Source organism: Perognathus longimembris, chromosome 5 (assembly GCF_023159225.1).
Source record: "Perognathus longimembris pacificus isolate PPM17 chromosome 5, ASM2315922v1, whole genome shotgun sequence".
Taxonomy (NCBI): domain Eukaryota; kingdom Metazoa; phylum Chordata; class Mammalia; order Rodentia; family Heteromyidae; genus Perognathus; species Perognathus longimembris.
Window position 1 is genome coordinate 33,262,608 of NC_063165.1, and position 144,179 is coordinate 33,406,786.

At 36.0% G+C, this 144,179-nt stretch overlaps 1 protein-coding gene across 1 annotated transcript; it reads left to right on the forward strand.

Moving 5' to 3' along the window:
• The first annotated feature begins 40,603 nt into the window (after positions 1-40,603).
• Positions 40,604-108,239, forward strand: Zpld1 (zona pellucida like domain containing 1). Its single transcript, XM_048345980.1, has 12 exons — positions 40,604-40,699; positions 40,921-41,029; positions 69,881-69,994; positions 87,499-87,719; positions 91,101-91,282; positions 92,559-92,631; positions 96,795-96,892; positions 98,394-98,474; positions 99,846-100,017; positions 101,243-101,351; positions 107,329-107,358; positions 108,064-108,239. Exons 3-12 carry the CDS (start codon positions 69,889-69,891, stop codon positions 108,237-108,239), a joined length of 1,248 nt encoding a protein of 415 aa, XP_048201937.1. The 5' UTR covers positions 40,604-40,699; positions 40,921-41,029; positions 69,881-69,888.
• Positions 108,240-144,179: the final 35,940 nt, after the last annotated feature.

Genomic DNA, 144,179 nt, shown 5'->3' on the forward strand with positions numbered 1-144,179 from the left:
AAAAGAAAGGAAAAGAAAAGGAAAGAAAAGCATGGTTTCACATGGAATGTTGAAAATAATTTCTTTTTTCTTTTGTTCATCTTCCCGGGATATGATTTAGCCCCTGTTGTCACTGTATTTTATTTTGGTACCCTGAGTATTATATATATGTTTGTCTGAATTAGCAAAAAGAAGGGGAACATCAAAATGGTGAGACAAAGGGTAAAATACTTACAAAACAATATGTTGTAAACTAACTGTATAACTTAAGGGGGAATTGGGGAGGAGGGAAGGAAGGAGAAAAATGAGAGAGAGGGTAACAAGTTTGACAAGAAACATACTCACTACCTTATGTATGTAACTGTAACACCACTGTATATTACTTTGACAATAAAAATTTTAAAAATGGTAAAGCACTAACCTAGAGCAAAAGAGCTCAGAAGCAGCACCCAGGCCCTGAGTTCAAGCCCCACGACTGACAAAAAAATGAATTAGAGAAGGTTGAAAATTTCCAACACAAATAAAATTGCATATTTGAAGAAATGACAATATTCCTAATCAGATCCTTGATCATTGTAATACATGCATTGAAATATTACATTGCATCTTATCAATAGGTGCAACTATTATAAAGCAATGAAAAACAAAGAGGTAAAAACAAAACCATGAAAAAATAAAACAACATAAGTATAACAGGAGTTCTGTATATAGTGGGGCTTTTGATGACTTCATTTTAGATCAAGAGGATGTTTGTATGTGATTGTTACAACAATTATAAACATCAAAATAGAATAGACATTTTCTCTAAGCACCAGAAAACTGTTTACCTCTCTCTCTCTCTCTCTCTCTCTCTCTCTCTCAATGACTCTTGTCATCCTACCTATGGGCAGTCACAGTCTAGGATGGCCTAGGCATACGTGTGAGACTTTATTAAAAAAAAATAAAAAGGGCTGGGGGCATGTCTGAAGATGTAGACTGCCTATCAAGCACAAGACCCTGAGTTCAACTTCCAGTACACCCAAAGGAAGGCAAAAAGATAAATGTATTTCTTGATAGGGTCTTTAAGTCTTATGACTTGATGTTTATTACTTGATGTTTCATGTTACCTGAAATAAAGATAAGTTTTAGGTTAAGTCATGTCCTTGCCACACACACACACACACACCACACACACACACACACACACACACACACACACACACACACACACACACACACCATTGTCTTTCTTAGGAAACAAAAAAGCTCCAATGCAGGAGGCTCTGAAATCCAAAAGGCAATATTCATACCTGGGTTTTATAGTACCAGGGCAGCATGCTTCACAATTCTGTCTTACTTCAACCCAAGACACAAATTTAAGGCTGGATATTGAGACATAACTCAGAGAAAGTGATTCTGTATGATGGTAGGTTAATGTGGTTCATTTATATAGCTTTCTGGTCTTATAGCTTCATACAAAGATGAGTTTGAGTTATAATATATAACCCAAGGATCAGATGAATAGCATATTCTTAGATGGTCACGTTTAATACCATTTTTCTTGCCAAGCCATTAGATATTGCAATGGATTTAATGATTATGTTCGCAGATAAGTCTCTGGGTGTCATGATTTTCTGATGCTGATTGAGGGAGTAATTACTGAGAGTTATTTGATTTGGATATGTAGTGATGGCAGGATATTGAAAAGTGTGCAGGAGGAAAGGCTCTCAAGGTATTCATTGCAAGCCAGGCCAAAAGAATATTTAATTTGTCATATTGTCCTCATGATTTTGGAAAGCTTATCAGATTTTAGAATTATGAGCAAGGTAGCATTTGGTGGAGGCAAGGGAATCAGGTCTCAGAAGTCCATGGGTCTTCCTTGAAGTACTCCAAATAAATACACAACCTACACTAAATCTATGTGACTTATATAGAAAGGTAATTTTAAGCCTTAGCAAATAAAAGAACACAAGGATTAGACATGTTGGCCTTTCTTATAATCCCAGCTACTTGAGAGGCAGAAGGAGGGATGATCATGATCAATGATGATGGGCAAAATCATGAAACTGTACTGAAAAATAAACAAAAACATTAAAGCATGTGTCTGAAGTGATAAAGCACTTGCCTCGCAAGTACCAGACTTTGAGTTCAAACCCCAGTGTTACCAAAATTTGTGTGTGTGTGTGTGTGTGTGTGAAAAGGAGAGAATGTGTGCTTGTGTGTGTGTGAGAAAGAGTAAAAGAGAAAGAGGAGAACAAGAGAGAAAGCAAAAAGAAAAGAGGGAAAAGAGGGGAGAAAGTGAGTGGGAAAGTGAGAGAGAGCATTTTAATTTTAAGCAGCATCAGAGCAGTTTTCTAGCTTTAGTGTTCCCTCTTTCAAGTTTATTTCTACCTATATGTTCCTCCAAACATTTAGAAAAAATGTTAGTATTATCATATTATCAATAAATATATGAAAGTACCATGTAGACACAATTTTCATCCATCTGTACCAATGTGATGAGGAGTAGGTCCCAAAGGCTTGCATCTGGATATTTTGAGCAAAGTGTAGGTTTTAAGGTTTGTATTACCCTCATAATTCCACATGGCATAGAGACCTCTGTTAGCCTATAGCGCCTCTTCTTGAATCAGAGAAAATCCAGCTAATAAAATCTCAGCATATTTGAAGTGTGCAGTTTGCTGCTGTGGGTTTTCATGATAGATATAGATTTTTACACATTGATAAAAGTTGTGGTCCACTGAGTTGATCGCTGAGATGGGCAGTGCTGTGCACCACAGCCGGCCTCTGCCTTGCCACACACTGCTTAACTGGCTACTTCTAGGCTTATGTCTGGATCGATATTCCCAAATGCAAGAGATTATTGGAGTGATGCAAACAGAAGTTACCTAAAGTCAGGTTTAAGCTGCTGAAATTGGAAAGCCCCTCAAAAAAGACGTATGTGAGCCCAGAGAGAGATGAGACTCTGAAGGAAAAAAATGTCCAAAAGAAATTCCATGCCCTTAGCTCTCAAGAAAAGCAGAAAGCCCACAGACTGGGAGAACATCTTTACAGGCCATTCAACGGACAAAAGCCTCATATCTAAAATATATGCAGAACTAAAAAAATTACCTTCTTCCAAAACAAAACAGCAAAGAACCAATAGCCCCCTCATCAAGTGGGCTAAAGACTTACAGAGAGACTTCTCTGATGAGGAAATGAGAATGGCCAAGAGACATATGAAAAAGTGCTCTACATCACTGGCATAAAAGAAATGCAAATCAAAACAACATTGAGATTCCATCTCACCCCAGTAAGAATGTCATATATCAAGAAAACTAACAATAACAATTGTTGGAGGGGATGTGGCCAAAAGGGAACCCTACTTCATTGTTGGTGGGAATGTAAACTGGTTCAGCCACTCTGGCAAGCAGTATGGAGATTCCTCAGAAGGCTAAATATAGATCTCCCCTATGACCCAGCAGCCCCACTTTTGGGTATCTATCCAAAAGCCCACAAACAAAATCACAGTAATGCCACCAGCACAACAATGTTCATCGCAGCACAATTTGTCATAGCTAGAATCTGGAACCAACCGAGATGCCCCTCAGTAGACGAATGGATCAGGAAAATGTGGTACATATACACAATGGAATTTTATGCCTCTATCAGAAAGAATGACATTGCCCCATTTGTAAGGAAATGGAAGGACTTGGAAAAAATTATACTAAGTGAAGTGATCCAGACCCAAAGAAACATGGACTCTATGGTCTTCCTTATTGGAAATAATTAGTACAGGTTTAGGCAAGCCACAGCAGAGGATCACAAGAGCCCAATGGCTTTACCCTTATGAACACATAAGATGATGCTAAGTGAAATGAACTCCATGTTATGGAAACGATTGTTATATCACAGTTGTAACTACTTTCAATGTCCCATGTGTATCTTTAGCTTCTACTATTGATGATGTTCTTGTATCACTTTCCTTTGGTTGTACCTACACTATCTCTGTAATCTTATCTGAGTATATTGGAAACTGTGTATACTGGTATTAGAAGTAGGAAAGTGAAAGGGAATACCAAAATTGAGAGACACAGGGTAAAAAAAAGACAAACAACTACAAAAGCAATACTTGCAAAACCGTTTGGTGTAAGTGAACTGAACACCTCAGAGGGGGAAAGGGAAAGGGGGAGGAGGGAGGGGGGTATGAGGGACAAGGTAACAAACAGTACAAGAAATGTATCCAATGCCTAACGTATATGAAACTGTAACTCTCTATACATCAGTTTGATAATAAAAAATTGAAAAAAAGAAAAAAAAGAAATTCCATGTCCTTTTAAAGTTACAGACTAAGTACATATTTAGTTTCCACTGGGAGCCATTCAAAAGTATTCATCATGATTTTTTTTTTTTTTTGGTGGCTGGTAAATCTAGCCTTCCTTAACTTGATCTATATAGCCAAAGAGCTGAAGTTCTGTTGTTTTTCTGGTGCCAGAAATCTCGTTTCGAAACTTAAATTCTGCACCTAAACCATTAGAACAACAAAAAGTTTAATGAAGAGTTCTAAAGAATTCTCTAAGGCTATACTATGGAGGTTTCTTTTACCTGCTTATCCTTGTGCAAACCTTCCTCACTCCAAGGGCAGAGAAAATGATCCATTTACAGGTCCCAAGGGACAAGTATTCCATTTGAATTTTTTTCCCCTTGGGTAACAGATTATATCCCCAACAGCCACAAGAGTGTCTCCTGTGTTTATGTTCTTTCTCTGATGTGGGATAGCTACATTCTTTTGCCTTGCATCCAATGATGGTTGAGACTGCAGCAGAAATGCAGTCTGGCTTCTGAGGATGAGCTGTAAAAATTTGGATTCATTTCTGCTTGGTTTTCTCTTAGAATATAGCCATGCTCAGAAGGACTATCTCTCACGAAACCTAAGGAAACTCATGATGGAACCAACAGAAAGGAGCTGACTGCCAGAACTTTTCACCAGCCCCGTGAGCTAGCCAATTTGTAAGCTGACCTTCTAGACCCAAATGAAGTTGTCCAGTTCACTATGGTGTCATCCAGATGTTAAGATTTGTGAGCAAAATTTATGATTGTTCTTTGAGTTTTAAATATTTGTCAGGATGCAGAGGTTAATGATATTAGTGAGTCAGACGTGGCTTTGTGAGAATTAAAGTTGGTAGTGTCTTCCATTCTTCTGCAGCACAGGCATGGGTAAGAAAAATTATGGACCAACGCAGCCAGAAGACCTGCTACAACTTGCATTTCACCATTCTAATGAGTTATAGATAATAGAGTCCAAAGAAATACCACACAAGAAAATGAAAATGATGGTTTGTAACCTGTAAAGACTAAAGTATGATGGCCAGACTCTATACAGACAGAATTAACAGGTAAACTTTACAACAAATGTTTTCTGATTCTTGCTCTATGCTGCTCTACAAATGCATCTTCTCATATATACTTGGTATAAATTAGTGACACCAGTTCTATACTTGACTGGGAGCAAAGCTCGGCCACAGTGAAAGCTCTGGAGCGTTCTCCCAAGGATCTCAGTGGTAGCTGTCTTTTAACTAATTTCAATTTAAAAATCAAACACTTTTATTGAGTACTGCAATCTACAAAAATGATCATGTCAATTTCCCTATTTTAATGATATAATAGATCATAGTTCAAGAAAATGTATGTGGGGTGTTTTGTGTCTTAGGAACATGAATAGTAGCAGGATTTATTTTGGGAGGAGCATCAATTTGAGTTGGGAACATGAGTATTAACTTTTTCTCCCTCATACATATATCTGGCACCATTATAACTTTTTCTCTGAGGATGAAAGAACAAGAATTTATGGAGAATTTTCAATCTATAGTTACATCTCTATCTCTATCTGTCTACATATATTCTATATTGTTATTATGTATAAAAACTACTCTTCTAAGACTAAAAAAGAATTAGAGAATGTGAACATGTAACACCAATTTTTTTTTAGCACTTTTCCCCTTAGGAAATGGAATTAAATTTAGATTGTGCTGTGAATTCAATAAGTAAAATTAAAATTATATTTTAAGATGCTATACCAACGTCAGTACTACCAGTACAGAAAGGTGTTATTCAGCTGCTCTACTCATAGTTTGCAAGGCCAGTAAGATCAGAGGATTATTATTTTTTTCAAATTTTTATTATCAAACTGATGTATAGAGAGTTACAGTTTCATACGTTAGGCATTGGATACATTTCTTGTACTGTTTGTTACCTCATCCCTCATTCCCCCCTCCATCCTCCCCTTTTCCCTTTCCCCCCATGAGGTGTTCAGTTCACTTACACCAAACAGTTATGCAAGTATTACTTTTTTTTTTTCTTTCAATATCACTTTATTCTTTTCAGGTTAAAAACTTCATTTGGGAAAGTATTACTTTTGTAGTTGTTTGTCTCTCTTTTTTTTTTTACCCTGTGTCTCTCGATTTTGGTATTCCCTTTCACTTTCCTACTTCTAATACCAGTATACACGGTTTCCAATATACTCAGATAAGATTACAGAGATAGTGTAGGTACAACCACAGGAAGGTGTTACAAGAACATCATCAATAGTAGAAGCTACAGTTACACAAGGCACATTGAAAGTAGTTACAACTGTGATATAACAATTGTTTCCATAACATGGAGTTCATTTCACTTAGCATCATCTTATGTGTTCATAAGGATATAGCTATTGGGCTCTTGTGATGCTTTGCTATGACTTGCCTAAACCTGTACTAATTATTTCCAATAAGGGAGACCATAGAGTCCATGTTTCTTTGGGTCTGGCTCACTTCACTTAGTATAATTTTTTCCAAGTCCTTCCATTTCCTTACAAATGGGGCAATGTCATTCTTTCTGATAGAGGCATAAAATTACATTGTGTATATGTACCACATTTTCCTGATCCATTCGTCTACTGAGGGGCATCTGGGTTGGTTCCAGATTCTAGCTATGTCAAATTGCACTGCGATGAACATTGTTGTGCTGGTGGCTTTACTGTGATTTTGTTTGTGGTCTTTTGGATAGATATCCAAAAGTGGGATTGCTGGGTCCTAGGGGAGTTCTATATTTAGCCTTCTGAGGAGTCTCCATACTGCTTGCCAGAGTGGCTGAAGCAGTTTACATTCCCACCAACAATGAAGTAGGGTTCCCTTTTGGCCACATCCCCTCCAACAATTGTTATTGTTAGTTTTCTTGATATATGACATTCTTACTGGGGTGAGATGGAATCTCATTGTTGTTTTGATTTGCATTTCTTTTATGGCCAGTGATGTAGAGCACTTTTTCATATGTCTCTTGGCCATTCTCATTTCCTCATCAGAGAAGTCTCTTTGTAAGTCTTTAGCCCACTTGATGAGGGGGCTATTGGTTCTTTGCGTTTTTGTTTTGGAAGAAGGTAATTTTTTTAGTTCTGCATATATTTTAGAGATGAGGCCTTTGTCCGTTGAATGGCCAATAAAGATCTTCTCCCAGTCTGTGGGCTTTCTGTTTATCTTGAGAGCTATGTCCTTTGCCGTGCAAAAGTTCTGCAGTTTAATGCAGTCCCATTTGTCCAACCTTTCTTTGATTTGTAGCCTTTCTGGGTGTTTGTTAAGGAAGTTCTGTCCTGCGCCAAAGAGACCAAGTGTTTCTCCTACTCCTTCCTTTAGTGTTTTCAGGGTATCTGTTTTGATTTTGAGGTCTTTAATCCATTTGGAATTGATTTTGGTGCAGGGTGATGTATAAGGATCTAGTTTTAGTTTGTTGCATGTGTTGAACCAGTTTTGCCAGCACCATTTTTTAAAGAGGCTATCTTTCTTCCAAACTATTGTTTTTGCTCCGTTATCAAAGATTAAGTAGGCATAGTTCTGTGGGTTCATTTCTGGGTCTTCAATTCTGTTCCATTGATCTTCAGGCCTGTTCTGGTGCCAATACCAAGCTGTTTTTATTACTATAGCTTTATAATACAGCTTGAAGTTGGGTATTGTAATTCCTCCAGCACTGTTCTTTCTGCTTAGGATTGTTTTTGCTATTCTAGGTCTTTTATTGTTCCATATGAATTTCTGGATTGCTTCCTCTATTTCATTAAAAAATTATGTTGGGATATTAATGGGTATTGCATTGAATTTGTAGATAGCCTTGACAATATTGCCATTTCATTATATTAATCCTCCCAATCCAGGAGCATGGTAGTTTTTTTCCATTTCCTTAGTTCTGACTTAATTTTGTTTTTCAAGCTTTTAAAATTCTCATCACAAAGGTCTTTCACTTCTTTGGTTAAGGTTATTCCTAGGTATTTTATGTTTTTTGGGGCTATTGCAAAAGGAGTTGCTTTCCTGATTTCAGCCTTGGTCTTGGGGTCGTTAGCATAGAGAAAGCCCATTGATTTTTGAGGGTTTATTTTATATCCTGCAACTTTGCCAAAGTTTTGGATCAGCTTTAGTAGCTTGGGGGTAGAGTCTATGGGGTTCTTTAGGTATAGGATCATGTCACCTGTGCAGAGAGAAAGTTTAACTTCATCTTTTCCTATATGGATCCCCTTTATATTTTCTTCTTGCCTAATTGCTCTGGCTAGGAATTCTAGTACTATGTTGAAGAGCAGGGGAGAGAGTGGACATCCCTGCCTTGTTCCTTATTTTAAAGGGAATGGCTTTAGTTTTTCACCATTTAGAGTTATGCTTGCTCTTGGTTTGTCATAATCTGCCTTGATTATATTCAGGAATGTTCTCTGGAATCCCAGTTTTTCCAGGGCTTTTAGCATAAATGGGTGCTGGATTTTATCGAATGTTTTTTTCCGCATCCAGAGATAAAACCATGTGGTTCTTTACCTTGATCCGGTTGATGTGGTGGATTACATTAATTGACTTGCATATATGAAACCAACTTTGCATCCCTGGGATGAATCCAGTTTGATCGTGGTGTATGATTTTTTTGATGACCTGTTGAAGTCGATTGTCCAGAATTTTATTGACAATTTTTGTGTCTATGTTCATCAGGGAAATTGGTCTATAGTTCTCTTTCCGTGATGAGTTCCTGCCTGGTTTTGGGATGAGAGTTATACTGGCTTCATAGAATGTGTCTGGTAGTGAACATTCTCTTTCAGTTTCATTGAAGAGTTTGAGAAATATTGGTGTGAGTTCTATTTTGAAGGCCTTGTAGAATTCTGCTGTGAATCCGTCTGGACCTGGGCTTTACTTGGATGGGAGATCATTTATTACCGTTTCTATTTCAATACTGGATATGGGTCTGTTTAGAAGATTTAAGTCTTCATGGTTGAGTTTGGGGATATGAATTTTTTTCTAGGAAATTATCCATTTCTTCCAAGTTCTCAAATTTTTGGCATAAAGGTTTGCACAATAGTCCCTTATTATTTTCTGAATTTCGGTTATTTCTGTGGTGATGTTACGTGTTTCATCTGTTATCTCGTTTATTTGAGTGTGCTGCCTTCGTTTTTTGGTGAAGTTTGCCAGGGTTCTGTCTATCTTGCTGATTCTTTTCAAAGAACCAACTCTTTTTTTTGTTGATTCTTTCGATGGTTTTTTTTTTTGTCTCTAATTGATTTAATTCTGATTTGATTTTAATTATTTGCTTCCATCTATTGACTTGGGGTTTGACTTGTTCTCTTTCAAGGAAATTAAGGTGCTTCCTTAAATTATTGAGTTGCTGTTTCTCCAGTTTGTTGGTGTATGCACTCAGAGATATAAATTTTCTTCTGCGTACTGCCTTTGCTGTGTCACAAAGGAGCTGGTACTTTGTGTCTTCAACTTGGTTGAATTCTATAAACATTTGAATTTCTGTTTTAATTTCTTCAATGACCCACTGATGGTTCAGCAGTGTGTTGTTTAGTCTCCATGAATTATAGGATTTTCTGTGGTGGCTGTTTGAGTTGAGCTCTGATTTTATTCCATTGTGGTTGGTGAGAATGCAGGGAATGGTTTTGATACTTCTGAATTTGTAAAGATTTTCTTTGTGCCCTACAATGTGATCTATTTTAGAGAATGTTCCATGTGCTGAGGAGAAGAATGTGTATTCTGTTGTTGCTGGGTGGATTATTCTGTAGACGTCGGTTAAGTCTAGTTGGTCTATGCAATTATTTCCTTCTGTGATTTCTTTGTTCAGTTTTTGGTGTGTTGATCTGTCCAGAGGTGATAGTGGAGTGTTAAAATCCCCAACTATCAATGTGTTTGGGTCTATGAGTGTTTTTTGAGTCAGTAGTGTTTTTTTGATGAAGTTGAGTGCCCCTGCATTTGGTGTGTAGATATTTAGAATGGTTATATCTTCCCGTAGGAGAGATCCTTTTACTAGTATGTAGTAACCTTCTTTGTCTCTTCTTACCTTTTTTAATTTGAAGTCAATTTTGTCTGATACTAGGATTGCAACTCCAGCCTGCTTATGGGGGCCATTTGCTTGAAAGATTTGATTCCAGCCTTTCACTTTTAGAAGATGTTTACTTATGGTGGATAGATGTGTCTCTTGGAGGCAGCAGAAAGATGGATCTTGATTTTTGACCCAACTTATGAGCCTATGTCGTTTGATTGGAGAATTAAGTCCATTAATGTTGAGAGTTAGGATTGAGAGATGATCGTTTGTTCCTTTCATTATCACTATCTTGTTTAAAGCTGTGTCTTCCCATTTCTTGATCGGATGTTTACTATTTAGGGTTCATTTCTCTGTCTGTATTGGGATCTTGATTATTTTCCCTGTATAGTACATCTTTGAGGATTTTCTGTAAAGCTGGTTTGGTGGAGATATATTGATTCAGTTTTTCCTTACTGTGGAAGACTTTTACTTGACCTTCGGCAATAAATGAGAGTTTGGCTGGGTATAGTATTCTTGGTTGGTAGTTACTTTTATTTAGTGTTTGGTATACCTCATTCTAGGCTCTCCTTGCTTTCATGGTCTCTGCTGAGAAGTCTGGGGTAATTCTGATTGCTTTTCCTTCATATGTGATTGTTTTCTTCTCCTTAACAGCTTTAAGGATTCTTTCCTTGTACTCTACTGCTCCTGTTTTGATCACAATGTGTCGGTGGGATGTCCTATTGTGGTCTGGTTAATTTGGGATTCTAAATGCTTCTTGTATCTGTCTAGGCCTATCCTTCTGGATATTTGGGAAGTTCTCAGCTAATATTCTGTCAAATTTTCTTTAATACCTATTATCCTTAAATTGGGCTTCCTGATTGTGTCTTGTATCTCCTGTAGCAATCTGTTTTGTTGATTGGACTGGATTTGTATTGATCTTTGATCTTTTTCCATAGATTCTAGGGAATCTTCAGCTCCTGAGATTTGATCCTCTGCTTCAGTTAGTCGGGACTGTAGGCTACTTGATTTTGAATCTCTTTTCCTTCTGAGTGGTCTTTCCTGATGATTTCCATGTAATCTTTTAGGTCTTGCATGGACTTCTTTACTTCATTAATTTGGTTTTGAGTGCTGTCTCTCAGATCTTTTACCTGGGTTGCTATCTTTTCATTTGACTCTTGAATTTCATTTATCTTTCTATTTGTTGAGGCCATGAAATCATCTATTACTTTATGGAAGGATTGCTGTATTGATTCAAACTTTTCATTTAACATGTTTATCAGTAGACTTTGTAGAGCATTTTGAGGGTTGTCGTTGATTGACCGCTCTGTTTCCTGCTTGTTTTGAGTGGGAGAAAAGACTCCATTGTTTGCCATCTTTCTTGTGTTTCTTCTGCCCATTTGGATTGGGAATGCCAATCTACATGCACCTGTGAGCACCGTTTGAGACCCAAAGCAGCCCTTACCAAGCACTGATGTGTAAATCTTATAAGTTCACAATTATATATGATACCTTGTATACCTGCTAGCTCTCACTGGTCGGTTCCTCTTGCCCTTTTCAAAGATGGCTCCTTTGACCTTGCTTTCCCCAGGCCCACTTTATTTCCAATCTGGTCTGACCCTATGCCAGTGTCAAAGATGGCGCTTTGCTCTGGCAGTGGGGGAAGGGCTACTTTCCAGAAGCTGCTCTGTGGGCGCGAGTGAGAATATCTTTCGTGGGGTACTCACACTTTCTCTGTGATTTCTGCCCGTCCATGCTCGGCCACCATCTGGAGGATTTCTCCCTGGTCTATGCTGTGTGCTTTAGCCACGTGGAGTGCAGTTCGCTGTGCTGGGTGCTCTGCCGCGGTGGTGAGATGCCGCCCGGAGCTCAAATCTGTGTTTTCAGATGAGCAAAGTCAATTTTTCTTTCCTGGCCAGAATCCCTGTACTGCTAGAACTTACTCTGGCTGTCTTTCTAGGAGTAAAAGTTTCTATGGGGTGAGAAAAGTGTGATGTCAGGTGGAGCTCAGCTAGGGCTCTGCTGCTCCTTTGCTATCTTCCCGGAAGTTCCCCAATGTATTATTTTAAAACATCCATTTCTTGAACTTGTCTTTCCATGATGTAGAAATTTACATCATGCCCATCTTATCTCTAGTTTCATGTTCAATAATTGCTGACATCTAAAGGTTTATTGTCATTACCAGTAAGAATAAAGAATAAGAATGTTTTGCTGTTAGTCAGGGAAGTAATAGCAGTTTGGGATCTTGAGTCCTGATAACACTTTCCCATTGGATGCAGAGGTAGAAGTGGATGTGGTTTTAAGAGGAGGGAGTATGCCAGGAATCTCCCTTACCTGTGAAGAAGCTGGTGCATGCTCATAAATGACATCCATTTGGTGGATTGTTTTCCATGTTTGAAAACACCCCTACCTTTGAAAAGTAGACATTTGGGTTTGTAACAATTTCAATTACAAATGTGTTTGGATCTTAATGTACTATAGCTTTGCTATTTGGCAGTGAAATGTAACAATGGGAAGTCATAAATACCAAGAAAGGAAAGTCTGTGACAATTAGCATGCCTTTAAGTAGTAACTCATTCTGTCCTACACCTGAAGTCTTGATGTTTTTAGAGTAAACAACATGTTGTAGGCTTGATAAGGAAACATTTAAGTCTTTGATAGGTTGGAAATTGCTGTGAAGCTTTAATTTTTGAAATAGGTTTTCAGCACAAGGTAAAATTGATGTAATGACATAAAAAAGCAAAACAAGTAACAACCTTTCAAAGAGATTCAACGTAATTGTTACAAAGTGAAAAGCCTTTTAGAGCTCCCATACATTTCAGTAAGAATTGTGTTGTTTTCCATTAAGGTTTTTTATAGAGCTTCTGTAATATTGGTTCATAAAATGTGTGTCTGCTGAAATTATCTACGGAAGTTAGAGGTAGGAAAGACTGGCTAGGGCATCTATTTCATTCAAAAGCCATCAATAACTAATGTAAGACACAACAATAATGTAACATTCAGGGTACACATTTAAGCACAGAAGTCAGGAAATGTGAAAATCCAGGATCACATAATAACATCAAACACACAGAGTACACACATAAAAAATATTTTTGATTGCTAATTGCACAGTTAAGTGTTATACCTGAAAATGAAACCCATGAAATATGAACAAGTTAATATTCCCTTGAGATACTTGCATTTCCTGGCTTTCATTTTTAAATTGGAAACTTTAAAAGTTTCATTGATATAGATTTTAATTTCTTTCATTTATTTCTGAAGAAAATGAAAAAAATAGTTGTCCATTGATCACTGAGGTTGCTAAGTGATAAGGGTTACCTTTAGCCTCCATATTACATAATTGCATCAGTAAAATTAGGCAGGTTTATATCCCACAGTGCTCAGCATGTGACTCCCCTAGTCTCTGAGAATTGATTAGTTCTGGCTGACCCATTTACTTCAGTACAGAACTACATTTTTAAAATGAATTGATTCTCTGACACATTCATAGATTTCTAAATTTTACAAGGCTACACTGAAAGGGAATATGGAAAAATACATACCTGCACTGGATGAATTTTGATTTAAGGAAAGATTTTTTTTGAGAATGGATTCTCCCTTTCAAAAGATTCCTCTCAACAGCAATAATTGAAAGGAAGAAAAGACATGATAGGTTCAGAGCACAGAAACACAAACTTCCTGAGCTGTGAGATTAGACACTGAATATATAAATTTAAGTTAGAGAATTTTAAATGATAACTCCACCAATGGGGTAGAGGAAGGAGAGGCTCAGGGAGTAAATGACAACTTTTCTTGACACTCCAATGATTAAGATAGCCACCAGTTTATCTCCTGTGGCAAGCAGAATAACAGATCTGCAAAGATGTCCATTTCCTAAATTTTGCAATTCATGCCTGTGATACTTAACAAAAAATATTTTCCAGGTGTGATTAAATTAAGAGTTTTGCCAAAGAAGTATCATCTTAGCATATTCCAGTGGGCCCAATGTAATCACACAAGTCTTTAAAAGGGGAAGAAAGAGGTGAGGCAGAAGAATCAGCAAAGATATACCGGCAGAAGCAGAGCTCAGAATTAGGTGAGTGCAAGATTTGAATATAGAAAGAGACCACCATCCAAGAAATGCAAATGTCTAGAGTCTGGAAAGGGCTAAGAAGTTTTTTTCTTAAGTAATATTCCATTGTACATATATACATAAATATCTACATCTATAGATCAGTATCTACTCCTTCCCTCTTTTCCTCTCTCCCTCCCTCCCTCCCTCCCTCCCTCCCTCCCTCCCTCCCTCCCTCCCTCCCTCCCTCCCTCCCTCCCTCCCTTTTCCTTTTTTTTCTTCCCTCCCTCTCTCCCCTTTCCTTCCCTTTCCCCTTCTTCTTTACAGTTCCCTCCCTCCCACTCTCCCTTCTTTTCCTCCCCGCTTCTCTCCTTCTCTGTCCCCAACCTCCCTTTTTTGGACTCCTATTTTTAATTTTTTATTACATATATTAAATTGTACATGATAAACTCCCTTTCTTACACTAGGTATTGAGCCTAGATATAAGGCATAAATTAATTTTAGAAAAAACTAGAAGTGGGAACAGAACACAAATGTTTGTTTAATGAATAAACTAACAATAGCTTAAGTTGATCAATGAAAATGTTTTCATCTCTTTCAAAATTGAAATCAAATTTGAAGTTCAAGTTTCTTTGGCAGAGTCTGATGACTGATTCTTCTGATATTTTTTAGGGTATTGGAATTTGAAGTTTTACCTTGATACACTTTTTTTTTAAAAAACAACATACGCTCATGTGTTGTTTAGATTTAGACATTTGTAGATGCTTTGTTTGCATTTTCTAATTGTTCATTCATAGTGCTCTACTTTCTTTAATTGAAGTACAGTTGCTAGAAGTTTAATAGCATCTCTTGAAAAGCTAGTGAAAGCATTTGTCAAGCAGTTGGTAGTGCCCTGTGATAGCCCTTCACAATGCGGAATCAGCCATGCTATGCTTCACTACCTTTAAAAGTCTTATGATTTATTCTTCAACATTGGCAATGTTGTCTAACTCTAATTTGCATTACCTTGATGTGGTAGTCTTATGTATATGAAATCTGCCTCATAAGCCTCTCAATGTAATCTTTTTGTAGACGTTTAAGTGACAATTAGAGATCCATATTACACTGAAAATTAAATTGCATGGGATGCTACCAATGCAAAAAACTCAAATGAGTTAATGAACAGGAGTCTTCTATTCAGACAAGTTTTCTACATCCAGGAAACAAATAACAGGGTTGCTTCCTACTCTTCTGCCTTTCAGCTGAAAAGATTGTTTGGTACTGGTGATATAACACATGCTAATTTTTAGAAACACTAAACTGTGCACAAATCTTACTGACTAGTGTGGAGAGAATATGGTAATATTATGAGTATTAGCTGACTTAGCAGAGTCCAGGTCAGGACTCTGTTGCTGGCAGAAGATTGATAATTCCCTGACATCACAGGGTTGAGAAAGGCATTCAGTTGCTGTGTTGCTGGGAGAAGCTGGACTTCAACTCCTGCCCTGCCCGGCCCCCCCCCCCTTTCTGTTTCTAAGACTGAACTACTTGGTGGTATGTCATTCTCTTTCCAGTTTCCACATCTAGACCTGGAAACTTCTGGGTGAAGAGTGAGTGAGAGAATGATGTTCTACAGCCAAGTAATCCCAGTCCCATCACTGCTTGTAAATATTCTAGTTTCTAAGATGCAGATTACTTATTTCAGATCTCATAGTTCTGCAGCGAGGATTATATAAGAAAATATAGACAAAGAGCAACAAGGACAAGTGCACAATAAATTCTGCTGAAGAACAAGACAAAGAAGAAAGTAAGAACCAAGGCACAAGTTTCTTTTGAGCATCTATCACTCCTTCCAGGAAATTGTCAGACCTTTCAGTTTGATGCAGTCAGAAGACACTTTCTTGACAGCTGTCCTGTGTAGTGAATACTGGCTTTATTGTCATAAGAGGAATGAATGATTTACAGGATGGAAGAGTACTGCCTTGAGCAGAGCTCCTACTGGGGAATCAAGGGTAAACTGCTAGTTGGAAGGTTCTTCTTCTTTTCTGAGCTTTCTCTCCATCTCTCTCCTTCACTTTCTCTCTTTTCTTGCTTTTAAATTTTGAATTAGCATATATTAGTAACACAAGAGAATTCATTGTGATCTTCCTAACATGCCAACAGTGTACTTTAAACAAACCATCTTCTTTTTTTTTCTTATTTATTGTCAAAGTGATGTACAGAGTGATTACAGTTTCATATGTTAGGCCTTGGGTACATTTCTTGTACTGTTTGTTACCTCCTCCCTCATTCCCCCTCCTTTTCCCTTTCCTCTCCCCCTTTTCCCTCTCCCCTCATGAGTTGTTCAGTTGGTTTACACCAAATGGTTTTGCAAGTATTGCTTTTGGAGTCGTTTGTCTTTTTACCCTTTGTCTCTCGATTTTGATATTCCCTTTCAGTTTCCTATATACAGTTTCCAATGTACTCAGATAAGATACAGTGATAGTGCAGGTACAACCACAGGAAGGGGATACAAGAGGATCATCAACACTAGAAGCTGCGGTTTCACATGGCATATTGAAAGTAATTATAACAATTATATAATTCCTCCTTCTCCATGTTTCCAATCTTTTCTATATCCATATATATACACATATGTACAAAAAATTGTATGTACAATTTCAGTCCTATTCACCCCTCATCCTGTTCCTCCTTCCCATTGAACCCCTCTAGACTACCTTTATAGCTCATTATTACTATTGGTTATTTTTGTTGTTGTTGTTATTGTAATCATTTTAGGTATAGGTTTCACAAATGAGTGAGATCCTGGCATCTGGCTTTTAGGGCTAGACTTTTCTTATGCAACATGAGATTTCTAGCTCTGTCTATTTTTGTGCCAGTGTCATTTCATTTTTGCTTTGTGGCTGAGAAATATGCCTTGGTATGCATGTGTGTGTATACATATATATACATATACATACATACATACACACATATATGGATCCTCTCTTCCTTATGAATTCGTCAAGAGTTGAGTAACTTGACTGATTGCACAATTTTCATATTGCACACAGTGCTATAATAAAGCTCTGATAGTGTATGTGGGAATTTTTCCTGTATGTTGATTTAGACTCTTTTTTGTCACAACAGTGGTGAGGTGAGATGTCATCTATTCTCTTGGTCATCTACTCTCTCTTTCCTGTTAATGCTTTAGTTAATACAATATTTTAGAAATACTTCCATGGGGTAGACCTGTGTAAGACTCCTTCTTTGTCACTGACTTTTTTTTTATAGCAAAAAGCCTGTCTGAATGAAGACTGTCCAATCAAAGAGTCAGGTTTGTTCTGCAGCTCAAACATAATCCAGGGACCAAGTCCAGCCACCCATTGCAAATGAGTAGTAGCAGAACTCTAATTAGAGTTCATTTAAAGAATTAAAGTCTCAAAATATGAAAGGAGAAGAATTCAGTGTTTGTTACATAGGTCCCTGGTATTCTCTACTTAAGCACACCCATAGCACAGGGTGTTGTGTGTGTGTTGCTACTCCTGAGTAAACCAGAGATGGCATTATGTACCATCTGTTGCACCAACTGCCTCATGTTTCCCTTGTAGGAATGTGCACGGGATCCTGAAGAAAACTCAGCAGATCCTTACAGAAGGATCTGAAGTGGATATCACAGAGGATAATATTTTCTTAAGGAATAAGTAGAAAAAAAAAGAAATCCTTATGTGTTCTAAGGATGTGGTTTACTGAGTGTTTTGCCTGTAGAAGTGTGTTGTGCACAGTTATGGAAGACAGGCCCCATTCATATGAGATAAATGTGTATGTGAATGTCATCAGTTATGTTTTATACACACAGAGATGCATGAATTCAGCAGGAGCAAAGAGGACGTTTGGTGTCTTTTAAATCACACCTTTGATTCTTAGAAAAGTTGGAAATTAGAGAGGCAAGTCTCAAAGAAGAGAAAACAAATCTTTGAATTTGGGAGAACCACTATTTTCTCTCTTTCTTGACCTTTGGTACATTATTAATCTAGTGGGTTGCAGCAAGTTTAATATTTGGAAAAGGTCATATATAAATATGTAGATTTAGGTATTGTATTTGAATAATATAGTCAGAAGAGGTCTTGAAAATTAGTGTACTTACAGTAGGAAGTGTAACTTATAGATAAGACTCATTTCTACTCCTGATTTGTTGTTTGACCTGAGGTGAGTCATTCCCTTCTCGGTCTGTCAATGGTGATAATGAGATCTCTTCTTTCCCTTTCAAATATAGATGTGAGTGATGCAATAATCTTTTAACTGGCCTTTTGCCTTCACACGCTACCTCCAGATACATAGTTTATTTTATTTATTTTAATTTTGCATTGTTAAGCATGGAACCCAGTGTCTGTGTATTATAGACAAGATCTCTACCATTGAACTGTTCTTTCAGGCCTAGATAATGCCTTCCTAAATCATGGCTTTTTCCATAGGGCAAAAATCTCTGGACCATTTGAAATCTGAGGTCCTCCTCACTATTGTCTCGAATAATTACTAATTGTCTTTAATAGGCTACCTTGACTGTATACTTTGAATATTAAATGTTAATCCTCATAGTGCCATGAACATAGTTATTAACATTCATACTCTCTTAAATATGAAGCAAAATCAAATCTTTAAACGTATAGGTTTGAAAGAGACCCGCTGAAATCTTGGTCGTTGCTACCATATGTGTAAATATACTATTGTTACTTAACATGCCTTTATGCACACACACACACGTATGCATATACACATATGTACACTTTGAAGTTTTTATATTTATGCCTTACTTATTTTAAGGGATGCATGATGGCACAACAGAACTCAGAGATATTTTAATGTTATCACATTAGAGACCAAGACAAGAGCTAGAGGATGGAAGAATTCATTTTGTCTCCAGACCATTTACTACATAACATTTATGCAACCCTCACTTGAGTCTCTTGCCTGGCTTGATGCAGTGGCATGTCTCCTCTTACTCCACTGTTCCTCCCCTAGAACTAATATTCCACAGAGAGTTTAAAAGCACCAAAGATCAAATCTGCTCAATCCTGACCCCATCCTATTAAGGATATGAGGGCACTCTCTAACGTGATTTTGAGGGCTGTGTGATCTATTTTATATATGCCCAGTTTCCCATTGATATTTTCTCCCACTCACCATCCACTTCACTTCTCTATTGGAAGCTTTCTTTATGTTCCTTAGTACATTCAACCCACTGCTTGGCTTTTGCTGGTACCCAAGTCTGGAGCAATCTAAGCCTGGATCTTCAAATAACTGGCTCCATAATATCATTTAGATGCCAGCTGCTAGTTTTCTAGCTTTAGGTTAGCAATGTAGATCTCTCCCATTTTTTTATGTTCACATGGCATTTCTCAAGTGAATGTAACTGATTTCAGTTAACATGCTGTCTGTCAGTAGGCATTTAGTTTTTGCTCATTATCTTGCAATTACAAAAATAGAAAAAAACTCTGCAACATAAACAATTATATATGTATATATATGTATTTGTACACTTAAATGAAATTATTTATAGAAGTAATTTATTGAATAGGAATTACTGAATCAAAAGTTTGGGGCTATTACCTTTGATAGACCTTGCTAAGTCAAAGAGTTCAAATAGAAAGAATAATTCAGTAAAGAGAGTTTTTAGAGTCTAAACTAAAGTGGGCATAATGCATAGTTTAATGGAACTCCTTGATGCAAGGATAGAATGTAGAAATTCCTGGGAAACAGATACCTTAAATGACTTTCTTTGTTGCACACATTTTGCAGCAAGCTTTTAGATAGAAAATTTTATTCTGAGTATTGTCTGTCACATTTTTCTGTTGCTAACTCAAGGATGAGTCATGAGCTTAGTAGTACTGGAACAAATACAAGATTTGACTCCTGTACACTGCAAAGCCTGATCCAGATTATGCTTGGATGAAGCATCCCACAATTCTCTATGGGCCAAGCTAGGGGACTTCCTTTACAGAACAGCCACCCTAACCTTCTCCATGTGCTTCAGGGTGAGCACAAGGACACCTCCTCCAGAAGTTTCCCCTAACTGTACCAAAAAGGTGTTATTTTCTTTCCCTTATTTTTTCCTTACTTATTGGCTGTGATATTTACTCTGCTTTATCATTTATGATTTATCTCTTTTCTATCTTAAAGGTGATTACAGAGTGGTTACATAATAAGTAAGGAAATGAATTCAATTCTTGCCAAACATTGTTACCCCCTCCCTTGTTTTCTCCTGCTTTTCCATCCCCAATCCCTCACCCCCTAAATTGTAAAGTTCATTTGCAACAGTGTCTTGTGAGTATCACTGTTGCATTGTTTCACTCTTTGTACTTTCTCCCATCATTTCTATGATTCCCCTTCTTATCCCCAAATCAGATAAACTTATATACAAGACAAAAGATACAGAAATGAAAAACAGTGACAATGGGGGGGGGGCAAAACAAAGGGGGGGAAACTTGAAAATACAGTACACTAAAAAACCAGAAACCTCTTGTTTCCATATTTGTGGTCCATTTTGATTAGCATCATTTTGTGAGGTCATATGTACATAGTTATTGAGCTTTTGTAATCCTCTGCTAGGACTATCCTCGACATATACTAGTTATTACAAATGAGGAAAACCACAGAGCCTATATTTCTTTGGGTCTGGCTTACTTCACTCAATATGATCTTTTCCAAGTCTTTCCATGATTTATCTCTTTATATATTTTATTTCTTTGCCCGGACTGGATAGGGCTCACAGGCAGAGCTGTCCTATCTTTTCTTCTTACTTCCAGACAACATATACATATTAATTTAAACAATAAGAGTGCTCATACTACTGTCTGTCCATTCTTGCTGACAGAAGCTAGACTTCTTGTTACTCTTCAAACCAGTCCCTCTTTCACTCACAATATTCCAGTATGAAGCTAGTGACCCAGACTTTAGGCTGATGTTAGATGTGGAATATTTTCGTTCTGTATGAATTTCATACTCCTATGAGTCTGTGACCTTGATTTCATTAGATGTTTTCTAACCAACTGAACCCCAGACTGGAACATTTTCAGGGAAAAATTTCCACTACCACTTATTGTTAAGATGACTCCTAGAAGAAAACAAACTATATCCCTGGAGAAAAGGACATCAAAAATTGTCAGTAAGAGAAAATTGGGGTTATGTGGTCAGTCTGCATGTTTCCTCTGTAATGAACAGTATGGTGAGATATAGATGTTTATTATATAGATAAAATCAAATTCTAAGATGCAACTATTATTAATATCTTCCTGTCTTGGCATAGTGACATTTGACAAGCCTGCACAAACTGTATGAAGTCCATACAATGTGAGGAAGCTTTTGCTCTGATAACCCTCTGATTCTTTTGCATATTACAGACACTCATCCCATTTGATTGACAGGTTGCCTTCCTAAGACATCTTAGAAGTCTGTGTGGACACTTTTTTGTTTCTAGGAAGAGACCATTGAAAATGTCTAATGATCTCTGCAATCGGATTGGAAACAAGGAGTGTCACGACAGGAGTGAAATCTGCTGATTTTGCCTGAATTTTAATTGGAGTCTGGCTCTGATGTTCATAATTATTGAGTTGCTGTTCTTTGTTATGAAAAGCTAGCTTCCATGTAGAATGCTTAGCACAAATCTGGCAGGACTCCTTGTTTATGAGTGGCATGCTGTTACTACTTAATAGTTGGCACACGAGCTGTTATAGAGGGGAGGTAAAGATAAGGATGAAGCTAATTTAGGATCCATAGCCATGTCTCTTATTATTTTGGTCTCATTTTATTTTGGAAATATAGTTATTTTGTAGCCATTATTTTATCACAGTTAAAAATTAGTAAACTAAGGTTATTCTTGTAATAAATGTTTTCCAAGAAAAGCAATTAAAATTTTTTACACAGGGCTTCAGTTGTTTTTCTTAGTGGCTTCAGCTCTTAAGCAAAAAAATTTCAAGAATGTGATATAAAAGTATGATATGAAAATTTAAAAAACTCCTGATAGTGTTCCTTGACCCACAATGACTCTAAAAATGCATTCTCAGTATAAAATTTCTTTACAAATAATACTTATTAACGTACTCATTTTATTGCTTTCTTTTGCTTCTGTCTTTGAAGTCCATTTGAAAATCATTGTGTGTGTGTGTGTGTGTGTGTGTGTGTGTACGCGTTTGTGCTCGTACTGGGTCTTGAACCTCACCTTGGAACCATTTTGGCTTTTTTGTTTAAAGCTAGTACTTTTCCATTTGAGCCACATCCTCACTCTGGCTTTTTGATGGTTGATTGGAGGTAGTCTCTGGAATTTGTCTGCTGAGAGCTGATTTTGAACCATGATACTCAAGACTCAGACTCCTGATTAGTTGGTATTACAGCTGTGAGTCACTGGCCCTCAGCTTAGAAAATTCTTGTTTCTTTTTTTCTTCAAATTTTTATTATCAAACTGATGTACAGAGAGGTTACAGTTTCATACATTAGGCATTGGATACATTTCTTATACTGTTAGTTACCTCGCCCCTCATTCCCCGCTACCTCCTCCCCCTTTCCCTTTCCCCCCCATGAGGTGTTCAGTTCACTTACACCAAACAGTTTTGCAAGTATTGCTTTTGTAGTTGTTTGTCTTTTTTTACCCTGTGTCTCTCAATTTTGGCATTCCCTTTCAATTTCCTAGTTCTAATACCAGTATAGACTGTTTCTAATACACTCAGATAAGATTACAGAGATAGTGTAGATACAACCACAGGAAGGTGATACAAGAGAAACATGGACTCTATGGTCTCCCTATTGGGAATAATTAGCACAGGGTTAGGCAAGTCAGAGCAGAGGATCACAGGAGCCCAATAGCTATACCCTTATGATCACATAAGATGATGCTAAGCGAAATGAACTCCATGTTATGGAAACGATTGTTATATCACAGCTTAGAAATTCTTTTAATCAAGTAGTCACCTACATTTAACACTGATTGACTGACTGAATATTCGTTGATGCACTGATACTTTCTTATGCAATATGGAAACATTACTGCTTATGAAGTAATTCTGCCTTCACTTGGCTTAATATCAAGTTTGATCACCACGGAACGTTTTTAGAAGGACTTCAACCTGAGCATATCATTGATTTAAATGGGATTCTGTGTAATAGTAAACCAAGAATAGATGACCTGGGAATCTTGGAAATAGTAGATGAAAGAAACAAAGGCTAAGTAGTGAAAGAAACAAAGGCTAAGACTCAGTAGTGAAGGAAGCACTGATAGATCCAGATAGGCACAGATTATTCAAGGTAGTGTAAAAAAGGAAGTATACACAGGCTTAAACAAAGAACCTGACTATGGAGTTGTTCATTTGGTATAGCTGATAATCGGAGTAATTGAATAATATTTGAAGACTATTAGCAAACTTCTTTAATGTCTTTCTTTATTCAAGCACAGACCCAGAGGTTAAAAAATGTCAAGCCATTGCCCTCACTCATAACTACCTGAAGGAAATGGCTTCAGGTAGTTATGTGTGAGGGCAATGTCTTCCATCTGCATGGTTAAATGTCAAAGACATGAGTGAATTTTAATCCTGATCCCCACATTGATTTAAAAAAAATGTGGTTATGTGGAATGAAGATAAAACTACACAGTTTTCTTTTGTCCTTTTGCTTATGGAAAATTTCCAAAATAGGAGAGGTAAATAAAATAGTGTAATGAAGGTCCTCTACATGCTCCTCAACCAGTTTAAAAAGGACCAACATTCAGTCATTTTGGCTTAATTTTTCCTTCCACCCCCTTACCACTCCGTTTTTTGAACAATTATTAACACTTTACATTCATACTTTTAAGATATAGTTTAGAGAAAAACACTAATTTTAGCTGCTCACTTTTCACCTGCACTGTGATGGGTAATGGGAATTGTATTTATTATTTTGTCTAGAGGTCTTATTTGGGAGAAGGGAAAATTTTCTCAGACATTTGGGTCTTACATGTGGTTTTGAAAGGCATTAGATGGATACATTTTTTTTGCCTGTTATTTAATACTCATCTGAATTATAGACTCTGAAATATAACCCTTGTGTCATTTTAAAGAAAAATGAAAAGGAGAGAGGTATCAAGAATTGGAGGAAGGGGGAGCACAGGAAAGATCTACTAATTTCATGTTAATCCTTGGGGGGATTTTTTTTTGGCCAGAAAGCTGGTTCAACTTAAAGTGAAATGATCTAAATCCAGCTTTTACCTAAGGGAGGAAAAATATTTGTTTTCCATTTGATTCCAACAAATTGCCATTTGAACTTTACTTAAGAACTTAATAATACCATTTGACTCATAACTTTATGAATCAGGAAGGGTATAAAATTCTAGCTTATCATGCTGTATCTTAGCTTGTGCTGGACTGGAGGGTGGTACACTGCAGAATCTCTGAAGCATTTTGGAGGCTGTGGGGAGCATATGATGTACTTATAAAATAAATGCTCCTCCTATGTTTCCTTCTGGGTTTTTGCTTTGTTTTTGTCTGATATATAACAGGTCATAATGACAACCATGATTCTTCATGTAAGATATTCACAATATTTTATTCTGATGATGGTGTGGCAAATTGCAAACAAATGTGCAAATATTTTTAAATATGCACTCAGAAATTTTCACTTATTGTCAGGATAATATTACTGATTCAAAGTCATGGTGATTTTGTGAGGCTGATCATTATAGTTCTGTAGAAAACTGCTTACATTCTTGTACTTTTAAATAAGCAAAATCCAGGGCTTCGCTAAGGATGTTCCTCATTTGAAAGGTTAATTCCTCTAATAACAATGTCTACACACACACACACACACACACACACACACACACACACACACACACACACACACACACCACTCAGCTCGGAGAACTTATTGCCGAAGGCATAAGCGCATTGGCTTTGTAGTGTAAATACTTATCTAGACTGTCGGAGAGGATAAGTACTACTCTTCTAGTGGGTCAGAAGGGTTAACACAAGAAAATGTAGCAGTCATATTAAGTAGTCTAGCAAATTTGCTTTTTTGTGCCTGTTTCATTTGGAGTTAAGAGCGTAAGCTGCTTCAGTACTACACATTCACTTAGACATCTCAAGTTCTGCCCAGGGAACATTGCCAGTGAATATGTGTTAACCTGTTACAGCTTAGGTAAATATTTAAGGTAAAGTGGAGTTGATACCAAATCTGCTTTTGAATGCCAGGGCTTCTGAAAAAAAAAGATACCATACAAGTTGTGATAGAGAATTTCTGCCTGCCAGTATGAACAAAACTCAGTTGATCTAGATCTAAGCCATGATAGCTCTAAGTAGAGCCTAGAGCCAAGACAGAGCAGAACAGAGCATTGACTACTGCTCTTCTGCAGGTGGTCTGTGTTTAAGATTCAGCTCAATATGCTTTGATAGATGGATGTTAATCTTTACTTCTTTTCTGCCTGGAGATGGAATTCAGGACTGTAGTGTACCTTGACAGAGTAGTTTTCTGAGTCACTTGATACATTTTATGTAACAGAAAAAAAATCCATATCAAAGCTGTAATATCCTCCAGGCCATTTCCCCAAGGGCTGCTTCGCTGAGTGCTACATGCATTTCTTAAACTTTGAACAATGAAATTTGTTGTTTGTTTGTTGACTTTGACAGTACTTAGGTTTGGCCTTAGAGATTTCTGCTTGCTAAGCTAATGTACTTGAGTCCTTGAGCAGTAGATTTTTTTTTTTTTTTTTTACATAGGGCTATGATGAGGCCCAAGTGAGTGAGCACTGAAAATTCTAGATTTAAACCCTGGAAAAAAGCAAAGCAAATACATTGTTATGTAGACCTTTTTTCCAAAGGCGAGAGGCCTTTGCCTTTCAAGTATGCCAGTCTATGGAGTGTGCCAGCAACAACAGGTGCAAATTATATAATTCTCAACTCAGGATATAATCACAGCATGGGATTCTCCATTTTCATTTACCCAGAATCCAGTTCTTCAGAAAGCATTAGTGTCACAACTTTAAAATAGATATAGTTTGTTTTCTTTGAGTTATCTTTGTTGGGTCTTTTACTACAAGACATCAATCTTATCTTCAATAGCACTGCATATATATATATATATATATATATATATATTTAGGATGGACACTTCTATAGATGGTTGATCAAATCTTTTGGCAATGGTTAGTTCCATTGTTGTAAATGTATATTTTGCTTACATTGTCTTCAAATTCCAGGCAATTCTGGCTTTACATAATAGAATTTGAAAAAAGTATCTGCTAGGTTCAGTGGTTCTTAAACAATAGGAGTTTTGCTATGGACACAGTTTAAGAGTTAAAGGTGTGGATAATTAACTACATCTTTTCTCATCCACCACTAGATTTCACAATCCTTCAGAATCACATTCACCAAATATTGATGGTGTCAACATGTTTCATTTCGTTTTATAATGGGATAATGAGCTGGAATAAAGTGTACAAATATTGTCAGACATAAGAGCTCAGTTCCGCCCAAATAAGAAGGTTCAATTTTGAAGGTACTTTTCAATATTCATGGGGATGATGCACAGCATCTCAATTCTTCAGGCTGGATGAAGTGCACTTGGGAGTGCTACATCTTAAAAGACCATTAAGATATGTTCCACCTCAAATTTAAATTGCTCCCAGTACTCATATGATAGAGATGGAGAATTGCTAACTTATGCTCTTCAAGTTTCCCAGGTAATGTATGAGGCAGAACTGTTGAGAATTTAATTGCATTTTTATATGGGTATCTGGGAAGATAGAAATGTAGCCTTTAAAAACAGTAATTGTTCTTGGCTTACTAAGTTGCTCTGGACCTAGGTAGGGATGCACATAAATTATTCAATATAAACATAAAAATAATTTCAAATTGTAGCCATTCCACAGGTAATAGCTAGAGGCTGAAGGGAAATTATTCCAGTGAAAGAAGTATTCAGGCAAGTTGTGGTAGTTCACTTGTAATCCTAGCTACCTAGGAGGCTAAAATTGGGAGGACTATAAATCAAGTGTAGTGGTGTGTACTTGTGGTCCCAGTTATGTGGGAGGATATAGTTGGGAGAACTGACACTTGAGACTTTGCCCCAAGTGAAAATTGAGATCCTCTTTGAAAAATAATTAAAGCAAAATAAAAAAGGGGAATAAAGCAAAAAGGGGGAACAGGGCTGTGGGGTAGGAGGGAAGAGCTGTGAGCATGGATCAATGATAAAGGATCTCCTTTAAGCATGAAGCTCTGTATTTAAACCACAGCACTGACAAAAAAGCAAGAACTATTCATTTTCAGATATTTATAAGAGCTTTAATTTTCAAATATATTACACTATGCCATTCCTTCAGAATCCATCTGAGAACAATCATTTTTCTAAGGTTTACAATCTCTCCACTTCAAGCTAAAACTGTTGGAAGCACCAAATTGTTTCCCCAAATTAATTTTAAGAATTGATTGATTTATGTATCCAGCTTGTATTTATTGATTTACTAGATAAACACTAGGCAATTTTTTAGACACTAATTATAAATGATTCTGCTTGCCTTGACTGCTATACCCAGTATCAACGGATAATAAGAACTATGAGAAATAAAGGAGGTGTTCTCTTTTAAGTTCTATATTACTATCCTGAATGGTATCACATTCGGGAGCAGAACAGAGTTACTAAGTACTCTCAGCAAATAGTACTGTGATGGTTTCCATGGGCTCCAATGTCTACCTTCTGGAGTGAAGGAATGAGCCTCAGGTCTGGCCCTCTGGGTACTGGGTCTGATTGAGATTCTACAGAAAACAAAGAGCGTAGGAATCAGACTGGGCCTAGGGAACATGAAGGAAGTCTCAGAGTTAAGGTCTTGCTTAGCCTCATGTCACGAAATCTCAAAGTCATTACATTTTATTATGTTTATTATTTTCTATTTTATCTTGATCTTCATGTAACTAAATCTGGAGACAAACAGTCTAGAACTGTCACCATGACACCTTGACTTTGAGGTCTCAGATTCTTTCTTGTATTCAGCTTTGCCATCTTTGGTGCAAAGCCACTTCTTAGTCCATGTGCAAAAAAGCTCTTGCTAGAAGGGGTAGGTAGGGTTGGGACAGTTTTAGAGGAGAAAGACGAAAGGGGTAACAGTGATCAAGATGGATTGCCCTCATAAACTGATACATTAAATTGAATCTACATCTACTTAAAGATAACAACCATAACAATAAAGCTGCTGCTCTTCTGTTACATTCCACTTCTAGGAAGGAGGCATAAGAAAACATAACAATAAAAGACCCCTTCAATAAGGGTGCCCCATTTGTCTTGAAGATAGAAATCTCTAGAATTGTTTTTTATACCTCTTTGCCCTGACTTCAGTCACAGGCCCCTCTTCAGATTCTTGGGAGTGTGAGAAGGTAATATTTTAAAAAGAAACAATGGCTCTCCGCTTAATTTCTGTTCTATTGGAAATGAAAATGAAATGAATAGGTATTTGAAGAGCAATTAAAAATACCTGGCGCAGGGATGCCTTCTTTAGAAACTGAGAGCCAATATTTGAAAGGAAGAAAATTTCCCAGAATACCATCATGACATTTACAAGAAAGAAAAATTTCCAGTTACTTAACTCTTTCTCTCAATTCCTCTTTCTTTTATATGAGCAATAAGAAGAAACAGAATGAAAAAGGATGTTTGTGTTTTTTATATTCTGTAAGTTTCTATTGGAAGTTTTGTTCATATTTTACCCAATAAGTCTTTATGGATTTTGATATTAAGTCTTTCTGCCATTGAATCATCCTTTAAATTTCTAATAAAACCTCTATATGTCTATTTCTCTTACTCATAATGTTCTTTAAATCAATTTGGAATGGTCAGTAATTCATATTCCTCCCCAAATCAGCAAATGAAATAATATAGGTTGAGAAAAGAGATGTTTGATCTTCAAAAGACTAACTAGGTAAATTATAATATAGGAAAATCAGTGTGAAAAACACTTGTACAATTAATATATCCTAAAAATAGAAAAATGTACGACAAGAAACGAAATAGGCCTCTGGGGGTGAAGCAGATACCAATCAGCACAATAGAAAGTACTAATGGAGAAAGTGAAGGAGGCTGAATGTAGTTGAAATTTTTTATGCATCTATGAAAATAGAACAATAAAACCTGCTTAAGTTATCTTAGGCACTTGAAGAAATGTTCAATCTCTTTGGCCATAAAAAGAAATATAAATAGCAACGTTGAGATTCCGTCTCCTCCAGTAAGAATGGCAATCATCAAGAATATGAACAACAAACGCTAGTGGGACTATGGGGAAAACCAATCTATTATAGTGGGTAGGATTGGAAACTGGTGAAACTGCTGTGGAAGGCAGCTTGGAGGTTCCTCAGAAAACTAAATAAAGAACTACCCTTTGATAAAGTGGTACCAGTCTGGGCATTCATCCAAAAGAGTATAAGACAGAATTCAACAAAGAACTTGCACAACCATATTCATTGCTACATTGGTCTCCATAAGTACGTTATGGAAATAGACCAGATTCCCTACAATGGACGAATGGGTTAAGATAATATGTTTAAACATACATATGTATAAGCACACATATACATACATATGATGAAATTTTACTTATCTATCAGGAAAGATATTATGTCATTTGCAAAGAAATGAATCAAGCTGGAAACATTTATGTTAAGTGAAGTAAGTTAGGCTCAGAGAAACATAGGGTACATCTTTCCACATTTCACTTGGGGGAATTAGATCTAAATTATAAACATACGAAGACATTAATAAAAATAAATCATTTTTGTCACTGTAACTGATTTTGGTACCCTGGGATAATGTATAAATGTGTATTGGAACCAGGGAAGGGAAAGGGAATATCAAAATTGAGAGAAAAAGGATAAAAAGGATAATTCAATGCAACAGCAATACTTACAAAACTATATGGTATAAACCAACTGCACAACTCATGGAGGGGAGGAGGAGGGAAGGCAGGGAAAAATGAAGGAGGAAGTAACAAATTGGATAAGAAATGTACACCCTGACCTAAGTATGAAACTGTAACTCCTCTGTACAGCACTTTGACAATGAAGAAATGAGTAAAAAAATCATTTTAGGATTATGGGGTTGGTAGGATGAGGGAGACTTGTGGTGAGAATAAGTTTGATGTGATACATTGTATGCATGTATGGAGATGTTCCAATCAACCTCATCTTGTGCAACTAATATAATAAAAAAATCTTAAAAAGATTTTTCTTACTCACTACTTGAAAAAGTACACATAGCACTGTAGGAATGATACAAAGGAAAACTTCTAAGATGAATATCAATAACCCTCCCTTACAGAGTTTCCATTTCTTTCTGAAGTAATGCTTGGAAAGCTATGCTACCAAAGTTGTTTATTCCAGCCATGCCATGCCAAGGGAGGAATTCAACTGTGGCTTCAAGTCATATGAATTGCATAGGTGTAATTGTGTAATTACATGGTCCAAATGTGGATATCCATAGGACCCAGATATATGGAACTAGAAATCAGTCTTAGGATTGTAGCAACATGGTTTATAGAAGCCTAATACCATTGATTAGCATGTAGGCAAATCATTGGGAGCTCATCATAGCTGTATATAGCTGTATAAAATTCATTTTGCAAATGACTTATGGTCATATTCATAAAGGCAATTTAGTGTTTTATCTCCTGTTTTCACTTCATGTCTGACAATTTAGTCAGTTTCCCATTTTGTGTGAATTCTGTTTCCTTTTTCATTTTGATTGTATGCAGGTTTGATTGAACACAGAGCTATTGTTTCATTCTGGCTTTGGGCCTTTTATACTAGGTATTTGTAGATAGACTTCCACCCTGAGAACATTTTACTTTTTATGCTCAAATAATGAGCAAATACTTCATCAGAGTAGAGCTGGGAATCAGATTTGGATACAGGCATGTATTTCTTTGCTCTTGCCTTTCTATTCCTATACAGTATTTTAAAATTACTGTAATTTTCATATCATATTTCTCATTAAATCCTGAAATTTGTAACTTTACCAGAGTGCTGCTTTCAAAAAAGAAGAAAATATGTTCAAAAATTCACATGGGCCTTTAACACAACAGATTGTTAGCTACTCCAACATTTCATACACACACACACACACACACACACACACACACACATTCACAAACACAAATAGTTACATCACTCACCCAGTTTTTCAAGCCTGCTGGCCTCCTGGGGGCACAAATGAATTGATCTTTCAGCAACCTAACACTGGGATTCAGAAATGTTGAAATCAGGAAGCCACTTAAAGTTTAATCCCCTCTCTATTAAGAATTCTTTTGGAGAAACATAGACTTGCTGTTTGGCACCTATGATCACATAGGAAACCTGTTGACTGAGAATTGGCCCAGGTATCTAAGACCTGAATGGGTTATTTGTTCATAAAAGGCTGGCAATATATACCTTTGTTCAGAAAATGGGGAGGGGATGGGAAGGTTGCTCTGACAAGAATACCAAGTGATTGCAGTCCCATTTGAAAATGTAATCATGCTTATCTTCTAAAGTATTTGTGGGGCTATATGGACATATCATTTGCTCTAATAATGGTTTATGCAAAAGATAAAAGTTATTTTAGTTAATAATTTTGAAAGAATCTTTATTCCTAAGAAAGAGTTTTGGGTTTTTTGGGGGGGTCAGTAGTGGGGCTTGAACTCAGCCTGAGAGCTCTCCCTGAGAGCTCTCCCTGAGCCTCTTTGTGCTCAAGGACAGGGCCTGAGAGCTCTCCCTGAGCCTCTTTGTGCTCAAGGATAGTATTCTACCACTTGAGCCACAGTACGACTTTCTAAGAAAGAATTGTAACTACTTGCAAAATATTCTTTCAATGCTCACAAATACTTTTGAGTTTCAAATAACAAAAAGTGGTTACAAAACCTTATTTTACATAGATCAGGTATTTAATCCTGGGTTAAAAAGATGAGACTTTGAGACACATTGAACTTAACTTCTCTAGGAATGAGAGTATGTGAAAGAAAGCCCTTGCCAGATAAGCTCAGCAGATGGTCCATGAGCATAACTCAACACTGATATGAAGTTACCTATTCAAAGAGGATGGCCTCTTCTGAGAATTTAAGAAGCTGGTTTAAATATGTCATTCAATTTGAGCATTGTAATTCGTCTAGCATGCTTCAAAAATATTTATGCTCGGAAAAAAATATCCTAACAATACTCACACTCACTATTGGTTAGTGTAGATTCATTTCCTTAGAGAGTCAACTAACTCCTATGTGGATTTACCTTCCTTTTCTTTTTTTTTCTTTTTGCCAGTTGTAGGTCTTGAACTCTGCTGAGTTAAGTCTGGGTGCTGTCCCTGAGCCTATTTGTGCTCAAGGCTAGCGTTCTACCACTTCAGCCATAGTGCTACTTCTGGCCTTTTCTGAGTAGTTTATTGGAGATAAGAGTGTCACAGATTTTCTCTGCCTGGACTGGCTTTAAACTGTGATCCTCAGATCTCAGTCTCGTGAGTAGGTAAAATTTTAGACATGAGCCACCAGTGCCTAGCTGGACATCTACTAAAGCTGTGTGCTTGTCATAAAGCTGTAGACAGTGAACACATGAGGGACCAGAGCAAAGCTCAAAAGAATCATTTAATGAGGAATAATGAACCAATTCAAATCAGATTAAGCTTATTGTGAATAAACATGCTACTCCATTATGGTTGCAGAAAAAATAATAACTGGAGATAAAAATGTCTTTAAAATTATAGGATAGAAGAGATGGAGTTAATAGTCACATTTCTAAAAGTAGCTCACTCTCTACATTCTGCAGAGAAAAAGGACCAATAAGATAGATCTCTAAATACGTCAATCACTCTATCTATCTATCTATCTATCTATCTATCTATCTATCTATCTATCTATCTACCTATCTATCTTCTATCATTTATCTACCTACCTATCTGTATAATTATCATCATCATCATTATCACCTCTCATCAGTCTCTCTATGGAGTTACCTATCTATTTACTTTATATCATTTAATTGCCACAGTTTTTTTAATAAAGAAATTGTTTATCTGTGAGTAAGGTATATAAAGAACAAAATCTACAGAGCTGATTGATGGGCTGGAAATACAGGTAAGTTTTAGTGTATGAGTCTTGAGTTTAAATCTGCAGGAAAGTTCAGTAGATAAACACCTAAGGTGGAATTTCTATGTGGCAGAATTACTGTTTGTCAGAAAACTTGTATTTTCTCTTAATTTAAAAAATTAATTGTAAAGGTGATATACTGAGGAGTTGAAGTTACAGGTAATGAGTATATTTCTTTTTGAACAGTGTCACTTCTTTCCTTATTTTCTCCCAGTTTGTTCCTTCCCAAACCCCACTTTCCCCACAAGTTGTATAGTTCATTTTCAAAATAGTGTCCAGAGAGTATCATTGCTGTATGTGTTTGCCCGTTGCCCGACTATTTCTGTGCTTTCTCTTTCCCTCCCCAAATGAGATAAAGGCACATACAAGACAAAAAGTACAGAAATAAAAAAAAACAGCTACAAAAAGAGAAAAATACCATACAAAACAATACAAAAAACAACAACCTCCAACCCCCAACCTTTTGTTTCTATTTCTTACAGTTCTTTTCACTAAGCATTTTACATGATCCTTTTGTGATCCTCTCCTTAGAGTATCCTCCTTTGGTCTCACTGTGAATGTGTAGAGTCCTGTTTAATTTACCATAGCCAAGTGTAACTCTTTTATCTTTTATCATCCATGGTGTATACTTGTAGATTTATAGGCACATTCTAATTTCTACAAATGAGGGACACCATGCAGCCTGCGTTTGCTCTTGATATCTGCACAATGGTGAAGTCCCATCTGTACTCTGAAGGGAACGCGCCTTCATCCCAGGTCTACTGGTTGTAAAGGTCACATCTATCTCCACAGGATGCCTAAACTAGTATTTTACCAAACAATTAAACACTGTAGCCTAGGCAACTTGACATTTAATAACTATTTCATTTGCTTAACAAAAGTATGTTTAGAGAGACATTATATTTGTAATAAGAAAGTGGAGGTACTTTTTAACTCTGGGCTTTGTGGTTAATAGATCCATACCAGAAGTGAGGGCAATATAGAGGAGGATTTAAATCTGCTACAAGAATAGTTGAAGTAACTAGATTGTTTTGTATGAACATTTGAAAATCTGGAGATGATTTGATCTCTATGTCTAATAGACTATAAGACAACATACATTTATGTTGTTCCAAACACAAATAAGAGTGTGAAAGAATGATAGCATTAGGATCATAATGTACCCACTGCCTTATGTAGGAAACTGTAACCCCTCTGTACATCACTTTGAAAATAAATAATTAATAAAAAATAATATATATCAAAATGAGAAAAAAATAAGTATATATTTTAGTTACTTCAAAGATAGAATGGACTTCTTCAGAAACTCGAGAGGCTCCAATGTATGTGCACACATACATAGTTTATGTTATAAACTCCACAGACCAGCTAGCTTCATTTCATAGACAGATACAACAATATAGACAGCTACATAGTTGGATGAATGAGATGAGAGGTGTAGAGGGTACAGAGGCAGAGTGTTTGAGAGAGGGAGAGAGAATAAGAAAGCATGTATATATATGGGGACGGTTAGAGAAATTTTAAGCATCATATAGAGGATTGTTTTAATTTTATGTTCTCTTTATTAAAATGATTTTCCAAGTGGTTATGTTCTTTTTACAATTGAAGAATTTAAGTCTTATAATAAATTCTAGTAAGATGTAGATCTCAGAGTCGGAATTTGGCATGTGTCTTTTGCTAGATCAAAGTTAAATGATTTCTTTTTAGTACTTACGAGTCTTAGTTTGGATTAATAGGTGAATGAATATTTCTTATGAGTTAGATGAAATATTTTTGTTCTAGAGTTCATATCAAGTCATAAAAATATTGAAAGGACATTTTAAAGTCAAATTTCCAAGAAAATATTTGTTTGTAGGCTTGAGTAGTATGAAAGTTCATTAACTATTACTCCAAGTGAAACAATTTAAAGAGAATTGTTTCCTTGAAGCTTATTTTACTGATTTAATTTTCTCACTGCTGTTTACTGGTAGTGTAGCACCTTATTTTACATTAATAAATTGTTTATTTTCTTTCTTCCTAAAAGAACATATCTTCTTCTTGTTTTTGTTTTCCAGTGTAGGTGTAAGGCATTCCAGCTTACTTCTTGAATTACAAAAATGTTTTATGGACAATTGCTTCTGTAAAATCTTTGAATCAAATTAGTGTGCCAAAAGAAAAATTATGTAGTATTTTTTGCATATCAACTCACATTGATCTTATTGTTCTATTTAAAGTTGGCTTTATGAAGAGGAGTTAAAATGAAGAAGAAAGTATCAAATGATGATAGAGAAAATTTCATTAGTATTGTACTTTTTATGAAGAATGATTCAGGGAGTGAATAATTTATACTTACATTGAATTATCATTCATAACATGTATGTTTCTGTAGGTTAAGTCATATGTTTGAAAAATTAGGAGTGCTAATCCTATTAATTTTGTTCTTCATCTTTATTCTCTGTTCTACTTGGAAAATGCCACTTGATTATCTTTCTGAATTTGTAAAAGAGTAGCTGTAATACTATGGACAATCTACTTGAATACTGACTGCTCATTTGGACCTATTTCTTCTTCAAACTGAAATATGTTGTTCACGATTAAAATATGTACATGAAATTTTGATGTCCTGTCCATAGACAGTCAGAATAATAAATGGGTCTTACATATTCACTCTGCAACTCAGCTAGCCACTGCTGGCTAATTGGGCAGTACTGTTCATAAAGAACAAGACTTTAGCAGGAAATGATCCTATTTGTTTTCTAGGATAATTCCACTGACTTGTCAGACTTGTAGATAAGACGGCAAACTGGAAGTGCAAAGGTTCATTCTAGTCCAAATAAGTGTAAATGGTAAAAAAATAATGTGATCACATATGAAGTTGAGTGATTTCAAATAAAATCTTTGATCTACATTTTGAAATTTCTGGAAATGTTGGGTGACATATTTCTGCACAGTAACAATCTTCTGCAAATGTAGCCATTTCTAGAAAGCTTCATGCTCTCCAATTAAACCTGGTTCTTACTTCTCATTGGATATATCCATATACTAGTTCACTGTTTGACTCATATTGCTTTCATTACCTTCCTGCCCTAGAAGTCCTTCATGTTTGTTTCCTGTTGTAGAAAGGAAGTGGTGCTTGTTGAACTACAGAATTCAGAACAAACTCCCATAAGTACACAATTCCATCACAGACACTGCAAGTATTATAGGAGCCTACTTCCTACCTTGGAAGTTGTTGAGGCTCCTTGGATTTAAAAGAAATAGGTTTGCCTTATTATGACATTAAAGAGTTGATTAGGACCTTTCACCTACCATTATCCAGCTTGTGGCTTTCAATGGTTTTCTGGAAATACAAACCACAGTTCCTGTGCTTTCGTTGGCAAATAGAGCAGTATTGGTGAGCTGGTACATAATTGCACTTTCATAGTCCTCAGCACTCCAATTTACCATTGTTTTAAATTTAATGCTTTTGATTAGGTGTTTCCAGAAATAAGTGTACTTAAGTAATCCAAGAAACATGGAAATAAATGCTTTACAAATCTAGGGATGATTTAAAAGCTTTCTTAAAAGTTATTCAATATCAGTCACCTAGTAAAGCTAGTTCCTGGAATTGATCATCTGTAAATATGTAACTGCCAAGAAATTACAGTACTACAATACTAATCATTATGAATTCTTTGTTGAAGCTATCTAGAATATGTCAATAAATCTTTATATAAGAAAATTAAAATTCTTATAAACAGAGTCATGTCATAAAAGGACAATAATATTTTATTATGCTCATTGATGTTTTAAAGTGATGAACTTAAACTTAATATTCTCGTAATAATTTTTCTCCTTTTGTGGTCAACTAATACTTACAATGAAATGAAACTTTAGCCTTGTAGCTGCTTTCCAACTCAACAAATAACAATTTATACTGATCAAGAAATAATTTATTCAGCTTTTAGAATCCTAAGATTAGAAATATTTGGTTAAATTACTGGGAAATTGATTGCAGTTACACTTGAAGCTTGTTTATATTCTCTTTTAAGTGAGTCTGAATCTGTTTTCATAATTTATCTGAATTGCTGTATAGCCTGAATTTCCTTTAGGACAGAGAGGCAATTCATCTGTGTATACTATGACTACATGAACCACAACTTACATAAATACCTGAAAAACCTATAGCTGTTCTACAGTCAAGCTTGATAGTAAAAAAAAAAAATAAGTCATTAGGAAATAGCTACAAGGATACCTATGAACTAGATGAAATGAAAAATGAAATGAATTGGACCAAGATGTGCATTAGAGGCACGATTTATGATGACCATTTTTTTCTGACATATGGATTAGCAGACTGTTTCATTACAAATGGAGAATCATATACACACACATATATACATTTCCTTTATATTATTGCATTTAAACCCATCTTAAAGCAAAAAGAACTTTGAAAATGAAGCTAAACATTTGGATGGATAAATTTCACCCAGCTGAGAAATGTAGAAACACCAATTTCTTCTATTTTTTTCTTATTTTCAATAGATTTAAAACAATATAAAAGACATAGATCTTCCTGCAAGAAAGATCTGAGTTCTAACTGATATTCTATGCTTTATTATAGGTTCATGTGATGAATCAGAGCTCTGAACTTTTATTTAATAGCTGGAGCCATTCACTCATTGTGGGCTTAGTTAGCTGACTTTTGAAGTATTAACCATTCTATTTTGAAGAAACCATTGCTTGTAAGGGTGCCTTCTTTAGTCAAAATTTAACATTATGTAAGGAAGTAAGATTCAACATTATGTAAGGAAGTAAGATACATTTGTTGCCTTTCCTCTGACGATAACTCAGTAAGTTCTTTTTGGACAGGTTAACTGCTTAACTTTCCACTTCTGGGGCTATCAGATATTGATAAATATTTAATATGACTAAAATTATTCTCTGATCGGGACATAAGTTGCATGTATAGCTAATAAAGCATTTCTGCCAAGTAATAGCCTACAAGACAAGAAATCCTTGTAATAAAGGTCTTAGAGATTATAAAATAGATAAATTTACTTTTGTAGTTATATGAATGTATGACATTGTTGTATACCACATTTAAAAAATGAGAATCTAATAAATGATGTCAGTGATTTTATCGCAACTGTTTTATCTTTTCCTAGCTGAAAGCCTCTAATGGAATTTGTTGTCTTTTTAGCTAACCAGCTTGTAGAGTATGTGGGTTGTAATATTCAATATTTATGAAATGTTTATTTTCTCACAGGACAGAAACTACTGATGTACTTTTTTTTTTTTTTACTAATGAATGACAGAATTTATTAATGACTACTCTGCTTGCATTCTCATTTTGAGCTTTAAAATTTTAGACCGTATAACCCTTATGAATACATAAGATGATGCTAAGTGAAATGAACTCCATGTTATGGAGACAATTGTTATATCACAGTTGTAACTACTTTCAACGTCCCATGTGTATCTGTAGCTTCTATTATTGATGATGTTCTTGTATCACCTTCCTGTGGTTGTACCTACACTATCTCTGTAATCTTATCTGAGTATATTGGAAACTGTGTACACTGGTATTGGAACTAGGAAATTGAAAGGGAATGCCAAAATTGAGAGACACAGGGTAAAAAAAGACAAACAACTACAAAAGCAATACTTGCAAAACTGTTTGGTGTAAGTGAACTGAACACCTGGGGGGAAAAGGTAAGGGGGAGGGGGGAGGGGGAGGTATGAGGGACAAGGTAACAAACAGTACAAGAAATGTATCCAATGCCTAACATATGAAACTGTAACCTCTCTGTACATCAGTTTGATAATAAAAATTGGAAAAAAAATAAAAAAATAAAAAGTTCAATCTATAAAAAAAAATTTTAGACGGTATGGTCAATACACATTCAGCATAAAACCTGAAAACATGACTTGAAAGCACCTTGCTTAAAAGCTTCATTGTAGTCAGACAGGCACGGGCCTCTGAAATAAGCCTGAAAACTCAGTCTTCATCAGAATAAGTAGGAAGACGTTATACAAGATGTTCTATGATTGTTTCTGTGCTTTTAGTAAGAGCGTTAAACTCCAAAAAAACAAAGAGGAAGTTTATACTCATGTTGTTTGAGTTTCCTGATTTTCTCATGCCTATTCATGGAGAGGAAGAGTTTCTACCCTCTTTTACAAAGATGACCCTTTTCTGAAAAACTGGAATCTAGGTTTGTTTGGTGTAGAAAATACCAAAATCCCTTTCTTAATACTAAACAAGATTTAGAAGGCAGTGTAACTGGCCCCTAACTGTTATTTTTCATTGGTTCATTTAGCTTTAAATTCACATTGTGTTTTTTTTTTTTTTTGGAAGCATTGGATTTGGTGGATTGACTAGAAATATTAGAGGCTGAGCTTTTGGGTTTTAATCTTACTTTATAATAACCATAGGGAATTTGTCTATCTCCCAGAGATAATTGAGAACATAAATGTTGTTAAAGTACTCTGAGTCAATTGAACAAAATTAAATGATATGCTATAATGGTAGAGGACAGTGATATTACTGGTGGAGCAATGTGCCTTTTCAGGGTAGTCATTATTATTAAACAGCAGATTAAACAAAAATCTACAAGTCTTCTTTGAGTACAGAAGTACATAGATACTGTTTTAATGAGGCATTTTATTTTTATTGTAAAGGTGATATACAGATGGGTTATAGACACGTAAGTAAGGGGATAAGTACATTTTTTTTGTTCAACAGTGTTATCCTCTCTCTTGTTTTCTCCCACTTGCCTTCTCCCATGACCCCCCCCACCAAGTTGTAAAATTCATTTCCAACATTGTACCTTGTGAGTTTAATGAGGTATTTTGAACTATCTTGAAAAAATGTACCGAAATCCAGCTTCCTATATTTATTTATTTTTCCCAGTGAGAGATGAATTATTTGAAAGGAATGTTTGATGGCTTCTAAATTGGACCCAAGGCTTCCAAACTTGGGTGGGGGTGGGAGTGGATGAAGTTATTTGAAAGCCTAAACAAAAGTAGAAATAATTCGGGAGGTTTAGTTTCTAGCCCCTTCTTCACAATAAGGGCCTGTTGGATTTGTTTGCATTGACAGCATCTCAGTCATTATTATCTCAATCAACTTAGTTTTCACAATGATATTCCGTATCCGATTTTCATCACTATGTGCAGTGTGCTATTGAAAAGGCCAGGTGTCTTTCATGAAGCAAAAGAGGACATTGATAAAAGTGCAGATGAGCTCCCGATTCTGAGACCTCAGGCCTTATTTCTTACTTTATGTTTTTTTTTCCCCTAGACTTGCAGGCTTTCCCTCATCAGAATGATGAAGGTTCACTTCACACATGCCACTCAACATTTCTGTACTGCATTAAATAGAAGATCAAAAGAAGGTGGGGGGGGGAAAGGAGGAGGGGGAGTGAAATGAAAATTGAAAGAGACATAGCTGGAAAGAATTGGAGGTCTATAAAAGATGTGCTCAAGTTTCATGTTGGTGATGATAAGCTTTGTAAAACCTTTGGAGATGCTTGGAAGCATTTGCTTGTCTAAAATTCAGCATTTTCTTTCCCCTATAAAGACTTTTCACAATGAGCAACTCTTCTCTCACTTGAAGGTTGGGATCTTCTCTGGAAAAGTTTGGTCAGGCCAGGCATTTGAACACTGTCACAGGCAGCGGACTTGACCCATGGAGGACAGCTGACTCCACAGAGCCAAGGAATTGGGTAAGTGCCCAGAGCCAGGGCTAACTAAAGTGGCTGCAAAGGCTGCCTTTTTATGTAAGCATGGAAGGCTCATTTTTTTTTTTAACTTAATGTCTTATTTAATCACATAAGGTAACCTTCAGTAAAACTCTTTTAAATGCTGTGGTTCCAGTAAGGGTTGAACTCACAAGCATCTTAAAAACAGTAAAAAGATATGAGAATACCTTCTTGTATTTGGGGTCAGAAAGGAAGAAGCAAGATTTGATTTTTGTGAATTCCAATCCATCCTAATTATCCTGATAAGATTTGGAGAAAAAGATTGGCTCTTTCCACAGATCCTTTAATTTTGAGGTGAGAGCTTGGATCAGAAGTTGTGTATTTCCAATATAAACCCACTGTCCTTTGGCAGTCAGCTACTGCCCAATGATGTTCTATTAATGGAAGCAAACAATTTATACCAATGATTTCTTATTAGGGTTCCACCGCACCAGAACGCTGGCTGGATAGGGGTGGCATCATCTCTAATTACAAAGATGATACGATAATTGAAAATAATGATGGCCTGATTTTCTTTTTAAATGAAAATTATTTTAGTGATTAGCCTCGCATTGACCTAGAATCTCACATTGCCTGGGAGAAGTCATCCATGAGTGAGAGGAAACATTATGATTCACATTTCTTGGGTGATCTCTATAAGGCTTCTTCCATTCCTGTGATTCTTTCTCTTTTGTCTTTGATAAAACTAGTTGTTTACTGGTGCTGGCGGCTTCACTTTTTAGGTTCATGTATTTGAAACAATAATTTTTTTGGTCCTTACGATTGCCATACTATTTATTCATTTTTTTTAGTACTTTATTTTTTTCTGAATAATTACTTATTCATTGTCAAAGTGATGAGTTTCTAAATTTCCTTAATATTCTCCTTAAGGGTCAAAGAGAAACAACTCTGAAATGTTGGTTAAAATAAAAAATTTTAGCAATAATTTGTTGAGTTTAAACACCTAGTGTTTCCCTTAATATGTCTCTATTATTTCAGCCTTTCAGTCCCTACTTCCTTAACTAATGTGACATATTTCAGAGCATTCATTTAAACTATCATTCCTACTACAAAGTTTATGTGTCCTAAAGTGGCTTTTAACAATTTTTATCTACTATTATACCACTTAGGTTAGTATAGAGACCTACAAATATGTCATATGTTCTTTTATTTCAGAGGTGTTCAGAAATAACATTAAAATAGCATATAGTCATCATTATTTTTCATAGCTTCAATTAGATTATGTGGTAACAGAATCATAGCTCATATTGCAGCAAATCTACACCCTTTTAAGACACATAAAACTTTATTTGTTCCCCTTAAGGAAGGCTGGTATTGGTATAGAATTAATAAATAATAGTATTTTCCTTCTAGAAAATTATATTTTAAAAGATATATTTTGACTCAATTGAGTCAAAAGCAAATATCAAGACAATAATCTATTCAGTTATAGCATCAAGCACTAAGTTATTGAAGACATGTTTTTGTAGCCCTTTGGATAGCTTAAAAAACAATCAAGTTTATTAGTAAACAATGATAATCCTTTTTGTCATGTAAGCAGCTGTTTGTAAGATTAGTTTGCAAGAAATTCATTTTTTGGTTAACTTATTATGAAACTTATACTTTGTTTTCCCACAAACTGGAGTATAAAGTGGATCAAGACTATAAATTAAGCTTGATTTGGTTTCTTTATTTTCTCTTCATTACAAAATGGTGCAGCTGGAAACCAGGCATACTAGTTTACCAAGCATGATAAAGTAAAACAGCCTGAAATTTAAAGACTCGGTATAGTATAGATTAAAGTGATCTTAGTGGAAAATAGGATTTTCAAACTCTTTAGCTATCAGTGGTGAAGTATAGAAAGGCACAACTTTAAAAAAACAAAAAACACCAGCCAATTGATTCTATTGGATGAGTGAACATCTAGGAATTATTTTATTGTTAATGATCATTGATATTTCCCAAAGCTTTCAGAACTATACATTAATAAGGTAACAATAAAAAGATGATCCCAAGATTTACGTGTTATATTTTTATAATCAAATACTAATCATCAAAACTTTCAAGATCATCCAACTTTCCTTTGTAGAGTCAGATAGTAAAAATTTTATTCTTTGCAGATCTCTGTAACAATCACTCAGATCTACCACTGCAGCTCCAAAACACACACAGAAAATACATAACAAACAACCTCTGTTGCAATATTTACTTATAAGTATCAAACTTGGAAATTCATATTTTTTTTCTTTCTTGCCATTCCTGGGTTGTAAATGCAGGGCCTGGGCTCTGTCCCTGAGCCCCTCTGTGCTCAAGGCTAGCACTCTACCACTAGAGCCACAGCACTACTTCTGGCTTTTTCTGAGCTGTTTATTGGAGATTGTCATGGATTATGGGGCTGGGAATATGGCCTAGAGGCAAGAGTGCTTGCCTCGTATACATGAAGCCCTGGGTTTGATTTCTCAGCACCACATATATAGAAAGTGTCCAGAAGTGGTGGTGTTGTGTCTCAAGTGGCAGAGTGCCAGCAGTGAGCAAAAAGAAGCCAGGGACAGCACTCAGGCCCTAAGTTCAAGGCCCAGGACTGGCAAAAAAAAAAAAAAAAAAAAAAAAGGATTGTCACAGACTTTCCTGCTCAGGCTGGCTTTGAACAGTGATCCTCAGATCTCAGCCTCCAGAATAACTAGGATTACAAGTGTGAGCCACTGGTGCCTGGCTTAATTTTTACTTTTAAAAGAAAATGTTACATTTCTTTTGAGTTTTTCCAAGCATTTAAAATATGTGAAAATGACTCAACTTACGAACCATGCGAAAAACAGGTGTTGAGCAAGATTTGGTTTGTAAGCTGTAATTTACTGGTCCTATATTATTAATAGTCTAGAACTCACAACATGACATAATACAATACAGAGAATATAGAAAACATATAGAAAATATAAAAATGTAAAATTAGGTACAGGGATCCTTGTGGATTTTTCTTGAAAAAATAACAAAAAAATTAAAATTAAAGAACCAAACTATAAACAAACACCTCAGAACAGCTAAATTAGATTAATATGATATTTTTGCTATTTCTATTGCTGTATGTGAAAAATCCAGTTGCAAAGTACAAAACATATTTTTGCTTCAATGAAAACAGAGTTGAGGGCAAATGAAAATTTCAATGATTTTGTTTGTAGTGTTAAACTTCTCCATAAAATGAGGCTAAACGGAACCCCTTTTCTATGAAATTGCATCATCCAGAAGAAAAAGAAAGAATGAAGACCATTTATTTTCGTATTAAAATGTAGAGCCTGTTATTTATTCAAATATGCTCATGTGAAAAATATTCAGAGTTCATATGACTGTTCCTTAGCTGGACATTTCCAGTACATGATATAATATAAATCTTTACATTGCATGCATTACACTTCCTAATGAAATCATTTTTTAAAAGAAAACAGAATATCAGGAATTGGAACTAATTTATGCTAGCCTTTCTTTTCATTGCAAGTGAAATTTACCATAATTTGGGCATAATAAGCTGTAAGTGCATAATTTAGAGCATCCTTAAGGTTTTATAGATTTGAAATCATTATTAATAAAATAAACACATTTTTAAGTCTTAGGTGACTTTAGACTCACATACTAGAGTTCTGACACATCAACTCTAAGTAGAAATTTATTTTATATAAGCACTTAAAGTAGAAGTACAGCACTGTATTTTTTGTTGCTAAAATTCTATACTTTATCAATTCTATTGAAATGTGCCATTACTGGTAATGAAGTGAAAGGAGACTTCACAAGAAAATGTATGATTTGAGTTTGAATTTTTGTAGCTGGCAAAAACTGAAAATTATCGAAGTGACAATTTTCCAGAAAGGGGAACAATTTCAAACTACATAATAATACTAGTGAGACATTTCTTCCTTAACAAATGGAGTCTGAGTTGGGTACTAGTTAGTCAGGAGGTTAAGATCTAAGGATCAATGTTCATTGCCAGCTCAGGCAGACAAATGCATTGGACTTTTTATCTCCACTAATCAGCAAAGAGGTGTTTTTCAAGTGGTAAAGTGCCAGCCTTGAGCAAAAAAGCTACTCTAGAGTCCAAGGCCCTGAGTTCAAGCCCCAGTATCAGCATTTAAAAAATAGAGGTAAGCCAGCCTCTGGTGACTCATACCTTAATCCTAGCCACTCAGGAGACTGAGATCTGAGGATAGAAGTTCGAAGCCAGGCTGGGCAGAAAAGTCCCCATGAGACTTTCCATTTAACTACTCAATAACTGGAAGTGCCCTGTGGCTAAGTGGTAGAGCACTAGCTTTGAGCACAAAGAGGCTGAGATAGTGCTCAGGTCCCACAGCCCATAATCAATCAATCAATCAAGCAATCAATCAATAATAAAGGTAGTAACCAACTAAATCAAGAACATTTTTAATTCATAGATTTATACATAGAAATATAATTTCAGGTCAATTTCTATATCTGAAATTGCATATTTGTAGTAAACGCATATAAAATCAGTATAAAGAATTTATAGTGATGGGTGAGCTGATTTTATTTTGATTGGTTGATGTTTAAATGAAATTGAAAACTTTAATTTCATTAGTGATGGAATAGCTAAACACTAGAACATGTTGATCAGGATTGTGTGTTTACTCATTTAATTTCCCACCTATGACAGTGCAGTGCTTCCACTCTGATAATAAGTTAATCATTCATTAACAAATACTCTTTATATAAAAATTATTGTAATGATGATGTACAGTTACTCAAATTGGGTAATGAGTACATTTTCTTTCGAAGTGTGTCGCATACTTCTTGAAAATCCACAGCACATCTAGAATTCTGCTACATTCTAAAGATAATGATGTATGGGGAATTCTATTCTCATGAAGCTTAACTTTTAACAGGGGAGAAGAAAGGTGTATATTTAAGCCAACATGAATGATTTTCCTCCTCTGGCAGACATTTGGCAGTAACTCCAGCCAGTAACTCCATGATTGGGTGGGGGTTCTCCACGATATTCTGAGCAGAAGACAAGGATGCTGTTAAGAATATAACAAAAAAGAATTATCTGGAAGAAATCTCAATTGTGCCAATTTGGAGACATTTTGATTTAAGTGTGGATTTTTCTGTTGTTATAGAGTGCTACCCAGACTCTGTTGGGAATATAGGCAAGGAAGTGGTCAATACTGTAAGAAGAGTTGTCTCCATGGAGAATAGTCTTAAAGGAGGAGGTCTGTGTAAGTAGGCTCTTGAAAAGCTTAAGAGAGATATGTTCCTGTGGAGAGGGTCAGAAAGCTCTACTTTCCAGACGAAGGTAGTGAAGTGAGTGAAAGCACAATTATGTGAGATAACCTTTTATCTTTTTGGACTGTAAAAACTTGAAGATGGGTATGGAGGAATAGAAATTCAATTGGGCGTGCAGAAATTGTTTCTTCCATGATATACCATTGGGGCTTTTTTTTTTTTTTCTTGAATGATGTTGGAAAATAATTTGATTCAAACAGGGACAAGCTACAATCAGGAAATTTATGGGATTTATTAACCTTGGTGTGAAGTGTCACTATTATAAAGAAAAGCAAAATCCTATATCATTATGTCTGGGAAAGGCCAAGGGAGGGGTTTAGTGAGTGTGTTTCTCCCAGAGGGAAAGAGCATTCCTACTTGTTTTCCTGTAAATACTTTGATTTTGACTCAGTAACTTTCACTTTCTTTGTCATAACTACCTCAAAAGAATAAAACATCTATTTTCAGTAGTTTCAGAAATGAGGTTTTTTGTTTTTTTTTGGTTTACTGGATCCAATGCTACTCAGTTGTGGCATTGTCATTTGTTAGAAGTTCTTTTTTCAGATTCTAGCCATGATGGGAAAAATAAAATATGTTTAGCAATTAAAAAAAATGACAATAATTTTTTTTTCAGTTACAGCAAAAGCCTTGTTTCTCTATGTCAGTGATTCTCAGCTCTGGAAACTTGTTAGGCTCACTGTGGGAGATAGGTTGCAATCTGTACTTCTGAGAATGCCTCAGGTAATTTGAATTTGCATCAGGGTGCTGACCCTTACATTATCCTAGCGCAGGGGATTCTCTTGTGGATAGAGAATATTAATCTTCCATTTTGTTTGGCTTTGTAATGATTTGTTTTTAAATTTTCTCCAATTAAAAATTAAATCCATTTCCATTAAAAATTAAAATCCATTTGCATTTTTTGAGCATGTACAAATTTTCAAAGGGTAGGATTTTTTTTTCTTTCTGACAGCAGTACAGGACAAGTGGGAACTCAACTAATTCTTACATAAAATCCACAAGATGGTGAGTCTCATTCAAGCAGCCAAGATAACTAGAGATTTAAACATGGAGTTTTTGAACAGAGACATATTTATATCTTTCAAAGGGGTCTCACTTTGTGCTTCTGGATGATTCAAGAGGTGAGTGAGCATAATATAAGGAAGGGCAGATTGGGAGTTTGTCTTCTTATAGCTCTTTCTGTTCTTTAGTCCCAGATACCGTACCAAAATGGGGGGATTTATATATTGATATTAACTCATCCTTCAAAAAGTAATCAAAGATGTCAACCCTAATCCTAAGGAAGTGAAAGGGAATATCAAAATCAAGAGACAAAGGAAAAAAAGACAAACAATTCAAAAAGCAATACTTGCAAAACCATTTGGTGTAAACCAACTGAACAACTCATGGGGAAAGAGGGAGAAGAGGAAGGGAGAAGGGGGAATGAAGGAGGCGGTAACAAACAGTACAAGAAATGTACCCAAGGCCGAACATATGAAACTGTAACTTCTCTGTACATCACTTTGACAATAAATAAGAAAAAAAAGAAGAAACAGATAAAAGAAGGGTCAGTCTTTATTGCCTCTAAATTTATTATCACATTATACCAGTGAACAATTGTTATAAATTATCATTTTCCCTCTCTTCTTTTGAATGTATTTCCCTTTGCATTTGTTCTCTGCCACCAGAATTATTTTTTTCTCAAAAAACTTTCTAGATCCTTTTTCTCTTTCAGTTCATAAGCACATGTCAAATATCTGTTCCCTCTACTTCCTTACTGAATATTTATAACAAACCTCCTCCCAGACATGAACAAGTAAATAATGAATCACATTCTACAATCTAACTTTGAGTCAAAACTCAGAACTTGGGAAATATACTTTCTCATAATATTGGTCTTATGGGCAGTTCAGTATCAGAATTCTAACTTATCATTGCTTATGTTTTCTGCCAGGCTTTTGTGGGTGGAGCTTTTCTACCCATGGGAACCATGTTTTACTTGTTTTAAAGAAACTTTTGAACTATCATCTGTACTACATTAAAAGTATACATATATATCATGCTAATATTTTTCATTACCTACCATTTCTTTCCATACTAGTTCTTCCCATTTTTTATATCTTATTTCATAAAAATAATGTTCTTGACTGGCTAGCGAAAATTCTAGCCCAATATTTATTGCAAAATATTGTTGCACTCTAAACCTATGATTTCCAGCAAGGCTTCTGGAACATCTTCCCACTGGAGTCAATAAAATCTTCAGAGCAGTGTGTGGATAATTTGAAAACAACAACAACAACAAGCAGCATACTTTGTTCTATTCCTTTGGTTTTCTTTAATGAAGATGATTAATTTAGAATTTCAAATATCACATTTAGTTGAAGAAAGGGAGAGCATCCTATATTTTTCAAAGTCTGAATTCTAACTCTTCATCGTCTCACTTATATTTTATTATTTTCAGGGGTCTGTCCAATGGAAGGACCAAACTAAACACTCGCTGCTATTCATTTGACAATAATCTATTGCCAGGTGAAAACTTTCGTGGTGTAAATTTTTGCATAGATGATTTTTGTAATGATGAGCCTCGGTTTCATACTGTTATTTTTGTCCTTGTTGTTGTTATGATACTGGAGTCGAATTTAGGGCCTCAAATTTGATAGATACGTGCTAAATCACTGAGCTATACCTGTAGTACCTTTTTTTTTGCTTATTAATTCTAAAATAAGGTCTTACTTCCTACCTGGATGCTTGCCTGAAGTATAATCTGCCTATTTTAGACTTGCATAATTGCTGGAATGACAGACAAATGCTACTATGTCCATATTGCCTCCCTTGAGATGGATCCGTGTGAACTTTTTTCCCTTGGATAGTCTGGAGCCACGGTCATCCCAATCTCAACTTCCCATGTCGTTTAGGATGACAAGCACTCCACTGCATTCCACCGTGGGATGAGAAGGAGGAGTATCATGACCTTTTCCACCTAGATTCCTCTCCAACCAGGATCCTCCCATTCTCAGCCTCCCAAGTAGCTAGAATTATAGGTGTGGGGTACCAATATCCAGCTTATGCTATTCTTGATGGAATATTTGCCAAACTATTGGGAAATGGACTCTTTTAATGAGGTGGGATCTCCATGTCTGTGAGGATTTATGTTCAAATTTGCCAAAGGCCATGAATTACTATTTAAGATTCAGCTTCTCTGCAATAAAACTGTGGCTCACAGCCATTTCTAGGGCTTACTTAGTGCTTTAAAGAACATTGTGGGCAATGCGTTGGAAGTTGTGTTCAGAGTGATGTCTTAGATGCCCATCTCTTGTTAGTGCACGACTATGTCTTTGTGATTATTATGATGATTTCATCTATATTCAAAAGCTCCTATGCTATCTCTTGTATTTATTTATTTAGGCAGTAATGGCGTTTGAACTCAGACTCATATTTGCTTAGTTGCTGCCCTTGTACTTAAGCCATTCCCCCAACTTTTCTTTCTTTTTTTTTGTTTGTTTTTTCAAATTTTAATTATCAAACTGATGTACAGAGAGGTTACAGTTTCATACGTTAGGCATTGGATACATTTCTTGTACTGTTTGTTACCTTGTCCCTCATGTCCCTCTCCCTCCCCCCCTTTCCCTCCCCCCCCCCCAGGTGTTCAGTTCACTTATACCAAACAGTTTTGCAAGTATTGCTTTTGTAGTTGTTTCTCTTTTTTTACCCTGTGTCTCTCAAATTTGGTATTCCCTTTGAATTTCCTACTTCCAATACCAGTAAACATGGTTTCCAATATACTCAGATAAGATTACAGAGATAGTGTAGGTACAACCACAGGAAAGTGTTACAAGAACATCATCAATAATAGAAACTACACATACACATAGGACATTGAAAGTAGTTACAACTGTGATATAACAATTGTTTCCATAACATGGAGTTCATTTCACTTAGCATCATCTTATGTGTTCATAAGGGTATAGCTATTGGACCTTGTGATGCTCTGCTATGACTTGCCTAAACCTGTACTAATTATTCCCAATAAGGGAGGCCATAGAGTCCATGTTTCTTTGGGTCTGGCTCACTTTACTTAGTATAATTTTTTCCAAGTCCTTCCATTTCCTTACAAATGGGGCAATGTCATTCTTTCTGATAGAGGCATAAAATTCCATTGTGTATATGTACCACATTTTCCTGATCCATTCGTCTATGGAGGGGCATCTGGGTTGGTTCCAGATTCTCGCTATGACAAATTGTGCTGCGATGAACATTGTTGTGCTGGTGGCATTACTGTGATTTTGTTTGTGGGCTTTTGGATAGATACCCAACAGTGTGGCTGCTGGGTCATAGGGGAGTTCTATATTGAGCCTTCTGAGGAATCTCCATACTGCTTGCCAGAGTGGCTGAAGCAGTTTACATTCCGACCAACAATGAAGTAGGGTTCCCTTTTGGCCACATCCCCTCCAACAATTGTTATTATTAGTTTTCTTGATATATGACATTCTTGCTGGGGTGAGATGGAATCTCAATGTTGTTTTGATTTGCATTTCCTTTATGGCCAGTGATGTAGAGCATTTTTTCATATGTCTATTGGCCATTCTCATTTCCTCATCAGAGAAGTTTCTTTGTAAGTCTTTAGCCCACTTGGTGAGGGGGCTATTGGTTCTTTGTGGTTTTGTTTTGGAAGAAGGTAATTTTTTTAGTTCTGCATATATTTTAGAGATGAGGCCTTTGTCTTTTTTTTTTTTTTTTTTTTTTGGCCAGTCCTGGGCCTTGGACTCAGGGCCTGAGCACTGTCCCTGGCTTCTTCCCGCTCAAGGCTAGCACTCTGCCACTTGAGCCACAGCGCCGCTTCTGGCCGTTTTCTGTATATGTGGTGCTGGGGAATCGAACCTAGGGCCTCGTGTATCCGAGGCAGGCACTCTTGCCACTAGGCTATATCCCCAGCCCCTTGTCTTTTTTTTTTTTTTGAGAATCCTTTTATTTATTCAGTTGTCCTTTGAAATTTTCTGAAATTGATAATCCAATTCTTTTTTTTTCAAATTTTTATTATCAAACTTATGTACAGAGAGGTTACAGTTTCATACATTAGGCATTGGATACATTTCTTGTACTGTTTGTCACCCTGTCCCTCATACCCCCCTCCCTTCTCCCCCTTTCCCTTCCCCCGCTTTCACCAAACAGTTTTGCAAGTATTGCTTTTGTAGTTGTCTTTTTTTTACCCTGGATACATTTCTTGTACTGTTTGTTACCTTGTCCCTCATCCAACTTTTCTTTTTCTTTCTTTCTTTTTTTTTTTTAATTGGTTATTGTGGAGACTGTTACATAGACTTTTCTGCTCAGGCTGATCCTGCAGATTTCAGTCTCCCGAGTAGCTAGGATATGAAGCCAAAATGCCCTGCCAATAAGCCATCAGTATAAGAAAAAATTCTTCACAGCTCTGATTCTCCAAAAATCTTGACACCATGTTGATTTTGGTCCGGCTAATACATCTTATTTATTTTTTTTGTTTTTAAACTAGATCAATTAGTTAAGGATGAAATGTCTTTTTGTCAAGTTCTACAATCTAGTTAGTCATTAACAAGGAACTTTAAGAAAAGTGAAAGGAGTATTAGTCACCTATAGATACCCTGTTCTTTAATTGTTGTTATTGATAAATTTCAGACATGAAATTGAAATCTTTTAATCATTCATATTTCTTTTAATCATTCATATTTTGTAACTTGCTGATACACAAACTTTTTTTTTTTTGCCAGTCCTGAGGCTATTCAGGGCCTGAGCTCTGTCCCTGCCTTCTTTTTACTCAAGGCTAGCACATTACCTCTTGAATCAGAGTGCCACTCCAGCTTTTTCTGTGTATGTGGTACTGAGGAATTGAACCCAGGGCTTCATGCATGCTAGGGAGGCACTCTACCACTGAGCCACATTCCCAGTTCCCAAACATTTATTTTTGATGAGCCATTTTAAAACAGAAGTACTGTTACAACATAAAACTCAGAAGTAATGCTCAGTTATTTCCTTGAGTAAAGATCTGAGATAATGATCATCTCAGGTAAAAAGTTATAAGATAGGAACAATATAATGCTAATGAAGAGGCCTAAGCATGAGGCTTTGAATTTTAGGCTCTCTATGATTCCAACATTGATTCTAGATAACGCTTCTGCATGTGTATGGTACTCGATCCAAATGGCTAAAAGTTTTGTGGATCTAATTTAATTATAGTAAAAAAGTACCATATTGGGTGAATATAATTGTGTTGTTAGCAAACAACTCCATTAAAGATAATTAAAATTATTTCAGGAACTGTTTTTAGCTATGATCTCTTTTCTTACTTGTTGCAAGTAATAAAATCATGCAAATATCTAGGAAAAACATTGATCCATGTGTCTTTGATTTCTACTCCTACAAAACAAAAGTGACTTTGTTTCCCTCAATTCATTATTCTTCAGAGAAATTTCACAAAGATTACTATTACATCATCTGAAAACGATCAACTAATAATTTCAAAATTCCAGACTCTATTTTATGAAAATAACATTCACACCTTAATAGACAAATAAAAGCAGGCATGAGTCCCTACAAAAAAGCAGGATGGCTGGGAATATGGCCTACTGGCAAGAGTGCTTGCCTCCTGTACATGAAGCCCTGGGTTCAATTCCCCAGCACTACATATGCAAAAAATGGCCAGAAGTGGTGCTGTGGCTCAAGTGACAGAGTGCTAGCCTTGAGCAAAAAGAAGCCAGGGACAGGGCCTGAGGCCCTGAGGCCCTGAGTCCAAGGCCCAGGACTCGCAAAAAAAAAAAAAAAAAAAAAGGAGGTTAAAAAAGCAGGATTAAAAACATATTTTAGAATAAAGAATTTGTATAAATTAGCAGCTCATTTTATTTTATGATTATTGGTTCTTCTAGGCCTTTAATGAAAAATTAATTTGCTCAGAGAAATAAAATTATAAAACTAATAGTCAATGATTTTCAATGATCTTTTCCACATTATTTTCCTTTTACTTCCTTTTTTTTGTCCATCGAAGACAAAATCAAGTTGTTCCAACATAGGAGGGGTAATGTTTACCTTTATCAGTGTGAGAACTGCCTGTGAAGTCACTTCTTGAGAGTTTTTCTTATAATGAGAAGAGGTCATGAGAGTGTTCTAGGTGCATCATTTATCACTTCATCAATTTTCATGCAAGGAGCAAGAAGGCAGTAGATGGCAAAGCTTGCCTTTTGATAAGGGACATCAGTAATTTCTGAAAAAAGGCTTTGAAAATTTAGCATTTCTTTTTCTTACTATGGCTATAGAATCAATCTCATAGGCTTTTAAAAATAGCTGAATATCATCATTGTCATTCTGCATTCTGGTGTTTATTTCATATATAGAGTAGCTGAACTGTAGCCCACCAATTACATGGATTCTCTCAGGGCATGAAGCTAATTAGTGACAGAATAACAGAACCCAAACTCAGTGTAATGCTTGTTCTGTCTTGTTAGTGCATGCAACACATATACCAAATTCTGTGAAATAGGGGCTGAGAATGTGGCTTAATGGTAGAGTGCTTGCCTAGCATACATGAAGCCCTAGGTTCAATTCCTTAGCACCACATAAACAGAAAAAGCTGGAAGTGTCACTGTGGCTCAAGAGGTAGAGTGCTAGCCTTGAGCAAAAAGAAGCTAGTAACAGTGCTCAGACCCTGAGTCCAAGCCCTAGGACTGTCAAAAAAAATTCTGTGAAATACACAAATAATATGAAAACCTCAAATCTCAGGCTCTAGGAGGAAGTTGCTAGAGCCTCAGGCCACAGTTTATAATGTGAAGGCAATTGTTTTTCTAGGACAAATGTCAGTACTTCTAGGACATAAAGATAGTCCTTGAAATTCACTTCTAGGCGTTTTTAATGTTGTTCACAAAATTAGCAACATTAAATGAAGAAGTGCTTAAAATAGCTATTTAATATTTTAAACTATTCTAGAGGTAGAAAAACATATACTTCATTTAGTGAAGTTACATTACACTAGCATTGGTTGTCAACCAATTTAATTATATTTTTAGGGGGAGAAAGGAACTACAATCAGTACAAACAACATAATAGTAGTCCTGTTACTATGTTCAACAAGTCACACTTCTCTATAAATATGTAGACAATAGCAATCTGATTTAATTTTTACTGGGCCCAGTTCCCATACAACTCTGATAAATAATCATATCTGGCATGTTTTTAATTTTAAATTTAATATGTTCTGAAGCAAAAGTAATGACATATTTTGTGCTTATTAGGAAGCTATTTTGAAGTGTGTGTGTGTGTGTGTGTGTGTGTGTGTGTGTGTGCCAGTCCTGGGGCTTGAAATCAGGACCTGGGCACTCTCCCTCAGCATCTTTCTAGTCAAGAACAGCACTCTACCAGCTGAACCACAGCTCTACTTCTGGCCTTTTAGGTAGTTTATTAGGCCTAAGAGTGTCATGTGTACTTTCCTGCCTGTACCCAGTTTTCCAAAGTATTTTTGATGCCTTACATTAAATTATTGGAAAATATATGTGAAAGTTTCTAAGGAACAATATTCAATTAAAATTATATATCTCCATATCTAAGTACTTCTCCAGATTTTAATTTCAAATTTTGACTTTTAAATAATTTTGCCATCATTTTAGTCTTCTCTGAGTAATAAGTGCTCTTACATGCAAAAATAGTTAATTGACATACTGAAGAGGATATCCAGTATATTGTTTTATTTTTATCCAATATATTGTTTTAAAGAGGATGCTCAATGTTTGAAGAAATTTAATTGCCTATTATAACATCAAGTATGCCAAACATTTAACAAATGATGAACTATTTTTACACTTAAATTTATTAAGTCTCAAATATCTCCATAATATTTACAATCTTCATGACATTTCAATTTTATATAAAAAGTATAAAAGTTTTACTCAGTTAAATATTTTAATCAAAATAGAAAAGTAACTTATTTAAATGGTCACATTTAAACTACTGAAAATCAACATACATAGATTCTATTTTTTAAAAATTTTTATTATCAAACTTATGTACAGAGAGGTTACAGTTTCATACATTAAGCATTGGATACATTTCTTGTACTGTTTGTTACCTTGTCCCTCATACACCTTTCCCCCCTTCCCCCTTCCCCTTTCCTCCCCTGAAGTGTTCAGTTCACTTACACCAAACAGTTTTGCAAGTATTGCTTTTGTAGTTGTTTGTCTTTTTTTTACCCTGTTTCTCTCAATTTTGGTATTCCCTTTCAATTTCTAGTTCCAATACCAGTATACACGGTTTCCAATATACTCAGATAAGATTACAGAGATAGTGTAGGTACAACCACAGGAAGGTGATACAAGAACATCATCAATAATAGAAGCTACAGATACACATGGGACGTTGAAAGTAGTTACAACTGTGATATAACAATTGTCTCCATAACATGGAGTTCATTTCACTTAGCATCATCTTAGGTGTTCATAAGGGTATATCTATTGGTCCTTGTGATGTTCTGCTATGACTTGCCTAAACCTGTACTAATTATTCCCAATAAGGGAGACCAGAGAGTCCATGTTTCTTTGGGTCTGGATCACTTCACTTAGTATAATTTTTTCCAAGTCCTTCCATTTCCTTACAAATGGGACAATGTCATTCTTTCTGATAGAGGCATAAAATTCCATTGTGTATATGTACCACATTTTCCTGATCCATTTGTCTACTGAGGGGCATCTGGGTTGGTTCCAGATTCTCGCTATGACAAATTGTGCTGCGATGAACATTGTTGTGCTGGTGGCATTACCATACATAGATTCTTTAGCACAAAAATTTTTCTCTAGCTTTTGATTTGCTTAAAGCCTTTTACATTTACATATTTCAGAAGCTAAGTGGTGCTAACCCACTGGAAAAGTATTTATCATCTATGCTGAACATGATTACTTAGAATGTAAAGAATTTGTCTGCAACAGCTAAGATATAAACAATGCTTTTCATAATCTATACAAGTATTGCATATTATTAAAGTTGTTTTCACAGTTGCATAGTCCACTTAACTCATATCACATAATCCATATATTTGGCATCCTTTAAGAATAAAGTTATGGGGGCTGGGGATATAGCCTAGTGGCAAGAGTGCCTGCCTTGGATACACTAGGCCCTAGGTTCGATTCCCCAGCACCACATATACAGAAAACGGCCAGAAGCGGCGCTGTGGCTCAAGTGGCAGAGTGCTAGCCTTGAGTGGGAAGAAGCCAGGGACAGTGCTCAGGCCCTGAGTCCAAGGCCCAGGACTGGCCAAAAAAAAAAAAAAAAAAAAAAAAGAATAAAGTTATGTATTATCCACTTTTTCTCTCTGCAACCCCAAACTTGTGGTGTTTAACATTTATTTGATTATATCTTTCATTTCTTGATTTTTTTTTTTTTTTTGCCAGTCCTGGGGCTTGGACTCAGGGCCTGGACACGGTCCCTGAGCTTCTTTTTCTCAAGGCTAGCACTCTACCACTTGAGCCACAGCACCACTTCCAGCTATTTCTATGTAGGTGGTACTGAGGAATTGAATCAAGGGCTTCATGCATGCAAGGCAAGCACTCTACCACTAAGTCACATCCCCAGCCCATATTTCTTGATTCTTAAGATAGTTGAATGACTTTTATCCAATTTTAAGCATTTTTAATTTTGATAGAATTTTGCATTTGCTCATATTCCTTTTTATCCAAAAAGACTCTAGATTTCTTATGGATGAAAAAATGAGATTTGCTATTAGTAGTTTTTGGTATTAGAAGAGATTGAAGGGATAAACACACAATTCAAAACTGTAACCTTTGATTTTGGTTGTGCTATATATTTTCCACTTTTTTATTTTGAAAAAAGTTATGAAGTGTGTTTTTTGAAGAATTAGAGAATTTTTAATATGAAATTTGTATTGGCTATTATTATGGATTCATTATAAGTTTCTTGAAATTGACAATTATATTGTGACTATGTGGAGAAAATCTTTACTCTTATGGGATGTAAAGTATTAATTATGCAAATGTCTATAAGTTATTTTCAAGTGATTCAATATCCCCCACAAAATGGATGGATGGGATTTTAAAAAATGATTAGAAAAATAATTTGCATGTCTCAAAGCTTTATTGAGCATCTGATGGCTTTAGCTTCTAAAAACATATCTTTGATAATTCAGATCTCATCTTCAAAAACTGTGATCTCATTGTGGGAAGGAAAACTTCCTATATAAAATTCCATGAGATTACATTTATCTGAATTAGGGAAGGGAAGGGGAACGTCAAAATCGTGAGACAAAGGATAAAGGACAAACCACACACACAAAAAGGGCAAACCAATGCAACAGTGATATTCACAAGACAATATGTTGGAAATTAACTGTACAACTGGGGGCCCTTTGGGAGAGGAAGGTGAGAGAAAAATGAGGGAAGAGGTAAAAAATATGACAAGAAATGTACTCACTACCTTCACTAACTTACCTCTTTAGCTGTAACCCTTTGTACATCATGTTGACAATAAAATTAAAATTAAAAAAATCCTAAGTGAATATGTACATTTCTGTATGTTTTATGTTTAAAATTAGCTAATGTCTTGAAAATACCTAACCAATGTTTGTAGTATTTCTGTTTATGAAAAGTCAATTCCACGAGTCTGCTATATTGCCCCTGGTAGGAAATATTTAGAACTGAGCAAATAACTTTGGTTTATATTTAGTTTCTTCGGTAATAGGATCATTGACATTTTTCTTATCCCACTTTCATCTTCTCATGATTCTAATGGGGAAAGGGAGGGAAGGGAGACAGTAGAGTCGGATTTAGAGACACAGGCTCTGGAAGCAAGTTATCTGAGTTCCAATGCTGTCTCTACTACTTCCTAGGTAAGTGATCTAAAACAAATGACTTAATCATCCTTGACTTCAATACCCTGTAATTACCTGTACCCTTCAATTACCTATAAGAAAAGAATCTTTATAATACCTATTTCATGAGGTTTAGTGAGAAATGAACGGTAGTATTACTAAATATAGTAACTTGTACATTGTAATTATTATATTTATGCATTTTTCTAAAAATTTTTAAAACATTTTTATGATCTCTGAGCAGCTGTGTGAATGAGTTGCCAGTTAACAGAGCAGTTATGAATACAATGCATCTTGATCAATGTCATCCCTTTCCAAATTCTCACCAATTCCTTCCCTATCTATCCCTTCCTTCCTTTTCTTAATTTTGCAGGATATAATATTGAGTCCTTCTTTTTTATATATAGAATAAATGCTCTTACTGCATTTTGGATTGGTGAAGGGATTCATTCATTTGTCATTTTGGAGTCCTAATTGGCCTCCATGAAGAATTCTCACCTGTTTCAGTGGGTGTCATTAGTGCCCTTATCATGTGCATAATAGCTGACATTCTCAAAATAGTAGTGATTCATCCCACCCCCAGCCAGTGATTTACACCTTCTAACAATGATTACACAATTGCTTGCTGTGACTCAGGGAACTCTCTAGGGTGATTTTCTCCATTATTTATCAAACTAGTTCCAACTGCTCTTAGAATTCTTATCCACTTTGTCATGTCTCAGAACATCTTCCCTAAGCTCACCCATAAATGAGGCTATACCTTAAGGGTTTCTTTAAGCATTCTTTACTTTCATCAAATATGTTTGTAAGTATATTTTCTGTGGGAGATTGTTAATGATTACCTCCTCCTTTAGTGGATAAACTCTGTGAAATCAAGGATCATGTTTGTTTTGCTTAGTTTTGGACCCCCAGCACTTTGAGACTGGCACTTACAGACTGCTCAAACAATGATGTGTAATAAATAATGAATGAATTGGTGCAGAAATTCAGTCCTGGAGTATGATTAGAAAAGGTCTTTTCTATAAGGCAAGGGTTATTTAAGATATGAAGTTATATTTTCCTTATTCATTATCGTTACCTGGAATATATTTTTGATTACTGGGAAGTGGGTTTATATTCAGTTAGAATATATCAGCATGATGTCCTTTTTTTGACTGATTTCTCCTGTTGTTTCTCCTTGAAAATATTTTGTAAATCATCCTTATTGAAAAGATTTTCCCTTTGGAATAAGCATACTAATAGTATATGTCTAATTAATGAGGGAAAATAAGCCATTAAATACTAAAGTATCATTTTACTACATAATTCATGAAAGGATGAAGAAAGTTAATATACTTAACGTATCTTTAAAACTACTTCAGAACTGTAAAATGTGTAAGTATCCTGAAAAGGAATGAATTTCTAAGGAAAAGCTTTTAACGTGGCTTAGTTCAATTTGTCAGTTCTAGTACTTTCCTTAAACTAAGGTATCAGAATAAATGTTCTCAAGGAAACACCATAGAGCATTTAATCATTAGATTACTTGAGGAAATCCTCAACAGAGAGACAAATAAGGAAGGTGGGCAAAGGGAAATGAATGTACACTCACTCACTCAGTCTGTGTCAGAGAGAACTGGAGTAGGGTTTTTCTCCAAGGAGTAGCCATTAGCATTCATACTTCCTTAGGGTATACGTCAGCATCTTCAGAGCTATAAAATTTCCAAATGCCGCCATGATAACTAAGTATATTTCCTTCTTTGTTTGAGGCATTATTCTGAAATTGCGTGGTGTGTTTTATTCTTTGTTTAGTAAGACAAGGACACTCTACATTAAAGAAAATATATGTACATAATAATGGATATTTCAGATGAAGGCTTATATTTTCATTTGCCTTTTAGTATATAGGCTGTCTCTAATGTTCCAAGAGCAACAAAGAAATAAAGAATATAGAGCAATAGTCTAGACATGCTGTCAAAAAAACCATATTTCCTTTTTAAAGAATTATGATTCCCGGTACTTAAAAAGGCAGTGATTTTAGAGGGGGAGCCAATATATTCTTTTTTTTTTTTTTCCTAGCAGGATAAGTGGCAGGACAATGAGTTTTCCATGCAGTGCTAGAACCTCTTTACCTTCCATCCTGTTATTTGTTTCTAATGCTGGTGAGGGCCTTCATTTCTTCAACTTTGATCTCTTGAAATACATATTTCCTTTTCTCTCTTCTCCTTGGAAGGCTTAGACATGTCATTTAAAGCTTTCTGGGTAGTGACTGATCCTTTCTGAGGTATGAACATGAATGGGTCCTACCAAATGAGGCTGTGTCCCCTGCAGGAACTGCGGTACATGGGTAGCACAGCTTGGTGGCAGATACTGAGGAGGACAGGGAATGAAAAGACTGGGGCATCACGGATGCCAAAGAACATACCGTGTTCGTGAGAATCCATATAATTATGAGCCTGTTCTAAATTTTCATAAAATAAATTTGCATTTAGTACAAAGAATCACAAATCATAGATTGATGATTGTACTTTCAAGGAAATGATGCATGGTTTGAATTTCTTCTTACTAGTAACAATATCATACATACTGGCCTGTAGGAAGACCATACAATTAAGGAAATATAATGCTCTGATAAATTGTTTGAGTCCATTCACCTCTGTAGAAGTTATTCTCAAGAGTAGATAAGGGCACTTTCACGGGTGTTCACTTTTACATTTTTGGTCCGGTCAGGAGTGCTATTTAATGAATTACTTTTGACAGGCACTAAGTGGTCACCTTTGTACATCTGAAAAGGTTAATGCAGGTTTCCAAAGTGCCTAAGTTATTTTGAGAGAATAATTTATATATGGAAAAAAAATACTTTGAGAAAATTAGGAAGTGGCTACAAAGAAAAAGAAATGTTAATTAAAGGTAGATAAACCTGTTTATTTATAACAAAACATTAAAAAATTTATTGTCAAAGTGATGTACAGAGAGGTTACAGTTTCATATGTTAGGCATTGGATACATTTCTTGTACTGTTTGTTACCTCCTCCCTCATTCCCTCCTCCCCCCTTCCCCTTTTCCCTCTCTCTCCATGAGTTGTTCACTTGGTTTACACCAAATGGTTTTGCAAGTATTGCTTTTGGAGTCGTTTGTCTTTTTTTCCTTTGTCTCTTGATTTTGATATTCCCTTTCACATCCCTAGTTCTAATACCAGTATATACAGTATCCATTGTATTCAGATGAGATTCAGTGATAGTGAGGGTATGACCACAGAAAGGGAATACAAGAGGATCATCAACAAAAGAAGCTATGGTTTCACATGGCATATTGAAAGTAATTACAACAATGATATAACACTTGCAAAACTTTTTTTTTAATCTCTGAGATTTACTCATGTGCAGTGAATATATAACTCTGGTAATATCATGGAAGAGTTTGAAGGATTTCTTCCCCATCAACTCAGAATGTCCTATTGTCCATAACACTGATCACAAATAATTTCATTTTGCGCCTATATTTTGGTTCTATCTGATTGCTTTAACTAGGATGTGTGTGCTGTATCTCTATTTTTTCTAATTTTTGTTTTTCAGTTCTTTCTCATAGAACCAAGGACCTGTAAACATTCAATAAGTATTTGATAGGTGAATGAAAAAGAAGCCTGTCTTGATCAAATTTTTCAAGTGAATGACAAATTTCCCTCTGATGGAGTGAGAAATACATCATTTTCTGGAAAGTGTTATCACAGGATAGTTGAGTGATATTCTAGAATCTCTCTGCCTGGGTATAAATACTGCTTCTTACAAAATGGCTGGCTGTTTAGTTGTTACTTAGCATTTAATAGTCTTTGTTTTCTTTTCTCCAGAATAAGGAGAATAAATTACCTGACTCCTTGGCTATGGTTAGAAAATATATACAAAAGAGTTAAAACATTCTGCCACATAGTCAGCCCTTAAAAGTCAGTAGTAATACTGTTATTAAATCAGTTTGTTAAAATAATTATTTTATGCACTCATTGCTAAATGAAACAGAGTTATGGCAATTATGTGGATATTGAGAAATATTTTGCCCCAATCATCTGAATCATGTAGTTCAAAGCATATTTTAAGCATACATTATTAACATAATTTACTTTCTGGAAATTAGTGGGACATTAATTTTATTTATTTAACAAACTCTAATGAAGTCAAACAGAATAGTATAATAATTGCAAAGGTCGAACTTGGTTTTGAATTCTGCACTGTTATTTTCTAGGTCTGTGACCCTGGACAAGTCAATTTAAAACTTTTAAGCTTCAGCTTTCACATTTGTAACATGGATAAAAATTAAATCTATGTTAGTAATTGGGTATTAAATGCAGTAGTCACACAACAAATCTCAACAAGTAGAGCCCTGAAAAGACGGCTTTATAATAATATTGAGAGAGCTGTGGTCCTGGAAGAACTGAAAGAATTGGAGGGTATTTTTCTTAATTTATTCAATCCTAAGCAAACAAATTAAAAATTTCGACCTCAGAAGGGCTTATCATTTTAAAAGGAAATTGTAATGTGACAAATATTGACAAATTTAACAACAAATCATTTAGCATTCAACTTCTTTTGTGCTAATTATAAAACAAAGACATATGAGCCTTGTTTAAGAGATGAGAGTATTTTTCAAATGAATATTTCTGACTTCTTTAAAATTCATCATTCTGCATACAATTCTGTTTTCCCTCCTCTCCCCTCAATTTAAATTTATGATGGTACTAAGTAAGAAGTACAAATCTCTTGAGTGCACATATCTTTAAGGTTATTATTAAAATCTCGATTAATATTTATAATGTTAGCTATGTTCAGCCACCTTGTAAGTCACTATTAACATCCAAGCAGAAGTGTGGGTTGCTGATCTTAGATGTGCTGGAAAAGATGGGAAATGCTTCTGCTGAGATTCTCTAGGAAGCATTTGCTGGAGCCCCAGTGTGACAAGAAATATCTCAGATCATTCCAGAGTAGACTTCACAAATCAATCTATTCCAAGTGTTTCAGTCAGCACATGACTGGAATAAAGATGTGTGAATTTGCATTTTCCCAAAAGCTACTAAAGCCAGGACATCATGTTTTGATGAATGTATAGACTCTTCAGAGTCCCCAAGTCGAAAGCAATTAATGTTATTGTAGAAAAACAAAATTAGGAACTGTGATAAGGTGAGATTTCCCTGCTTGTTAGTATCAGCAAATATTTACTGTTTTATGTGCAGAAGAATTGATGAAGATGGGGTTGGATGGAAAGCTTGCCTGTTAATAGTTCTCTGTTTTGTTTTAGCTTATTGGTGTTATAAAGAGCCTCTAGAAATCTTGGCATTGTGATAAGCACTGCTGACATTGCAGGGATTAAAAATAGGAATATTATCTATAAAACAGATGTGAGTTTATTTCCAAAATTCCATTTTCTGTAACTTAATATTAAAGCACACATCAGTCATTATAAATCAAATAAGGTGATTTAACTAATCAGGGTAATCATTAGCTCTGAATACCTTTGGTTCTCATGATACAAATTTCTGGAGCACAGAGTTGGCCAAAGGAACTCAGGCCTAGTCACTGTCCCTTCCCTTATTGTCCTTTTTTTTTTTTTAAGTTTTCATTATCAAACTGAATTACAGAGAGGTTACAGTTTCATACATTAGGCATTGGATACATTTCTTGTACTGTTTTCCTAGTTTTAATGTCAGTATACATGGTTTCCAATATACTCAGATAAGATACAGAGATAGTGTAGGTACAACCACAGGAAGGTGCTACAAGAAGATCATCAGTAATAGAAGCTACAGTTACACATGGCCCGTTGAAAGCAGTTACAACTGTGATATAACAATCGTTCCCATAACATGGAGTTAATTTCACTAAGCATCATCTTATGTGTTCATAGGGTATAGCTATTGGGTTCTTGTGATCCGCTGACTTGCCTAAACCTGTGCTAATTATTCCCCTATAAGGGAGACCATAGAGTCCATGTTTCTTTTGGTCTGGCTCACTTCACTTAGTATAATTTTTCCAAGTCCATCCATCTCCTTACAAATGGGGCAATGTCATTCTTTCTAATAGAGGCATAAAATTCCATTGTGTGTATGTACCACATTTTCCTGATCCATTCGTCTACTGAGAGGCATCTGGGTTGGTTCCAGATTCTAGCTATGACAAATTGTGCTCTGATGAACATTGTTGTGCTGGTGGCTTTAGTGTGATTTTGTTTGTGGTCTTTTGGATAGATACCCAAAAGTGGGGCTGCTGGGTCATAGGGGAGCTCTATGTTTAGCCTTCTGAGAAATCTCCATACTGCTTTCCAGAGTGGCTGAACCAGTTTACATTCCCACCAACAAAGAAGTAGGGTTCCCTTTTGGCCACATCTCCTCCAACAATTGTTATTGTTAGTTTTCTTGATATAGGACAATCTTACTGGGGTGAGATGGAATCTCAATGTTGTCCTTAGAAAGGACACAACTCACACAAGAATATATGGTGCCTAAAATGTATAAATTTCATGCCTCTGTGTGCTCAAACAATGCTATGTTCACTCTTATTTTTATTATCTTTAAGTAGTTGTTCAAAGGAGTTGCCAATTAACAAAGCAATTTATGAATATGATGCATCTTGATCAATGCTACTCCTTTTTGACATCCCTCCCTTGCCTACTTTTATCTCACTCTTCTTAATTTTGTAGGATGTATGTTGGATTCTTATCTGCATTTTCCCCTCTTCTCTTTATTCATCTCCCCTTTCCCCTAGGCCCTATACCACCCCTTGCAAGGACCCACTTCCTGGTATTTATTTTTTGAGCTTTGACTTTGCTGTTCTAAGAAATTACACTATTCGAGTTCTACCTTAAATCTATCATATTTCAGTTAATACATTTGTATATACTTGCATACTACTGAATATATTTACTAATGAGTTTATAAGCTAAATATAGCTTTCACATATAAGGGAAACATGCATCTTTTGTCTTTCTGGGCCTGACTTACTTCACTTTACATAAATTTTCCAAGTCTTTTCATTTCTTTACAAATGATACAGTATCATTTTTTCCTAATGCATAAGTAAAATTCCCTTGTGTGTGTGTGTATATATATATATATATATATATATATATATATATATATATATCACATTTTCTTGATCCATTTGTTCATTGAGGAGCATCTGGTATGATTACATACATTGGCTATGGTGAGTAGTACTGCAATGAAGATGGGTGTGTTGATGGCTTTACTGTATCCTGGTTTGTAATCTTTTAGATAAATACCCAGGAGTGGAGTTAGTGGATCATAGGGTGGTCTATGTTTAATTTTTTGAGGATCCTCCATACTGCTTTCCAGAATGGTTGAACTAGTTAATATCCCCACCAACAGTGTAGTAGCATTCCCATTTGGCCATATCCTCACCAACATATGTTATTGTTAGTTTTCTTGCTAATGGAAATTCTAACTGAAGTGATGTGGAATTACAATGTTGTTTTAATTTTCATTTCCTTTATGGCTAGAAATGTCAAACATCTCCTCATGTACCTATTGGCCATTTTTACTTCTTCTTCTGGAAAGATTCTCTTTAGCTCATTAGCCCATTTATTAATTGGGTTGTTAGTTTTCTGAGGGTTCAAATTTTTAAATTCTCTTTATATTCTGCATATTAGGCCATTGTCTGATGTGTAGCTGCAATATATTTCCTGTTCTGTAGGCTGTCTTTTTATTTGCTGTGCTTCTGGATCTTTATCAGAGAGTGCTTTCCTGTATCAAGGAGCCCCAATGTTTCTCCTACTCCTTCCTGTAATAGTTTAATGGTTTCAAGTCTTTCATTGAGGTCTTTGATAAGGTATATTCTTGGTGAATTTAGAGTTTCTGTATATGGTCTTACTGAATAAGTGCTTATGATTAATAGCTGAGAATGAATTTTATTCCATACCTGCTATTGAATAAGCTTTCTCCTACCTCTTTCTCCTGTAAATATTCAACAATTGTTTTAATCTCTATGATAGTGCTGAAGCTTTTATACTAACTATGAAAGAAATTGGCATATCTATTTTGCCAACTTAGATTTGATGTAAACACAGTGAATTTTCAATGTATATCCTACAAAATCCAGAAGAATGAGGGAAGAGATTGAGTAGGAGAGAGGAGGGTGAGAATGTTGAAAGGAATGACATTGATCAAAATTCATTGTATTTGTAAATTGCATTTTTAAACAGCAACTCCTGTGTACAAGTACTTAAATATAATAACAAAACAGTAAAATTGCAAAGCTTTTACTATTGCTCTAAGTAGGTTATAGCAATTAGCACGAGTTTTCATCCATTTTTCAATGTAGATGTGTCCATCTGATACTTTTCACTGCTTCCAAAATGAGAAAAGAAAGCTTCTTGCCTTTTAAATAAATTGTTTTAAATAAACTGCCCATATTCTAAAATGTATTTAAAAATTTTATTAGGCTGGGCATCAGTGGCCTACACTTATAATTCTAGCTACTTAGAAGGCTGAGATCTGAGGATCTCAGTTTGAAGCCTGCCTAGGCAGAAAAATGAAACTCTTATCTCCAAGTAAGCACTCAAAAAAACCAGAAGAAGTAACACTGTGGCTCAAGTGGTAGAGTGCTAGCCTCGAGCACAAAGAGGCTCAAAGACAGTGTCCATGCCCCGAGTTCAAGTCCCACAACTGACAAAAAAAATTATCAATGACATAGGAATCTACTTATTAATTATCAGATGAAAGGAGTTTTTAAAGAAACACAATTTAGAAATCAGACATAGTAATGTGTGTATATAATCCCAGTGATTGTAAAGACGAGGCAAGATGAATACAAGTTGTAAGACACTCTGAGCTATGTAGCTAGACTCTGTCTCAAAAAATAATAAAAAATTTTGGAAGTATAATGAGAAAAATTAGGAGTTGGAGGCCTGGTTTAGTTGGTAGAATGCTAGCAAATGATCCAAAATGTCAAGTACTGAATTCAAGTCCTAGTCTTGGTGCTAAAAAGAAAAAGAAAACAAAACAGCTGACTTTGACAAATATTAACCAAAAGAATCACATTTTTTACTAGCACATGGTATTTAGATAGTTTGTGTATCAAACTTCTCTATCAGAAAAATTCATGGTTGAATTCTATTTCCTTTTTTTCTTATTTATTGTCAAGTGATGTACAGAGAGATTACAGTTTCATACGTTATGCCTTGGGTACATTTCTTGTACTGTTTGTCACTTCCTTCCTCCCCGCTGGCCTCCCCCGCTCCTCTCCCCCTTTCCCTCTCCCTCCATGAGTTGTTCAGTTGGTTTACACCAAATGGTTTTGCAAGTATTGCTTTTGTAGTCATTTGTCTTTTTTTCCTTTGTCTCTTGATTTTGATATTCCCTTTCACTTCCCTAGTTCTAATACCAGTATATACAATTTCCAGTGTACTCAGATAAGATACAGTGTTAGTGCGGATACAACCACAGGAAGAGGATACAAGAGGATCATCAACAATAGAAGCTATGGTTTCGTTTCACATGGCATGTTGAAAGTAAGAAAATGGAAGGACTTGGAAAAAATTATAGGAAGTGAAGTGAGCCAGACCCAAAGAAACATGGACTCTATGGTCTCCCTCCTAGGGAATAATTAGCACAGGTTTAGGCTAGTCACAGCAGAGGATCACAAGAGCCTAATAGTTATGCCCTTATGAATGTATAAGATAATTCTAAGTGAAATGAACTCCATGTTATGGAAATGACTGTTATATCACTGAATTCTATTTCATTCATTTGTCTTCCATGTTTCTGAAACTTGCTGGGATTAAGTTTTCCCTTTGTACGTTGAGTAATAATTCCAACATTATCCAATCATTGTAAGGATTATAAATGGAAGATTTAAAGTCAGGGATCTGACCTCTCTTCGTGCAGTAAATGCACTGGATAAATGTTTTCCTTTTGTGTGGAAATACTGAGGCTAGAAAGTGTCTCCATAAAATAAAAACAACTCACGAGTAACCTGACTCCAAGTCTTTAGAACACATTTCTGTGTTGGGAGGCACTAGTATAGATCTAGAGTCTCCAATACATTGTAGAATTTACTAACATTCATCCCAAGAAGGTAGTGGCAGGGTAAAGAATAAATATATGGGTTTTTTTTTAAACAATAAGTACATTGGTAAGAGAAATCTACCACTCCACACCATGCATGCTATTCTCCAAAGTAGAAGAGCTATTTTAAGTTTCCTGACAGCTAGCTAGTAATGGTATATGTGTGAAAAAGAGAACTAAGAGTGTGGGTCAGACTTGTGTATGAATCTTATGTTAATGGACTGTCTCAAAGGATCAGATCCAACCAGACAAAAAGCTGTTATTCCCCAAGTAATGAGGTTTGTGACCGAATAATGTGTTAGAAAGGAAGGAAGTAAGTTTCTGTAGAATGAATAGTTTTCAGTCTATTTTGGAGAGTTAGCTCATGCCTTCCTTTCCCACATCCTCTCCACAGAAACTGTGTTCACCATAAACTTGTAATTCTAGAATGATCATCCTAAAGCAAAATATATTTCCTTCCTTTTGCTCAAGACTTGATTCATTATCCAGGGAGAGGTCTTTAAGGACAGCTAAAACATCATGTCATCCTAAACCCCAACCTTTTAGAATGCACTAAGGTATCCAAGCAAATCTTTACAGTTTTCTTTTCTTTTTGCTTTTGATGAATAGACCAAAACTACCAACCTGAAAGAATTTTTTCAGTTCTGTGAGAATAAGCTGGATGCTTCTCTAAGGTGTTTTATGAATTTGTTATGCCAATAAAAGGGCATACAGGAAAATGTGTTGAAATTCAGACTGGGCGTTATTTATGTATTAAAGTCAATTTCTACTTATCTGTCCACCCACATTAGAATCTTTTCTTTTCTTTTCTTATTTATTGTCAAAGTGATGTACAGAGAGGTTATAGGTTCATATGTTAGGCCTTGGGTACATTTCTTGTACTGTTTGTTACCTCCTCCCTCATTCCTCCCTCCCCCTTCCCCTTTCCCTCTCCCCCCATGTGTTGTTCAGTTGGTTTACACGAAATGGTTTTGCAAGTATTGCTTTTGTAGTCATTTGTCTTTTTTCCCTTTGTCTCTGTATTTTGATTAGAATCTTAAGAAATAACATCTATTAGCTTCTTCTCAGCATTCATTGTGTTCACACATCTGCACTGGTCTCATATCTCCTCCAAGAGCTCAGTGAGCACTCATTCTTTGGAAAAGCTACAACACTGTTCACATACATACTGTTTTTCTTTGTGTTATCCCCATATTTCTGAGGGAATGATGACCAAACCACTGAGAACTGACAATGTTAATAATTTCATTATTGAGATTTTTTTTTTCTCTGACAGTACTTGGCTACTAAGATTATAAAAAAATTTGCCCAAAATTGAGTATTGAATGATGACTCTAAAGGGATTTCATGTATTTTGATCCTCCATGTGTTCAGAAATCTCATCTGCCACATACTTGGTTTGTGATTTTTAAAATAATATTTTCCCTTTGCAAACGACAGGATTATATGTTCTTTATAAAAAACTGACTTTCTCAACATTAAGAAACTGAAACAAAACAATTTAAATAATAGAAAAGCAATGTTATAGAAGTCTCTGACTTCATTTTTTATAATCATTTATTTCATAATCCTCAGCCTTTATGAGGTATTGACATTATGCATATAGACTGTGTTTCCTATAGTGAGTTGACATCAGACTCAGTCTTTCTAGCAAGTGAAAGTGATGGTTAGTGATGTCCACATGCTAATTCTTTTATAGGTTTTGCAATGGAAGGATTATGGTTGTTGATGCTTCTAATGATAAGAGTGCTTGTGGGCTCTGCTCAGTTCAATGGTTACAACTGCGATGCCAACCTCCACAGCAGATTTCCTGGTAAGTCTGAAGCTAACCTATCCTCTAATTGCTTCTGGGAGGAGTGGATATGTTTGAATATTAAATAGTTAAGATATATATACATATATATGGGCAATGGGGGTCCACCCATTTATGTTAAGTGTATATTAACAAATGTCTAATGAGACATTTGGAGTTGTAATTAATATCAATATTAATATACAAAGTACTTATCAAAGTTAATATTATTATAATGAATGTTCATAAATGTGAAAAATATTGGCCAGTGGCTAATGAACTTTGGAGAGGATTAATTCAGAATTTTAAAACTATGCTTTCATGTAAATAGATTTAAGAATAATGCTTCAGAAAATGATTGTGAACTGTTACGTTATATGCCCAAAATATTATTTCAATGAAATATTGGTCACCATCTAAGTACATAGATCAGCTTCCCAACGAATTTTATGGAAAGCTATCAATATTGTGACAGATAATGAAATTTTGAGCATATTGATGGTCCTAAAATCTACATGTAGGGTGGAGTCATTCTACATTTCATATAAGTATTTGTCATTTTGCAATAGGTAATACCAGAGAAACTTGACCAAGAAAATAAGTTTTATCAAATAAAATTAGAGAATTGGAAACATTAGTGGGGCTTGAATTCAGGGCATGGGCTCTGTCCCTGACCTTTTTTTCTCAAGGCTAGTGCTGTACCACTTTGAGCCACAGCTCCATGTCTGGTTTTCTGATGGTTAATTGGAGATAAGAGTCTCATGGACTTTCCTGCCCATGCTGACTTTGAACCACAGTTTTCAGATCTCAGCCTCCTGAATAGCTTGGAATATAAGCATGAACCACAATCCCCCATTGGAAACTATTTTTTCCCCAAGTCTGCCTTGCTAAATATATACCTTCAAAGCTCTCTAAACGTGTCAAAGACTCCTGTAATGGAGCATGCTAAGGCAACCATACATCTGCATAGATAGAGCAAAAAGTAGATAGTTCCATATTAGAAATGAGATTTTTATATCAGGATAAATACTAGAGCGTGTCTTAGAGATCCCTTGAACCAGACATTCAATTTCTTGACATTCAAGGTAAAATTGAGAGGTCATGGGAAGAAATTCCACCATCGTGTGGAAAGGTAAGTCTTCTAAAGATTGGTGACTAATGATTGTGAGTATGCTGCATGATTATTTTTTCTATTTTTATCATGGAAAATTACAGATAGGTAAAAAAGAGGTTAATAAAATGAGTATTCATCTTAATACTATAACTATTTCATTATGAACATTTAAGATTTCTATTTAATCTCTCTCCTCAGCACTCTCATCTCTGGAATATTTAAAAATAAACTTATGTTCCATCTTCAGTGTATATAATATATGATATATCTATTTATATATATATGGAAAATAATTTTAAGCGTCTTTACATGTATGGATCAAATAACTCTTATTGTAATTAATAACACTTATTTGCAGAAAAATTGCTTTCAATTTGATTGTTGGTTGTATGGATTTCTGAGAGTTTGGATTTGGCTAAATGCACGAGTGCTTTTGACATGCTCCTCTTTGCTCATATGTCCTGTGAACTACTTAGGTCTAGAGGTTTGAGTAAATTCAAATTCAATTATTTGGTTTTATCTGTTATATTGTATAAAGAAAGTGTCTGTCTTTATTTTGCCATCAATGAAGAGCTATTGAATCTTTTTAAACATATTTTTGAAAGGTTTGATGTGGTAATATTTTATTTTAGAAAACCAACTTTGGGAAAATGAACGACAGAATCAAGTTAGAGACAGGCAGAGAGAAATATTATGAAGTCATTGGTAGTGAGAGAAATAGAAGAAGACAACTTATTTACGAGAATTTTGTGTTGGACTCAGTAGAACTTGATTTGGGAGGTGTGAGGAAAGAAAAAACGGAATGTTTTTAAATTGGAACACTGAATGTTGATAACATAACACAGAAAATATAGATTGCTTGAATTCCTTAGGAAAGAACTTTGAAAGTCTTTCGCCCACTTGATAAGGGGGCTATTGATTCTTCGCAGTTTTGTTTTGGAGGAAGGTAATTTTTTAGTTTTGCATATATTTTAGGTATGAGGCCTTTGTCCGTTGAATGGCCGGTAAAGATCTTCTCCCAGTCTGTGGGCTTTCTGTTTATCTTGTGGGCTATCTCCTTTGCCGTGCAGAAGCTCTGCAGTTTGATGCAGTCCCATTTGTCCAACCTTTCTTTGATTTGTAGCCTTTCTGGGTCTTTGTTAAGGTAGTTCCGTCCTGCGCCAAGAAGCCCAAGTGTTTCTCCTACTCCTTCCTTTAATGTTTTCAGGGTGTCTGTTTTGATTTTAAGGTCTTTCATCCATTTGGAATTGATTTTGGTGCAGGGTGATATATAAGGATCTAGTTTTAGTTTGTTGCATGTGTTGAGCCAGTTTTACCAGCACCATTTGTTAAAGAGGCTATATTTCTTCCAAACTATTGTTTTAGCTCCTTTATCAAAGATTAAGTAGGCATAGTTCTGTGGGTTCATTTCTGGGTCTTCAATTCTGTTCCATTGTTCTTCAGACCTGTTCTGGTGCCAATACCAAGCTGTTTTTATTACTATAGCTTTATAATGCAGCTTGAAGTTGGGTATTGTAATTCCTCCAGCACTGTTCTTTCTGCTTAGGATTGTTTTTGCTATTCTAGGTCTTTTATTGTTCCATATGAATTTCTGGATTGCTTCCTCTATTTCATTAAAAAATGGTGTTGGGATATTAATGGGTATTGCATTGAATTTGTAGATAGCCTTTGGCAATATTGCCATTTTGATTATATTAATCTTCCCAATCCAGGAGCATGGGAAGTTTTTCCATGTCCTTAGTTCTGACTTAATTTTGTTTTTCAAGCTTTTAAAGTTCTCATCAAAGAGGTCTTTCACTTATTTGGCTAAGGTTCTTCCTAGGTATTTTATGTTTTGCGGGGCTATTGCAAAAGGAGTTGTTTTCCTGATTTCTGCCTCGGTCTTCAGGTCGTTAGCATAGAGAAAGGCCGTTGATTTTTGAAGGTTTATTTTATATCCTGCAACTTTGCCAAAGTTTTGGATCAGCTCTAGTAGCTTGGGGGTAGAGTCTATGGGATTCTTTAGGTATAGAATCATGTCATCTGTGAAGAGAGAAAGTTTAACTTTATCTTTTCCTATTTGGATCCCCTTTATATTTTCTTCTTGCCTAATTGCTCTGGCTAGGAATTCTAGTAATATGTTGAAGAGCAGGGGAGAGAGTGGGCATCCCTGCCTTGTTCCTGATTTTAGAATGGCCAAGTGACATATGAAAAAGTGCTCTACATCACTGGCCATAAAAGAAATGCAAATCAAAACAACACTGAGATTCCATCTCACCCCAGTAAGAATGTCATATATCAAGAAAACTAACAATAACAATTGTTGGAGGGGATGTGGCCAAAAGGGAACCCTACTTCATTGTTGGTGGGAATGTAAACTGGTTCAGCCACTCTGGAAAGCAGTATGGAGATTCCTCAGAAGGCTAAATATAGAACTCCTCTATGACCCAGAAGCCCCACTTTTGGGTATCTATCCAAAAGACCACAAACAAAATCACACTAAAGCCACCAGCACAACAATGTTCATCAGAGCACAATTTGTCATAGCTAGAATCTGGAACCAACCCAGATGCCTCTCAGTAGGCAAATGGAACAGGAAAATGTGGTACATATATACAATGGAATTTTATGCCTCTATCAGAAAGAATGACATTGCCCCATTTGTAAGGAAATGGAAGGACTTGGAAAAAATTATACTAAGTGAAGTGAGCCAGACCCAAAGAAACATGGACTCTATGGTCTCCCTTATTGGGAATAATTAGTATAGGTTTAGGCAAGTCATAGCAGAAGATCACAAGAGCCCAATAGCTATACCCTTATGAACACATAAGATGATGCTAAGTGAAATGAACTCCATGTTATGGAAATGATTGTTATATCACAGTTGTAACTACTTTCAACGTCCCATGTGTATCTGTAGCTTCTATTATTGATGATGTTCTTGTATCACCTTCCTGTGGTTGTACTTACACTATCTCTGTAATCTTTTTTTTTTTTTTTTTTTTTTTTTTGGCCAGTCCTGGGGCTTGGACTCAGGGCCTGAGCACTGTCCCTGGCTTCTTCTTGCTCAAGGCTAGCACTCTGCCACTTGAGCAACAGCGCCACTTCTGGCTATTTTCTGTATATGTGGTTCTGGGGAATCGAACCCAGGGCCTCGTGTATACGAGGCAAGCACTCTTGCCACTAGGCCATATCCCCAGCCCTCTTTCTCTGTATCTTATCTGAGTATATTGGAAACCATGTATACTGGTATTAGAACTAGGAAATTGAAAGGGAATACCAAAATTGAGAGACACAGGGTAAAAAAAGACAAACAACTATAAAAGCAATACTTGCTAAACTTTTTGGTGTAAGTGAACTGAACACCTCATGGGGGGAAAGGGAAAGGGGGAGGAGGGAGGGGGGTATGAGGGACAAGGTAACAAACAGTACAAGAAATATATCCAATGCCTAACGTATGAAACTGTAACCTCTCTGTACATCAGTTTGATAATAAAAATTTGAAAAAAAAAAAAGGAAAGAACTTTGAGTTTGGAAATAACAGGTTAAAAGTATTTTCAAAAGAATGTCTAGTGGCAACTTCTACCCAATAATAGGAAATGTATATCTAGGTTTGAGAAAGGATATCAACTATATGGTGGCTACAGGAAAGTTGAATTCTTATGTAGTGTGAGAGCAATAAGAAATAGTAATTTGAAAGGCTTCCAAAAACACTGTTATTTAGATAGCTTTTGTTTTGAATGAAAAACAAGATGAGATAGACTAAAAATTAAATAAGAAAGAAGTGGTTTCAGACTACAGAGTTCTGAGTCCTCAGAAAAGGAAGTAAGTATCCAGAGACTGGAAATACTAATCAGGAAAGAATTGATGCTATGAGGAGGAAATCAGTGGTATGGACAAAAGAGTCACCTTTTGGGACTTAGCTCTTTCTCCGATTTAAAAGAGAAGGTGAAATAAAGACTCAGACAAAGAAAGTGTGAGATGGTATATTTACTTTCTCCTGGTAGTGGAAGGTAATAGCTTTCATAAAAGTTGAGAGGTTAGAGACACATTCCCTGAAAGGGCCTTGCTCTCATAGTCAAGACATGATATTATTGACAGATAAAAAGGCTGATTAGGAAAAAAAATACAGCTCAGCCCATTGGGCTGATGTTGTATCTATATGTGCCGCAGGCATGAATAAATGAAGTGGCTGGTCAAGGATCGCGAAAGGAAGCATTTATCATAGAACTAAACTGAAAGAGGTTAAGACATATATTTATGATGATTTCTATTAACCACTAACACAATCATTTTGGATAGTTGGTGAATGTGTGGACTCCACTCTTTCACCTGAAAGGTAATGTTGGAACAGCTGAATATGGTGACAGAAATCTGTATGAAATTCTACAGATGGACTCAATGTACATTTATGGTTAAGAACAAGTTGACAGTGTTATTCTATTATTTTCTGGAGTGCAGTTTTTGCCATTAAAAGCATAATCATGTGTTAGGGAAAAATAACTGCACGTGAAACCTTCTACCAATCTAAAATCTTCTCTACTGATATAATAAAGAAAGAAAACACTCTTAGCATTGAATACAAATTAAACTCAAAATGTGATATACATTATAGGCTTCAAGACTGAAACAAAGTAAACCCATTTATACAACCAAGCAGATTCAATGCCTTGTATACAACATGTTTTTAAGAAACACAATAACTGCTCTTCAAGTAAGAGGACTTAACAACAGTTGTCACATTTTCTGACTCCACCCGGTAATTGGAGTGACCATATGTATCCCCTTCACCTTGAGGAAAAATTAACTTTTTAATATCCTTACAGTAGGAGGTAATTGAGCAGTTTGAAGTAAGTCTTACACAAAGTTTCTTCCGCAGAGACTGAGAGATATAGATGTTACAACCCTCCATGCTTACAGGGCAAAGTGATGGCTTCCAGATTCTAGATGCAGACATTCCCACATCATAAAGTTTATGAATGTCTCATCTAGTTTTAAAATAGATTTATACACATTTCAATGAGAAGAAAAAGTACTCACCATTTCTAGTTGTTGTTGTTGTTCTTTTTTTGTCAGTCATGGGGCTTGAACTCAGAGCCAGGGATTGTCCCTGAGCTTTTTCAAGGGTAGTGCTCTAGCACTTTGACACACAGTGCCACTTCTGATTTTCTGGTGGCTAATTGAAGATAAGAGTTTCAGGGACTTTCCTGCCTGGGCTATCCATGTCTAGTTCTTTAAAGTGCTCTCTTAAGGAAAGGGAAATAGGAGAAATCTCTTATTTTGAACCAGGAGCATGGTTAAGGCTCTACTTGAATGCGCATTTCCCTTAAGAGGTTAGTATATTTAGTATTGTCTTACTTAGGTAACAAATACTCAAGCTTGCATGTGCATGTATTAACACAAACACATTCTTATGCTTTAAAATTTATATAAAAATCCTCAAATCTAAATTAAGGAGAAGTCTCAGGAGCTTTAGCTTTTATGAGTATTACTTAATATTCATTTTTGGCAGGTTGTTTGCAGAAAGAACAGAATGAGCCACTAAAGCCTAAAGGTTAATTGCTCATTTCCCTCTTGACTTCTGGCTTGTTTCCACATCAGGATCAGTCTTGGTGTCATCAGAAGCTCCAGGAGCTGCTCAGATTCTTAGCAGTGAGATAGAATGACAAGTCTGGCAAAGAAGAGGGGCTATCTAAATGCAAAGCACTGTTAATAATGATGAGAGTAATCATCTCACCCTATCTGACCTTTGCTGTTTCACGACATTAGAACTATATTCTTTAATTTCCATAGCATTTATTTTTGGGCCAAGTGAACTACCATGTTCAGAGTCATTAACATTTAAAGAGATATCATCTGATTTAACTCTGCTATATAAGCTAAGGAGCAGCAAACTGATGTAGCACTAGAATCGTAGTTGTGTTCATCCCAGAGTAAAATTCAACTCACAGTTGACTTTTAAATACCAAAGGGCTATGCTTGGGACACAAACAGATAATGCCTCTGTAATTCAGGAAGGCCTTCTGGATCTAGTCTCTGACTTGGAAAGGGAGAAGTGAGCACTAGAAAGTTAATGGCCTGATGCTGCCTCATGGTAACTTTAAAGAGTTATAGAAAGCTTGATGTAAGTCAGTGTTTCATAATTTGTAATTTGATGTTCAACCTAAGATAATCACTAATAAGGAAGGAAATAATGTTTCATATTTTGAATTCTAGATACATCAGAGAAATTTCTCTTTCACTTTTCACAATAAGCACATTAAGTATTTCTTAACCATCACATCCCAATTGGCACACAGTGTAAGAATCTGTCTAATATTGTAAATTCACAGAGAAAAAAGTTTGTGCTCTATCGAATAGTGTCCCCCAAAATGAATAGTAAGTTAAAAAATGTTGCAGGAAGGGATAATCAGAGAGTTATATGTCACAATAAAGATCCTGAAACGGCAAATGTATTTGTTTAGGTATTTCAAAACCTGGTTGACTAAAGAAATCTTCTCCTCCCGTTAATGTCTGTTAACATTTATATGAAAATAAGTAAAGTCCAGAAAATAAAATTGAGAATTATCAATTTAATTGAGAGAATTGACTTCTGAATTAAACAAAACAAAGTAATTTTGTGTTAGGATTTGCTGAATTACTACACTGTTATATGTCCAAAAACCAAGTAAGAGTAGGTAATGAAATATCAATCCCCAGAACTACATTCTGGTCCTCTAGGGACAGAAGAAATGTGGATTCTTTTGCCTTCCTACTTAGTAGCTGTATTTTGGTCTCCATGACATCCCAGTGATGTTTGCTTTTTCCTGTGCACTTGTGGTGCCACTGACTTACCAGGTGTGGGAGAACTTATTCCCACAGCAGTGACTGATCACATTCAAATTCACTTACAAACAAACAGGGCAGTGGAAAAAAGACCTATCAGCTAACAAGCTCAAGGAGTGAAAAATGTGGAGTCCATATGCTTCTTTAGCAACAACAAAAAATTATTGTATGAATTTTGCATTTCTTCTGTACAGGTAAAACCCGTTTTATTTTTTCTGCCTGCAAAAAAACCCCTCTCTCTGGTTTCAAAGAATGGGTAACAGCAAGTGTGATTAGAATTCTACAAAGTTTGCTTCAGACTGCATAAAAATGTCCTACAGCACTAGAAACAACAGCTTGCGTTTGCTAACGAGAAGCAGATGTGCTGTAAGATGAAGGTGACAAGAAACCTGTTCAAGATAGAGAGGAAACTTGAATTCCTGATCCACTTGGAATTCTTATCAGCTGTTGCTATTTGGTATAGATGAAATATCAATATCCCTTAAGGATTTCTTGCTGTTTTAGTACCCAAACCTCATTGTGGAATAAAAACTTTGTGAGAAGAAATATAACTTTAAAAATGAGTTAAAAACAACATACACAGCATCTGTTCTCTAGGCAATAGCTTAGAACCAAATACCACCACTCTAAGTTTAGAAAGAGAAACCAATGACAGACAAATAACTCTTGGAACCTCCTAAGATGGTATAAATTTGGTATTAGAATATTTATTAGAACCCAGGAAGGAAGTCATTTTCAGAAAAAAAAAATCGATTGCACTCCAAAACACTCTTCAGCATACAGAAAATATTTTCTTCATCATCTTCAATGGATTTTTATTGATATTCTCAGTTTTACCCCAAGATTTTTCTTATGAGCATACACATGCCATTGGTACACATCATACATGTATTCACATGATCCTGTACAGATTGTCCACTTCCACTCACTGTGGACAAACCATACAATCTCAAGTCTTCTCTATTTGTGTTTGAGTCTCCTAGGCATCTCTCACAGATAGTCAAAAAGTATCTGGTTCTACTGGACTCCCCAACCACTGTGCCATAAACACTGCCTTTGCTAGTAGCATTTCTTCAATTTTATTTTTATTGTCAAGGTGATGTACAGAGGTGTTACAATTACATACACTATGTAGTGAGTACATTTCTTGTTCAACTTGTAGCCCCCTCCCTCATTTTTCTCCCACCTACCCTCCTCCCAAATCTCCCCTATCCCGAATTGTACAGTTTACAACATACGGTCTTGTACGTAATGCCGTTGCATTTGTTTGCTTCTCACCTATTTTCTCACCATTTTAATGTTCCCCTTTCCCTTCCCTAATTCAGACAGACATATATAAAATAACCAGGGTACCAGAATCAAATACAGTTGATAACAGGGGCTAAATAATAGGGAATATGAACAAAAGAAAAGACATAATTTCACATAGTACATTGAAAATAACATCAATGATAAATGACTTGTTTCCATATCTTGGAGATCATTTCTCTTAGCATCATCATATGTGATCATATTTGTTAGGACTATCCTAGATATATGCAAATTTTACCAATAAGGGAAACCATAGACTTTATGTTTTTTGGGGGTCTGGCTCACCTCATTTAGTATGTTTTTTTGTAAGTCTTTCCATTTTCTTATGATTGGGACAATGCCATTCTTTCTGATAGAAGAATAGAATTCCATTGTGTATGCACCACAGTTTCTTGATCCATCCATCTACTGAGAGAAATCTGGGTTGGTTCCATATTTTAGCTATGATAATTCTGGTATGAACATGGTTGTGCTGATAGCTTTAGTAAAGCTCGATCCTTATATATCACCCTGCACCAGAATCAATTCCAAATGGATCAAGGACCTTGGGGTAAAAGCAGATACCCTGAAAACATTGCAGGAAAGAATAGGCGAAACACTAGGGCTCCTTGGCAGAGGTCCAAACTTTCTTAATAAAAACCCAGAAACACAACAAATCAAAGAGAAGTTGGACAAATGGGATTGCACCAAACTGCAGGGCTTCTGCATGGCAAAGGACATAGTTTACAAGGTAAATAGAAAGCTCTCAGATTGGGAGAAGATCTTTACTGGCCATAGAATGCAAAAGGACCTCATATCTAAAACATAATTAGAACTCAAAAAATGAAGTTTTCCCAAAATAAATCCTTAAAGAAACAACTGCCTCATTAATAAATGAGCTAAAGACTTAAAGACAAAATTCTCTGAAGAGGAATTGAGTGTTTCTTATTGAATACATTATTTGGCATAGCTGACCTTTGAACTATGCTATGCTTTGTGGAAAGGGGTTAGGGATTGGAGTTAGAGGAACTCATCCCTTTCTCATTTTGTTTTCATATGTGACCACCTCAGCATTAAAGCCGACTTAGGCTCAGTCTCATGGTGATTTTAATGAGATTTATTTGAGATTGGAAACCAAGTAGTTGCTTATACAAAGAAGAGAAAGGACAATTTCTTTTCTCATTGTCTCTCTGTCCCTTTCTCTTTTTCTCCCTTGTCACTTTTATTGAACTTTCTCCTCTTCCAGGCATGTACACCATTAAATATCTACATTATCAAATGGAGTCCACCAAAACTTCTTTCTGTTCAATCACAATTCACAGTTGTAACTTAGCTGTAGTGACAGAGAGACCCATTTCAGTGGTATCACCTGAGGGCTTATGAGAAATGTACAAACAGTTCCTACTTCAAATCTTCTGAACCAGAATGGTGCATTTTAACATGATGTTCTGGTGATTTGTTCACACTCTAAAGTATAACAGGTGCAGGTTACAGCACAGTCCTGGTGAAAGCCTTGCTGGCTTCATGCTCTGTTGCCATACATAGCACTTATGGCATCCCCAGCAGAATGCTATGCACTTCTTCTTGAGGATAATAGGTACTTGCAAATATCTCATTTGTTAGAGGATATTATTTAAAAATATTATTAAAAATAAGGTAAGATATTAACTAAGACTAATGCATTTAAAAAGGTATAAAATATCCAAGCAAATTGCAAAAACATGTGACTTACATATTGTTTAATGAGCTGTGCTTTCTTAATTTGAATTCAGATAGTCTATGTCAGACTTTGAGCATACTGTTGTTCATTGACAACTTGAAATCAGAGACCTCCTTTCAGGTAGAGTACAGATAAGACACATTGTTAAACACTCTAGGAAAGCCTACAATTTCCAAAGAGTTTATAATTTAATGAAAAAGCAGTTGTCCATCCTAGATATAAGAGATATAGTAGGCTCACAGGAAAAGGGAAAAGTGATATGTGGAAGAGGGTACAAAAGGATGGTCACACTTCTTTGGGAAAACTATGGAATGTTTCATCCAAGGGCAATTTTAATGCTATTTTTCTGTCCTTACATTGTTTCTCCCCCTTCTCCTCCTCCTCCTCCTCTACCTCATTCTCTTCTTCTTCTTCCTCTTCCTCTTCCTGCTCCTCCTCCTCTACCTCCTCCTCCTTCTTTGTTCTTTTGTGGGTCCTGGAGCTTGAACTCAAGGCCTGGGCACAGTCTCTGATTTTCTTTTGTTCGAGGCTAGTGCTCTATCACTTGAGCTACAGCACCACTTTTGGCTTTTTCTGCGTAGTTTGTTGGAGATAAGAGTTTCACAGACCTTTCTGCTCAGGCTGGCTTCTGACCATGATCCTCAGAACTCAGCCTCCTGAGTAGCTAAGATTTACAGACATGAGCCACCCATGCCTGGCTTGTTTCTCTTCTTAACTGGATGCTGCCATGATTAGTTTCAGTTATTGATGTAGTTTACTGTTAATATATTGTGTATCTGATGAATCTTGAATGTATGCACTTTTCTTTTTTCTATAACGATTATACCCACATTTCTCATCCATGCTATATATTTCTGTATAAATATTCTATGTACAATTTAGAACCGAACCTTTCAAACCCAGATCATCCTCTTTCTTTTTCTAAATTCTGTATCTCAGGGAATGATCCATAAAAGCTAGAAACCATTAGTGACACCTCTTTCTCCTCACATCACAATCTAATCAATTTCTTATGACACTTAGCCCATTGGAGGTATTTCATTTCTTCCTAATAATTCCTTCCCAAACATTTTCCTCTGCCAAGATAAGGATGTATGTAATATTTATAAAGCTCCCCTGTATCATCAGGCTGTATTGTAACTGGCTACTTTTCATCTGTCTCCTGTTTCAACCATAAGCTCTGAGAAGTCACATAGTAACTTGTCAATATTTTTAGTCTTCAGTCTAATAAAGAGATTGACAGCTACTATGCATTTAATGAAGTTTAGGGCACTTTGCTGACATAAAGTGGCATGTAGTGCTGCTTTTGAAAGCAAGTAGGACTAATAGGATGACATTTGTGTCATATATTGTGTTCATAAACTACTTTGTTAAATGGCAACTCTTTTGTACAACTACTTAAAGATAATGAAAAAATGCAAAATAAAAAACACCAAAATAGGACTAATAGCCTCTCGACTAGGATTATACTGATGGGCATTGACATTCTATGTCCAGTTCTGGTAAACTCCACTTTCTTTTTGTAAGAAATACTGTCCTCCAGAATTTCTTTTTATATATATATGCTTACTTTCTCAGATCAATAGCAAAGAGCATTTTGAGCCACTGCACTGTAGTGCTGAGTACCAACCTACAGCCAAATCACTCGTTAGTGCTATTTTTTTTAGTAAAACATACAAGTAGGTATATTATTTAATTAATTGCATTGATCTGCATCCTTATTATCTTATAACGTTATTAGAAAAGGTTTAGCCATATTCTGCTACAGAAAGGGAATGTAGGTCTCCAAGTTAACCATACCCAAATGAGACGAGAAAGGTCCAATTTATAATAAATTAATCTTTAGCTTCACCTAGATACTTCTGGGCTTACAAAAGCTGTCTAGAAAATTGTTGAAAGAGGAAAATTAAGCATTATATGTGTGTATAAGTTATACAGACATCAGCAGTTGTGTCTAAAAATATGTGTAATTAGATTTTCTAGGAATAGAATTTCACTAGCAAGAAGTTGTGTAGTATATATATATATTCCTATATATATCTTATACATATATATTATATATAATGGGATTCATCCTCCTTTAAGCCCATGTATATGGTAACTATGAGCTATGAACTCCAAATGAGGATAAGACTTTTACACAAGACTTTTAAGCTGGAGAGTTGGAAGTATGATAGCATATTTAAAATTTGCACAATTTTAGAAAATCTGTGAGAGACAAACACATTGCCTGATTTATATTTGGCAGGGATAAAGTTCTATTTTTGTATTTTTATTATATATTCTTTAAAAATTTCTTAAAATATCTCAGATTGGTAGAAATATCCAGAAGAAATATGATCATTTTGACAAGTAATGATATAAATAAACTCTGTAAGCAGTTCTGCTTACATGTTCAATAACTTTAAGCACAGACTTAAAAATCATACTCTAAATATTTATTATCCCTTCATTTTTTGTCATTACCTTGTAGAAGGTGTTATATGGAGGAGTGTTACAATTTAGGCCAGTTGAGGACAGTAAAAGGCTCAAAAATTTTGTTGAAAGACTTATCAGTAACTGAAAGAAAATCTCTACTTTTGGCAGAAACTGTCCTTTGGTGACTTGAAGTATCTTTTTATTTTTCCTCAAAGCCTCCCAAATGGTAAAAATTGAGCTGAATGGATGCCTTTAGTATCTACAACCAGGGGTGAAAAATATGTTTCTCTGAAAAGTCTTTAGAAAGCTGGGTCAGAATGGATTTGAGCATATCTCTTTTCTTACACTGCAAAAGCCTTTAATTTGTTATCATATCTTCAAGTGGGATCAGCTTGTAGCACATTCAGCTTCCCTGCAGGGGTTACATGCCTTAGGTTGTAAAGCAGAAAAGAGAGCTTTACATCCAGACACAGCAATTGCCCCTGTTGGCTCAGGTATCTGTCCTCAAACAGAGGTGAAGAAGCAGAAACTTTCAGTTTAAGTTAAGGATAATTGCATCTCTCTTTTGAGATATATTTATTATTTATTTTGGCACATGTGGAACAGATCAACTAACATACTAACAATCAAGCTTGTTCATAGCAGAAAGCAAAATCTTAGTGAACTTATTAATAGGGGCGGGTTTAACAGTCAGATAGACATTTTGTTACCATAAAATGACCATTTTCTCTATAAGTTCGTTCTATTAATTCATCTATACCTGCCACAGGACTTCATTCCTTGCCATTTTTCTTCTTTAAATCCTAATTAAAAGATACCTGTCTGGCTCTCAAGAAACATGAATATATTTTATCATTCACCTAGCCCCTACTCTGTTATTATTTTTTGCTTCTTAATATAGCTAACTCTATTGACACTTTGAAATTAAAGTCAGTGCCATCTTTTGAAAGAAGATATGCCTAATCAACTTCTCTGGGCTAGGTTGGCTTTCTCTTCTACCTCCCAGCTCTTTGTACAATCTTTCCATCAATATGAGCCATCTAGTGTACCTACTTCCTCCAATAATAGATTGTAATACATATGAGAACAGGGACACTACTGCTGAAATTCTCAGTGTTGACTACTGCTCGTGTACTCTATAGAATTAATTAAATAGTCACAGGAATGCATCAGTGAATAGAGTAGATTTCCTCCCTCTGGGATTATCAGTTCATTAGACAAATATACAAATGCCACTCACAGCATAATAATAAAGTGATATGTTTTATATTTGGGAATCAGGGAGATCTTGGATAAGAAAAAGATACTGAAGAAACTGAAGGATGAGAGAGTGATTACTCAGTTAAAGCTTAGGGATGAGGAGGATTCTAAGCTGAAGAAAGCACTCTCTTGTAGATAAGGTGTTTAATGATTTTTTTAAATGCTCATGATACTTTATTGAGGTATAATTTATATATAATAAGATAGACCAGACATAAGGATGGAACTTGAAATTTTAACATGTGTGTACAATTATAAAACCCTGTCAGAACAAAACATAGAACATTTTTATCTCTCTAGAAACTTTCCTTGTGCCACTATTGTAGAAAAACCCCAACGGCAGAATCCTTGTTTGACATCCATCACTTTGTGTGCTTCTTTGAAACAATTGGAAGATATAAAAAATGTAGACAAAGGAGAGAGCTGAGAATGTAGAGGTAGGAAAGTGGCATATCAAGAAGAGCCTTTAGGTTCTGGTCGACACACAGAGTTTGGTCTAAGTAACAAAAAGAACTGCTGATTATCTAAGAAGTTGGAATGATTGGATGAATATATTAAGAAGTATATTAATTAAAAGAGGCAAAAGAGAGAAGGAAACCTGTGGTTAATAAACTATCCCAAAGGGAAGAGGACAGTGATGTTAGCCAAGAAATAACATTTAGCTGCAGAGAAACATTTTTTAAATTAAGATGTATTTTGAAGTTGATGGATACGCAGTAAACATATTTTAACAAACATAGTACTTAAGAAAGAGAATAATTTAAAATTTAGTCTTCCATTTGGACAATTAATATTTTCAAATGCTGCTATAAAGATTTTTCAGACATACATGGCATTTATTGTTTTTTTTTGGTAGCATAGCATATCTTGGTGTTATTTTTCGATCTACACAGGAATAGTCATTAGAAGTTTCTGTAAAACTGAGGCTAGTGTTTGCTTTTTGTCCCTGAAAAATTCTCTTTATAGGTAATTGTAGTGAGTTTAAAATTACTACCAAATGTAGATATACCCATACTGATATATTATCAATCTCAAAACCATAATTCATTTTTTACTAGCAGAAACTGGTAGAGAATAAATACCCTATGGAGAGATGCTATTGAACATTTCTACTCTTAAATTAGGGCTGAGTTATTTAGGCAAATTAATTCAATGCTAAGCATTTCAAATGACATTTACATACTTCATAGGTAAATGTCTGTCATTTGTGGAAAATACATTTTATTTTGTTCAGTTTTATTTTGGTGAACAATCAAAGCAATTTTCCCAAATGGTCTAATCAATTCTTGTTTGTTTGTTTCCACATGTGACAGATATAATGCCTGCTTCTTATTCTTTTTGTAAATGTTGAAATGGTATTACAAGTGGAAAGGTCAATGCGTTAACTTTTTCAGTACTGGTTACCTAAGTCCCACTATAAAGGGGATCTAGAACAAGTGAAAGTATTGTTTCCTGGTAGTATTTAACACCCTGGGTATTGTATATACATTTATTGGAATTAGGGAAGGAGAGGGAAACATCAAAATGGTGAGGCAAAGGACAAAGGGTGAACCAATACAACAGTGATACTTACAGGACAGGGGGATTTGGGGAGGAGGGAAGGTAAGAGTAAAACGAGGGAGGAGGTAACAAGTTTGAAAAGAAATGTACTACCTTACATATGTAACTGTATATTGTCTCGCACTTCTGAAGACCATACAATCAAATCAAGGCAAAATCATGGTCTGTCTTGAAGTCTGGGGAGGATTCTTGTCTCTTAGCTTTTGGATAATTCTGAATGTGCCTTGACTCTTTTGCATCATGTAGCTCTTCTGTCTTCACTGGGTGCTCTCCCTATGCCTTTGTTGCTTTAGAGTTGGTTCCTTTCATAAGAACATTGGCTCATGTTTGGTTGGTGTGTCACTCTACTCCAGAATGACCACAACTTTGTTAATGAAATTTGTAATAACTCTGTCTCCAAATAAATCCTGATGTAGAAGAGGTTAAGACTTCATCATGTCCTTTTGGGGATAGGACTCAAGTTACAGATGTTACCCAAGTTAATAATAATTAACTCTGAAATTATCCAGGAACCAAAGTTTCATTTGCTATGCACAGTTTCCTTTTTATATGTAGAAAAACTAAATAGAGCTATGAAATACTTGTGTGTGTGTGTGTGTGTGTGTGTGTGTGTGTGTGTGTGCACTCACTCTCAAGACCAAGACCTGGGACAGCTCTTATGTTGACAAGTCACAAAACCAAGGAGAAAATGGTGTTTTGCATTTCATGTTTAGTACTTATTCCTCTTTTCTGCATGTATCATCACTGGAAAATTGTTGTTTGAATAGCCTACACATTTTTGCTTATCATACCACTATTTTTTCATTCTCAATCTGTATTGTGATTTAATATAGGTTAAACAACATGGAATTAATTTTGGATGGCATAGGTCCTACACTGTGGATAAGTTACTAAATACCAAGGTGCTTAGCAGTTTGGACTAGGACAGATTTACTGCTTCATCTTTACATCTGGGGAAATGCATTATCTGTATTGAGATTCACCCTATATAAGGGATTTGAATAATTTACTCTTGTTTGAGATTTTCTAAGAAATCCATTTTCTTTTCTTTCTTCATTCAAATTTCCTGTAATTCAACAGCTCTCAATTATTAGTCAATGCATACCTACTGAACTACAGGCACAAGAAAGAAAGGTAAACTCTAATGTCCATCTGCAATACCTCTTTAATCTACTTGAAGAGTGAAATCAAGTTCTTTCTTAATAACCTGAATCTTAAATTATGAAGTGTGCAGACTAGAAAGAGTTAGATGAAGGAGATGATAAATGTAAATATATCAGAAGCATAAGAGTTGTTCATCTATGCTCTACTGCACCTTTCTGACTTACAGTTGTTTTTTTAAATCTATTTATGTTTTAGCTGAAAGAGACATCAATGTGTACTGTGGAGTGCAGACCATAACAATGAAGATTAATTTTTGCACGGTCCTCTTCTCGGGTTATTCTGAAACAGACCTGGCTCTGAATGGAAGGCACGGGGATTCCCACTGCAGGGGCTTCATCAATAACAACACCTTTCCAGCAGTGGTCATTTTCATCATCAATCTCAGCACCTTAGAGGGCTGTGGAAACAACTTAGTGGTAAGATACAAGTGTGAAATTGTGTGCTAGGTATGAAGTCATAAATAAAAAGCTACCCATTTTCAGGAAATAATCAGCTCAATCTATCTTTCAAAAATAATTCCAATAAAACTACACAAATCTTTTTTTTCTTTTGTGTGCTAGAGGCTTGCATTTCCAAATACACGATTTTGTCTTCCAGTAATGGTTTTGTTTATAGTAGCTGTGAAGTCAAAAGGGCTTGATGGCAGCTTAGCTTCTTAAGCAACATTCTTTTGGGTAAGTGACGTGGATGGAAATTTCTTTGCAGTTTATCATTAGCCATCAGCTTTACGCTTTCATTGATGTACCTGATCATACAGTGATTGTGCCAGTGAGTTTGACTTGAATCACTTAGCCTTTTGCTTCACTGATCTCATTCGAGAAGAAAGACTAAATATAAAATTGGGAAAGTTAGAATCTTCTGTTATGTTTACCATTGAATGATTGGCATTAGTCCTTTGTGCAAGAAGGCTGTTGGTGTTGGTCTCTTCATTGTGTGGGTCTATTCTTCTCATTCAAAATGTTTATCATAGTTAAATCTTACCCATAAAATCCTAGTGTACACTTTTTCCCCATCATTTGGAAGGGCAAAGCAGTATTTTGCAAATTTTCACCCTGAATGAGAACTGATAGTCTATACTGTTTTTTTTTTTTTAATTAATTCATTGAACACACACACACAAAAAGAATCAGAGAAAGAAATGACTCTCCAGGGAATCAAATTTAGTTGGAGTGAAGATATTTTGATGAGTATTAATTACAAAGAAATTCACTTAGGATTGGTTTTTATTTTGCTTGTTAAAAACACAGTCTTTAAAAATGCAATCTTTGTGAAATAGCTTAGCAAAGATAAGCAGATAGACTATAAATGACCTCTTAACCCAGTAAAGAAGGAGAAATTGACATTCACGTTTTTTTCTAAATTATTTTTATTGTTATTTTAAAGGTGATGTACAGATGAATTACAGTTGTATAAGTTCAGGTAATGAATACATTTCACTTTTTTCCCAAAATTATTGTTTGGGATTAAAAGAGAAGGCTTTATTATTTTAAGGGCCTGGTGTCTAAATTTGGTAGGGACTTAAGACAGGGAAAGATTTATTTGAATTTTCTTCCTTATCTTTTCCCGAAGGGCAGTTAGAATATTGTGCCCATGACCGTTTCCAAGCTTGCAGGTTCTGTATTGTTGACTCTTTTTATTAAAAACGTTTATTCATCTCTCTGCGTTGTGTGCAGAGAGGTTATAAAGTAGGCCTAAGGGAAAGTGAGGCATGTTGATTATTGCTGGCCTTGTTTCTTTTTGGAGTAGGGAGAGGGAGCTCAACCTCCTCCTACCATACCCTAAAGACCTTCTTTCATAGACTTAAGTCACCCTCCTTGGCTACGAAATAATTCAAAACTAAAGTCAGGAAAAGGTGTCTCTTCTGTATGTGCATAATTTTTTTAAAGAGCACAATAACTCTAATATAAAATTACTTGTATGTGTATGTGTGTGTGTGTCAGTGTGAATTTTTCACAGGATTGTTATCTTTAGCAAGTGGGGAAGAGATGTAGATTTGCACATTTTTCATATTTTCTTTTTAATACCTCCAGATTTGGAATCTGCTCTGAAAACACTCCTTACGAGTAAAATTAAACTACAAAGTTACTTGTTTAGAATAAAAATGATTTTTTCATGGTAATTTAAAAAAATTATTCTCAAAGTGATGTACAGAGGGGTTACAGTTTCATAGCGAGGCAGTGAGTACATTTCTTATCTTGTTTTCTCCTCCCTCATTCTTCTCCCTCCTTCCCCCGTCCCCAATTTCCTCCCCTCCCCATGAGTTGTACAGTTTGATTAAGGCATATAGTTTTGTAAATATTGCTGTTGCATTGGTTTTCCTTGTACCCTTAATCTCTCCATTTTGATGTTCTCCTTCCCTTCCAATAAACATATATACAATAAACATATGTACAATTGGAACATCTATGTTCCAATAAACATATATACAATATCAAGGGTACCAAAATAAAAGACATCAGGGGTAAAACCCTCGGAGAAAAAGACAAAAGAAAGTGGGAAAAAAATATTTTTTTTTCACAATTGTGGACTGGCTAGATTTTTAGCTTTGTTCATGGGATGTTAGGTTCATGCATACAATTTATTCCCTTGTTGAAAATTAAGTATTATAGGAATTAGTAATATCTGTTAAAATATTTATTGAATGCCATGCTCTATCTTTGGTTTTATGAAAATTAGAAACACAATTACTGTAGTCTTAAAGTAGTAGCTTTTCAATTATAGTATTGTTAGAGAATCCAATGAGAAATAAGCAGACCCAAAAAAATACATACATAACTTCTGGAAGTTTATCGTGATGAAAGGCATCTATGAACTGTCACACTGGAAGAAAATAGACATCTCCATGAATAACAGAAGACCAATCCTGAGCACATTTGTGACTTCCATGCTGTCCAGAAATTATTTGTGAGGCCCATGATTCTAGAGCTGTTTTGAAAATACAAAAGTAGATATGACCTGGCTGGTCCTTGCTCAGAAAGAGCTCTGACTGTGATGGAGGAAACTACCAGTACTGTGATCAGGCTGCTCCTCTATTGTATCTGCTGCTGTGATAGACATAAACGCAGAGGATTTGGCATTTTCCCCAGGGAAGAATAATACTGAAAAAGAATGACATATATCTTACTCCCTGCAGTGGAAAGGAGAAAGGTGACTAAAGCAATGTGTGCAAGACCGAAGCAAGAAGGATCTTGGGGCTAGAATATTCCTATCAAGAACAGAAACTTAAAGATAGAAGCCAATGTGGAAAACATTGTTAGACTTTCTGGAATCTTTTTTTTTTTTTGCCAGTCCTGGGGCTTGGACTCAGGGCCTGAGCACTGTCCCTGGCTTCTTTTTGCTCAAGGCTAGCACTCTGCCACTTGAGCCACAGCGCCATTTCTGGACATTTTCTATATATGTGGTGCTGGGGAATCGAACCTAGGGCTTCATGTTTACAAGGCAAACACTCTTGCCACTAGGCCATATTCCCAGCCTCTGGAATCTTTTAAACAAGGCCAGAGAAGTTGGGCCTTACATGAAGACTTTATAATAACTTGAAGTCCTTTTCTTTCTTATTCTCTTTACTCTCATTTAGGAAATATGAATCAAGTGTCATTGATAAATACAAACTTTCACTTAAATAGCATTCTGTGTGCATAATTTCATTACCACAGTATATAACAGTTGAACTGAGACCTAGAAATGAACTAACATGTTTATTTTCATAGGAATTGCCTCTGTGTGTGTATGTGTGTTTGTGTGTGTGTATGTGTGTGCATGAACATTTAATCATTAAATTTGATCTGCTGTTCTCACAGGTCTCCACAATTCCTGGTGTCACTGGTTATGGAAATTCAACTTCAGTACAAATAGGAAATATTTCAGGATATATTGATACTCCAGACCCACCAACAATCATCAGCTATCTACCTGGGCTTCTTTATAAATTTAGTTGTAGTTATCCTTTGGAATATCTGGTTAATAACACTCAACTTGCTTCGTAAGTTTGTGTTTTATTCTTGCTTTCTCCTATCATTTTTATATTTGAGTTACTTCTTATTTTGAAGGGCTTAGAAAGACAGCAGTCAAGCTCAGGCAATTTAACGGGAGCCACACTATTTCTTCAATCTTTATCATCTCTCCTCTGTCTCTGTCTCACTCTCTTTTTCTCCCTCCCTCCCTTAAATTCTCTTCTTTTGTTTTACCCCCAAGGTATGCCTACTTAAGCATTTCTGAAGGTCTTGCAGTATTTCCAGGTGTATGACATTTGTTTGGTCACTACATTTTTGGATCTTTCTGCTCGAAAAAGGAGTTAGGCATGTTGGGTTCTGCTGCTGGAGTTCTGTGGAATGCACAAGTGTCTATATTCTTTAGGCAGGGTGGTATGGCCTAGATCCAAGGAACTCTACACAGCAACCAAGGGTATAGTTTATAGCCAGGTGTTCATTTTTTATGTCTAAATTACATGCTCCAAGAAATGATTATATTCACATCACAATACTTGGATTTGTCAAATATTTTTCACCAAATGTGGTGATGGAATGATAACTTTCCCTTTCTAATATTATGGGGTTTGTTATTACAAACTCAAACTTATAAGTTTTTCTTAATTGCCAGAGAACACAGAGGCTGCATTGTTGCTCAGTTTAAAATAAATACCCATAATTAATTTTAACAGCTCAATGATGATGATACACATTTTAATCAAAAGCAAACTGATGAGGAAAATGAGAAAACAAGACTTTGGTCCAAAGATTACAAATGTAGAGAGAAACAACTTTTCTTTATCCTTTAACCCCACTATTAAACAAATTCTTCAGGTTTAATTGCTATAGGAGTTCATTCATTCATCCAGGCAATATTTATCACACACTTATTCTACAGTGTGTCTAGCAATGAACAAAGAAAAGCAGAATCCCGGATCTCATGAAACTTCTCTTTCAACGAAACTGAGGAAAGTGTATTTGCATGAGATTGAAGTTCTTACAAAATGATGGTATTTTTCAGAATGTCTTACACTTGATGCAAAACAAAAAGAGATGGTTTTGTAAATGAAAATTGTATAAAACACAGTTTATCTTAATTTGGTCCCCCTTGCTTTTTGATTATTTGTTTAGTGATTTAAATGGTATTACCTAGTCCAAGGCCTATTAAAATTATACCAGACTTAATTTTTAGAATTTTAGCACTTGAAATCTACTTAACCATTCCAAGTAGTACTGAAACGTTTGATTTAAAATCTCACCAGTGTTCTCCCTCTCCTAAATTTGTTTTAGGTCCTCAGCTGCTATTTCAGTGAGAGAGAACAATGGGACATTTGTCAGCACTTTGAGCCTGCTCCTTTATAACGTATGTTGATGGGTGAAAGATGTTATTTTCCCTTTCACTCTTGTAAAGATCCATTTAGGCGAATAGCATTTATATACAAATCTACTGAAAGTCACATGAACCTTGCTGTATTTGGGTAACATTTATCCATCTTAGCTTCCAACTTCATGTTACTTAGTCATAAAGCATGGTATACGCTTCATTCAAATTTCTACAAATGGATAAATGACTAAAAATTTAAATGATAAATGTGATTGGTTAATAACAATAGCAAATGTCAATCTAAGTACATAAGCAAATATGAGTGTGCATTTATAGTGATAACCAGGGTCAAGAGTTTGGAAATCATATTTTTGTGATAGAAAGATGCGAGAATTCCCAAGGATTCTGCTTCTGTTGGAAACATGTTGGTGATGAATGTGTTAATATTTTCAATCTGGGTTTTGGATAATGACAATTGTGTCATATCTGAAATAATTTGGATTGACAACAGAGCATTGTCTAAAGTTTTGTCACGTAAATATTGAGAGTGGTTGCAAAATGTGAAAAAAATACATGGGTTTCTATTTATAGCCATACCATTAATCCCCCAAATGATATTTTGATGTTGATTAAAATTTTTATTCATACATTTTAAATGCCTGATTTAAATATCAATTTTTCAATCTATCAACCAACATTTTTGTAAATTATGAATCTGCTTTTTTTGCATTATTATTCATGTCATTATGGCAAGGAGTTATAATTCATGCAACTGATTTAAAAGCCAGTGCTTTATACTTTGAATATAATGAGCTATAAATATTGTAGTAGGACATTTTTCCAAAGGCATTTAAAAATCATGTTTGTAAGTTTGTAGTATGACACCACCGTGTTCTAAACAATGAATTAAAATGTATCAGAATGAAGATTGCTGTACTGTCATTTGGCAACTCTTCTGCAGAGAAGAGATGTCAGTTAACTTGGTTCTAAAATGCCTATGGCAATATTTGGTTTGAATATAGCTAGTTATCTTGTTGGTAGAGTCTCAGTTTCTGTGTACCACCTTCTCCCTCCACTCCCATGCACTATCCACTCATCTGCATACCATAGGCTGAAATCCTCCTCACACAGCCTATGCAGCTCCACTACATATTTACTATGTACAGTCCACTAACACCTAGCTTTATTGTTGAGATAGGTCTTGGTAACTGTCCCCTGCTGGTCCTGAACTACAATTCTCCCCCTGAGCCATTATGCCTGGCTCTGTACTAAATAAGTGTATACTTATACTAAATAAGTGTATACTTATTTCTATACTGTATTTCTATACTAAATAAGTGTAATGTAAACTAACTTTTATATTTTAATTCTGTGGCAAAAGCAAACCCATTTTGTGTTACAATATTAATAAAAGAGGTTGTTCCAAAGTTACTTAAGTTTTCAGAAAGGTATTATTAGTGGTTGAAGTTTAAAGAATTGTAGTTTAACAGTTCCTTACTAACCAGGTATATAATAAAATTCAATCCTTTCCCCCAAACTGGTTTTAAATCTTCTTAAAATTAACAAGTCTTTAGAGAATGTTAGGTGTATATAACCCCTTCTTGCCTATACACAGAAATTCTTCTATTGTCTTGTATTGTTGTGATACTGTTACAAATAAAGCAGGATAGCTTATAAATTGTCACTAGTGAAACACCATAGTTTATATTTAGTTTATTCTCCCTTTTGAACATTGTGTGATTTTGCGTGTGTGTGTGTGCACGCGTGTGCCAGTCCTGGACCTAGAACTCTGGGTCTGGGTGCTATCCTTAAGCTTTTTTTGTTCAAGACTCTACTACTTGAGCCACAGCTCTACTTCCAGCTTTTTGGTAGTTGATTGGAGATTAAAGTCTCACCGATTTTCCAGCCTGGGCTGGCATTGAACCACAGTTCTCAAATCTCAGCCTCCTAAGTAGCTAAGACTACAGGTATGAGCCACCAATGTCCAGCTACTTTATATGAATTCTGACAATCGCGTAAGGATGTGTACCCACCACTACTATACCAAACAGAAGAGTTTCACTGCTCCAATTTAGGATTGAAATATGTCATCATTATATTTTTCCAGGATGGAAAACATTAAATTTCACACTGGAAAAATAGTATTTGCTAATTAATCCCTAACAATATTTATTATTTGTTCAGAACACTGATTTAACCTTTGGTTATTCAAATATAATGTTACTGTGGTATCTAAAATTAGATACCATTTCATAACCCTAGGAGGCTATGCATTTTTATTTTATGTGCAGATTTTGAACTTTTAACCTTTAGGAATAATAGAGAATTGTAGTACACATCAATGACTGTACGTTCACTCTTTTGTTTGCTGTTCAGAAATTAAAAAAAAAATTGCACTCTAGGGGCTGGGGATATGGCCTAGTGGCAAGAGCGCTTGCCTCGTATACATGAGGCCCTGGGTTCAATTCCCCAGCACCACATATACAGAAAATGGCCAGAAGTGGCGCTGTGGCTCAAGCAGCAGAGTGCTAGCCTTGAGCAAAAAGAAGCCAGGGACAGTGCTCAGACCCTGAGTCCAAGCCCCAGGACTGGCCAAAAAAAAAAAAAAAAAAAAAATTGCACTCTATTTGGCACATTATTTTAATTTCTATGTGAATCAGCACATAATCAATACTCTCAGGAAACTTATATTTGTGAAGAACAATAATCTTGTCTGTGAGGTTTTCATATTCAAAGGTTATTTTGACTTGAACTGTGGCCTTCATTTAGTATAATGTAAAAATAAGTTTTATCTTCTGTGAATAGAAAATATGGATGTTTTTGTGTGTCTGTACTGTAGCTTAATGGTGTTTTCTTAGTAGGCAAATATTTGAAATAGGGTAATGGTAATCGTGAATGCTTTGAAAATTAGTGATGGACTCAACAGAAAATGACTTTTAGAACCAATTGCAGGCGGAAAACTTGATGACTCAAATTAAACTAGAACTGGGTCATATGTCATTTGCAAATGACTTGGAGACATTAAAAAAGGAAGTCAGAAAAATTATTAAAGAAAATTATCACCAATCAGACAAGTTAGAAGAGCTAGTACCATTTATCAGAGATGTAGAAAATAATTAGAAATACAGAAATAATATAAATGCAATTTCCACGTGCAGCACATAATCCCTTATATATCTGGCTTTATTTGGGAATGAAATGTTTCACATGGATGTAATTTTTTAAGTAAAGCATCGAACTTCTTACTATGTAAATTTTACAAGTTCAAAAGACATCATTTTCTTCCCAGCCTTGTAAACCGAGATGTTACTTATTTTTCCCCTTTTTGAACTTTATGATTTTGTGGTGAAATTACAAATATTCTTTTGCTACAAATAGTAATATTATACACTAAATTTTGAGGAAAATTTTTTCTGTAAGCTATAGGTTTTGACTGCTTAAAGTTTTCAGAATTTTCTGTTTTCAGGTTTTTATTTTCAGTGTTTTACTTCATTATCAACTTTTACATTTCTGATCTGCTTTAATCTATTCTAGATTATGAAGTGGTATAAATAAACTATACAATGATCTAAAATCTACAGTATGGGTGAAGACATTAAAAGAAAGCCCCAAGAGTACTGTATAGGTTCTTGCTAAAAAATGTGGCATAGGGCTTCTATGATGTACATTTTGAAATTCAGAAAATATCTGGGTCTCTTTTTTTCTTTTTGACTTGTAATGCAATTTGGTACTTTCATATCACAAGATAAGTGATATCAGATACATTGAAGATACCAAAAAATTAAGTTCTAATACTGCAATAGTAAGAGCTTGAATTGAATCTGATACAATTTAAATAAACTGAATACTAGTCACTGATGTAATTTAAATAAACTAAATACTCAAATAAACTAAACATTAACCATTGAATACTGTACAAACTGAACATTAATCACTGACCACTGAATATAATCATACAGCAAACATTAACCACATATATGGTTAGATGATAGAAAGAAAATGATTTTTGCACTGGAATCTAACTTGTTGCAAAGGAAATTCTGTCAAAAATCAGGATTATATACATTGTTTTTGGAATTGGTTATGTAGATTTATGTTGATTTACTTGCCCTTTTTTTTTTACCCCTTCTAATGATGTTCTAAGTGGTAAACATGATGTTGTCAGAGAGGTAATGAGAGATTGTTTATTCTTTCATCATTAGGATTCAACCTACAGTCAGCAGTTAATTATCCCGAGTATAGGATTGCCTTTGAAAACCAAAGTGTTTGCATCTGTGCAAGCTACAAATCTGGATGGCAGGTATTTTCAAACTCTTGCATTTTGTTTGTCCAGACACCTGAGTCCAAATGTTATCTCATTCACTGTCACATTCAACTCAAAAACACTATCTCTGCCACACTGTTCAGTCATGCTAATAAAAAGAGATAACCAATTGCAAAATTTAAGGGGTAAGACTAATTTAATGTCACTAATAGGAAAATAATAATGCTTCCCCCCAAAACGAAGGGACAGTGAGTTGAAGGGCCCTGAGGAGATTTTCTGGAATACTGGAATGTTCTATTTCTTCATCAGAAAGATGATTAACTATATGTTGTAATTTTGTGAACACTCTAATTTATGTGTGTACACTTATAACTATTAGAAAACAAAGACCTGTTTCATAACGATCAGTGACTGAATTACATAAAAATTTTTTTCAGAAAAATTACTGCCAAAAATCAGTGTTTTTATATAACACTTAAGAAATTCAGAATGATTAAAATAGAAAGGGATCCCAGTTCTTCAGAAACTGAGGCAGAAAGATCATGAGTTTGAAGTCGATCTGGGTTAAGTTGAAAGACCCTTTCTCAGAAACTGAGAGGGAGAGGGAGAGGGAGAGGGAGGGAGAGGGAGAGGGAGAGGGAGAGGGAGAGGGAAGGGGGGGGGAGAGAGAGAGAGAGAGAGAGAGAGAGAGAGAGAGAGAGAGAGAGAGAGAGACCAGAAAAATATCCCCCAAAAGTAACTCAAATGCAAAAATAAAAAATAAAATAACATGCAAATGAGTTATTTGGAACTTCCTGTATTATTATTTAAACTTTGCACCTGGGATTCTCATACTCTAGCAATTTAGTACTTCTTTACCATCTCTCTGTTTATCTTAAGTTTTCTACCTATCTAACTTTCTAAACATGGCTTAGGCTCCGTGTGAATCTTGCTACATACAAGATTTTCTTTGTACATTTTATTGATATTTCCTTTCCTGTAGACTACTTATTTATTTACTTATTTTTTTTACAACAAGAGTTAGAATAAATCACTGTATAAATTTTGGCCAAATTTAGTCCAGTGGAGAAAAAATTTGCCTCATGAGTTTCTTCTATCTGTTGAGGTGTCATAAATGCCACTCCCATCTCCCTGACTCTTGTCGTAAACTGCACCAAACTTTGGCTGTATCTGTTGTTATAATATTTTCTGTCTTATGTTTCTGAAGATAAAAGACCATTTCATAGTGAAACTCATAAGCATCTGTCTATGGAGTTCACCTGGAATTTCTGCTTCTCCAGACTTTGACCACTCACTTGTCTTTAACCCATTTTTGTGTGTAGTATTTCCTTTAACATAGGCATGAAAGTTAGTTGCAGATTTTTACACTGTTTGAATTTGAGAGAAAATCTGAATAGACAATACGTTCCTGTTAAAAAAAAACAAGTAATACAAAATGATCTCCTATCAGATAAGAAGTGTCAATATTTACTTTTTTGGGGATTAACATCAATATCCCAAAGAGGAGTCTGACTGTACATTATGTTTGCCTCTGTAGATGGAATGTCTTGATGGATTCTTGCTATACAACCCCATCAGGGAACCCAAATGATGATATTCGATATGATCTCTTCCTTAGGTAAGTGTCAGAGATTTGTACTGATACCAAGACCAAGTTGTAGATAATGAAAATGGAAAATTTAGGTCAGATACACGAATTATGGAATTCGTACTATGGAAGCACAGCAATCTAGAGGAATTTTAGACACAAAATACTGATAACGCTATTGAATGAAAGTTGTAAATGAAGCCCACAAAAGTCAGAGCTATTTCATTGTCTTAGGAAAAGCATAGTTAGGATATCATTCAGTGTAGAAAGACAATAGGAGGGTATTACTTATCTGTAGCCATTTCATATCATCAGATATCAAAAGGAGAGTTAAAGGAAAGTAATGGTGTGAATAATTTAGGCCTCAAAGTGCAACATTCTTTTGCCCATTTATCAGTATTTAATAGGGAAGTGTAATATAGCCTATACTTCTTTTTTCCTCCTCAGTCAATAACTTCAGCTACACTTCTCAGTAGACAGTGACAGAGTGAATATAATCTCCATCTGGGGAAAGGGGTCATTGATCATAAAACATTCCATCATGATAATTTCTTTTCAGCATTTTTATCTGACAGCAGAACAGACTTCAGTGTTATGTAATGTCTTCTAAGTATGCTTATAAAACACATTCAACTCAGATCATTGCAGCTTATTGACACATGATGAGAGTAATATGTGGGAAACCCAAAGAATATATACTTTATTGTCTAAGAAGGGCTAAGGTGATGCTCAGAGAGCAGGGTCACTGCCACTCTTATATATATCCTATTACTGGAAGTATTCATCTGCACAAGAACTTTGGGGAAAAGGTCAGCATGTATCAAAACTCTATCCCTGAGCTTCTTTTTTGCTCAAGGCTAGCACTCTACCACTTGAGCCACAACTTTTTCTGTTTATATGGTACTAAGGAATTGAACCCAGGACTTCCCGCATGCTAGGCAAACACTCTACCACGAAGCCACATCCCCAGCCCTATTTTTAAAATTTGAAAGTTAGGTTTCATAATATTGAATATATTCTCATCTGCTGGTGTTATTTAAAATATTGAAACATAGAAATATGCAGACAAGGGTTCAAACAGGAGAGACTTTTCACCACATATATTTCTATACCTATTTTATATTATTTGGATTTTTTGAATTCTGTGAAAGTACAATCCTCCTATAGTCTGGCAGTAATATTGTGATCAGAAACTGATCTCTTTTTAATAAACCAGGTTACTCTTGTGATAATTAGTGAATTAGCATATGCACTTTGTAAGTGTCCATAACATAGCAAGCTTCACTTGGCTGATAATGTAATTAGGTTCCCTTTAATACTGTAGAAATCTAAAAAATCTAAAAAACCCTAATACATTGATACTATCACAAACATCCTGTTTTCATATTCTTTATGATATAGCTGTGACAAAGACCCTCAGACCACCGTCATTGAAAATGGCAGGAGCCAGCGGGGCCGGTTTTCATTTGAAGTGTTCCGTTTTGTGAAACACAAAAATCAGAAAATGTCCACTGTCTTCCTGCACTGCGCTACCAAGCTCTGCAGAGCTGACGACTGCCCCTTCCTTATGCCGGTGTGTTTTAAATTAAGTTTTATTCTAAATGATTGCATAGGTCTGCGTTGAAAGGTTATCAGATGTCATCATCTAATTTCTGTGTGCAAAATTATGGGCCGGACAGTTGGAAGAAGGGCTCACTCATTTAAGTAAGAATCTATTGAATGCTTACCTTGTGCCAATCTGGGCACACAGGGATGATGCACTAATGAATTCTGAACTCAATTGGCTTATGTTTTAGGATCATGAGATGACCGTAGAGAGAAGGAAGATAAAAAATATCTTCTGATGTAAATACTGACAAATACATGGGTGTAGTAAGAGTGATAGAGAGGGCAAGGGAGACATTGGGAGGGTGAGTAGAGTAGATGAAGCTATAATATAAAGAGAAATGATGCTCAGGGAGAAAAAAGAATGAGAAACGTTACATACAAGAAAGGATACTCAAGGTTACAGACATTCATTAAAGGATGGGCAGGGTATAGGATGATGAGAAAACTTGGGAACTGGGCTAGGCTCATGCTAAATTGTTAGACAAGTACCATATGGATAAATGCTATGATTGATGTGGATTGAATTATATGCGGCCACCATGTATAAATATTATTGATTTTTTAATTCTAAAATTCAGTTTGGACAGGTTAAAATTGATACTAAATTCTAAAATTCTGTTCTGACAGGTTGAATTAATACTGAATTCTAAATGTTGGTTCTTACAGGCTTAACTAATATGAACATTAAAATAAGGGAAGTAACTTTAAAAATCAGAAGTAGCATTAATGTTTATATTTATAATCAGTTCATGCATAAATAGGAAGTCATTTCTTTATAAGCATTGATTGCTTTTGTCCTAACTAGCTCTATCAGATGGAAGTTAGTACAAAGTTCACATTTACCATGGGTTTGTGCTGACCAACATTTTGGAGAAGAATTTATTGAAGACTTGAGAGAAATAAAAGCAGAAAAGTTTGATAAACACAAGGCTCTTTTTTCAAGAGAGTCACTAAGTTGTGTAAATTAATGAGGCGATGCACCATTACAGGGAGGAAATAAGAAATGTGACCCAAGCCAGGATAAGAAACACTGTAGCAGTTACATATGAAGTAATTATATAAATGCACAGAAGGAAATGAATAAAATTAAACATGTGGTATCTCTTTCAAAAGAATCTGCTTTCCAAATGGCCATAAAGAAACAATTTTGTGCTGGTGTGGAATTTCATTTGCTTTCATTAACACCTCAGATTTGTGGCCACAGAGAAAGGAGAGATGCTGCAAGCAGGACCACTTGGAGTCCCCAGAGCACTTCCGGAAGCGCAGTCCTCTCTGCTGGCCCCATCATTACTCGAAGTGGTATGAGCGATCCTCCCTTTGTCTTCAGAAATAGATATTTCCAAGATGGCTTAGGGCTTGGCTTCTAGTTTGTAAACATTAAACTGCTCAGAAACTTTAATTTCACAGTAATTTCCTGTTTGCTCAACTTTCACACAAAGGATATTGCCTTCTCTACCATTCCTTTTTCTCTGTGAGGAATCTGTGTCTCTTTTTCCTCACTGTTTCTCTCCATTTCTGTTTCTGTTTTAGCTTCCCTCTCCTCTCTGTCTCTCTCTGTCTCTCTGTCTCTGTCTCTGTCTCTCTCTGTGTCTCTGTCTCTGTCTCTCTCTCTCTCTCTCTCTCTCACGTGCTGGAGATATTTCATTACCCTTCCACTCTGTCCTTCCTGTTCTACCCTCTGCCCATGAAATGATGACTCACCTATACAAACTTCACCCATTTTTATACTCCTTTGCCAACCAGTTTCTGACTTGGCCAGTGGGTGGTGGTGTCAAAAGCCTGGACTTGGACAGAAAGGTGAAGCCATTAGCCCCATCAGACACTCGCCATACAGCTATTCTCTCTGAATTCCATAAACCTTTCTCTTAACTCATTGCTTAGGAAAGTGGACTTTCTCTTGTGAATTTACCACTTCTTTGTCAATAGTCCTGTTAAAGATGCATTATTTTTGTCAGTTTGAGTACTGTTTCCTTGCAAAATCTTGCATTATACACCACATCCATGGTACTCATTCCTGCACATAGGTTAACAGGAATATATAGACACAACTGTTAATACATTTATGTACCCATGTATAGAAATATCTGTGCGTATATGAATGTACACATATCCATAGGGGCTCTGCAAAGGAATACAGATTTAAATTGTTGTTGTTTGAGAAAATACACATGCAGAACATATACCATGGAGGTAAAGCTGACAAAAGCTGGTCCTGGGTCTAGCTTTTGTGTTAACGAAACATATGACTTGAAATTTTACTTCATTTCTTTAAGAAAATTATTCTTCATGTTTAAAATGAGGGCTTTAAAAAAGATTCTATAGTTGCAGGCTTATTTAACAAAAAAGAATGATTTTGGTTTAGATTATATATTAATAATGTTTTCTCCATCTTTATTAGCTGCAAGATTGTTGCCCTGCTTCAATTATATTGCCTTTGCCTTTTTTCCTCTGCTCATCTCATCGTTAAGGGCAGAAATAGGCATATAATTTAGCAAAAAAAAAATGGCTTTGGATAGAAAAATGCAGGCGATTGCTTTAATTATTCACTTCTCTGTGTTTGTAGCTCACCATTATTGGAAAGGAAACTAATGGACTCTTTAAATAATGCAAAAATTTATCAAATATGAAATTTCAAAATCAATCTTTACTCCCTGAGGTCTTGGTAGGTGTTCTGACTAGAAAATGAGTAGTTTGGGGTTTGTGAGAAACCTGACTCTTATATCTATGTAGGTATAAAAAATTGTCAATAGAATTACATTGGAAGAAAATTCAGATTTGGTTGCAAATAATTCGGAATGCTTCAAGGTATACAAAATAAAAAATTCTATGGAGCATGTCTGGAGACAGTTTGCTTTAGAAAAAGTACATTGATAGAGACATCTGTGTCTTTTCTGTTTATTTGGGATTTTTTAGTGTCTTGGGGTTTTAACAGAAGGTCTCACACTTGTAAGACAGGAGTACTGCCACATAGCCACTTTTCCAGCTCTATTTGTTTTGGGTAACTTTTTTCTTAATGACCTCCTCACTTCATCCTTACCTAGGTCAAATAGATATTACAATTTTTGACTAATTTGCTACTGCAAGATAGTTTTTAAAAATTGTTATTATTAAGGTATTATTGTTTCATAAGTCAGGGAGTAAGAACATTTCTTTTTGGACAATGTCACCCCCCTTTAGAATTTCCCCCAATTTCCCTATCCTGTCCTTGTCCACAAGTTGCATGGTTTATATTCCACATAGTATCTACTGAGTACCATCAAATGCAAGATACGTTTTAAAGAAGCCAAAACAATTTCCTAAGATCTTCAACTTTCAGTGAGGACTCACAGGAAAACTTGAATTCTAGCATAGCTGACCAGCTATTCTAGTTGTAGAATTCATATGTGCTATATCGAGTTGCTCAGGATGTCTATGCTAAGAATTCAGTAATTCAGCAAGCTGACACCACACTCAGATTTTTTGCTTTTCAATTTCTGCCCTGTTTCTATCACTTTCAGCACATTAGAGCTCTCTGAGTCCCCTTAGATTTGCCCATCATAAAATCTACTACGGAACCATGTTCATACCTCCAGGATTCCCTAATTTCTCTCTCAAACTCTCTGGCTTTGTTTATTTATTTACTTATTTTTATTTTGCTAGTTAACAGTAGGATAGTCTTTGTTTTTTTGGTTCTCATGTTGGCCGAACTGTTTCAGTGTCAACGTATAGCAATGTATACATCAAAATACTTTAATATTCATGTAAAATTTAAAATTCTACATGAACATGGAGTTTGGAATGTAAGCCATTTCTACTTCAGGCAAATGTTATACAAACATAATATTCACCTTTATGACCATGACTACTGCTTTTTGTTTTTGTTGTTTGTTTGTTTCACTTTATTTTTCACGTGGGGTGGGTGGAATCTATCTTCCCAGTCCTATGACCAATTTCATGTAGACAAGTCCAATTTCAGGCTTGATTTGCCCTCTTAAAAGCGCTGATAGTTGGAAGTTTTGCTCTATTTATTCATTGAACCATTCTTTTCCTCTTGATGTCTGGCTTAAGCCAAGTTAAGTAAGTTGTAAAACCTTCCAACTCTTATTTTGTCTTGCTTTTTCATCAAACCGAATTGGTTTTGGTTATTTTAATCCAACAATGCCAATCTTTTAGCTACTTATGCTTTAGTTTTTGGAATAGAAAATCTTCAACTTGACTGAAATATTCTTATATAAAGCTCCCAAATATTAAAACTTCCTAGGTGGGAAAATACCTATGGGGTACAATTTTATCACAAACACAAGGAAACAGTAATTTCTCGCTGTTTCATTAACATAAATTTTTATGGAGAAGCCCAAGCCAACCTCTTTTTTTTTTTTTTTTTTTTTTTTTGGCCAGTCCTGGGCCTTGAACTCAGGGCCTGAGCAATGCCCCTGGCTTCTTTTTGCTCCAGGCTAGCACTCTGCCACTTGAGCCACAGCACCACTTGTGGCCGTTTCCTATATATGTGATGCTGGGCAATCAAACCCAGGACTTCATGTATATGAGGCAAGCACTCTTGCCGCTAGGCCATATTCCTAGCCCCAAGCCAAACTCTTGTCCATTGGATATCAATGAGTTTAATGAATGGATAATAACTAATATGGGCATATTTCTTTAGCTTCTACATGTGACAGGCACTTTGCTAGGATCTGATCCTTAAACTTGGTCCCAAAGATCTTGGAGTTCAGAAGCCACAGGTGTTTTATATAGTAGAAAATAAAAAAATAAAGGCTTTTGAATTGATAATTATGGTTTGTTTAACTACAGAGAGATAAAAGATAATTAAAAGTAGTTCAATAAACAACAGAAAAATATTTATTCTTCATGTATCTTTACAATGATTACATTTCTCATTTATTCCATCTTTTTCTATGAGAGGAAGTAGATGATGACAGGTTATCTGCCATTTCTGGCTTTCCAACAGCTGTGGCACTGCTGTTCCTATGGATCCTCAGATAGCTATCCTTTGAAAAATCCCACCAGCTTTACTTTTCAATGTGTTTCAATACCAGAAAGTCTTTGTGTGCTTCTTTTAGCACATGCAGATCTGGATCTAAAGAAAGGAAGGGTGTGCTGACAAGAAGCTCCTGAGAATATCTAATTCCCCTTTCTTGGTTCCATAATGCTTCTTATCAGGACACAAAAGTTTGTAATTGCATAAACATTTACCAGAAAAAGCAATCTTTTCTGCCTTTTTTCTACTTTCAAATACAATGTCAAATAGTACTTAAACTGTCTTTGTTTTGTTCATCTATCTTCCAATGGTAGATTTTTTTTAAATTTCTACAAACTAGAGATTCTTCATTTAGCCTAGGACAATTTATTCCAACACATCTAAGACATAGGGAAATTTACTTTTATTCTACAGCCACGTCCTCACAGGCAACATAGGATATTACTCCCACAGAAGTTCATGGTGATTTGGGAAATGTAGGAGATATTCTGGTTTCAGGATGCAGAACTGATGGGGACTCCAGTCACATGGAGCTTATTATTATTTAGTACAAACTTTTTTGGTGGGTAATACTAGAATTTGAACTCAAGGCCTCACATGCAGGTACTCAACTACCAAATTATGCTTCCAACCCCTTTTTGCAATATTTATACTGAGATGGGGTCTAAACTCCTGTATGGGCTTGTGCCTAGACTGTTTTTTTTTTTTTTTTTTTTACCAATTTTAGGCTTTCTGTTATAGTTAGGTACTTTTCTGTTTGTGTTGACTTGGAATTTCTAGTCTCCAAATCACAGGCTCTAAAGTATCTAGATTTACATGTGCATTTCCAAGGCCTGGCTATAATAGAAAAAAAGGTTTTTAAGCTATTAAGTGTAATTTGTAAAAAAAAAAAAATGACAGAGAGAAGTCTAGAGCATAATATGTGCTCCTTTCATATTCCAGTGAGGCAGCTTATCTCAGGGAAAGAACACGGGAAATCTGGATTAATTGATGATAGTTCACACATCCCACTTCTATGAGGAGGTATATTTATGGAATAGTGTTGATTGGAAGCTAGGATCTTCCTAAGGGTGACCTGTAGTGAAAATTAGAGTTTCCTTTATTTGTCTTGTTGCAATGCATGCTGTATTAACTTTGAGCATTGTACTTCGGGATTAGATAGCAAAACTATCATTACAACCAAGATTCATGTATCTGAAAAGAAATGCCATCAGATACCTTATAAATTGCTCATAAGGTTCACCCACTATTTATTTCAAATTATAATCCTGGAGCTCATAGTTTGATACATTCATTTCATAACAATATTTCCCACATTTGGCTAGTTTATATTATTTTAGAAGGAGGATTATGAAATGGAATTTTGGTTTCAGCATATGCTTTACTCTGCTACAGAGTCTGAGACATATGGAAGCTTCTTTATCTGAAAAATGGGGCTAGCAATAATATCTAGACCACATGGCTACTGTGAGCATTAAATGAGCTAGCATATGAAATAGTACTTTATAAACTGTGTGGCATACATTTATTGTAATAATATTTATTCTGCAGCAATAAATAGTCAACGGCACACATGTTATGGATAGAAAAATAATAAAAAAACAAATTCATACCCACATGTTAACAGGGACATGAACTGCACTACTTCCAGAGCTCAAAAATTAATAGTGATACGATTACAAATTGGCTACAAAAATTGGGAAAGCAAGTAATTGTCCACTTCATCTACTGTATTTGCCAAGGAAAGTGAAAAATCAACAGCTTCCATCTTTTACTTAATAGTTGCAAATAAAACAACAGCTCAGGCTCAGGAATCATGTTTTTCTTTCATTTAGTTATTAAGTGTGAATTTATCTTCTTGGAATTTAAATGATGTTTGTGTAGATTATGTTTGTGACACTTGAGATGCAGTGACTAAGTATGAATATTTCTCTATAAAAGAATAACAAACGGTATGTTATAGGCCCATCAAAGATGTAATAGCTGTTAACAATTACTGGCCCCAGTAATATATGTATAGAGATAATAATGAAAGGTGGCAGGAAAGAATATAACACACACAGACAGCAGTTGTATTTGCATATTCAAGGCATTGGCAGTAAGTGGGCTTGGGGAACAAGGAGATGGTTAAATGCAGCACATATGGAAAAGAAAATGGGAAATCTCATCCATTTCTTCCCCCTGGCACTTGTGTGGAAGTAAATAGAAATGGATACTAAATGTTCTTGTGGAGCCAAAATTTTATAAAGTAAATAATTGGAGATACGTTGTCACTTGCATTTTTCTGTTTTGTTCCCTCAGATGAAACGCCAACCAACAATTCTCAGCTTGGTAAGATAATTTTATCATGTATTGCAAGTAAAAAGGCGATGTTTTAAGCATATCTAGTGATTGACTACAGTTAATGTTATGAGATCTATTTTTCACACCATTTTGTCTTTATTTTTGTTTTCATTTATTTGTTTGTTTGTTTGTTTGTTTGTCTGTGCTAGTCCTGGGTCTTGAATTTAGGGCTTGGGCACTGTCCCTGAGCTTCTTTTGCTCAAGGCTTGTGCTCTACCTCTTGAGCCGTAGTGCTAATTCTGCCTTTTTCTGAGTAGTTTATTGAATGTAAGAGTCTCATGGACTTAGAGCCCGTTTGTGCTGCCTTCCAACCATGATCCTCAGATCTCAGCCTCCTGAGAAGCTAGGATTACAAGAATGAACCACCAGTGCTTGGCTTCTTAATTTTTTTTTTAAGGACAGCTTACTGAGAATTTTTGATGGTATATGTGACCTATGATCAATTATTACAATATTTTACGGCTTTTGAGGTTTCTTTTCTTCTTTTTGTTTTGTTTGGTTTTGGTTTTGACTTTGGCTGCCTGTAGAATTCCAGGGTTGAGTTCCAGTCAGATAGGTTAGAGCAGAATTCCATGTCATGCTGTTGTGTTGTAAGATCCTGCTGAGAGATGCTTTGGAGAATCATAAGTTGGAAGAAGGTGAAATACACATGGTTTGAAGCCTTTCTGACTATGCCCCTGTCATTTCCTGCAGGTTCTCTGGGTGAGCCGCCTTTCCAGCTGAACGCCATCACCAGTGCCCTTATATCAGGAATGGTCATTCTAGGTGTTCTGAGCTTTTCCCTTCTCCTGTGTTCACTAGCCCTTCTCCACAGGAAGGGACCTACCAGTCTGGTGTTGAATGGCATAAGAAACCCTGTCTTTGAGTGACTACATCAGGTTCTGCACTCTGGGGAAGGTATTATTGACTGACTGTACTGTGTGTGACTGTATTCAGTGTACTATCTGTACTGAATGCCAGCCACATTTAGTATTTATAGGTCTGATAGGTTTCATGGTATAGCCCATCAGAAGACAATAGTGAAAGAATTTTGATAGCATGCCTATTGTCATCTGTACCTGTGGCCAACCCTAATTTTATGGCACAAGTGGGCTTTTTGAAATAACAACAACAAAAAATCCAGGACTTGGATATTACATGATTAGTCATACTTTATTTTATTTCGATCTTATTTTTTTTCCTTTTGTGGTGCTGGGTGTTGAACCTAGAACATTATACGTGGTAGGCACTCACTCTCATATTTAGCTACAACCCAGCCCTCAATTTTCTTTTGATTGTTTTAAGATATAGCATGTAAAGATAGAAGCAAATAGGATTTGTTGCATTTTTTCACTATGCATAAAAGCCCAGTGCAATGGTATTAAAATTGCTTTGTACGTGGACCTAAATAAAATGCCAGTTGCCTTTTGTTTTGTTATAGATAATTCCAGCTTGAGGTAAATATTAATTGGATTGGACTCTGGATACCTGAGATTTAACAATTTGTTCTATGACTTCCTGTATTTGGGGCTGTGTTTCATGTCTGATGACCTTCATTGAAAAAAAAAATACTCTAGAAAGCTCCTGAGAAATGTCTTCTGTAACAGGGGGACTGTGGTATCCACTTGTGTGGTAAACAGTAATAACAACTCCCAAATGATACTGAGTGTTCCTGCATCATTATTCCTCTGGATAGGAGTGCTGTGATGGTTTTCTCCTTTCTGTTTGCGTGACAGCATCAGCATAGGCTTACCTCTCTCCTCCCAGGCAAATAGTTCAACAGCTGTTGGCACTGTTTCTTGCATGGAGGCAACTGTGCAGTGATTATTCTTAATTCAAATTATCACTGCATCCAAAAAACAAAGTTTGATTGTGGGATGAGGACATTGTGGGATGAGGACATCATCCCCACCTACGCATGTACGGTGTTTCAAGAATGGGTTTTTTAAAAATAAATCTAGGTTTTCTCTTTCCTCCACCCTCGATCTAAGGGTAAGGAGGAAAACTGGACCAACTATTCTTTACAGAAATTTGCTGTAATCTCTCTGAAAAAAATTCTCCTTTTTCCCTTAAATTGTTTATGTCAAGAGGAAGATTTAGTGTAACAATGCCTTCTTTCTCAGGTGCCTTCGCTTAGGGTTTGTTATCACCATAGAATAAACAGTATTTTCCCCTAATAGTCAACTCTGAGAGTATTTGATCACCTGTAGGCTTTACAAACCTATCTTAAAAGGCTAAGTTTTATGAAACTTTATTCTTTCAAAAAATTAAAAGGCAAAATAAAAAAATGAACCCTTCTTTTTGTTTAAAATATTGACAAAATTGAACAAGTAAAAGAAGTTTCAGGACAAACAAGACCTAGCCCAGTTATTAGAAACGTTGAAATAACTGTTAAAACCTTGCTATAATTCATTTCTATTCATATGTGACCCATTTTTAGGGCTTGTTTTAGTATAGTATATGAAAATCATTATGCAATTCAGATTTGCTTCAAGTCAAGTATCTACACTGTGAGTTAATAATTAAATTAATCACCAAATTTTAAAAGCTAACATTTCCCTCAAGTTGCTTGACTATTTCTTGAACAAATGTTTATACACATAAAATAATGAGCAATACAATTGCATCTACCCTCCTATTTCAAGGTGTATACACAAAATAATTGAGTCTGAAAAGTCTCTGGATAATTTTTCAATGCTAAAAATGTTTAGTGAAAAAAGCCAAGATTTTTCTTCATGTCATATCAAATAACTTTGAAGTGACCCTCTTGAACTTCATCTGTGTTAACATAATTAACTAACCATACTACTAATGTAACCTTGTATGTACATGGATGATATTGAAGTATTTCAGCAATCCTATTCCACATAACTTAAAAGAATTGCCTTTGATCTGAGGATAAAGTTCTGTAATAGGACATTATATCATTGAAGCTGGTTTGTCAGTTTGATTTTTATGTTTTGGGGATGGCTACTGTTTCAACTGTTGACCTTTTAAATTCCATACTCCATTTTACAGAGCTGAACAATGGACATATATCATTTTGAAAGCAACTTAAGTCTCAAACTAGTTTTTCTATCCTTTCATTCTAAATGAGAGAATCAGAGTTATTCTGAGAAAAAAACAGGCTTGTTACATACAGCTTGGAGTTTATATAAGTCTATAGTTTTAGGTGGTAATTAGTAATGCTCAATTGTATGATTATAACATGAAAACCTTACAAATATGTGCAAACATTCCTTCAGTTTTAATACCTCAAACTGTTTGTTTTTGCACTTCAGGGGTAAGGTCTGATGATATGTAAAAGATGATTGTTTAATAAAATAATTATTATTAAGTATCATGGAAATACCGACCTTTTATTTACACAAATATATTTCTTACTCCTTTTTAATATTTCTGCTTTAAATGAATATTGAGAAATATTTAGTTTGATGATAAGCTACAAAAGGAATGGGTGGTGATTTCTGCAGGTGGATGAAATCTCTTTTCTCAGTACTGAGTTTCCTGTTAAAGGCTCTGTGTTGGAAACATATCCTGAGATCCACAGGAAAAAAAAAACCCACCCTTGAGCTTGACTTCTGATAAAATGGAAAAATGCAGTCTACAACTTTAAAACTTGGTAGATACAGTAACACATGGAAAGACAAGGAGGTCAGTGTCTTTACAGTTTCAGTCAGTTATTAGAGACCTGGCATGGCCAGGAGTTCATTCATTGTCTTAAAGGAAGATGATGGATTGATGAGACAGGATTGAACTGACCTACGTAGAATCTAGCCCTATGGAGTGGTCACTACATGGTGCTTTCAAGTATCATCTGTTAGCTTGGGGAACATCACAGACACAAAGGAACAGAATAGGCTTTGCCAGCTGAAGGACATGGAAGGCCAGAGGAAGCAAAGTTTTGGAAGAGAGAATAGAGCAAGAGAAATTCTTGAGACATACTTGTTTGTGGACACACATGAGGCAATGTCCCAGATTGCTTGACAGAAAAGGATTGCAATGGATAGGTGGTTTGCAAATACTTCCTTTCCTTATTTGTAAGAAAGATTAAGCTTGGGGCTGGGAATATGGTCTAGTGGTAGAGTGCTTGTCTCATATACATGAAGCCCTGGGTTTGATTCCACAGCACCACATATATAGAAAAAGCCAGAAGTGGCACTGTGGCCTAAGTGGTAGAGTGCTAGCCTTGAGCAAAGAGAAGCCAGGGACAGTGCTCAGGTTCTGTGTTTAAGCCTCAAGACTGGCAAAAAAAAGAAAAAAGAAAGATTAAGCTCGTCGTAGACCAGTTGCAATGAGGCTCTTTCATTATTTATAAGTGAGGTGACATTAAAATGATACACATTCATAATTTGGAAAAACTTTTAAATAATACTTATTATCTTAGTAAACAGATAAAAATTGGTGCGGTAGTATTTTACTCTGAGTGCTACAAAGAGAAGAAATAAATAATAAATATCAATAATATTTTATATATAAGTATATAGGCCATGTAGCAGACAAATGAGAATCTCACAAGACAGGATAGTACGGTTCCAGTGTAAAGGATGGCTGCTAGGAAGAATAAGTATTTCAACTTAAGTCTACATAAAGAAATAGAACTCAACACAAAATACATACACACAAACCAACCCAAAACCTTGAAGGCAGTTAAGAAGGCAAGGATCAGAGTTTTAATTCTCTATAAGACCTCAACTGAATAGGTATAAAAGCAAAATTTCCTACTCGATTTGGTGATATTAAGGACTAGATAAATGAAAGTATTACAGTATTTTTGAATGAGGAGAACTGAATTGAAACTCAGGGTTTTACACTTTTACGAATGTAAAATGAAGGTTTTATATTCTACCACTTGATCCACAGCTGTGGCCCTTTTTGTTGTAGTAATTTTTCTGATAGGATCTTATATCTTTTACTTGGGGCTAGCTTCAAATTGTGAGCCTCATACTTATCCCTCCTGGGTAGCTTGGTTATGGCTATAGGCGATGGGGTGACCAAGTCAAGTTTTTTCTTTGAGATGCAGTCTCATTAATTTTTTGCTATGGGTGGACTCGAACACAATCTTCCTATCTCTACCTCCTAACTGGGTGGGATTACTGCTGTAAGCCACCGTATCAGATCAGGTCTTCAAAGTGTTACAAAATTTGGCATTACAGTGAAAATGGTTATAAAACATTTAATATTTACAGGTAAGCATTTAGTATTTTTAAATTTTTGGATTGTTATAAAGGTGATGTACAAACAGGTTATAGTTTCATAAGTCAGGTAACGAGTACATTTCTTTATGGACAGTGTCAGATCTTCCCTCTTTCTCTCCCAGTCCACCCCCCAATCCCCTCCACAAGTTGTATAGTTCATTTTCAACTTAGTCTTTAGTGAGTACTACTGTTGCTTTTGTTCATTCTTTGTCCCTTCATTTCTATGCCCCTCCATACCCTCCCAATGACAGATAAACAAACAAAAGAAAACAAAAACCAAAAAAGCCCTTTTGTTTCCATTTCCTGAAGTTCATTTTGATAAATATTATTTTGTATGATCAAAGGCACGTAAGCATTGAGCCTTTGTGTTACTCCCCTAAAAGTATCCTCCTTTGGTCTCCCTGAGTGTTAATGCCTAGGAACCAGGTATTTTCTAGATCTAGCCTCCACATATGAAAGAAAACATGCATGTCTCTCTGAGCTTGGCTTAACTCACTTGATTAATACTAGGTCCATCCATTTCCCTGCAAATTATATAATATTAATATTGTCATGGCTGTGTAAAATTCCACTGTGTACAGATGCCACAGTTTTTGGATATACTAATCTATTGTAGGGCATTTGAGCTATTTATATAACCAATCTTCGAAGGTTTTTTTTTTAATGCTGTGTTTCCTTGACTTTGTTTTCTTCAGATTACATTCTTCCTTTTAGTATCCTATGTACTATTAGTTTATTGTTCATGAATTCTTTGAACTTTTGTTTGTCATGGAAGATTTTGGTTTTACCATCAATTGTGAATATTAGCTTCTCTGGTACAACAGTTTGAGTTGGCAATTGTCCTTAACAGCTTGAATTATGCCACTCCAGGTTCTCCTTGCATTCAGAGATTGCCTGGAGAAGTATGCAATAATTCTAATCTTCTTTCTGTTGTAATAAAGTTCCCTCTTTGATTTTTCTGTATTTAAAATTAATTCCTTGTTTTGTAAGTCCAAAGTTCACCACAATGTGTCTTCCAGTTCTTTGTTGATATCAATTCTCAGGGTGTTAATTTAATCTTTCAATGAGATGTGTAACATTTCTAAGTTCTTTTCCATGCCAGCTTGGACATCTTGCATTTTCTTGGTCATTTTCTCCTTGTATTTTTTTAAACTTGTTTTTGAATCAACTCTTCTCATTCATTGGCCAATTCATTATTAGTTTAATGTCTCTTTTGTTCTCCATCTCTTCTTCATTCTCACTAGAATCCTACCCTGAGTTGTTGGCTTTTGAGAACAGCATGCTGTCTTTATTGCTTATGAATTTTATGATCGTGCCCTGTGATTTATGCATTTGTGTTCAGGGACTTTAGGCGCCTTTTGGCTCATGTATTTAGTTCAGTGATATTGGGATGTGGTTCACTGGACGGGTTCCTGTTAGACTTTGTGCTTGGTAGCTTTTAACATAAAGTGGTGCTAGCAGTGTAATGAGTCTTGGCCAGATATTAGGGCCCTGTGGTGGGTATGCAGTGGGGTATGGCCCAGGTTTGACCCGCTAGTGGATCCCCAGCCTGGATTCAGGCCTTGATGGGAGTTCCTGCAAGGCAGGATTCAGAGGTCTAGTGTCCAGGCCCTGGGTTCTGGCTGGTGGTGGGTTCTTGCAAGGCAGAGGCCATTTAGCTTGCCTAGCCCTTATTTGGATTTTGAGTCTGGTTCACAACAGGGCCAGGAGGGTCGAGAGTGCTGGCCCGAATTCCAGCCCAGGAGTTGGTTCCTGCAAGGTACCAAGAAGTGATCTAGCATCCTGACCCAGATTCAGGCTCAGAAGCTCCTAGACCTTGTAGTTCTTTGTCATGGGGGAAAGGTAGTGTCAGTAAGATCTGTAGCAGATAACTGCAGAAGGAGTGTGAAAAGGTTCTTGCTTCATTACCCTCTTCCAGTATGGTGTCTCCTCTTGGGTGGGGATGGATGGGGGTCCAGGCCAAGCACTCTGGGACACCACTGGCACACATCTTCTATGGGAGAGGTTCCCTACTGGGTATTTATGGTTCCTGACATTGGTTCTGAACTGACCAGCAGTATTGTAGCAAAAGTCTGGATGTGACAGTCTTGTGTTCCTGTTCTGTAACTCTGGACCTTCAGATGAGTTGCCATCTTTGCCAGTCAGGATTGCAATATGGCCACCAGCACAGTTTAGCTGCACTTTGGGGTGTGTGTGGTTACTTTGCATCTATCTGTCCTTATGTGCAGGAGACATGAATTCTTCTTTGCTCTTGTGATTTTCTGTTTACTTATATTTTCTTGTCATTCTTTTGAGGTGAAGTGTGTGCTAGGACTCTAAATCTCTATTTGATTAGAGAGAAGTAGGGTGGCTCTCTGTTGCTATTCTGTCATCTTGCTAATTTAATTATACATTTGATATTTAGAGTTAATTTAATATTTAGAATTTGTAGCTTCTTGAAAAAGAAGCTCCTATTTTACATTAACTGAATAAATGGAATTAAGGCAGGACCATGAATAAGTGGAAGTTGCTGTACTCTGAGTTGTGTCAATTACCCCACATCATGAGGAAAAACAGTACAGGAGGTAGAGCTTGGAAATAGTCAATGGGTTAGCATGATATTTGGTTGGCATTCAGGGAGCCAGTAATCAAGGAGGGAGGAAGAATGACATCAACAGTGACTTTAGGTCAGAGCAGTGACGATCTTACAAGAGGGCCACAGAAATAACAATGGGCAAATGTAAGAGAGAAGTACTAGATTCTAGGAGCAAAGGCTATTGGCTGAAAGGAACTTCACTGGTGGGAGACAGAAATAGAATCATTTTATCTTCATAATGACAACCCATCCCTTCCAAGATTCAAAGGAAGTGGAAACTAGATAAAGAGTTCTATATTCATGTTTATGAGAGTATCTTACCTGATAAGCTAATTGGCAAATATCACCATCTTCTGCAAACTTGAATAACACAGGAGAACTGAGACAGCCTTGATGAATGGCATATTTTGCTAAGACAACAAGGAAATAATTGGAGAGGCTTCTGATCATTTACACTCAACAAAATATTTGAAATTTCTGCTCAGTAATCCACATTTATATTATACTGTGTATTGTTGGCAAAGTGAAATTGAGTATTCAGATTTTTATATGCATAATTCAAACCTCCAATTCCATTTTTCTTTAAGTATGTGGACATTTTCTTCTTCACTTAGATTGTCAACATAATTACCTTAAATCTCTTCTCATTTTCTATGTAGAGAGGAGTAGTGCTATCATAAACTGGAAGTTCAGCCAATGATAATGTGGCCTAAGTTTTGAGGTTACATTTCATCAGTATCCTAACTGTGCTAGCATTGCCCAAAGCAGAATCCATTGTCAAATGATCCTGCTCATTTGGCTAATCAAGAGAACACTGAAAAGTCCTGGGAGAGCTTTAGCTTGACAATTTAATGCAACTCCAATTTGGTCTTGAAGCTATCACCACTTTTGTATAGCTTATTTTTTTAACAGTTGTGAACAATTAACTAACATGAAAAATTACCTTAGAGGAAATATAGTTTGTTTTAGTACTTATTTACTACTAGTAATTAGAACTTATTTACTATTTAAATTTAAATAAAATGGTAAATTCTGAAAGTACAACACAGAGAATGATATAGAGTGTGCCTTGTGGAAGAAATTGAATCTAATAATTCTTTACATTGTGGAAGAAATCGACCCAATAATCCCTCTGGAGCTTACAAACATGAACCATGATGGATTTTGGTATACTCACACCTTCTATTAATGCAATGTAAAAAAAAAGGTGATTTACTAAGTAGGGCCAGAGTAAGGATGGTCAGCACTATTTGTGGCTCTGAAAAAAACAGCTGCTACTTCCTAACCTACTGTGTATTGTGATCTGTTTCTGAGGTTGCTTCCTAGCCTCAGAGAACTTCTGTGGAAATTTCAGGAATAGCCTCTGTAACTACGGAAGTAGAATTTTCAGGAGCCAACTGACTTCTAGAACTGTCTTGGGCATGTTGGAGTGGAACAGGTTACTGATGTCTCACCTGAATAGTTTGTTTTATAAGCTGCTGCTGGGTATTATGCTGAGGGAGTTGTTTAGTTTTGTTTTATACTGTATTTTTGTATGCTTTTTGCAAAGTGGTGTTAACTGTTTTTGTATAAGGAAAAAAAAACTCTTGGGCAATTCTCTTGTTGCAAGGGTCTGATTTATTTTGAAAGGTAAGTTTGCCTGAAATTTTGTATTTAATTGTGATTTCTGATTGCCTGATTTTAAACTGTTGTCTTCTGGGACATCTTGTAATAAAAGATCTCTCAAATATGAAAAAAAAAACCCACCAAAAAAGGTGATTTGCAGTTAAAGGATTACCGAAACATAACACTTTCTTTGTAGCTTGTTAATGGACTTATACCCAGACTCCCTTTTTCAACAATTAATCATTAAAATGTTTTGAATCATTGTGTCAGAGAAGATGTATGCCTCTAGGAGCGAACCTCATTTAAAGTTACAATGAATATTGTGATGAAGCCAATGGAAGAGTATGGCCATTTAATTAATCAGTGTTTCAGAGAACACACACACACCTTCAGCTTCAAATTTACAGTTGTGAAGAAGTTTTCTGGCCAGGTCCCTACCCCAGTGTTTTTCAAATCTGGGAGATCTGGGAGCATATTGCCTTAGGATGAGAACTTCCATTGATCCACAGGAATCTTCTACAAACTTGTTTTTCTCTTTCTTTCTTCCTTCCTTGCTTTCTTCCTTCTTTCCTTCCTTTCCTTCCCTTCCCTTCCCCTTCTCCTTCCTTCCCTCCTCCTCCTCCTCCTCCTCCTCCTCCTCCTCCTCCTCCTCCTCCTCCTCCTCCCCCTCCCCCTCCTCCTCCTCCCCCTCCCCCTCCCCCTCCCCCTCCCCCTCCCCCTCCCCCTCCCCCTCCCCCTCCCCCTCCCCCTCCCCCTCCCCCTCCTCCTCCTCCTCCCTCTCTCTTTCTTTTTGCCAGTGGTGGGGCTTGAGACTCAGGGCTTGAGCACTGTCCCTGCTTCTTTTTGCTCAAGACTACCACTCTACTACATGAGCCACAGTGCCCATTCTGGCTTTTTCTCTATGTGGTGCTGAGGAATCAAACCCAGGGCTTCATGTATATGAGGCAAGCCATCTACCACTAGGCCATATTCTGAGCCCTTGTTTTCATTTCTGATTTAAAAATTCAACCTGGAAAGTTAATGCAAAATTTTGTGTATACATAATTTGAGTTAGAAAAAAAAAGAAACTGGAGTTTAGGAATACAAAAGAGAGGGGAGGGGGAATGAGGGAGGAGGTAACAAACAGTACAAGAAATGTATTCAATGTCTAACTATGAAACTGTAACCTCTCTGTACACCAGTTTGACAATAAAAATTTTTTTAAAAAGAGAGGCTAAGTACACATCAAGAAATATAAGAGAAGAATATAAGAGAATTCCTTAAACTTCTTAATTTATAGGATAATGCATAAAGCAATAGAACAAGCTGCAAACATTTTGCCATCCTGGATCAACAAGTATCCATATTTTATTTTTTAATTGTTTCAAATACATATAAAGAAGTATATAAAAAGCAATCTGCATAAAAGTTGAAATATATTTTGTTTCCCTTTCTAATCTTAGTGTTCTTTTTTTAAATCCCCAAGTCTAGAAGCAAATCACTGCCTTAAAGTCGGTGCTGTCTTTCCACCTACTGCACATTTTGCTCTGCAACTTGTGTTCAGAAATGGGCTACACATTTTAGAAATTTCTTTATCCTAATAGACAATAATTTCATCCTTGGAGGGGGCAGGTGCCCTTTAAGACCCTGCTCTGACTGTGTGATGGTGGTTCCAGTTTTCTGGTTTTAATACCTGTGTGCTTTTAAGGTACAGGGAAACACAGGGTAGTTTCCTTGATAAATTTCTATTCAAGAGTTATTCACTGATCATTCATTCTTTTTTTTAAACATTGAAAAAGAAATTTTGCAAAATGTTAAAACATGTGTTGCTTTTCCTATAGGTTGTCAAAAGAAATACATACAGTCTCACATTTCCCGAGTGCCAGTTCTTTAGAAATAAAAGGACTACAAATGACATCAAATTCTTCTCAGAAGCTCTGTCTTTGTAAACAGCAATGTTTTCTAGAAGGTTGGGATTAATAAAATCTCAAGTATAATCGAAGTATCTTTACTTATCTGCTAGGATATTATGTGTTTCAAATATTTCTAATTTCTTTTTGTTCTACTACTTAAGAGAAATTTAAATTTTTAGTTCATTTTGTGTGTATTTTTTTTTTTTTTTTGGCCAGTCCTGGGCCTTGGACTCAAGGCCTGAGCACTGTCCCCGGCTTCTTTTTGCTCAAGGCTAGCACTCTGCTACTTGAGTCACAGCACCACTTCTGGTCGTTTTCTGTATATGTGGTGCTGGGGAATTGAACTCAGGGCTTCATGTATATGAGGCAAGCACTCTTGCCACTAAGCCATATTCCCAGCCCCCCAATTTTGTATATTTTTAATGCAAGTCAGTGCAGAGGAAATAGCTTCATAAAACTCAAACATGATCTCATAATATTTTCTATTTTTGATTGTTAGGAAAAATGGAGGATATGAGTAATAATTTAATCATTTAACATTGAAAGGTTTATTTTTATGGATATTGTGCCAATAGTAGATAGTATACCACTAGAAATTTGTTTTATTATGTAACAAAATTCTAATTATTATAGATAATATTAAGATGTGCTAGATTTATTTCACTGGAAAATAAGCACTTGTTATAGTAGTTAGAATTATATTCTATTGAAATAACAGAGATAATACAGCGGTAGCTTAAATGAAATAGAAGTTTCATGTACTATTTCAGAGCAGGTATGGCTGCTTGGCGCCATGTAGTCCTCAGAGACTGAGACTCCTTTGATCTGACTGTTGCTGGCCTGTAGTCTTTGTTCTATGGTCTAAATTAGATAGAGAAAGAAATACAAAAGTAGAATTACGGGCACACATCATCAATAATTTCAGGAAGCTGCAGAGCTACTGTAGCTTGCTTTCATTACGGGGAGTGTAAGTCCTACAGGCCGTGTACCTGCAAAGGCCCTCTGGCAAATGTAGTCTTTATCGTAGGCACCCCTAAGTCCCATTATAGTCAGATCTACGTTGGACTGTGTTATTCAAATAGCCTCATCAGAGCTGGGGATGTGGCCACATACACAGAAAAAGCCAGAAGTGGGCTCTGTGACTCAAGTGATAGAGTGCTAGCCTTGAGCAAAAAGAAGCCAGGGGCAGTGCTCAGGTCCTGAGTCCAAGCATACAACTGGCAAAAAAAAACAACCCAAAAAAGCCTCATAATTCACTCACAGATTTAAAATATTAAATGCATTGTTATTTTATGTCCATTTTCTCACTGTATTATTTTTTATAACAAAATTATTATATGATACAAACTCTTTTTTTGTCACTTGTGGGGCTTGAATCCCGGGCCTGGGTACTGTCCCTGAGCTCTTCAGCTGAAGGCTAGGCTCTACCACTTTAGCCACAGTGCTACTTCCAGCTTTCTGACAGTTAACTGGAGATAAAAATCTCAGAGACTTTGCTGCTAGGCTGGCTTTGAAACGGGTCATCATAGCTCAACCTTCTGAGTAGCTAGTATTACAGGCATTAGCCCCTGGCGCCCAGCTATGATATAAATTTCCTCTTGAGAAAGTATCTAAATAATTTAAACTAGAAAGCATTTACTGGTCTGATAATCGAGAAGCTAAAGAAAGAGTTTGGTCACTATTGTTAAGGTAATTATACCAACTCTCAACTTTATTTTATCTGATGACAGAAAAATTCATTTGTACCCAATCTAGTACACACACCAAGAAATAAGATTTTAAGTGTTGATATAGGACATTCTTACTGGGGTGAGATGGAATCTCAATGTTGTTTTGATTTGAATTTCTTTAATGGCCAGTGATGTAGAGCACTTTTTCATGTCTCTTGGCCATTCTCATTTCCTCATCAGAGCAGTCTCTTTTTAAATCTTTAGCCTACTTGTTGAGGGGCTGTTGGTTCTTTGCAGTTTTGTTTTGGAGGAATTTAATTTTTTTAGTTCTGCATATATTTTAGATAATAAATGTTGGAGGGGATGTGGCCAAAAGGGAACCCTTCTTCATTGTTGGTGGGAATGTAAACTGGTTCAGCCACTCTGGAAAGTGGTATGAAGATTCCTCAGAAGGCTAAACATAGAGCTCCCCTATGACCCAGCAGCCCCACTTTTGGGCATCTATCCAAAAGACCACAAACAAGAACACACTAAAGCCACCAGCACAACAATGTTCATCGCAGCACAATTTGTCATAGCTAAAATATGGAACCAACTCAGATGCCCCTCAGTAGACGAATGGATCAGGAAAATGTGGTACATATATACAATGGAATTTTATGCTTATATCAGAAAGAATGACGTCCCATTTGTAAGGAGATGGAAGGACTTGAAAAAATTATACTAAGTGAAGTGAGCCAGACCCAAAGAAACATGGACTGTATGGTCTCCCTCATAGGGAATAATTAGCACAGGTTCAGGCTAGTCACAGCAGAGGATCACAAGAGACTAATAGCTATGCCCCTATGAATGCATAAGATAATGCTAAGTGAAATGAACTCCATGTTATGGAAACAACTGTTATATCACTGTTGTAATTACTTTCAACATGCCATGTGAAACCATAGCTTCTATTGTTGATGATCCTCTTGTATCCACTTTCTGTGGTTGTACATGCACTATCACTGAATGTTATCTGAGTACATTGGAAACTGTATAAACTGGTATTAGACCTAGGAAAGTGAAAGGGAATACCAAAATTGAGAGACACAGGATCAAAAGACAAATGACTACAAAAGCAATACTTGCAAAACTGTTTGGTGTAAACCAACTGAACAACTCATGGGGGGAGAGGGAAAGGGGGAAGGGGAGGGGGAATGAGGGAGGAGGTAACAAACAGTATAAGGAATGTATCCGATGCCTAACGTATGAAACTGTAACCTCTCTGTACATCACTTTGACAATAAATAAGAAAAAAGAAAGAAAGAGAAAAAAAAGAAAAAAAAGGTTTTTAAGCTTTTTCTGATAGTCAAAATGCTGTTTCTTTGCTTCTTCCTAAACAATGCTGACATTTGACTTAACAAGCAGATAGATGATCTTCAGTGTCCTTCAGATGGCAGGTTTGGGAAACTGTCTAGCATTTGCTTTCTGACTGACTCCTTGTCCTTGGTGCATTTGTTTTTCTACACCACTGTCATGCGTTATAACCCCACAACCAGTTGCAGACAACAGGATTTGATGCTCTGGGAGATACCTGAAAAGCATCATCATCTTTGTTTTGTCAATAATGAAAAAGATGCTTGTCTATACTCACTGGACTGTAATGTTTGCCAACTACATTCAGGCATTTCCCTTTTACCATGAGAAAGAAAATAGCCATACCATGATAGATTTTCTGTTATTATTATTTTTCTTTTACAAATTATCTGTGTTCCCCTTGGCCTGTTAGAGCTAGGAAAAGCTGCATGTAATGAATGCTATTTGTACATAAAGGCAGTTTCTAGAATGAATACAATACCATATTGCCTGCTGATTCTTAAGTGAAATGGCATGTGTAAAAGATACACAAACTCTCCAAATTACTCCTTCAGTTGAACATTACCCATTCCTTGAAGCAAATAGCTAACTGTTTTCTGTGTAGTTTCACCTCACTTCTTCCTGTCAAAACAGGATGATAATTGCTTTGCAAATGCCCACTATTCCCTCCATTACCTATGAGGTGTTGCTTAGAAGGAGAGGCCAAGATTACTGTAAATAAAACTACAACATCACTCCAAAATAATGTAACCCTCAGTCCCCCAGTCTGAAGAGAAAGGTACTAACAGTTTCTTCCATTTACTCTGTTCAAATGGAGAGCTTTTCTTAAAATGGTTACTAATGAAAATAACTTTATAGATACCTGGGGCAGGGGAGATTGAGATGAGGTGTTGAAATAAAACTCCAAAGCCTGTGGTTTTCTTATATTTCCACTGTTTGCTTTAATTTCAAATCAACACTTCCCCAACCCTGTGCAGGTGGGATAAAAACAACAAGGCCAAGGATAACATATCAAGGTGTTCATCTTTTCTATTTAGTCAAAATTACTTTTTCTAATATCGAAGCTTTCTGTTCACTGCCAATGGAAGGCAGGAAGCAAAGAATAATGTGCTTCTTCAAATGCAGATGGAAGATAAGATGTTGAGACCAGATTTTAAAAACCACACCAAAGATTATTCATTCCTCCCTCACATTTAAATAATGCTCACATTGAATAATTGTTCCAACAGAACTGGCAGAACCAACAGTCAGAGCTTCCCCTAGCTCAGTTTTGACAACTATAAAAGTTCCAAACTCATGGGGAAGCTATGAAAATTATTTTTTTAAAATTCATTTGTAAACATGAGCAAAACCTTATTTCTATCTGGATATGAGAAGGAAAGTGAACACAGTTACATATTGAACAGGTGAAGCTTCCTCGATGACATTATGTGGGCTAAGCCCAAGGATGTTGAATTTTGCATAAATTGCAAAGTTATGGATGTTTTTGTTTATAACTTTTATGTACTTGTCATCAAGGACTTGAACACTTGTGTAAAAAGCTCATTCATGCTAGATAGCTGGTAGCATATAATGACTGATGGTGGTCTGGAGCAAAGAGAGATAAATTAGAAGCTTGTGATAATTATAATTCCAGAGATCTCAAAGTATGGATTCATGTCCAGCATCATCAGAAGTACCCAGGAAGTGTTCAGTAACTTTTAAGAGCAGAGCTCAGATCTACCCAATCAGAACTTTGTGGGTGAAATCTTGTTTTCCCCCTTAATAAGCTGTCCATTTGTTTCTGTTTGCCTCTGGGCAAGGCAGGCTCTTTAGGGGAAAACTTTCTTATCAATGTAGCTTCAAGGTGTCCTTTCCTTTTTTTCAGATAAAATTTTTTTTAAAAAGAAGAGCATACCTAGAGCAGTTCCTAGCCACCATCTTTATGATATGAAGCTGAGCATGCCCTGTCTGCCATTTTTCTTTCAAACATGTGCTTGAGCTTAAAAAAAATAAAATGCGTCCAAAGACACTTGCCATCTCTCCTCTTGAATTATATGACTATAAACTGAGTCTGCCCAGAAATGTATTCCTTTATGGAAAATTTGTTTTTTTTTCCTTTTGGCAGTCCTGGGGTTTAAACTCAGGCCTTATCATTTGCTAGTCAAGTATTTGACCACTTGAGTCATGCCCTGATCTTTTTCTGCTTTATTTATTTTTCAGACTGAGTCATGCTTTTTCACTGGGGATAGCCTCAGTCCATAATGCTATTCATATCTCCTATAGAGCTGGGATTATAGGTCCACCATGCTTGCCTTGTTTCCTAAGAGAGTTGCTCAGTATTTTTTTTTTCTCTGTGCCAGGTTGTAACCTCTGTCACTGTCTCTTAAGTAGCTGGAATAATAGCCATGGGATACTGCACCTGGCCTATACTCACCTGAGCCAACTTAGGAATGTGGCCACCCATACAGTGTTTCTCTATGGAAATATGTATAGACTTACCAATTTAAAGTTTCATTTTCTTTGTTAAGGGAAGGCATTGTTTTGGAAGTAACTCTTGCTTCAGGCAATACATCTTTCTCCACTCTTACATTGTTTGGTCATATTTATAATAGGCTTTATACTGGCCAAGCTGAGAATTTACTGTGTCTGGTTACAGTTGTATTGTGTGTTAGATTTTTGAGAATTGTTGCTCTAACATAAGGCTGAAGTCAACTCCAGGAAGTTCAAGGGAGATCATAGACATGTGGCACCATCTGTAAGTCCTCAAGACACTTCCTGATGTCTAGAACTTGAGACGCACCTCCATAATAAAATCAATGTACTCTCTTCTGCACAACATTTTAACCTTATTGATTGCACTTATCCGTGACCTATTGAACAAAGGGTTGTGCAACAGGCCTGGCAGGGCAAAAGTATGCATGCTTTTTTTGTTTTCTCAAACCACTGTGGTATTTTTGGAAGCAATAGATACATACTTAATTAGAGGAAATGAACTTTCTCAAGTGAGAAAGGGCTTCCACTTGCACTCTGTCTGATTTCTCCTCAGTTTTGCACCTGCTCTTCACTTCTGACTTCTGACTTCTTAATTTGTTCCTACTGAAACTGGAGTTTAAGAGCATAGATGGTAATGTCAGCCTGCTTTGGTTTCTGTTTCAGCTATGAGATGTATTCTATTTTCTTCATGTAAAAAATACTACTGTTGAACTTTGTAAGTTTTTTGAAGGAAAATTTAGTGTAAGGTGTTATCTAATGACTCTCAATAAGTATGCTCTCAATATTAGGTGTGACTACCATCTTCATTTCTCTGCTCTGTCATCACTTCTCTGCCTTGTCCTTTTTGCATCCAAAAGCATATCAATTCACCTGGGAGCTGGTGGCTCATGCCTCTAATCCTAGCTACATGAGAGGCTGAGATCTGAGGACTATGATTCGAAGCCAGCCTAGGCAGGAAAGTCCATGAGACTCTTATCTCCAATTAATCACTGGGGGGGAAAAAGCAGCAGCACTGTAAAAAAGCTCCAGGACAGCACTGAGGCTCTGAGTTTAAGCCTCATGACTGATAAAAAAAAACAACCAAACAAACATAGCACTTCTGTTGAAAAAAATATCATCCATTAAACATATTCATTCAGCACATATTTTTGAGGACCTCGAATGTGAGGCAACTTGGGCATGGATAGATCCTTTGCCTCCTGTTTTAAAAGCACAGATTTGCATTTACTACTTCTTATTCCCCCAAGTTGGTTTCTTGGTCTGTGAAATAGGGTGATAATTCCTTTGTGCATGTGTTTGTGTATATTATGTAAATAAAGTGAGTTCATAACAATGAGATTATTTCAAAAGGGGAAATGAAAAGCTTCCAGGTACTTACTCCATTAGCATCCTACCAGACCATACAGCATGGAGCAGAAAGAAGATAGCTATGGCTACTCCCTTCTAGACACATACCCCAGATTCCCACTTGCATTAGCACAATGAGATAAGGGGGAAATAACAAGTGATTTCATACAACAGAAAATAGAAAAGCACAAGTACCACTTTCACAAGGCTTTCATCTTCTTCAGCAGTTTAGACTGAAGCCTTACATACTAGCTTAATATGTTGCATTTTACCAGATCATTTGTTGGAAGAGACATTTATGTCACATCAAGATGGCTATATCTGAATGTTTGCATCTCCTTAAAAATCTGTATGTTGGAATTTAATCTTGGACCCATAGTGTTAATTTGGGATGTATAGGTGGTGTTTAGAAGTGACATCATCCTGATCAAGTGTCACCAATGTTGGAAGTTTTGTATTTTGGATGAAATAAGAGTAAGGAGCTTACTTGCCTCTTCATTATTGTGAAGCTACAGAAAGAAGACGCTGTGTATGAGCAATTGACCCACATCAGACATTCAATCAGTAGGTTCCTTGATCTCAGATTCTCCAGGTTCCAGAATTGTGAGACATAGATATATTTGTGGTGCTTGAATTGAACTTAGGGCCTCATGCTTTCTAGGCAAGTATTGTGCCACCGGATGGATACCCCCATCTTTTTACTCTTAGTTCATTTCTTGGGTAGGCTCTTGAGCTTTTGCACAGCCTGGCCATAGTTGTTATCCTCTCACTTCAACTTCATAAGTGGCATGGCTAACAGGCATGTAGCACCATGTGCAACCAGATTTCTGTTTTGTCTCAAGCCACTCCATTTCCAGCAATTTTTCCCCCACATTAGTCCAAACAAGCTAAAATAAAGATCATATTTCAAAAACAAGGATTCAGTTTCTGAGCATCAAGTTAGTACATGTGAACACCTATCTGATTCAGGCTGTTCAACTGTAGGTTACTGCAGAGCTAGTAGCCAGAAGACAAATATGCCTTTGTGTTGGAGGCACTATCCTTTTCTCCATTAGGGGATTTCAGGAACTTCAGTTTGTCTTGCTGCCTTTCTGATAATTCATTGGACCCCCTATCTGTCAATCAAACTGTACCCTTTCTCATTACTGCCCCCTTTCAGCATTAGACTTCAGGATTGGAATTCCATGATTTGCTCAATTTTTGTTCAACTCACTTTTTGGACAATCTATTACTTCCTTCTTTTGGAATTTTATGCTATTATATATCATGGCTAAGTGCATGAGGTTCAAATTTGAATTTCATGTGATTGGCTACTTCATAAGGGCTCAGTGCATGTGCTTCTTACCCATACTTGTTCTCAACTCATTCCTCTTATGGGAAGCAGTCTCAGGGTTTCTATTGTAAACTAAGAATGAAAAGAAAAAAAGTCATGGGACATCATCAAATTGCAGAGCTTCTGCACGGCAAAGGACATAGCTCACAAGATAAACAGAAAGCCCACAGACTGGGAGAAGATCTTTACAGGCCATTCAACGGACAAAGGCCTCATATCTAAAATATATGCAGAACTAAAAAAATTACCTTCCTCCAAAACAAAACCACAAAGAACCAATAGCCCCCTCATCAAGTGGGCTAAAGACTTACAAAGAGACTTCTCTAATGAGGAAATGAGAATGGCCAAGAGACATATGAAAAAGTGCTCTACATCACTGGCCATAAAAGAAATGCAAATCAAAACAACATTGAGATTCCATCTCACCCCAGTAAGAATGTCATATATCAAGAAAACTAACAATAACAATTGTCGGAGGGCATGTGGCCAAAAGGGAACCCTACTTCATTGTTGGTGGGAATGTAAACTGGTTCAGCCACTCTGGCAAGCAGTATGGAGATTCCTCATAAGGCTGAATATAGAACTCCCCTATGACCCAGCAGCCCACTTTTGGGTATCTATCCAAAAGACCACAAACAAAATCACAGTAATGCCACCAGCACAACAATGTTCATCGCAGCGCAATTTGTCATAGCTAGAATCTGGAACCAACCGAGATGCCCCTCAGTAGACGAATGGATGAGGAAAATGTGGTACATATATACAATGGAATTTTATGCCTCTATCAGAAAGAATGACATTGCTCCATTTGTAAGGAAATGGAAGGACTTGGAAAAAATTATACTAAGTGAAGTGAGCCAGACCCAAAGAAACATGGACTCTCTGGTCTCCCTTATTGGGAATAATTAGTACAAGTTTAGGCAAGTCATAGCAGAGGATCACAAAGAGCCCAATAGCTATACCCTTATGAACACATAAGATGATGCTTAGTGAAATGAACTCCATGTATGGAAATGATTGTTATATCACAGTTATAACTACTTTCAACGTCCCATGTGTATCTGTAGCTTCTATTATTGATGATGTTCTTGTATCACCTTCCTGTGGTTGTACCTACAGTATCTCTGTAATCTTATCTGAGTATATTGGAAACTGTGTATACTGGTATTAGAACTAGGAAATTGAAAGGGAATACCAAAATTGGGAGACTCAGGGTAAAAAAAGAGAAACAACTACAAAAGCAATACTTGCAAAACTGTTTGGTGTAAGTGAACTGAACACCCCATGGGGGAAAGGGAAAGGGGGAGGAAAGAGGGGTATGAGGGACAAGGTAACAAACAGTACAAGAAATGTATCCAATGCCTAACGTATGAAACTGTAACAACTGTAACCTCTCTGTACATACGTTCGATAATAAAAATTTGAAAAGAAAAAAAGTCACTTTAAACATCCCTAGACAGAAATTTCAGAGACTCTGGCCATCCAAAGTAACATTTTAAAGATGGCATGCAAAATATTGTTAATAAATGTTTAATCTTTATTATAGCTAGCTTATTAATTTTAAGGATATTAATTTATAGGATAGCATAATTTTATTTATATGCAGCAAGTATACTTTATAGCATAGAGTGCCCTCTTGTACAATCAATGTGTATAAGATATTTATGCTCATTTTATGGGGCTTTGAGCATATTTTTCCTATTAAATATATGGAAGAATTTTATGGCTATTTTTTTATGATCTCATTGGCCTTAGCTAGGCATGCTTTTATGCCAAGTCTCTCTTGTCAAGAACAGAGCTCTTATTTTAACATTGCTTCTTCAGGGAAGTAGATAAACACATTGCTTTTCATGAACATCTGCATTTGTATAGTTTCAATGAAGCTCATAGACAAAAGGTTCTTCTTAGAACTTTTATCTTGTCAATGTCTTTTTGAATAATGATATTATTTGCCATTCTATGGTTATATTTGGAAACTTTTCTATGAGTTAAACACATATTTTTTTGAAATGCACATGAAATTCCCAGGAAACTATATTTTACACCAAAACAAGCATTAATTAAAATTAACATTAAGGACTCTAATGGAAGTTTAAAGAGATTATGGTTTTGTTAAAATATGAATATGTTAAATTAGTTTGAAGCATGAAGAAGAAATATTTAAACAAAAATAGTATGATTGGGTCTGACTCCACTTATTGGTTTCACTCATTGGTGATAAGTTATGTCTAGGATATTCCTAGCAGATGATTGATCATAATAGTTAAATAGCTATGTACATCATAAGATGATGCTAAGCAAAATGAACTACAAGTTCTAAAAACAAGTAGTTTTCATTCTTGTTATTTTAATGTACTGTGAAATTATTTCTTTTTTCTTTTGTTTATCTTCACTATGGTTTAGCCTCTGTTGTCACTGTATTTGATTTTGGTACCCTAGGCATTGCATGTATGTTTGTCTGAATCAGGGATGGGAAGAGGAACATCAAAATGGTGGGATAAAGGGAAAAAGGTGAACCAATGCAACAGCAATACTTAAAAGACAATATGTTGTAAACCAATGGTACGCCTTGGGGAGGGTGGGGAGCAGAATTTGGGAGGAAGGAAGGTGGGAGAGAAATGAGGGAGGAGGTAACAAGTTTGACAAGAAATGTACTGTAACCCCTCTTTACATCACCTTGAAATGAAATAAAACGAAAATTTTAAAAAATGGTATGATTGCATGTGGGAACATCTGTATTACAACTTCTCAGATTTCTACTTCTAGAAAGAGAATAACTGACTTAACCATGTGTGCTTAGATGAATAGATGTAATTTGATCATTTAACCCTCCTCCAGATTTATCTCATCAACTACACATGGTACAGTATGAAGATCTCATAAAGAGAAAATACCTAATTATTTTTGTTTACTATTGGAAGCTTTCTATTTTCTGCCAGTTGTTCTTTGTCATTAGGTATTGTAAGATGCAAATCTTTATAAGTATCTTTTCATTACAAATGAAGAGTTATATACATTTAGAAACTACTTCATTTCATCTATGCAATGTTAATTTGAACTCATAGTAAGCGAAATATTTCACAAGTACACAATGAATCTCTTTTTAATGCCATTTTAAGGTCATCAAGTAGTTTGGGTTCAATCCTATTTGACCAATTTAAGTGGTTAGATCCTACCATTAGATTTTAATTACTTTCAATTCTATTAGAGTGGGGTTCGACAACACTTTGTAGCAAATTCATTTTCTGCTTAACCAAAAAGATAATACTTTTTAATAGACTTTCTCTTGTTTTCCCTGGAAAGAGCTAGTTTAAGCCTAATCTGTTGTTTATTTCCTCTCTTATTCTCAGATAAATTTATCATTAAAATAAAGTGACATTGATAAGTGGGAAAGGTGAGATGAGAAACATGATCATGTTTACTCTGTGGAAAAACATGACCACTTATCACTAATATTTGTTACTAATTGGCTTTATCACTTGAACGAGGGACCTACATTCTCATAATAACATGCATTCTTTTGCCTTTAGGTCTATCTTTTCACAGATAATTCCAAATACAACTTTTGTGGAGAACGTGTAATTGTGTAATTAAGTGAAGTACATAAGAGAGAAAGAACTCTTATTAGTAGTACCATTATTTCAATTACAATGTAAATAGTAATCATAGAGGATCTATTGGAAATGTGGCTATTTACATTCACCTAAAAATACATCTTAGAAAAGGCAGAAAGTTTGGACCTCATTCATATGCTTGATTTAAGCTGATATCAGGCATCTCTTGACAAGCCATTAATTACTTCATTTCACCGGGGGCCCACTTACTGCATCGAAGCAATGACCTTCTAAGTGGTCCCAATAGTCTGAAAGGTTTAAGCTGGGATCCAAAAGAAATACATGGTAGTTTATGCAGAAATACTTAACATCAAGTGTGTTGGAAATTACTTTTTTCGACTGCATGGACTAAGTTTGAGAATGCAAGTATTGTCATAGGTGAGACAATACTGAGGGGAAATGGTTTTGTCTCTTCAGTCTTGATAATTATTTATGTAACTTTATCAAGATGCCCTAGCATCTTGGCAGAAAAGCTTTCCATTACCCTCATACCATTATGATTAAAATCTAATGTGGCAAGAGATTGCCAGCTTTCTTTAGTGTGATCTGTTGCTATTATAATCAAATCTGACAACTCCTGGCTCATAATTTAAGCTAAACTACTGTCTATCTTGAGCAACATAATGAATAATCTTTAAAAAGTTAGATTTTTTAAAAAGAATGCAATACCTCATATAAGAATATGAAGATATTAACAAAGACCTGCATATCTTACACAAAAATATGAAGCTCTAAATAGAAAATCCCATTACCACGCAGTATTACATAAAGAAAGGCGTATTCAAGTGGCGGTCAATAGACTCAGATTGATACAAGTTGTAGATCTTTCTCTTGCTACCTATGTTATTCACAAACTTCTTTGGGTCTCCAAAGCGTCAGTTTCTCCATTTTTAATACAGAAGGGGGCTGTACACCATTAATATGATGAAGAATTGACATAATTGAATATCAATTCTCATCCCAGGATCTTACATAAGTGTGTCCCCGGGAAGTCCTTGGTGATGAGGATGATGACAAGTAACATTCTACTAAGACTGAAACCTAGTTCAGCATCCTTATTGTCTGTATCTAAACCATAGACAGACCTAGGGTTAGCTTTACGGTGTTTCACATCTGTGCTTTATCTTTCAGTCATGTTTTGCTTATTTACTTTTCTTTTCTTCTTTATTGTCAAAGTGAAGTACAGAGGGGTTACAGATTCATATGTAAGGCAGTGAGTACATTTCTTATCCAACTTGTTACCTCCTCCCTCATTTCCCCCTCCTACCTCCTCCCCCTTTCCCTCTCCCCCCATGATTTGTATAGTTGGTTTACACCAAATGGTTTTGTAAGTATTGCTGCTACAATGGTTTGTCTTTTTGTCCTTTGTCTCTTGATTTTGGTATTCCCTTTCCCTTCCCTAGTTCTAATACCAGTATATACATCATCTAGGGTACTAAAGTCAGTTACAGTAACAGTAGGGGTAAAACCAAGGGAAGGGAATAAGAGAGAAAAAAAATTTTAAAGGGTACGTTAAATTTTAAAGGGTATGTTAAAAATAACTACAACAATGATATACCACTTGTTGCCATAATGCGGAGTTCATTTCGCTTAGCATCATCTTATGTGTTCATACAGGCATAGCTATTGAGATATTGTGATCTTCTGCTAGTACTATCCTAGACATGTACTAATTATTCTCTATGAGGGAAACCATAGAATCCATGTGTCTTTGGGTCTGGCTCACTTCATTTAGTATGACTTTTTCCAAGTTCTTCCATTTCCTTATGAATGAGGCAGTGACATTCTTTCCGATAGAGGCAGAGAATTCCATTGTGCATATGTACCACATTTTCTTGATTCACTCATCTACTGAGGGGCATCTGGGTTGATTCCATATTTTAGCAGTGACAAATTGTGCTGCGATGAATATAGTTGTGCTGGTGGCTTTAGTGTGGACTTGCTTGTAGTCTTTTGGGTAGGTGCCCAAAAGTGGGGCTGCTGGATCATAGGGGAGCTCTATGTTTAGCCTTCTGAGGAACCTCCATACCACTTTCCAGAGTAGTTAAACAAATTTATATTCCCACCAACAATGTAGTAGGGGTCCCTTTTGGACACATCCCCTCCAGCATTTGTTATTAATTTTCCTAATAATGGACATTTTTACTAGGGTGAGGTGGAATCTCAATGTTGTTTTGATTTGCATTTCTTTTATGTCCAGTGACATAGAACACCTGTTCGTGTGTCTCTTGGCCATTCTCATTTCCTCTTCAGGGAAGTCTCTCTTTAGGTCTTTAGCCCACTAGTTGAGAGGGCCGTTGGTTCTTTGAGGATTTGTTTTGGAGGAATTTAAGTTTTTGAGTTCTACATATATTTTAGATATGAGGCCTTGTCCGTTGTATGGCCAGTAAAGATCTCCCTCTCTGTGGGCTTTCTATTTATCTTGCAAGCTATGTCCTTTGCTGTGCAGAAACTCTGCAGTTTGATGTTGTCCCACTTGTCCATCCTTTATTTGATTTGTTGTGTTTCTGGGCCTTTAGTAAGGAAGTTTCTTCCTGTGCCCAACAGCCCAAGTGTTTCTCCTATTCCTTCTTGCAGTGTTTTCAGGGTATCTGATTTTCCTTTGAGGTGTTTGCACGGTGATATTACTTTTCTTTAATCATGTCATTAAGAAGTGATGTAAAGGGGTTTCAACTTAGAAGTACAATGCATCTTGATCAGTGTCACCCCTTTCATCATTGTCCCCACCATCCATGTCAACCCTGAACATCTCCTCAAGTTACTCAGTCCTCTTCTTCTGCCCTAAATCAACTCCCTATTCAATTTTTTTTAAAGTAAGAGATGATTTGTAAGTTCTAAATTGTCTATTGAACTGTTAGTCATAATAATTCACTGTTTTTAGACATAACAATCCACTGTTACTTTCTGAAAAGTAACAGTGTAATTAGTTACTACCTCTAGCAATTATACATCCCAATCAACCCATTCTTTTCCCCCTACATGTTTATTAGCATCAATTAGTTATCCGAGTGGGTTTCATTTTGACCTATCCAGACAATGCACCTTGATCACATTCATTTTCTCTGTCTAGGTCCTTCATTCCTCCTCCCTCTTCCCAAACTAATCTCAGAAAAGTTTTGATTTTCCTTTTTCACAGGGGTATACAAAGTATTGTAATCATATTGACTGTCTTTAATCTCTCTAATACATTCTTAGTGCCAGCCTAAAAGACTTTTTAAAGCCTATTGTTTTAAAATCACTGTTGCCAAAAAAATTCTAAGACCCCTCAGCATTACAGACAAAATACCTTTTTATGACTCTGCCATTTAATATTTCTTTCACATCTCACCAACATTGTGCTCTCTAAGACTACAAAAAGATGCCCTCATTTAATTTGTTCTAACTTTTCTTGCCATAGAGAAGCAGTTGGCTCTTGAGGTAGACAATCATTAACAAATTTTTTCACATACATCCTCTTTCCACTATTCTTTACCAGAGCCCTTCTATTATGCCTTCTCCTATCTTCTTCATTTGCTTCCTGCTTTTTGGAATATATCCACAGTCACTCTTCTTTATTTTGTCCTTATTAACAGAACCTAAGGGGTGTAAAGGACCAGGCTGTGTTGGCTGTTTATCCCTCCTTCTTGGTGCCTAATAATTGATATGTTGTTCAAGAGGAAGATGATAACTTAGGGGAAAAATGAAACTTTTTCCCTCTAGAGATTCAATGCTACAACTGAGCAAAAAGATATGAAATAGAAGAAACAGAGGAACAAAAGACAGATAGTTAGGTTAAAATTTTTCCCCAAGTCCAGCGGGGACCAGAGTTAGTTTTGATGTTACCCTCTCTTCTTTTTGATGCTCTTCTCTTAGGCTATGCATTCTTTTGATATTTATTTTAACCAGAATTCCCTAAGATAAAAGAGTTAAGTAAAGACATAGCAGGAAACTTTTTCTTGTGGATGAAAAATCTTTTTTTCTGAAATATTTTTGAACCCCTGTGACAAGTGCCCACTGTCATTCAGCAACTGACACAACATATAATCATAATTCCTTGAGGTTTTTTTTTAACTTTATTTATTGGTGGTAGTGGGATTTGAATGTGGGACTCACTCTTGCTTGGCTGGCACTCTACCTCTTGAGCCATTCCTCTAGCCCTGTTTTTCCTCTGGTTATTTTCAAGATTGGGTCTCCTTTCAGACCATGGCACATGCCTGAGCTGAGGTCCACTTGCTTTAGGTTTGCTGTTGTCATGGATGTCACATGCACCTGCCACTGTGTCCAGCTTTCTTCCATAGAGATGGAATCATGCAGACTTTTCTGCACAGGTGGCCTGAAACTATAGTCCTCTCAAACTCAGTTTCACATAGAGCTTGGAGTGACAGGCACATAACAGTGAACTCAGCTTTATTATGACTTTTGCCACTGAGGAAAACCTGTATTCACTTGACCTGGTCAATTTGATATGAAGAGTAGAGCTGGAATTCATTACAGAACAAAATGGCACCTTGTCAATGGTCATTCTTGTTTCTACATCCCATTTTTTCCCCATAGTATTTTGTGGCCTTCATTAGCTTTAAATTGCTTTTCTGGGTGAGCTGTTGAAAAATGAAATGCAGAGTTAGAAAATTCTGTTTTTGGCATTCAACATCACCAAGGTGCGTGGTTATCAATGTCCATCCATCAGACAGCATGAAGGGGTCTGCCTTAGATTTCTCACATTTTCTTTTATCCATCATGAAAACCACAGGAAAATACTGTGAATTCTGCTGGGGGGTAGAGTTAGAAACACCGTTTTGGGACTGCAGTTTTTGTTGATGGCTGTAGACCAGATAATATTATAATACTAGTATCTTTGATACAGCTATTAAGTGGATAAATAGTACTGTCCCTTTAAAAATTTCAAAGTTCAGAGTCATGTTTTCAAATAAACAAACAAAATTGGCCAACTGAAATTGCATCTCATGTAGCCCTATCGACAATAAAAAAAATCCATTTTACTGTGAGAAATGAAAGATATTTTTGTTTTGTATCCTGATTTAATCATTAAAAAGTACATAGATTGAAGCAAAAAGAAAGTATATTCATCCTCAAATTAGTAATTACTCTGGGAAAAACAAATGCATTTGTTCTTGGCTGATTGCCTGGCTGACAAACTAAATCAGAGTAATGCCATTTGAAGAACCGAAAAGACCAGAATAATGTTTTGACATGTTCTTTGGTCTGGTCACTTTGGTTCCTGAAATGACCCAGCAGAGATGCTTTCAATTCTTTTCCCATCAGATGAATCTTACTTTGCTTCAGATCAAGGAGAAGGTGGTATGGAGTGCCCTTGTCTCTGTGCTCACCTCTTCTGCTATTTTTTAAAGGTACATTAAACACAATTTTCAGGGATATTCAAATTATCTAGGTTTTCCTTTTACAGTTTTCCACTTGATAACACAGAGCAAACATATCATGGCTACATTGCTCTTTGTACCGCACCCACTATTTCAGACAGATACTGCCTGAAAAACTGCTGCTAGCTATAAAATGAATAAAATATCAGTGCTGAGCTACAACATGCACACCAGATGTAACAATGCTTTTCTGGAAATATGGAACGGTGTGAGAAATTGCCCCTGAGCTTCTCAGCCCCATAAACAGAGCTCTAATTAGCACACTGATAAATACTTCAACAACTAGCAGACAGAGTAAGCATTCTGTTGTCTAATTTATACAATTCTTTTGACATTCTCTGGTAGGGCATGATAAACCATTCTGCTGATACCAGGGATTCATGAAAGCAATAATAAAATTAAGGAAACATTATTTACTAAACAACCTCATTACATTTCCATCTTGATTATTCTTGCCAATGATGAATGGGGGTAGGGTGGATGAATGTAATTTATACTCATCTCATGTGAACTTTCAGTTTCAGGTTGACTGACCACTGATCCTTTTTACTAAAATCTGATGTATAAAAGATTGATGTGTCTGAACTTTACTATTTTTCCCTTAGGCCTCTGTTACTATGATCCACTAGAATCTGGCTAGTTTAGGAATAAGTCCAATTTGGACAAAGGTAGATCTTGCTTTATACAGTTCTGTCTTAAGTTTTCGTGGGTTGCAAAAAATGCCTGGGTATACAAGTCACTTCAGATAATGTAAGTTTGGGGTCAGAATTCACACATATAAGCCAGGAAGCATTTAAAAAAATCTAAATAAATGTATTCATGGTGGTCATGAAAAATTAGGACTTACTAAGAATTCACACTGAGCTAGTGGCCCAGTTACAATTTTACTAACACATATTCACCTTAACTCAGTTTCATGCTCTCCCTGTAATTTTTTTCTCACTCATTTTCTACTTGGGCTGCCTCCTGGCTTCTGTTCACTCCTGTGTGAGGCTCCTGCTTAATGCCAGTGCTTCAATCTCTTCGCATGCTTATACATGAGCTGAATCTCTCTGAACATTGTATGCAAGTATTGCGAGGAAAAAAAGGCAGAAAATCACAGTCCACCATGGGGTGGCTTCACGAGACAGATGTGTGACACTAGGACATACCTTGTAGGCTGTGTAGATCATTATAGGCTTGCGTGTCTTTGATTTACGGGGTTCAAGTATATCAAAGTTGCTGAGGTAACATGTTTCCGGAGGATGACATATGCTCTAGAATTCAGGGTTTTAGCTATTTATAATCTGCTTGTCTCATTTATGAACATTGAATTATGAATAGACAATTTTAGAAAAGTGATAATATGAAGACAGATAAGGATTAAGACAAGAAGAGGTAAAAGTGGCTTAGGAGAGTTTATAGAAGTTATTTTAGTATTTTTTATGTTTTATTCAAAATTGATATTAAAATGATTTTCTAGAAAGGAATCCTGTTTTGATTTCTTTTTTTTTTCAAATTTTTATTTCCAAACTGATGTACAGAAAGGTTACAGTTTCATACATTAGGCATTGGATACATTACTTCTTTTGATTTCTTAAAGACATTGAGATGTCAGACAAATACTTAGTGTATAATTGTCAAAATTGCATGAGATTGAGAATAAATTTCAACTTGTTTGGCTGTTTTGTCACTCCCAAATCAGAAATATTCTAGAGGGGCACTGGTGGCTTATGCCTATAATCCTAGCTACTCAGGAGGCTGAGATCTGAGGATCATTGTTTAAAGCCAGCCTGGTAAGAAACATTTATGAGACTCTTACCTCTAATCACAAAAAAAGCTGGAAGTGGAGTTGAGGCTCAGGTGAAAGAGCTATCCTTGAGCAAAAGAAACTCAAGAGAGAGCTCCCTGGCCCTAACTTCAAGCCCCAGGACTGGCATTAAAAAATACTCTAAAATCTGATAGCTTATAATAGTTATAAGAGAAGTTATAAGAGAACATAAGATCATTTAGTCCAAACCTTATTTTTAGGATTGAAGAATTTGGCAATGCGAATGGCCCAGGTCTCACTGTACTTGTTATCTTGCATTAAGTATACAAGATTCCATGTTTTGTCTAGAACACTTTGAGAGGCGCTAGTTATATGTACCTGAGGGAATCCTATGAGTTTTTAGTGATATTTCTCCAAACCCCCACCCAACCCTCAATCAACCAGTTGAGGGAAGGTCACAGAATTCACTCAAGATTCTGGTGTATAAATGAAATGACCATTTCCTCTGAATATGAGTACTAAAGTAAATTATTCTTCCACATTGTTTATTAGCACTAAAGGCACTTTAACTAGTAAAGTTGTCTCACATTTCTCAAAGGATTTGATCTTAGTGTTAATCACATCAGTGATTCAGTTCATAATTATTCTTTTTCTCTATAATTACCCTTTGTTTTCTGGCTGACTTCGAGGGCTGCATTTGAAGCTTTTCAAACACATATAACAAGGTCTTGAGCCAGGAGTCTGTCCATGGACTGAGATATCACATCTTATTACCCTTTATTTCAGATATTTTTTATTCATATGCTGCCAGTTACAATCATATAATTTCATCTTCTGTAGGGAATGTATCCATTACATCACATTATGCTAGCTGTTTGTAGCATAAGAAACTGAATCAGGCTGAGAAATACTGGGGTGAAATATATGTCATTTAGGTACTTTACAGGTGGTGTCCGGTATAAGTGACAGATGTCTTGCTCTCTCAGGACCATAATTCTTTCATTTCTATGACAGTCCAGTTTTCTATTAGATTCTTGTTCCTCAATAGAACAAAACCAGCCTTTCTACCTCAATTTGGGGTTACAGTGCTAGAGTAAAGATGAAATCACTTTCAATATCACTTCCTAACACTTAAAGCTGGGCAGAGAGTAGGGCTTCAGAGACTGAAAAGTAGCAAGAGTGTAATCTTTTTTCCAAGGAAAGAAAAATAAAATTTAAATCTTTTAGAAAATGAAACAAAAACCTCTCACCCACCAAACAACCACTCCAGCCAGCAATAGAGTTTCAAGTACCTCTCAGATCACTCTAAGCTGGCAACTGTAGAATTACTGGATTCATGGCTGGTAGTCAGTCTCAGTATGATTCTTTGATTTCAGCTTTGCTTCACTTATGCTCATATTTTCTGTAAGTTATGGCCAACAATCACCTAATATGTTTTGACTGTCAAACTTTTATGCAACTGGTAATGATCCTTCCAAAATGGTTTCTGTAGCCAATGAAGCTTTCACCCATAAACCATAGACTCAGAAAAGAAACAGGGAATGACCAAGGCATTTTGTGTTTGCATTTGTATTCATTTATATATAGACCTACAATTTCTAATGGTGCATCCTTTCATTCCCTAAATGTCACTCTTAAATGTTACGGTAATGCATATGGTTCTGAATAATACTAATGCATTTTAAAAACCATTTTGTCCTTGTCATATTTAGGGATGTGATTACATTAACTATAGGCAGTTGAGAACAAAGACATTGAATTATGAAACATAAAACCTAGGGGTTAACCCTACCTCTATCCTTATTCTTACCCTTATGCCATGAAGACTGGACTATTCAGTGTGTATTGAACTGCATAACAGTGAGTATGTCAGTAAAACAATGCTTAACAGGGAAGCACAGATGTGGTCTTGGTTAGTGGGGCCCAACTGTGGTGTACCTAGAAGGCAAATGGCAAAGTTTTAGCCAGATCATTTGGACTGGAAGGTTAGAAGGCACTACTCTCAAACTAGGGTTTATGAGCAGAAAGCCAGTTTCAGGAAGATAGGATTTAGGTCCCAGTATCTTTCAAAGTGAGTCTAGGCCAAAAAAGAAAAATGGAGTAGTAGTTTTAGTAATAATAATAATAATAATAATAATAATAATAATAATGCTAGCCACAAAAAAGGCTGACATGCTTGGTGCTTTGCTGAACACATTTCCATGAGCTAGTTTAATTAATTATTATAGCAATTCTGTAACCAAACAAAGGGACTTGACTTGGAAACTCAGTGTGGAGAAAGAACTCTTAAATTTCCTTTGTATTGTGTATGCAATGGGGATTCCTTAGGTAGGCCGGTTCTCAAGGGAGGATGGGCTAATACTGCAGGTAGAATGACATGCCATTGACTGCAGGACCAGCGGACATCCTGGGCCCAGTTAAGACTCACTTGCAATTATGCTTCTGTTGACATTGTGAGAGTTTGACTTTCTACACAGTAGAGTTCCCTGGGAAACATTTTTTCTTCAATTAATTGTTTTGTTATCTAATTTTTACCATGACATGGTGATACAATGAGACTTCTCTGAGGGATTTTGAGATGAGAAACATCTAATTGCCCTCTCTGAGATTAAAAGTTAAAGTCAATCTTGTTGAGATGAGGAAAAAATTGGCAAACAGGCAGAGATAATTCCTCAGGCTGCAAGACTTGATTCTAACTCTATGAATTAAAGAAATAAACCAAACTGAAAAGAAGTGAGTCTATAAAAAAAGCAGTACCAGCCACTAGAACATACACAGACCAAAGGAAAACAGAGAAGAAAATGGAGAATGAACTCATGAGTGAAGAGCAATGAGTAATGACATCCCTTCCTGCCTCTTGGTCAACACAATCATTACAGGGAGATAGTGGCTTCATGTGAATTTCCATATTTTTTTATCTGTATTTTCCTTCAGCAATCTTTCAGTTAGAATTAGACTTCCCATATATTGCATCTTTAGAGAGCTAATGTGCTGGCTAGAATTGAGGAAATTTAACAAGGTAGATTTGACACTAAAATTAGTCAGTTGTGACTCAAGTTTTATTTATACATTTTGTGACTGGTTGATGTGAGTCTGCATCTGAAGGCCAGACCATGCTCTGTGTTGCTCTTCCAGCTCAGGTCCAGAGGCTGTGGACACATTGAACTAAAATGACATTCTGTCCCATACCTTAGGAAGAGAGAAAACTGGCCGGTCACAGGGGACCTGATCGCCTCTTTTCTAGAGTGCTCTGACTTTTTGGATGCTTATTTTAAAACCAAGGGTGAAGTACCCCCATTTGTCTGTTATTTTGCTTTGTACTGGCATCATACTGATGGTCAAGGTGTGGGTCTGGTTCTCAAAGAGCCCAGAGTCTCCAAGTAATGTCTTTCCTGCTCTAACTTCTATCTGATGGAATCTGCACACATCCATGCAGCAGACCTTCTGGGGCTCCGTGTGGAGAATTTTCCCAAACTAGAGATGTATCTCTTGGTTCGTATGAAAAACTTGGCTAAAACAAGTTTGTGTTGTTTCTAGAATACATAAGGACAAGATTTGGGATATATTTCTGCCTGCTCCTTTGAATCAAATTTTCAAAATTTGTCAGGTTACTTGGACTGAAGTTCTCCTGGACCTGGGACTTCATTCCCACTCTGTTCTTTGCCAGAGCCAAGCTTTAGCTTTCTCTTTTTTTATACTCATACTAGCATGGAGCCACAGATTTCTTTTTCCTCTGGAGGGGAGGTAGTATTCTAAATGTGCTGCCCACTCTTATCATGCAATTGTTGTTATATGAAAATAAAAATAGATTCTCTTAATTATTCTATTCTTTGAAAATTCTTGTGGGCAAGGTAACTAGTCTTTTCTTTCTACTGCTATATCCTGGAAAAACAGATTGGCCATATGTTATAACGCCATGCAAGACATCCACCCAGAGCTGCTTGTAGGGATGCAAGGAAGATAGACTCTGGGTACCAGGCAGTGTTGAGTCAAATCTCAGAGAATAAAATATGCTTTTTGCTGGCAGACCTAGAAAAGACTCAGGAAAAATCAAATTGTAGCTATAGGGGAGAGAAAAACAAGCCTGTTTTTAAAGCTCCCTTGTAACTGTCGATTACCTCCTATATGACTTTGGAATGGTCTCTATCTCCTTAAAGCTCCCATTTCCCTCACCAGCAATGCAGGATAAAAAAAAGACCTGTCTTTACAGACTTATAAGGATTATGGGTAATAATACATGCTAAAGTTCTCTGTCAACTTTAAGTGCAATGTAATGGTGGGCTTTACTTTACACACAAGGAAAGGCGAGCAATGCTCAGGGAAGATATCAAAGGTGCTTAGGAATTGCCAATGTTTAGGCGGTGACTTCTGTTTGGGCACTTATGACCTTTCTCAGTGACTTAGAAAAATGGCAAAATGACTTATTTATTATTTTTTCTGTAATTACTCATCTGGAAAATGGGAATGTTATTTTCCACTTACTAATGCTACAGAGATGCTGTGATTACTAAAATTAGATTATACTGTAAAATGCAGTGAGCTTTTGAAAGTAAAGAGCTCTTATAAATAAGCTCAGTGAAGTGCATGTTGCAGCAAAGGAATACATAGTGAAAATGCTTTTTTTTTCTTTTAAATGTGATACTGTTCTTTTACTTAGAAAATAATGTTTGGCAAAGCTCTTTGAGTGGTGGCAGGCTAAGAAAGTGCATTAAATTTTTATCCGTATTAAGTGACTGTCTCTTTTTAAAAATTAATTGCTAGTTTAGTTTTTAAAAAATTATAGTATTCCTGTCCTTGATTCTAGATAATTACCATCAGACCCATTTGGGGACTTGGGAATGAATTTAATTTTCTTAAGCAAAATAGGCCTAATGTGAGAATGACTTTTTAGTTAAAAGTGAATTCTTAATGCCAGTGTCTGGAAGAAAACTGTATAAAATCCAACAGCATACACAGGAATTATGGCTTCTCAGTGCAAATGCAGCCTAATGTTGCAGGGAAGATGTAAACAGCAGAGTTTTAGAACAGACCTTTTGAATGATCACAGCATTCCTAGTGCATCATTCCTTTGTTTTCCAAACGCTGGTGTTCTATTCTGCTTAATCTGTTTTGCTGACAGTATGAGGTGTTGTGTGACAGCTCAGGGGAAGCATTTTCTTCTGTATTTCCATTATGAGTAATATCTTGTTATAGAAAAGATGCCTTGAGCAATACTAATTTGAACGGCTTCAGAGCTAGCATCAACCTTGCTGACACTGTAGCATTCGTGTACAAGCCTAATCATTCCGCAGTGAGATGAAGCCTCAATAAATCTGTGAACATGCACGTACAGGAACATCAACTTAGCACTGCCTTGTGCTACAGTAGATTGTTGCCAGAACCCACGATGGAAGAGTGGAACACTTCAAGCATAGACACATGGAAGGTACCTAGCCACTGTTAACTATCCCAACAGGAAGGTGGGAGGAAAATGAGGGAGGAGGTAACAAGTTTGACAAGAAATGTATTCACTACCTTATGTATGTAACTGTAACCCCTCTGTACATCATCTTGACTATAAAAAATAAAAGATAGAAAAAGAGTGTTAAAATCAGAGTATCCATTTTGAAATAAACGATTCACATTATCACATAAGACATATATACCTTTACTTTAGAAAATATTATGAATCAAATATCCAGTTATCAATCAAGTTTTTATGTGACAGTTATATTCTTTGCATGATTGTTTGCAGAAGGGGGTTATTTTTATGAAAGAAATATCTATGGGATTCAATGTTCCTTTGGAGATGTATCGAAAATAAGATTTATACCAGAGTGTGTTGAAAAACATAAAAAACATTTAAAATAGGAATCTTCTAACTGGTCTGGCATCAGTAATGCAGGCAAAAAATCCACATACAATTTCTTCAAACCTGAAAGAATTCATCTTTTTTTGTTTTGCTGAAGCTGTCAGTGGGTGAGAAGACAGACATGTCTTAGTATAGAAACAGATATCTCTAATGGAACCAACGATTGATAACTTGCAATTATGGTGTTGTCAAAGGACTCACTGTTGCTCTGGTGCTTGGACCAAAGGGAAGCCAAATAAAACAAATTGAGTACACATTTCTTTGAATTTGACAACATTTCCTGAAGAATCTAGTAGAATAGCCTCCATGGAATATATGTTCCAATGAAAGTTGTCTTTTAAGGGATTTTTTTCTTCTGTATGTTGTAACTGTCAACAGATAGAATAAAGTCAATATTGCTCTGGTGTTAACACATTCATAGTTCAGGACCTTTCTGACTATATTTTTGGGATAACCAGTGTTTCTGTTATCATTGGAAGTATAGGAATGAGTAAATCTGTTTGAGGGAACCAAGTCTTGAAATTACCTTGCCTGACCTAGCTCTCTAGCTCACATGAGAGTGCTCTGTTGAAGGCACCTTTTCTGAGAAGGATGTGTGGTGCAATGAAGAACTCTGTAAAGCAGGGCACAAAGGCTAAGTCTAGGCTGCCTGGAAAGCACAGCATTAAGGAGTGAGAAGTCTCTTTTCCTTCTCCTAGTAGGAAAGGCAGAATCATATCCCTGCTCTGCTTTTCTTGGGAATAACGACTTCTTCACTCTTCCTGATCCTTTGTGCTGTGAGTCATC

Excerpts from the sequence above, each read along its gene's own strand:
- Zpld1 (XM_048345980.1), top strand. The coding sequence starts at position 69,889 with ATGGAAGGATTATGGTTGTTGATGCTTCTAATGATAAGAGTGCTTGTG. Across the intron at positions 96,893-98,393 it reads GCTACAAATCTGGATGGCAG|ATGGAATGTCTTGATGGATT; the intron begins GTATTTTCAAAC and ends TTGCCTCTGTAG. Across the intron at positions 100,018-101,242 it reads ACTGCCCCTTCCTTATGCCG|ATTTGTGGCCACAGAGAAAG; the intron begins GTGTGTTTTAAA and ends TTAACACCTCAG.